The 131,717-nt window shown below is 45.5% G+C and overlaps 7 protein-coding genes across 8 annotated transcripts; 5 read left to right on the top strand and 2 right to left on the bottom strand.

The window, feature by feature from the left end:
* Positions 1-11: 11 nt before the first annotated feature.
* Positions 12-2,121, bottom strand: LOC138352389 (uncharacterized). The gene is made up of 2 exons (XM_069304873.1): positions 1,115-2,121; positions 12-633 (listed from the first exon to the last, which is right to left on the bottom strand). Exons 1-2 carry the CDS (start codon positions 1,124-1,126, stop codon positions 184-186), a joined length of 462 nt encoding a protein of 153 aa, XP_069160974.1. The 5' UTR covers positions 1,127-2,121; the 3' UTR covers positions 12-183.
* Positions 2,122-5,220: 3,099 nt separating this feature from the next.
* On the top strand, positions 5,221-7,192 carry LOC123767113 (uncharacterized). Its single transcript, XM_045756623.2, has 2 exons — positions 5,221-5,296; positions 6,631-7,192. The coding sequence occupies exons 1-2, from the start codon at positions 5,285-5,287 to the stop codon at positions 7,051-7,053; spliced, it is 435 nt and encodes a 144-aa protein (XP_045612579.1). The 5' UTR covers positions 5,221-5,284; the 3' UTR covers positions 7,054-7,192.
* Positions 7,193-10,421: 3,229 nt separating this feature from the next.
* LOC123767114 (uncharacterized) lies at positions 10,422-53,987 on the bottom strand. Of its 2 annotated transcripts, XM_045756624.2 has the most exons (3): positions 53,947-53,987; positions 11,640-11,787; positions 10,422-10,982 (listed from the first exon to the last, which is right to left on the bottom strand). In XM_045756624.2, the coding sequence occupies exons 2-3, from the start codon at positions 11,649-11,651 to the stop codon at positions 10,560-10,562; spliced, it is 435 nt and encodes a 144-aa protein (XP_045612580.1). In that variant the 5' UTR covers positions 11,652-11,787; positions 53,947-53,987; the 3' UTR covers positions 10,422-10,559. The 2 variants fall into 2 exon arrangements, with proteins under 2 accessions (XP_045612580.1, XP_045612581.1); XM_045756625.2 differs by lacking the exons at positions 10,422-10,982; positions 11,640-11,787 and adding an exon at positions 43,630-44,465 and having other exon boundaries at positions 53,947-53,972.
* On the top strand, positions 22,326-29,108 carry LOC123767117 (uncharacterized). The gene is made up of 2 exons (XM_045756627.2): positions 22,326-22,347; positions 28,570-29,108. The coding sequence occupies exons 1-2, from the start codon at positions 22,336-22,338 to the stop codon at positions 28,960-28,962; spliced, it is 405 nt and encodes a 134-aa protein (XP_045612583.1). The 5' UTR covers positions 22,326-22,335; the 3' UTR covers positions 28,963-29,108.
* On the top strand, positions 38,805-41,856 carry LOC123767116 (uncharacterized). The gene is made up of 2 exons (XM_045756626.1): positions 38,805-38,926; positions 41,325-41,856. Exons 1-2 carry the CDS (start codon positions 38,915-38,917, stop codon positions 41,715-41,717), a joined length of 405 nt encoding a protein of 134 aa, XP_045612582.1. The 5' UTR covers positions 38,805-38,914; the 3' UTR covers positions 41,718-41,856.
* Positions 53,988-59,262: 5,275 nt separating the features above from the next.
* LOC123767241 (uncharacterized) lies at positions 59,263-61,347 on the top strand. The gene is made up of 2 exons (XM_045756811.2): positions 59,263-59,397; positions 60,639-61,347. Exons 1-2 carry the CDS (start codon positions 59,386-59,388, stop codon positions 61,116-61,118), a joined length of 492 nt encoding a protein of 163 aa, XP_045612767.1. The 5' UTR covers positions 59,263-59,385; the 3' UTR covers positions 61,119-61,347.
* Positions 61,348-64,106: 2,759 nt separating this feature from the next.
* LOC123767239 (uncharacterized) lies at positions 64,107-66,628 on the top strand. The gene is made up of 2 exons (XM_045756810.2): positions 64,107-64,213; positions 65,562-66,628. The coding sequence occupies exons 1-2, from the start codon at positions 64,202-64,204 to the stop codon at positions 66,135-66,137; spliced, it is 588 nt and encodes a 195-aa protein (XP_045612766.1). The 5' UTR covers positions 64,107-64,201; the 3' UTR covers positions 66,138-66,628.
* The last annotated feature ends 65,089 nt before the right edge of the window (positions 66,629-131,717 follow it).

Here is a 131,717-nt window from a genome sequence, read left to right as displayed (position 1 = left end):
TTCAGTTCAAAAAAACTTTTGTTCAAGTAAACTTTAGTTCAAGAAAACTTCAGTTCAAAAAAACTTTTGTTCAAGTAAACTTTAGTTCAAGAAAACTTCAGTTCAAGAAAACTTCAGTTCAAGAAAATTTTAGTTCAAGAAAACTTCAGTTCAACAAAACTTCAGTTCAGGGTACCAATAAGGCTACTGATAACGGTGACCATAATCTTGCTGATAATACTGATTGGTTCCAGGATTTATGTTTCTCAGACTGTCTAAGAACGTTATCACAGACGGCATGACAGCCTCGGCAGCACCCAGTCTCTCCAGGTCCTCTTTGTTGACGTTGGCGCCATCAACTCCTGCCGAGGCCTCCAGAACCCTGCGGGTGAAGGGCACGAATGCCAGCATCACTTGCTTGGCTCGCTCAGGGTCCTTGGAGTCCCCACTCCCCACGAGCTTGAAGAAGTCCCCCACTTCCTTGAGAATGTTGGCGACGTTCCCGTTGTTTGAGCTGGGTTGTCCATAGTCCGGCTTCACTACCCTAGGGGTTTGGTAGGCCTGGTCAAGCTGGGGGTAGTTCTGGTTGTCCTGGTGGTAGTTCTGGGCCATTACTAATGCCACAGAGGCTAACAGGGCCGAGTACAAGATGCTCTGTGGGCAGAAAAAAATGTATTTATGTAATTATTGTTAGCATTCAAAGTTATATCTTCCTGTTGATTTTATTGTTTTTATAATGAAATATGATGTGTAACCGGCGTTTAAATTAACTAATCAGTGTAAGGCTCACGCAGTTATTCAGTTCTCAACAGCTGTGAATATCACAAGCTTGTCAGTTTGACTACCTCCGGCAGCGTCTCTAGCATGACACTTGGTCACAATATAAACAGAAACTTTCACTCAGATTACTGTTTGACACTTGGACATACTACGTTATTTCCCCTGAATACAGAGTGATATATACCAAGACGAAACAGAGCATCGAACTGACTCAACTGAACAGAGCAGCAATCTCCTCTGGAAACGGCACATTTCGCCTAGAAACTACAATATCTGGAAACCGTCAAACTCACTTGGCAACAGCGATACTCCTCTGGAAAACGGGAAACCCGCCTGGACACAGGGTGTCACTCACCTTCAGACACATGTTGTGAGGGCGGTGTTGGTGTAGTGAGGAGCCATCACTGTGCTCATATATACAGGTTGCTCCAAGTCTCCTCCCTCACAGTCACGCTCACAGGCACAAGGTCGCGGCTGTGGTTTCCAGTCTTATTTTTACACAGCATTTGCGTCGGCGTTAAGTACCCGTTTCCTAGAACTGAAAGTCTGTAAATATATACTAAGAGCGAGGAATATATCGCGCCACATAGCGCTCCTTATGAACGCGGTTCAATTCGTCGTGATGCATTATAAGTAGTAAAAATAGAACAAAAAGTGTTCTAAAGAGAATTCAAATTAAAATAATAACATATTAAGCATGCAATACATGACAAAACCTTCTTAACACTGTGACAAACTCCACCACAGCCACACGCATTATATATTTATATTTCAAGCGAAACTCAGACTTGGAATGGTAATATAAATTTTATTACTTAAATTGTTAAGGAAATTAGTTAGTGACCTGTACCCTAACAGATAAAAATAAAATATTGCAACTTAAAGTATACGCATAACTTAATAATAATTAATTAGTAATAACAAAATAATAAATGTACCAATCCAGATAGTACATGATACCTTCTTACCAAATAGACAACGGAAAATCAATTACAGTAGAACACTTGTCACTTGTAAATAAATGACAGTTGACAGTGGGAATTAATTGCCAATGAAAATCACGAGAGTGCAAAATTACACTGATTAATTACCAATGAACTATTTGCCAATATTCTTTGCAGAATGAGTGGGCTGGGCGTGAGGGAAGTTCAAGTTCAAGTATGTTTATTGAGACAAGAAAGAAATGCATTTCAAAGGGATAGAGTAGCTTAGGCTATTTCTACCCCCCAAAGGTGCGAGGGAGGAGAGCGGGCGGGCAGCACCCAAGCCAGTAGATGCAGGCGTCATGCAGAAGAGACGCTCCAAGTAGACAAGACCCCAATCAGAGGCGCCTGTGAGGCGTGGGGTTGAGGCACACCGACACCAGGCATGAGAAGTCTGAGAGTAAAGTGGCAGAATAAATGAAATTGGTGAAACAAAATGGAAATTGGAAAGCAGGCGAATAAGGCAAATCGGCACGAGAATCGTCCCGATTTAGTGTGTACAGGCGGGCGGGCGGGCGGCAGCGCCATTACAGGCGGGCGAGAGCGCCGTTACAGGCGGACGGCAGCGCCACTGCCGGCGGCCACACAGGAAAAAATGTACAATATGAGCCCCAGGAAAGAAACACAGCAACAACACAGGCCCCGCGAAGGCACAGCAGGAAAAAATATATAACAGCCAAGCCGGGGGCGGAAAGTAAAGCTCAGTGCAACACCTGGAATACCAATAAATATGTAAATTTACACAAAGGGTGACTGTGGCGCCAGAGGGCCGCCGAGGGGACCGGGAGCGAGGGGAATAACTCAAGCCGTGGAAAGAAGGGGAAAGTGCAAATGAAAAACGAAAGAGGCCAAAAGGCAAGGAGGGAAGGGAAGCAAAGTCGGAGAAAGGAAGGCATGGCGAGACAGAAGGCAAAGACAGGTAGCGGAGGGTAGCCAGGAAAATGCCCAGCCTGTCAACAGGCGGCCAGAGAAAACGAGGCATGACGACACAACAGGATTTTGCCCCACTGTTCCTGTCTAGTATAGATATGTCGGTGATATCGTGTGTTTATGGTCCACTACTTTTGATCTTTCTGAGTCTCTTGATCAACGCAATGCTTTAGTCCCTTATCTTGAGGTTATCTTGAGATGATTTCGGGGCTTTTAGTGTCCCCGCGGCCCGGTCTTTGACCAGGCCTCCACCCCTAGGAAGCAGCCCGTGACAGCTGACCTATTTTACCCAGGTACCACCCAGGTACCTATTTTACTGCTAGGTAACAGGGGCATAGGATGAAAGAAACTCTGCCCATTGTTTCTCTCCGGCGCCCGGGATCGAACCCGGGACCACAGGATCACAGGGCTTGGATAAACTTTTCACAGGATTTTATAATCTTTTAATGTCAATTTTGTTCTCAAAAACCAATAATAGAGTAAAATCTATTTTAATTAAGAACTCGCCTATTGCTTCGGCAGGATGTGTATATTCGATGTCTGGCAAAGATGGTGACCTTGAATATATCAGACAGACGGCCAGAACACACGCGTCTCCCAACATCCATGTTCAACAAGGACTGCATAACAGTCTAAGGCAACGAGCCTCTAAGTTAGCACTGCTGATCACGCCATCGAAAAGACTGCCTCAAAAACAGAGTCCACTGCACAGGCTTCTTAGAAAGAAATTTGATTGAGTACTTAACCACAAAGCTAAATGTTTCTACTCATCAGCTCTTCGCTTAGGGAAAGTGGAATAATAATTGCTTTAAAAGCCATATAAGAAATACAGATTTATTTATAAAGTTACGTTAGATAGAGGAATTCAATGAAAAAAGAAACACTTGCAATTGACTAGCAAACGAAATGGAAGCTGTTGGCGGGTGCGTAGAGGCGACCCAGAACGCCAGCATCGCAAGAGAGGTTCCGCAAGCTGCTGTGTGATAATGGCAGGCCTTTTGCACTCTTGTAATTCCAGAAATGTTTTTTTGTGACGATTAGAGTTCGTGGAAGCCATGGTTCGAGTGAAAGTCCCCAGGTGAGGGGGCGGTAGAAGGTGCCCTTCACTAGTGACCCGTAGCTGCCCTCCGACACACGAAGAGTCCCTCCGCCATCTATAGCTGCCCTCCACTCCTCACAGCGTCCTTCCACTACCACCGTAGCTGCCCTCCACCGTAGCTGCCCTCCACCGTAGCTGCCCTCCACCGTAGCTGCCCTCCACCACCCCTGTTGCTGCCCTTCCCGGCAGCTACGGGTACAATCATGCACGAATCACGTCCGGACTTCACGATAGCGTAGATGCAACACGTTTTTTGTACTTTACTAGTGGGCAAAATGACTTCATTTGAAATGAGACTCATCGCTGTAAGATGTATCGCGTCTTGCATCTTCACGCGGGAAGTGATGAGTTAGCCAAGACTTTTGCTCATAAAGAGGGAATCGGTTACCATCTTGGACTGCCTTTTAGCAGCCTGAAGGGAGTAATATTCCAGGAACATCAACAAAATCTCATAGAATTGAGACAAAGTGAAATTCACTCCAGTAACTCCATCTATCCTACTTCTATTATGCAGGAAGTACCGCACGTCTATGGGTCATCCAATAAGATTAACAGACTTCTAGATGTTACCACTGCTAGGCTTAGGCTCGGCTGCAAGTACCTCTGGGAGTTTGTAACATCTGCTGATGTAGATTTGACTAAATGTAAACTCTGTCAGCAGAACTATTCGCTTACTTTGCGTCATTATATAATGGAAGGGGAATGGAACTATCACGGGAAAGCGCCAAGCCATTAATTATATAATGGAATGTGAAAAAATTGCGGAATTCAGAGATAACACCATCAATGGTGTCCAAGAAATGTGTAAGTACTTTATTCATAATGATGTGCTGCCGGGAATCTTAGCGAAATTACGTCCTCTAATTACTAAACACAAAGCTGTTATTAGGACAATATACAACTCTGGCCCCAGATATCACTCGGCACCCCTTCTCAAATCTCTGAATATGTTAGATATTAAGTCACTGCACATCCTCTCATGTGTATTATATATATATAAATATATATATATATATATATATATATATATATATATATATATATATATATATATATATATATATATATATATAAACACGTGATTAAAAATGTGACAATGTCAGACCACGGAGGAAAAATGAAACAGGAATTTCCTTAAGTACTTTCGTATATTAATACATCTTCAGAAGGAGTGATTTTACAGATCGAATACTGGACATAAATAGACTGCACATGACTGTAAAGCTACCGCCCAGTTGAAAGAAAAAAGGAAAAAAATTGAAATTGCATCTTTAAGTAATTACTCGAAGATTAAGATGTGTCGCATCTTGCATCTTCAAGTAATTACTCGAAGATTAAGATGTGTCGCATCTTGCCTCTTCGGGTAATTACTAAAAGGCTCGACTTGTTATTTTAAGCTCAAATGAGGTGGTACAGAGCGGGACGACCTTGACCTCTCAACCTGACGGGTGCCAGGTATAAATGAGAGGGCAGGCACCGGACCCTTCACTTGATCCTCGTCGTCCAGCGCAGCATGTATTCCCAGGTCAGTGCCCCGCTGGTGAGTGCCAAAATGGCTCCAAGTCAGTGCCACACTGTGTGTAGGTGAGAGTCAATGACTTGTTAGCTAAGACCCACACTTGGTGTCTAGTAGAGTGAGAATATTACAAAACACATCACCAAATTTGCATGTCTATGGTAAAGTAGGAAGCAAAAATGACATTGATGACCGACCAAGAAACGTATATAAAGTACACAAATGGCCAAAAGACTGCCAAAACGTTGTCAATATCAATAAATAAAAGGCGTTGCTTGTACGTCATGACCACAGCTACCGCATCTATAACACTACCATACAGCAGACTAATGAAGATAAACGGAACTAGACGCAAGGTTCCACACGTCATTAAATGCTGTACAACGAGTGGGAGCTGCAGGAAAAAACATCAAACAAACCTTAGAAACAGTAAAAAAAAATCGTTGATTTCAAGGACAAAAAATAAAGTTTATTCAACAGTACAATTGTCTGGTGTTCTGGGACTACTGCATCCACACATGGAGACCTCACCTTCCAAAGAACATATCTTCTATGGAGAAACTGCAAAAACAGAGCAACAACAATAATCCCATAACTAAGTCGACTCTCAATCCAGGAACGGTTGAGGGCCATAGGATTAACAATACTGCAAACCAGACATGACAAGGCTCATCTCATCGAGACCTTTAAAATGCGGAACAAGTTACAGGACAGTAATCCAGACCGCTTCTTAAAATTGTTCAGTGTAAGGTAAACAAGGAAGGAATAGCTTCAAGTTCAACAAGCCGACACAAAATAAGATATTTTTTTCACTCCTAGCGTTATAAACCCACGGAACCGCCTACCCGCCGAAGCTTCAGGACAACAAACTGGCGTCTCTAGGAAGCCTTCCTTATTGTGGGGGCTGGTGAGTCCCCCCCCCCTTCATCCCCATCATACTTGCCATTGACAATGAATTAGTTCTTAATCAATACAATTATAGCGTCAAGGGAAGCTGACGGTAGTTGGCTGACGCGTCGGAAATCTTCCCCTCTGTGTCAAGGGAGGCCTATCACTCACCTGAATGCTAAGTGTCAAATTCAAATGCCCCTTCAATAGCCAAGTTAAGGATCAAAACCAGTTTCCTTTACAAAAGTCAGATACGAAATACTGTCACTTAAGACACCACAAAAGTAGAGGAGTAATCTCTCACACTCAGGTTGATGATTTCATAATTTTAAAGGTTTATTTTTAACTACTTCCACAATCTCTGCATCGAAGTCAAACGTAAATATTTGTTTATTTAATAACTGACATGCTCACTACATCATTGAATACAGTATACCTTCTTATTTTTCCATCAGTGTGCTATGTGCGTGTTGCTGTTGGCCTCGCTGGCAGCGGCGGCGCCCCAGAACTATCCATTCGGCCAGCCGCCCCAGACCTACCAGGCTACGGGGGTGCTGGAGCCCGAGTCTGCAGACCTTGGCTCAAATGAGAGGATCGTCGCCGCCACCATCGACATTCTGCCAGAATTAGCCGAAGTCTTCGAGCGAATTGGAGTGGATGGTTTCAGCGACGGTGAGCGAGGCCAGAAGGCGATGTTGGAGTTCTTGCCTCTCACACGCAAGCTCTTGAAGGCCAGGGCAGACGCTGAGGGCACTGAAGTAAGGAAGGAGGACCTGCAGAGAGTCAACGCCGCCGAGGCTGTCATGCCCGCAGTCAACGACTTCGTTAACAGACTCAGAAAACTGAACGTGTATGGATCCAGTGATGCTCAGCAGTAAGGATATCAGCTGGCTACGCCGTTCTTAACTCTAGAACTTACATTATACAATAAATACACATAGTATAAATTAAATACTTAAATCATAACTTATATGTATAATTGTATTTAATATTTTCTAAATAAACTTTGCAAGAAATTATTGTTTATATCTGAGACACTGATGCAGAAGTACCAAAGCTCAATACCGGAGGGCAGTGCAAGGCTCGCTTGACTCAAACACTGTCAGCTAGTCAGCCCGTCCTCCAAACAAAGACCCAAAAGTGATTCCATCCACCCGCCAAACCCCCTGTTTATGAATGAAAAACGGTTTACACACGACTCTCAACTGATTTCGTTCGAACACTTCCGGAACAAGTGCTTCACTGACGAATTTTGTTCGAACCACAACGCTGTAAATGCTTCACCCACGTACTACAAATACAAATAATCGCAAACAGAACTTAAACACCTAACCTAACCTATGCCAATATACATGCACAATATGCTAATATATTATAATAGTAATTTATATTTGGGAAAATTCCCGTTATGAATGAACAACATGGTAAAATTTATGAATGCGTCTGTGGGGTCGACCGCTGGATGTAATGGACTTGAGTCGAGGACGGGTTGCAGCTGGTTATGCCGTTCTTCACTATAGAACTTCCATAATACAATAAATACATCATAGTAAAAATTAAATCCTTAACTTGAAATTATTTGTATGAGTGTATTTATTGCTTATATTAATAGACTTTGCAAACAATATATTTGTGTTTAAATCCGAGACGCTGATAAGAAAGTACCGAAGACGGACACTAAAGAGTCAACCTGAGACTCGTCTGGCTCCTCCACCAACACCCACACTGCCACAACCTGAGACTCGTCTGGCTCCTCCACCAACACCCACACTGCCACAACCTGAGACTCGTCTGGCTCCTCCACCAACACCCACACTGCCACAACCTGAGACTCGTCTGGCTCCTCCACCAACACCCACACTGCCACAACCTGAGACTCGTCTGGCTCCTCCACCAACACCCACACTGCCACAATGTTAGCTCCTCAGAACTATAAGTAATTATTCAACCTAATATATCTAAATTTTAGAAGATTTAAAAGCAAAGTTTCACTAAGTTACACAACACTCTAAAATTTGCAAAGTTGGCTCGTATAAGCCAACGTTTAAAAAAAAAAAATAATAATTGAAAAAAGCACACCAAAGCTCTACGAATGAAAGTTTCTTCTACAGCAACCACAACGGAAGCCTTGTAAACTTTGTATTGATAAACTGTTTATGAAGTCAATGAGGAAAATATTTACTATTCATTTGGTCCCAATGATGCGGTGATGTGACGGCTGGTTCACATAACACGTTAATATGGAAGAATTATTTATTACATGTCTAAATCGCGATCAAGTAACCATTTTTGCAGTCATCAAGTATCATAACTATTTAGTGGCTATTAAATATAGAACATAATAAAGTGGATAATAAGTGAATAATAATAATAATAATAATAATACACAGAGAAATCGCATTAACATGATATATCAAATAACAACTCCACGGGAGTCTTCATGAGGGTTCGAACCTATGTACTGAGTGTTCTTTATAATAATAAAATTTATTATCTTAACAAAATGGAAGCATACTTAAAGGATCGAAATATTTACTTATTGATAATGACCCCATTGGTAAAGTTATTGCACATTTTAACAGAATATTTACAATTTTACACAATGATGAAGAACTTATTACTATATTTTAGAGTCGGTCTTCATCCTGATCCTATATGTGTGGTCTCATTAAGACCACACATATAAGCTATATTATAACCTTTATAATCCAGCTAGTCCAATCATCAGTTCTTTTTTATGTGCCTTGTCTAAATTGTCTCCCTCCGTCCATAGGTTCGATTTCAAACTCACATGTTAAAAAGCATTGATTGGGTCAACAAGTTATTCCATTCGAAAGTGAATTATAATTTAAGTCTTGTGTGCTTTGATGTGATTAACTTGTTCATTAAATAAAGTCCCAGTTGATGATTTGCTGGTCTTCATACAAGACAAACTTCCCAAATACGATCTTGAATTACCCACTTATAGTATTATTGAATTCATTCAATTGTGTATCAAGGTCAAATTATTTTGTTTTCAATGCTAAATACGTTTCACAATGGCTATAGATACCCGTTGTCCCCAGTCTTCAGCAACTCATTATGGAATATTTTGTAAACAACAATTTTGTCTAGGATTTTACACTCTGACATTGGTTGGTTTAGGTACGTCGATGACATTTTGTGCTTGTGACCCACTAACCATGATCCTTCCAAGACTTTTTTTGATCAAGTCAGTCTCCTTTAGTCGTCTCAATCAAATTTACCATTGAGAGAGAGAGAAGAAAATGGAGTGTTGTCTTTCCTGTTTATTAAGATTCGTAGAATCTCAACTGCCCTGCTAACAGAACTTTTAAATCCAGTGTTTACAAAATAACTACTAACGTACATTATTTTTCCAACCATCACGTTCAATTTCAATATTCGGTGTTATCTTTGATGTATTTCAAGGACTTGTGAGTTTGTAGTCTGGAGTTTATTGATGAAGAAACGACTAAAATCTACGACGAAGTTGCAGCGCCAATATTAGTTCTTAACTCAGCTTTGCCACAAACAAAACAGACCTTTAATAATCTTTCACATAATTTTTTTTTCTGCGCGGGCCTAAGCCTATGGCTGGCCCACTAACTCCTAAGGGGGTTAACCTTGGTATCAAAGAGAGAGAGAGAGAGAGAGAGAGAGAGAGAGAGAGAGAGAGAGAGAGAGAGAGAGAGGGGGGGGGGGAACAGTCGTTTTTCAAGATGATATTGAAAATATTATCTTGAACAACGATATTTAAATACAACACAATATTGACAATGTTCAATAGTTCAAATGTTCAAATGTTCTAGCAACACAAAAATAATCGACAGACACAGCGAAAGTAGATTAGAAATTTCCCTAAAGGCTTTTGTATCAATCCCTCACATTTCATTATCAACAGCCTTGTTACCAACAAAGTTCCTCCACCTAAAATGACCAAGATCCAGAACTACCAGTTTACACCTTAGCTAGGACCCAACTGACCAATGAGAATGCAAGGCAGGATTACCCAGTCCTCGTGTCAGGGGTAACCATCTCGTAAATCTTCGTATATGCGTTGAACGTACTCTGTGAGAGTTTGTATACAAAGTTCTAAATTTAAATCCATAGAGACGAGGACAAACTACTTGTAACTCTGATGGCTGAGTGACGTAGCTGACAGTGTTTGAGTCAAGCGAGCCTTGCACTGGCCCTCCGGTATTGAGCTTTGGTACTTCTGCATCAGTGTCTCAGATATAAACAATAATTCCTTGCAAAGTTTATTTAGAAAATATTAAATAGAATTATGCATATAAGTTATGATTTAAGTATTTAATTTATACTATGTGTATTTATTGTATAATGTAAGTTCTAGAGTGAAGAACGGCGTAGCCAGCTGATATCCTTACTGCTGAGCATCACTGGATCCATACACGTTCAGTTTTCTGAGTCTGTTAACGAAGTCGTTGACTGCGGGCATGACAGCCTCGGCGGCGTTGACTCTCTGCAGGTCCTCCTTCCTTACTTCAGTGCCCTCAGCGTCTGCCTTGGCCTTCAAGAGCTTGCGTGTGAGAGGCAAGAACTCCAACATCGCCTTCTGGCCTCGCTCACCGTCGCTGAAACCATCCACTCCAATTCGCTCGAAGACTTCGGCTAATTCTGGCAGAATGTCGATGGTGGCGGCGACGATCCTCTCATTTGAGCCAAGGTCTGCAGACTCGGGCTCCAGCACCCCCGTAGCCTGGTAGGTCTGGGCCGGCTGGCCGAAAGGATAGTTCTGGGGCGCCGCCGCTGCCAGCGAGGCCACCAGGAACACGCACATAGCACACTGATGGAAAAATAAGAAGGTATACTGTATTAACTTAAGAATGTAGTGGACGTATGCAAATTACATGAATAAATGAATGAATTTAACAGTTGTTTAGAGGTAGCGGAAATATTTTAATTAAAGGCAATTAATGAAATTATCGTGAAGATTGAACAATATAATCGGTGAGTGATTAATATGAGCGCTTGTTAGTATTCATCAAACGTCTGGCCGAGTGTATATATATATATATATATATATATATATATATATAACAGAAAACTCCTCGCCCCTGAAGGATTCGAACCCTGACATCCAGGGCTCCCTGCGTCTTGGCGTGTCCAGTACTTTAGCCAGTGTCCAGTGCTTTCGGGGATTGGGTGAAAAGTCTGACGTCTTTCAATCCCTTTGAACATGACTTATAGCCATGCTGGCACTGACCAGCGGGGCACTGACTTAGAGCCACGGTGGCACTCACCAGCGGGGCACTGACCTAGAGCCACGGTGGCACTGACAAGCGGGGCACTGACTTAGAGCCACGGTGGCACTGACCAGTGGGGCACTGACCTAGAGCCACGGTGGCACTCACCAGCGTGGCACTGACTTAGAGCCACGGTGGCACTGACCAGCGGGGCACTGACTTAGAGCCACGGTGGCACTGACCAGCGTGGCACTCACCTGGGAATACATGCTGCGCTGGGTGACGAGGATCAAGTGAAGGGTCCGGTGCCTGCCCTCTCATTTATACCTGGCACCCGTCAGGTTGAGAGGGCAAGGTCGTCTCGTCTGTGTTGCCTCAGCTTGGATCAAAACATAACCCATCATCCTGTTTTGATAGTACTTTTTATATGTACATCATAGTACAATAATTGACAAAAAATGCAATATATATATTAGAATGTGGTATTCTTCTCAAGTTCGAAAACAAATTAACTTAAAAAACAAACTCTAATATTCGTAGGCCTAATATAGCACATATATGTACTATATTAGGCCTCAGATAGCGTGTTATTAGGCCTCAGATAGCGTGTTATTAGGCCTCAGATAGCGTGTTATTAGGCCTCAGATAGCGTGTTATTAGGCCTAGGAAGGTTAGGTTAGTTTAGGTTGTCTTTGCAACATAAATATAAAACCTTTTCCGGTTTATCCAAATTCAATAGTAACTATTTCTACTTTCTAATTATCCATGACGTCATATATGTACTATAGTCCTCATCGTTACTATAAGTACTCACTAAACAGGAGGATGGACTGCAGAGTAACAAGTTGAATCTTTTAGTAACTACTTGAAGTCGCAAGATGAGACACATATTAATCTTTCAGTAACTACCTGAAGTCGCAAGATGAGACACATATTAATCTTTCAGTAACTACCTGAAGTCGCAAGATGAGACACATATTAATCTTTCAGTAACTACCTGAAGTCGCAAGATGAGACACATATTAATCTTTCAGTAACTACCTGAAGTCGCAAGATGAGACACATATTAATCTTTTAGTAACTACTTGAAGTCGCAAGATGAGACACATATTAATCTTTCAGTAACTACCTGAAGTCGCAAGATGAGACACATATTAATCTTTCAGTAACTACCTGAAGTCGCAAGATGAGACACATATTAATCTTTCAGTAACTACCTGAAGTCGCAAGATGAGACACATATTAATCTTTCAGTAACTACCTGAAGTCGCAAGATGAGACACATATTAATCTTTCAGTAACTACCTGAAGTCGCAAGATGAGACACATATTAATCTTTCAGTAACTACCTGAAGTCGCAAGATGAGACACATATTAATCTTTTAGTAACTACCTGAAGTCGCAAGATGAGACACATATTAATCTTTTAGTAACTACCTGAAGTCGCAAGATGAGACACATATTAATCTTTCAGTAACTACCTGAAGTCGCAAGATGAGACACTATTAATCTTTCAGTAACTACCTGAAGTCGCAAGATGAGACACATATTAATCTTTCAGTAACTACCTGAAGTCGCAAGATGAGACACATATTAATCTTTTAGTAACTACCTGAAGTCGCAAGATGAGACACTATTAATCTTTCAGTAACTACCTGAAGTCGCAAGATGAGACACTATTAATCTTTCAGTAACTACCTGAAGTCGCAAGATGAGACACATATTAATCTTTCAGTAACTACCTGAAGATGCAAGATGAGACACTATTAATCTTTCAGTAACTACCTGAAGTCGCAAGATGAGACACTATTAATCTTTCAGTAACTACCTGAAGTCGCAAGATGAGACACTATTAATCTTTCAGTAACTACCTGAAGTCGCAAGATGAGACACATATTAATCTTTCAGTAACTACCTGAAGTCGCAAGATGAGACACATATTAATCTTTCAGTAACTACCTGAAGTCGCAAGATGAGACACATATTAATCTTTCAGTAACTACCTGAAGTCGCAAGATGAGACACATATTAATCTTTCAGTAACTACCTGAAGTCGCAAGATGAGACACATATTAATCTTTCAGTAACTACCTGAAGTCGCAAGATGAGACACATATTAATCTTTCAGTAACTACCTGAAGATGCAAGATGAGACACTATTAATCTTTCAGTAACTACCTGAAGTCGCAAGATGAGACACTATTAATCTTTCAGTAACTACCTGAAGTCGCAAGATGAGACACATATTAATCTTTCAGTAACTACCTGAAGTCGCAAGATGAGACACATATTAATCTTTCAGTAACTACCTGAAGATGCAAGATGACACGCCACTTTCAGTGATGAGTTTCATTCCAAATCAAATATTCCAGCTCTTATACCCGTTCTTCGGCACCAGTTTCAGATGGTGAAACAGGGCCGTCTTAACAGTATTATGGGCCCCTACGACCTGGGCCGTCTTAACAGTATTATGGGCCCCTACGACCAGGGCCGTCTTAACAGCATTATGGGCCCCTACGACCAGGACCGTCTTAACAGCATTATAGACCCTTACGACCAGGGCCGTCTTAACAGCATTATAGACCCTTACGACCAGGGCCGTCTTAACAGCATTATAGACCCCTACGACCAGGGCCGTCTTAACAGCATTATAGACCCTTACGACCAGGGCCGTCTTAACAGCATTATAGACCCTTACGACCAGGGCCGTCTTAACAGCATTATAGACCCTTACGACCAGGGCCGTCTTAACAGCATTATAGACCCTAACGACCAGGGCCGTCTTAACAGCATTATGGGCCCCTGGGCCCACCAGTGTGCTGGGCCCCCACGACAACCACTCACAGGAATCAAAAGTAAATGGTCGACAATATTAAACATATTTTTATTTTATTGACACTTCAACAAAACTCTTGATAAAACATTAAAAACATGCTGGAGAGCAGCAACTAATCAAGATTTGAACAATTCACAAGGCTTGAAAAACACAATAATATTAGATAGCGCAGTATGAAATTACTACGAACTTCTTATTATAACTAGCATTTGCGGCATTTTTGTTCAAAAACTTGCTTTATTGTTGGCTTCAGTGGTCTTCAGTGTGTTATTTTCCATGCACATGTGTCAAAGCGAGTTCCAACGATGCTGCCTCACTGTATTACGAAGCAGAATTTGTATAAGTTTCAGTCTTGAAAGAAAGTTCTCTTGTACAGTTGGACATCATCACGCACGTGAACACTCTGAGTACAATTTCAACATTCGGGAATACAGATTTCAAACTGTCCCCCCAAAATTTTTTTTGTAAAGTGCAGGGAAAGTGTCATAATATTCATCCAGAGCCATGTAGTGCTTGAGATACTCACATTTATTTAAAAGGTCATTAAAGGGTTTATTTAAAAGGTTAAAAGGTTTATTTAAAAGGTCATAATTCAGGTCATTGTGATACATATTAGCCAGATGTTACCACTTTGTTATTTAGGTCATCAGAAGCAATGATTTTCAATTCACTGAAGAAAGAAAACAAATTTTCCAATCTGTGAATAAGCTTCTGCACCTTTTGTCAGGTCAAAGATTAGAGTGTCCAGGATAGGGAGGAAAGTTTCCTCCTTAAAATTTTCGGTTTTAATGAGAAGTACTTACTTCTCACTTCGAAGTACTTCCGACTCACTTCGAAGTACTTCCGAAGTACGAAGTACTTCGAAGTAAACCGAAGTACTTCTTGAGAAGTACTTCGGTTTAATGCCTGTCCCTACCTGTCCTCATCACAATCGACTTGAGAATGGTCCAGGACGGACCGAAACGTCGTCGTCCCTTCAATTTCTAGTGTGTGGTCTGGTCAACATGAGAAGTACCTCTTCTGCTGAGTCATCATATCTACTAAGACACACTCCGTTTTCAGTCCAGTTTTTTTCCCATCACTGTAATCTGTATCTTGACGCATCTTTTCAAATTCAAATTCAAATTCTGGCTTTGAATTCATACTCACTAAATTTCTCTCTAGTTTCTTGAAGATAGGTTTTCATAGACTCGAGAAGATTCGTGGCTGATGAAAGATGTTCATATGAACAAAGATGTTCAGAAGAAAGGATGTTCATATCCTTTGATTACAAGACTTTATTTGGTTTGTTCATTCTTACTAGCAGATCATTCCAAAGAATTGTGAGAAAGATTGTTTCCAGGTTTTCAATATTTTTTTTGCTCAATTCTTCTGCCTTGTAGGGAGCCGGTCGGCCGAGCGGATAGCACGCTGAACTTGTGATCCTGTGGTCCTGGGTTCGATCCCAGGCGCCGGCGAGAAACAATGGGCAGAGTTTCTTTCACCCTATGCCCCTGTTACCTAGCAGTAAAATAGGTACCTGGGTGTTAGTCAGCTGTCACGGGCTGCTTCCTGGGGGTGGAGGCCTGGTCGAGGACCGGGCCGCGGGGACACTAAAAAAAGCCCCGAAATCATCTCAAGATAACCTCAAGATAACCTCAAGATTGTATTCACTTGTTGTTCATTGTCAGCTGATAGAGCATCCAGTGTATGTTTTATTTTCTCGAAACTCCTCCCCCTCCCCTATGAAACTCATCCCCCTCCCCTATGAAACTCCTCCCCCTCCCCTATGAAACTCCTCCCCCTCCCCTATGAAACTCCTCCCCCTCCCCTATGAAACTCCTCCCCCTCCCCTATGAAACTCCTCCCCCTCCCCTATGAAACTCCTCCCCCTCCCCTATGTAACTCCTCCCCCTTCCCTATGAAACTTCTCCCCCTCCCCTATGTAACTCCTCCCCCTTCCCTATGAAACTCCTCCCCCTCCCCTATTCAGAGCATGAACAGCATCAAATTGTGCTGACCATCGTCTGTCAGACAGACGCTTGACCACAAAATATTTTCCAAAAGATGATGTCAATACATTCCAGCGATGAGTAGAACCTGCAAAAAAATAATACAGAAGCTGAACAAAGTCAAAGAATTTGACAGTCTGTAGACAACACTGCTGTTTTTACTCCCGTCAAGTTCAGGCTGTATCCAGCACAGGTGACATAGATGACACATTCATTGAGAAGATGAATCTGTGCTTGCAATCCAGTATATCGTCTAGACATATTTGAGGCATTATCGTATGACTGACCACGGCACACATAGAAATCACAATTGCGTGATGCATCAAATGAACAAATCCACAAAGGCCGTGACGAGGATTCGAACCTGCGTCCGAGAGCATCCCAGACGAACCCAGAAGTTCGTCTGGGATGCTTCTGGGTTCGTGATGCTCTCGGACGCAGGTTCGAATCCTCGTAACGGCCCTTGTGGATTTGTTCATTTGACCACGGCAGTTTGATAGTGAAATTTTGTTCTCATTAAAAAAACCCGTGACAGCGTCTGTTAGATCCTTTGCTCCATGAGAAAAGATGAAGATGAACATCAAGAAACATTCCAGAGGCTCACATCCTTTAATGAATTCGACAATAAATCAATAAATGTCAGTTGATCTGTGTGTGAGACGTCTGGAGTGGAAGCTACACTTTTTGAGTAAGACTTTGACTCTTTTACTTCTTCAAAAATAGTACAAAGAACCTGTTGTTCCATTAATTCAATAAATCCTCAAAAATATTTGCAGATAAATATGACGGATTCCCTTTTCCAGGATTTCCATACATTTTGAAATGTTCTTCCAAGAAAGGGTCAAATTCACTCATCAGCTCCAGTATACCTAAACAGTTGTCATTTTTGGCTGAACTAATAAATCAGATTTTCTCCACGAAATGGCAAACCTCTCGAGGCAAGAAAGCGAATTACAGAAACCACACGTGTCAACACTTTGTGTCAATATTCCTGCTCTAAGCGATCTTGCTCAAGTAATACAGAATCTACACTTCCTGTTTCACTATGCCTTATCAAATATGCTGTCATGTACTTTCGATGTTCTTCACCATTTTCATGTTCTACAATAACATTGCTGTACTTCCAGTCATTGATCCCCAATGTAGCACAGGGAGATTCCTTCTTGGACAATTGTAGACATACAAAGCAATACAAACGACCTTGTGATGGTGACTTAGAGTAGCCATTCACGTTTTACTTTCTCGCCTTTCCACAGTTCACGATTGAACACATTGTTTGACAAATACCTTTACTTCATATTCTCTACTCCACCTGTTTTATTACTCTCTACGTGAGTTTGAAAGGTTGCTATCATGATTCTGACATGATGACGGCCCACTACGAATCCAGTAATCTATTGTGTTAGTATCGTTAATGTTCCGTAGCCCCGGACCTGTCTCTTGGATTGCAAACTCCTTTACTGTTACAGATTTGGGTATTTCCTCTTGTAAAATGTCACCAGCAGCAACAACAGCATCAGGCAATGATGGTATGTCTGCTGAAACTGGATGATTGGTAGCAGGAATGGATGTAGATGTGGATGCTATATCTGAAGGAACAGTCCTAGTGGCTGACATTGCAGGAGTGGATGCTGAAGTGGATGCTATATCTGAAGGAACAGTACTAGTGGCTGACATTGCAGGAGTGGATGCTGATGTGGATGCTATATGTGAAGGAATGGTACGAATGGCTGTCATTATACCTGTGTTGAGGCACAAAGTTAATTTTGTAAGTGTTCATATTTTCCCCTTCTCAGCTCTAATTAAAACATAACGTTTTAAGTGGAGCTGAAATTTCTGCTGAAAGGACTATTCACCTGGAAATAAATATATACATCTTAAATATTTAGTATTTAGTCCCATACCAGGATGTAGGGTTATGTTATATAAGTGTGCTTGCAACAAGACTTAAATATTTAAACATTCTGCTTACATAATGAACATGTCCTATGCTCGTGGGGCCCCTATGATTGTGGGGCCCCCAAACAACTGGCCATCGGGCCCTTGCGGTAAGACGGCTCTGGGGTGAAGAGTGAGTACGAATGATGGAGGACAGCTACAAACAATGAAAGGCAGGTGGGAGTGGTGGCAGACAGTTATAAATTGTGGATGGCAGCCACGGATGTTGAAAGGCAGCCACGAGTGACGGAGAGCAGCTACAAGTGATGGAAAGTATCCACGAGTGTTATTGTTTTTAGATTAATCAACTCGGAAGAAAAAGTTCCAATTCGCACGAGCTATGGTGAGCCCGTAGTGAACTTACCAGGCACAGGAGCCGGGATGTAACTCTGCACGAGTGATAGAGGGCAGCTACGAATGATAGAGGGCAGGCACGGGGATAGCGAAGGGCAGCCGTTTGTTGTCTTCTCACCTGGACTTTCACTACGGCTGTCGCCGCCTGCCACGTGCCTCGACGCTTCCCAGAACTCTAAGTGGCACAAGAAACCTTTCTGAGAATTACAAGAGTGCAAAAAAAAGGCCGCTAGTATTGTAAAGAAGCTTGATTGTGTTACACGAGTTCTGGGCCAACTCAATCCTGCATCAGCTTTCAACTATTTTACCCATCTGCAGTTACATTCAAGTTATTATTTTTGTTATTTGCATTATTCCCCTCTAATTATTACGACTTTTACAAATAAAGATTCTGTTTCAAAAATGGTTTTAAATGCGTTTATTTTCTCACTTTACTTTTCTAATGAGCAGTTTCTGGTATAGTTCGGTGCTCGGGCCTTAATATATATCAGATTACATTAATTATTTTAATAATGTAATTTATAAAAAAAATATAAAACAAATTACATCATATCTTCACGTCAAGATGAAGTGAAGATTGATATTATTGGCTTAGATAAAGTTATTCTACTTATTCTGTATTACTTATATATCCCTTTGTTAAAAAAAATAATATTTTGGTTGTGCAATGAACATGTATTACAGATTGGTGCTGTGATATATTGAACATTCGTGTCTTCCTTGAGTGCTGCTGTGAAGAGATTCAGCATGTTTCTGTGGTATTCTTAGTGGGTTTCTTGGTATTCTTAGTGGGTTTCTTGGTATTCTTAGTGGGTTTCTTGGTATTCTTAGTTTACTAGTTGTGTTTTTACGGGGGTTGAGCTTTGCTCTTTCGGCCCGCCTCTCAACTGTCAATCAACTGTTTACTAACTACTTTTTTTTTTTTTTTTTTTTTTTTTTTTTTTTTTTCCACACCACACACACACACCCCAGGAAGCAGCCCGTGACAGCTGACTAACTCCCAGGTACCTATTTACTGCTAGGTAACAGGGGCATTCAGGGTGAAAGAAACTTTGCCCATTTGTTTCTGCCTCGTGCGGGAATCGAACCCGCGCCACAGAATTACGAATCCTGCGCGCTATCCACCAGGCTACGAGGCCCCTGTTAGTGGGTTTCTTGGTATTCTTAGTGGGTTTCTTGGTATTCTTAGTGGGTTTCTTGGTATTCTTAGTGGGTTTCTTGGTATTCTTAGTGGGTTTCTTGGCATTCTTAGTGGGTTTCTTGGTATTCTTAGTGGGTTTCTTGGTATTCTTAGTGGGTTTCTTGGCATTCTTAGTGGGTTTCTTGGTATTCTTAGTGGGTTTCTTGGCATTCTTAGTGGGTTTCTTGGTATTCTTAGTGGGTTTCTTGGTATTCTTAGTGGGTTTCTTGGTATTCTTAGTGGGTTTCTTGGTATTCTTAGTGGGTTTCTAGGCATTCTTAGTGGGTTTCTTGGTATTCTTAGTGGGTTTCTTGGTATTCTTAGTGGGTTTCTTGGCATTCTTAGTGGGTTTCTTGGTATTCTTAGTGGGTTTCTTGGCATTCTTAGTGGGTTTCTTGGTATTCTTAGTGGGTTTCTTGGTATTCTTAGTGGATTTCTTGGTATTCTTAGTGGGTTTCTTGGTATTCTTAGTGGGTTTCTTGGCATTCTTAGTGGGTTTCTTGGTATTCTTAGTGGGTTTCTTGGTATTTTTAGTGGGTTTCTTTGAATTCTTAGTGGATTTCTTAGTATTCCTAGTGGGTTTCTTGGTATTCTTAGTGGGTTTCTTTGAATTCTTAGTGGATTTCTTAGTATTCCTAGTGGGTTCTTGGTATTCTTAGTGGGTTTCTTTGAATTCTTAGTGGATTTCTTAGTATTCCTAGTGGGTTTCTTGGTATTCTTAGTGAGCTTCTTGGTATTCCTTGGGGATTTCTTGGTATCCTTAGTGGGTCTTCGTGGCGTAACAGTCCCCGGGTCTTATAGCTCACGTTTGACGCCGTCACACGCGTTCAGTGATGGAATAACAATTCCTCCTCTGGAACTAATGGAATGATGGACTCTCTCGCCTGTGGAATAGTCCAGCCAGTTAGTGTCGAATATCCAGCAAAGTTCAATGTCTTTGACACGCTAAATCCTGTTTTTGTTAGTCTAGACTACGAGGGCGTCTGTGTCTGTACATGGGTGTGGATTGGGAGGAATATTTCCCCCCTCTAAAGGTGTAACTGAGTATTAGTTTAGGCTTCACGCAATTTTTAAAGGTAATTTGTTGACCAGACCACACACTAGAAGTTGAAGGGACGACGACGTTTGGTGCTATGTAATTTTAATTTACGTGGCCATACTTCAGCCACGTTATTGTGACTCATCGCCTTTAAAGGTAATTGTTGGCCTTTTGTGTAATGGCATAATAATTGACTAAGCCTGATATTTGGAATATGTGGTTGCTTATTTGCAAATTATTTTGTTACCTGCTTGATACCTGGTTGATGGGGTTCTGGGAGTTCTTCTACTCCCCAAGCCCGGCCCGAGGCCAGGCTCGACTTGTGAGAGTTTGGTCCACCAGGCTGTTGCTTGGAGCGGCCCGCAGGCCCACATACCCACCACAGCCCGGTTGGTCCGGCACTCCTTGGAGGAATAAATCTAGTTTCCTCTTGAAAATGTCCACGGTTGTTCCGGCAATATTTCTTATGCTTGCTGGGAGGACGTTGAACAACCGCAAAGGAATATGTACACCGAGATGTGTGTGTGTGGGTGTATCCCGCTTCTCGGTGTACGTAAACTTGGGGTATCCTTTAGTTCTTATTTTTGTTTAGGATTAGTGTATACTGCTGGTTGGTAAGTGGTAAGTGGTTGGTATTGTGGTGACCTCAATATCCCTCCCACAGATGAGAGCCCTTCAGGGCCATCCCCAAACTTAACAACCCGGTCGGAGCCGGTCGGCCGAGCGGACAGCACACTGGACTTGTGATCCTGTGGTCCCGGGTTCGATCCCGGGCGCCGGCGAGAAACATTGGGCAGAGTTTCTTTCATCCTATGCCCCTGTTACCTAGCAGTAAAATAGGTACTTGGGTGTTAGTCAGCTGTCACGGGCTGCTTCCTGGGGGTGGAGGCCTGGTCGAGGACCGGGCCGCGGGGACACTAAAAGCCCCGAAATCATCTCAAGATAATCTCAAGATCTCAAGATAACCTCAAGATCTCAAGATAACCCGAATGTTGTCAAGCGAGTGTGTATGATGTGGAGTCAGGAGAGTGTGTATAGTCAGAGATGAGAGGGTCAGTGAGGTGTATGGTCTTCGTGTTATGTTGAAGAGTGTGAGTTCGGCTTTGTTGACGTTTGGCCGGTGTCTCCGGGTTCTGGTGCTGTCTGGGAGAGACTGTCTCTCGCTAGTGATGGTCTAGGGAGCTACGTCCGTCGATGAGCTATTAAATTTAGATTCAGTTTGTATTTTAGATTTAGATTTAGTAATTTAGATGGCCAGCCAACAAACACTTCAACCACTCGACAACAACATAATGAAATGTGAGATATAAACATCACACAAATGTACATAAAAATATACATCACATACATAGACTTTAATAGAGACAACTGCAGCAATAAAATGTCATAGAAAATTGCTGAACAATTTACTTAATACTCATGATATAATTCTGAGTATCCTGCCAGACCTGATCCGGCATTACAACTCCAAGATGACGGCAAGGCACAGCCACAAGGTGCCACGCTGAGGTGTCACCGAGCGGGATGACCTTGCCCTCTCAACCTGACGAGTGCCAGGTATAAATGAGAGGGCAGGCACCGGACACTTCACTTGATCCTCATCACCCAGCGCAGCATGTATTCCCAGGTGAGTGCCACCGTGGCTCTAAGTCAGTGCCACGCTGGTGAGTGCCACCGTGGCTCTAAGTCAGTGCCACGCTGGTGAGTGCCACCGTGGCTCTAAGTCAGTGCCCCGTTGGTGAGTGCCATCGTAGCTCTTGGTCAGTGCCACGCTGGTGAGTGCCACCGTGGATCTAAGTCAGTGCCCCGCTGGTGAGTGCCACCGTGGCTCTAAGTCAGTGCCCCGCTGGTGAGTGCCACCGTGGCTCTAAGTCAGTGCCACGTTGGTGAATGCCATAGTAGCTCTAGGTCAGTGCCACGCTGGTGAGTGCCATCGTAGCTCTAAGTCAGTGCCACGTTGGTGAGTGCCACCGTGGCTCTAAGTCAGTGCCCCGCTGGTGAGTGCCACCGTGGCTCTAAGTCAGTGCCCCGCTGGTGAGTGCCACCGTGGCTCTAAGTCAGTGCCACGTTGGTGAGTGTCACCGTGGCTCTAAGTCAGTGCCACGTTGGTGAGTGCCATCGTAGCTCTAGGTCAGTGCCACGCTGGTGAGTGCCACCGTGGCTCTAAGTCAGTGCCACGCTGGTGAGTGCCATCGTAGCTCTAAGTCAGTGCCACGAATCAGGAGGGGGGAGGGAGGCTCTAATTTCATATCAACCACCGTCGATAAAATAATATAAAAAATAATCATCCTTGCTACTATTTCTGTCAAGTTCTTCTACACAGGCCTCACCATACACGTGGAGGTCCACCTCACCATACACGTGGAGGTCCACCTCACCATACACGTGGAGGTCCACTACACAAACTCCATCATACACGACATACACATCATTCGTCCCGGAACTGAGAGGAATGAGCTACGAGGAAAGGCTAAAGGAGCTGAACCTCACATCCCTGGAAAACAGAAGAGTAAGGGGAGACATGATAACCACCTACAAAAAATTCTCAGGGGAATTGACACGGTGGACAAAGACACACTCTTCAGCACGGGTGGGACACGAACAAGGGGACACAGGTGGAAACTTAGTACCCAGATGAGCCACAGAGACGTTAGAAAGAATTTTTTCAGTGTCAGAGTAGTTAATAAATGGAATGCTTTAAGCAGTGATGTGGTGGAGCCTGACTCCATACACAGTTTCAAATGTAGATATGATAGAGCCCAGTAGGCTCAGGAATCTGTACACCAGTTGATTGACAGTTGAGAGGCGGGACCAAAGAGCCAAAGCTCAACATCGCAAGCACAACTAGGTGAGTACACGTGTAGCTACGCTATACAAACCTGTAATCCCATTACCACAGAATAATAACATATTCTCCTATCAAAACATACATAACAGATATATCACGACCCACAAATATGGCGCCCTACCAGGTCGTCCACAAATTTCTATTGGATGTGCCACTATCGGCGTCTAGCCGTTCAGTCATGAGCGTGTGAAGTGGCCTAACAGGTGCCACTCAGGAACACCTGCCCAATTTATCCACTTAAGGGATTTTGGCATTCAGTAGGATCCACACAGACACGACCTCCCAATAGGCTTCAGATCGCCCCTATATCGTCACCACGATAGCAGAGATTACGGTACATGTCCTTCAGCAGCTTCCTCACACGTTGATCTCGTAGCTTTCTCTCAAACTCTTCACAATGAGCTACAAATTTCCTTCTTCGTCATGTTGTTGTTGTTAAAGATTCGCTACCTGGAACAAAGTCCCAAGTAGCACGGGCTATGGTGAGCCCGCAGAGTTCTTCGTCAGGAAGCAACGACCTCCGTGCATCCCTGTTGTCTCTCACGTCTCAAGTGAGGCATGAGAGGCGCCTCACTTCGTTCACGTCGTCTCATAATATAGTTTATATATATATATATATATATATATATATATATATATATATATATATATATATGTATATAAATATATATATATATATATATATGTATATAAATATATATATATATATATATATATATATATATATATATATATATATATATGTATATATATATATATATATATATATATATATATATATATATATATATATATATATATATATATATATATATATATGTCGTACCTAGTAGCCAGAACGCACTTTTCAGCCTACTATGCAAGGCCCAATTTGCCTAATAAGCCAAGTTTTCATGAATTAATTGTTTTTCGACTACCTAACCTACCTAACCTAACCTAACCTAGCCTATAAAGATAGGTTAGGTTAGGTAGGGTTGGTTAGGTTCGGTCATATATCTACGTTAATTTTAACTCCAATAAAACAAATTTGACCTCAAACATAATGAAATGGGTAGCTTTATCATTTCATAAGAAAAAAATTAGAGAAAATATATTAATTCGGGAAAACTTGGCTTATTAGGCAAATCGGGCCTTGCATAGTAGGCCGAGAAGTGCGTTCTGGCTACTAGGTACGACATATATATATATATATATATATATATATATATATATATATATATATATATATATATATATATATATATATACACAAGATTTCTTACATTCTTGTCGAGCCATTAGCATACAATATTCTCAGTGGCTAGGCTCGCGACGAAGCATCAGCCACTACAATGTCTCGTCCTCTTTCGTGTCGTATGGTCAGATGAAACTATTGACGTAACAGAAACCACCTGGTTAACCTTTGATTTGAATGCTTCATTTTACTCAGAAACACCAGGGGGGATTATGGTCTGTATAAACAGTAACCGGCTGTCCTCCCCTGCTTGCGTAGACATCAAAATGTTTTTGTCCCATGAGTAATGTCAACGTCGCTTTTTCCACCGTACTGTACAATCTCCGATGCTTCACCAATTTCCTGGAAATAAAAGACACGGGCGATGAATTTCACCTCTGCAGCGTCAATACATCTCCAGCCCCTACATCACTGGCATCTACAGCTCCAGCCCCTACATCACTGGCATCTACAGCTCCAGCCCCTACATCACTGGCATCTACAGCTCCAGTCCCTACATCACTGGCATCTACAGCTCCAGTCCCTACATCACTGGCATCTACAGCTCCAGTCCCTACATCACTGGCATCTACAGCTCCAGTCCCTACATCACTGGCATCTACAGCTCCAGCCCCTACATCACTGGCATCTACAGCTCCAGCCCCCACATCACTGGCATCTACAAATAGTGAAAAACGGCGCTCCAAAATCTGGTTATACCAACACAGGCGCCTCAGTTAATAGTGTCATCGTTTTGTCGAACACCTCTTGGGCCACTCCGCCCCATTCCCACTTCTTGCTATTGGAGAGCAGACTTGTCATAGGTGTGGCGACGGTAGACAAATTCATACAAAATTTCCTATACGATCTAATCATCCCAAGTATCTCATCACCTCTTTTTTGCCCCTTGGGTGCCGGGATGGCCTCGACCTTCGTCTTTACTGGAGCGACCTCACCTTGTCTGATCACGAAACCTAGGTACTCCAGTCGGGCTCTCCCGAACTCACACTTTGATAAATTTATAGTCCTATTGGCCCCCCCTCTAATCGGCCGAACAAATCAAGAACCTGTTCACATGCTCTCTCCGGAAGTCTTCGAACACCACAATATCATCTATGTGCACAGCGCACCCAGTTGCACTTCCTCACCCGTTGGAAGCAGATACAACTGTTCTTCATTCCGAACGGTAACACCTTGTACTGGTATAACCCATCATGCGCCACAAATGCTGAGATTCTCTTCGCCTCTTCCCATAGGGGTTATCTTGAGATGATTTCGGGGCTTTTTAGTGTCCCCAAGGCCCGGTCCTCGACCAGGCCTCCACCCCCAGGAAGCAGCCCGTGACAGCTGACTAACACCCAGGTACCTATTTTACTGCTAGGTAACAGGGGCATAAGGTGAAAGAAACTCTGCCCATTGTTTCTCGCCGGCACCTGGGATCGAACCCAGGACCACAGGATCACAAGTCCAGCGTGCTGTCCGCTCAGCCGACCGGCTCCCTAACATTCATCTAATAATATTTCAACAGGTCTATTTTTAACACATATCGTGCACTCCCTATCCGGTCGATACAGTCATCAATGTGCGGTATTGGATGGGAGTCAATGACCGTGACTATGTTCACTTTCCTGTAATTGGTACAAAAACGGTATGTACCGTTGCTCTTAACGAGGAGGCAAGGTGAACTCCATTCACTGTCGCTTATCTCCTCCAGATAATTGTCCAGCAGATACTTCACTTCCTTCCTCATTGTTTCTGCTTTGTCTGGGATGAGGAGACATCGCACCGTCCCGCGAGGTCTCATCGGAGCATCAGTAAAAAGTAATCCATTTGCCCGCAAAATATTCACCAGTTCCTGGCGCTGCTCATCCTCCAAACGAGTCAATTGCTCCTCCACCTTGGCCAGGCTGTCTGGGTTAGTCATCTTAACTCAGTCTGCCCTCTCTAGCTTAATATTTGTCTTCCTCCATTTCTTCTCCCGGCCTGACACAAAGCACAGTCGCCAGTGGCGAGGTTTCTGTCTCTTCCTTCTCTTCACACGGGTGAAGAGAAGGTCATAGTAATTTGTCATAGTAATTTGTCATAAGTTGACGTGACAAAGCTGGGATTTCCTGGGTGGATCAGGCATGTGCACCACGTAGCTTACCTTCCCAACACCTTGTGTATCGTGTACGGTCTACAGAACCTTAACTCGTTCACATTTCCTTTAACGGGCAGGAGGAATAATACTCGTTTCCCTTCTTGAAACGTTCTCTCCTTAGTCTTCCTGTCGTACCACTTGGGCTGGAAGGCCTACCACAGGACCTACCTCACATGGACCGGTAGGTTGGCCATCGTCTGGCTCCAGCACCAACACCCATACTGCCACAACCTGAGGCTCGTCTGGGATACCTTCAAATTCTTCTTGGCCAACTCTCTGGCCCTAGAGAGTCGCTCATCAAAAATCTTCACATACTGCCCTGTATCCAGCCTCTTCCTTTCCTCTGTGAGCTGTTCCCTCGACGCTCTCACTGGACTCCTCACCGAGTGCCCGTACACTAATTGGAAAGTGGTGGGGCCCTTTCCAATGTCTAGAAGAGTGGGCCACAATGTATAGGAGAGTGTGGCCCACTCTGCTAAACATTGTCAAGGAGAGTGGGGCCATACTGTATCTAGGTGAAGACTTTTTATTTCCAATCAAATTTTAATTGCTACAAATTGCCCATCAGATCACAAATGAACACTGCCGTTGGCCGATTGGGCCCAGCCAGGCAGGTTTTGTGGTAAGCTTACTGCTTGGTCCCTGTTAACAGTCTTGAATAAGGCTTACTGCTCCATATGAAGAAGGACCTGTTGCATGTTTAATAGTTCAACGAACTGGTCATTTTGAAGACTGAGTCACTGAGAGGGTAAATCCTGTGGTAGGCCTACCGGTCCATGTGAGGCAGGTCCTGTGGTAGGCCTACCGGGCCATGTGAGGCAGGTCCCGTGGTAGGCCTACCGGTTCATGTGATTCAGGTCCAACTTGCATCCTATCATTGTCACTCGTGATATTTGGATCAGTAAAGCTGCCTGTCAGTTGTTCCACTGGTTTAATAATATTGACCAAGAAATCTTTGCTAATATAAGTCTTAACTTCTTATTTAGGTCACGTTTTTTTACACCTTCCATCCGCTCGCATGAACCAGTCATATCTTCTCTTCGTTCTTTTCCTCTCATGATAATGTCACTAGTGTAGTTTCCGTAAGGAAGGTCCCAGGTGTTGCATGCTAGCTTACCTGAGGTTTACCTGTCGGCGGTTCTGAGAGCTTTTCTACCCCTCAAGGCCGGCTTGGGGTCAGTAGGCCCGGGGTCAACTACTGAACCGCCGTGGCCACCATAGAATGGAGGCAGACAGCGGCAAAACTGTCAGGCAGTCTATCCTCCATCTTTCTGTGGGACAGGAGTAAGGTGCCATCCTTCTAACTAAAAGGTGATGCTATCCAGCAGTGGTGTTCCGTCCTGCCATTAGATTGATCGAGGATTGATTCCCCGAGGATACGGATGAATGACATATTTGTTCTCAATTGTGTTTGCAGTTGCATAGCTTGGCCGTAATGACGCAATACCACGGCTACATTACCGATTCCCCAGGGAGAATAAAAGTCATTTATTTCGATAATCAGCTCTATAAATCGTGAAGAGCTTTCGTTCTTCTATGTCTGCAACTTTTACAGCAATCTTATTTTTAGACTTAAAATTAATTACTTGATACATTCCTTTGCGTCTTGATGTGAATACAGAACTCACTTTCTAAACTGTGTCTGCAGACAGCGTGTTTGTTCCTGGTGGCCGCCCTGGCGGCGGCGGCGCCCCAGACCTACCAGGCTACGGGGGTGCTGGAGCCCGAGTCTTCAGACCTTGGCTCAAGGGAGAGGATCGTCGCCGCCACCATCGACATTCTGCCAGAATTAGCCGAAGCCTTCGAGCGAATTGGAATCGATGGTTTCAGCGACGGTGAGCGAGGCCAGCAGGCGATGTTGGAGTTCTTGCCTCTCACACGCAAGCTCTTGAAGGCCAGGGCAGACGCTGAGGGCACTGAAGTAAGGAAGGAGGACCTGCAGAGAGTCAACGCCGCCGAGGCTGTCATGCCCGCAGTCAACGACTTCGTTAACAGACTCAGAAAACTGAACGTGTATGGATCCAGTGATGCTCAGCAGTAAGAATAAATATCAGTAACGTGTATAATGGACATTTTAAAACGTCCATTATACATAAAATACATTATAGTATGCAGACAATTCTTAAAGTGTAACTTATTTATAAAACTGTATTTAATATTGTCTCAATAGATTTGACTAGCAATAAATTTGTGTTTATATTCGAAACTCTGACGAGAAAGTACCGAAGCCTTCACTGAAGAGCCAACCTGAGGCTCGTCTGGCGCCAACACCAACACCCACACTGCCACCACCTGAGACTCCTCTGGCTCCAACACCAACACCCACACTGCCACAACCTGAGGCTCCTCTGGCTCCAGCACCAACACCCACACTGCCACAACCTGAGGCTCGTCTGGCTCCTACACCAACACCCACACTGCCACAACCTGAGGCTCCTCTGGCTCCTACACCAACACCCACACTGCCACCACCTGAGGCTCGTCTGGCTCCTACACCAACACCCACACTGCCACAACCTGAGGCTCGTCTGGCTCCTACACCAACACCCACACTGCCACAACCTGAGGCTCGTCTGGCTCCAGCACCAACACCCACACTGCCACAACCTGAGGCTCGTCTGGCTCCAGCACCAACACCCACACTGCCACAACCTGAGGCTCGTCTGGCTCCAGCACCAACACCCACACTGCCACAACCTGAGGCTCGTCTGGCTCCAGCACCAACACCCACACTGCCACAACCTGAGGCTCGTCTGGCTCCAGCACCAACACCCACACTGCCACAACCTGAGGCTCGTCTGGCTCCAGCACCAACACCCACACTGCCACCACCTGAGGCTCGTCTGGCTCCAGCACCAACACCCACACTGCCACAACCTGAGGCTCGTCTGGCTCCAGCACCAACACCCACACTGCCACCACCTGAGGCTCGTCTGGCTCCAACACCAACACCCACACTGCCACAACCTGAGGCTCGTCTGGCTCCAGCACCAACACCCACACTGCCACAACCTGAGGCTCGTCTGGCTGCAGCACCAACACCCACACTGCCACAACCTGAGGCTCGTCTGGCTCCAACACCAACACCCACACTGCCACAACCTGAGGCTCGTCTGGCTCCAACACCAACACCCACACTGCCACAACCTGAGGCTCGTCTGGCTCCAACACCAACACCCACACTGCCACAACCTGAGGCTCGTCTGGCTCCAACACCAACACCCACACTGCCACAACGTTTGATCCTCAGAACTATATTACAAGTAACTTTTTTTCAACTTCTTGGATGTCATTCCAGACATTGTTTATGCAGCCTCACATTGACTTACTCGAGATAAGAGCGAGATTCCACGCTCTGAAATTAGAGCTCATAAACTCCAATGTTTATCACTATACGAATATTTATATTTAACAAGAGCTGTTAAGTGACTGAAACTGGACCAATGTTGGTGAATGTAAATTACTATTAAAACATCCTCAATGTTCTTGATAAGCGAGCGAGATAAATTTTCTGACTGACGTCAAAGATCAGGAGATCTGATCTCAGGGTTAACCATTAAATAAATATGTAAAAGTGACTCGGAAAATATCCAATTGTGATCAAGTAGCCTGTAGTGGACCTCAGATGGGCGCGACCACAGGAATTATAATTACTACAAAAAAAATGATTTACTGGTTATTGTTGCCACGTCCTCTGTAACTGTGTTCCAGAAGCACCTGGTGTGTCACAACACCAGTGTAGCAACACCTGGTGTGTCACAACACCAGTGTAGCAACACCTGGTGTGTCACAACACCAGTGTAGCAACACCTGGTGTGTCACAACACCAGTGTAGCAACACCTGGTGTGTCACAACACCAGTGTAGCAACACCTAGTGTTGCTACACTGCACGATTCCATCCACCCGCCAACCCCCCCCCCCCCCGCTGTTTATGAATGAAAAACTGCTTACACACGACTCACAACAGTTGACGTGCGAACACTTCCGGAACAAGTGCTTCACTGACGAATCTTGTTCGAACCACAACGCTGTAAATGCTTCACCCACGTACCACAAATACAAATAATCGCAAACAGAACCTAAACACCTAACCTAACCTATGCCTATATATGCACAATATGCTAATATATTATAATATTAATTTGTATTTGAGAAAATTCCCGTTTTGAATGAACAGCATGTAAAAATTTATGACTGCGTCTGTGGGGTCGACCGCTGGATGTAATGGACTTGAGTCGAGGACTGGTGGGTTTATAACAATAACAAGAGTTGTTTGGGAAGTTTTCATGCTTGTAAACTGCTTAAAAAATGTAAACAAAGCCATCAAAGATTGAGGAAAGATGGACACGTTCGTAAGTACTTGCTTAACTGCTTCGTGAATCTGGCTCCGGATCCCACAACCCGTTCTCGCACTTTTTTACAGTCAATATTGACTTATTAAATAAGTGCATATGTGACATACTAATTTATTGTGAATATTTTAGTTTACCTTGAAAAGCTTCATAGAAAACACCGACTTTACCTAACCTTCTTAGTATGTTAAGATGTGCATCTTATTGCTTCGTAATTACAATTATTACTTAACCTATACCTATAATAGGTTAAGTAATAATTGTAATTACGAAGCAATAAGATGCTTATACCTATACCTATAATAGGTTAAGTAATTACTGTAATTACGAAGCAATAAGATGCATATCTTAACATACTAAGAAGGTTAGGTAAGGTCGGTGTTTTCTATGAAGCTTTTCAAGGTAAACTAAAATATTCACAATAAATTAGTATGTCACATATGCACTTATTTAATAAGTCAATATTGACTATACGAAAGTGCGAGAACGGGTTGCATCCCAACCAATGAAAAAAATATGTCGTCACAGCGGAGGAAACCCGCAGCTCTATCCTCTGCACCTGAATTTACCCCCCACGTAAAAAAAAGAGAACTAGAGTTGTGTTAATCGGAAAGATATTAACGAAGGGGAAATAAAATACAAATAGGCACCATTCCCGAGTTGCCAGCCAGCAAGAAGTGCATCACAATTTGCTCAGAGACAAGAGAAGTTATGCAAGCGCCTTCACAATGGTGTAATTGGCAATAGGAGTTCCTGCGCTCCAGTGACCCTGTAGTTCCTAGAAGCTCAGATTAATGAGCCAGTGTGTCAAGGGAGCAGTAAAAGTTCACGAGATAGCGAGGTGGTGGTCCTCTACTAGTCGTGGCTGCCCTCCGCCACCCGGGGCTGCCCCTCCGCCACCTGGGGCTGCCCTCCGCCACCTGAGGCTGCCCTCCGCCACCTGGGGCTGCCCTCCGCCACCTGAGGCTGCCCTCCGCCACCTGGGGCTGCCCTCCGCCACCTGAGGCTGCCCTCCGCCACCTGGGGCTGCCCTCCGCCACCTGGGGCTGCCCTCCGCCACCTGGGGCTGCCCTCCGCCACTTGGGGCTGCCCTACGCCACCTGGTGCTGCTCTCCGCCACTTGGGGCTGCCCTACGCCACCTGGGGCTGCCCTACGCCACCTGGGGCTGCCCTCCGCCACTTGGGGCTGCCCTACGCCACCTGGTGCTGCTCTCCGCCACTTGGGGCTGCCCTACGCCACCTGGTGCTGCTCTCCGCCACTTGGGGCTGCCCTACGCCACCTGGTGCTGCTCTCCGCCACTTGGGGCTGCCCTACGCCACCTGGGGCTGCCCTCCGCCACTTGGGGCTGCCCTACGCCACCTGGTGCTGCTCTCCGCCACTTGGGGCTGCCCTCCGCCACCTGGGGCTGCCCTTCACTAGCAGTGGCTGACGTTCCCACCCGTGACGTACCCTCCACCACCCGCAGCTGCCCTCCACTTCCCGCAGCTGCCCTCCACCACCCGCAGCTGCCCTCCACCACCCGCAGCTGCCCTCAACCACCCGCAGCTGCCCTCCACCACCCGCAGCTGCCCTCAACCACCCGCAGCTGCCCTCCACCACCCGCAGCTGCCCTCCACCACCCGCAGCTGCCCTCCACCACCCGCAGCTGCCCTCCATTCTTTGCCCACCACCCACGAGTCATGGTACTAACATCTCTTCAAACCCATGATTTTACTGAGCAATAAATCCCACTTCCAGTTCCATCCCGCCGGCTTATACATTAGAATATCTTTACTATTCAAGACCTACAAGGTTTCTTCTCTGGATTACTCCTCTCATATTTGGGGGCGGCTTCCCCCCTTTTTCCTGGTCTGGATAGCAGCTTGTATCTGGGCAAGCTTCCCCCCCCCTCCCTTCCTCTCATTCCATGTCTGCTCTACTAGGCTCATATCTGCTTTAAGAAACTCTGCTTTACCAAAGGTTATTAATGCAATTCAGAACAATATCGGTCGTTCATTTGCCTCATTCCTCTATGATTTAGTCATAATCTCCCGGAAGAGCGTTGCATCTGTTTCTATAGGTGTTGCTAGCTCTAGGTGTTTCTATCTATAGGTGTTGCTAGCTCTAGGTGTTTCTATCTATAGGTGTTTCTAACCCTAGGTGTTTCTATCTATAGGTGTTGCTAGCTCTAGGTGTTTCTATCTATAGGTGTTTCTAACCCTAGGTGTTTCTATCTATAGGTGTTGCTAACTCTAGGGGTTTCTATCTATAGGTGTTTTTAGCCCTAGGTGTTTCTATCTATAGGTGTTTCTAACTCTAGGTGTTTCTATCTATAGGTGTTTCTAACTCTAGGTGTTTCTATCTATAGGTGTTGCTAACTCTAGGGGTTTCTATCTATAGGTGTTTTTAACCCTAGGTGTTTCTATCTATTGGCGTTTCTAACTCTAGGTGTCTCTATCTATAGGTGTTTCTAACTGTAGGTGTTTCTATTTATAGGTGTTTCTAACTATAGGTGTTTCTATCTATAGGTGTTTCTAACTGTAGGTGTTTCTATTTATTGGTGTTTTTAACTCTAGGTGTTTCTATCTATAGGTGTTTCTATCTATATGTGTTTCTATCTATCTCACCTTAGAGGTGTTTCGCATCTTTCTATCTATAGGTGTTTTTCTACGGTTCACGGTCTGAAACATTTAAGTATAGTTTTCTCTTCAATTACAGTCACTCAATACCTTCAATGCATCTTATTCTCAACTTTACTGTTTGTTACCAATTCAAGAATTGAAAGTTTCACTCTATCTTTATTAATATCTAAGTCATCGTGGAAGACAGCCTTCCTTATTTTTTTTAATTAATCTAACATCTTTGATCTAAACTCCTTTAATTACTGTTAAACTAAATTTTATTCTCAGACGGGTTTTTTTATAACTATAATTTTCATAACCAATTCATAATTTTGTGTTTATAATGACAGCTGACTTTAAGCAATAAATATATACATTTGTAAAACTCACTTTTGAATATATATATATATATATATATATATATATATATATATATATATATATATATATATATATATATATATATATATATATATATATATATATACAGCTGCCCTCCACAAAATGACCCCTCACTTGCTCTAGTGCTCTTGGGAGGTGGTGGTCTTTGGAGTGTTAAATACTCCGAAATTACCATCTCTTTTAGGGGTGTGAGCAGGTGGTGGAGTGGGTTAAGGCATATATATATATATATATATATATATATATATATATATATATATATATATATATATATATATATATATATATATATATATATATATATACACACAATATTACTGGAACTGTGGAGAACTCCTCTTTCAGCTAAGCTCTGATGCTAGAAAAATAGAGGGATAGAACCCCAAAATCAGAAAATAGTAAATACAGAATATGCGGTCAAATTCAATGAGACATATTTAAAAGAAAACCTGCTGCCAGTTGATAGTTGATATCTAATATTGTTTTCCATCTCCCAGCCACTTGGACTGGGCAGTAGAGCGACGGTGTCGCTTCATGCAGGTCGGCGTTCAATCCCCCACAACCGTCCAAATGGTTGGGAACCATTCCTTCCCCCCTTCCCATCCCAAACCCTTACCCTGACCCCTTCCAAGTGCTATATAGTCGTAATGGCTCGGCGCTTTCTAATGATATTTCCCTTTCCTTTCCCTTCCATCTCTCACACAAAAACACTGAGGAACGCAGTAAAAATGCGTATAAGTAAATTGTAGAAATGGGGGAAAATAATGGTATTGAAAAATGTTTAGACTTGTGATCAAGGAGAAACATAACACACACACACACACAAGATGAAGGACAAGGCTTTCAAGGTCAAGGTTATCCATTAACTTTCCGTTTCACCTTGACCTGTTAATGGTCATTGAAACGTGTGCCGGAACCCGTTCAACGGGTGACATTTAGTTTCGTACAATTATACAGGACGAATAATTTGGATATGTTGTCTTCCATATAATTCTATGATTATCTCGGCGTAGCATATATTATCAATACGCAGGTATTACAAAGATATCAACAGTATAATATCAATAATACGAACATTGGGCACCCCCCTTCCTCCCCGTCCGAAAACAGGCGGGGGTGGGTTGGCCGCCCGTTTTCGGACGAGAGTTGCATTTAAAACTAATTTCGTAGTCACTTGGAGTTTTAGAACAGTGACAAAAAAAGGACAGTAGGAGCCGGCGTAGAGACTGGTCTGGTCACCAACTAGATAACAACCAGTGCAGTAGGGTCAATACTATTCTACAAAGACCTTCGATCTTTGGCCTACTTTCTGTCCTCCTTTCAAAGCCAGAAGAAATAAATACCTCTTGGCCTCAGATAAATACATTCATGAGCTGAAACAGACACAACGAAAAGAGAACGCAGGCCAGTGGAGGGAAGTGGACTTGATCAACAGGTCTCGATCAACAGGACTTGATCACCAGGTCTCGATCAACAGGACTTGATCAACAAGACTTGATCAATGGGGACTTGATCAACGGGTAACCAAAGACTAGCATGAAAAACAACAGACAGGAGATGTTATATATGTTTCCACGTTTCCTGAAGACACTAAACCACAGCTGATTACAGAGGAGCATTGTAGCTACCTCCATACCCATGCTCCTCAAGATCATTATACCCATTCTTCCATACCCTCGCTCCTGACAGCTACCATCACAACGAGGCGGCGAAGGGTATTCACCATTACCCACAGCAATGGGTCTGATCTCTTCAAACTTTTTTGTTTTTCAGGGTTTAATTTCTTGGGAAGCATAAGCAGCTAGGCTGTTGTTTACAAAAGTTGCGGTCTCTGACTGGAGTGTGTTTACAGCAAACTGTCCTCAATGGATTTGTACCTTCGTGACAATCAATTCAAAACCACTATCTAATTAATGCTATTATTTACTCATTATCCATGGTAGGTTAGGTTAGGTTAAAATTGTGTTATTCTCAAACATGTGAAATATGAAATTCGAAAACTATTTTAGTGTCCCATAGATTTTAGAGAAAAAAATATGCCTTAGGGCATATCGAAGAAAATGAGTTTAACAACATATTTCTATGTATTAAGCCGTCGATTTATAATACTATACAGTTATAACAAGATAATATTCTCTCTTTAAAACAAATGTTCATTTGTCAGTTTGCAAGTAAACTATAAATAATGCAACATGAGAGTACCTAAATGGAGGATTGGAATCTTCCGTATTGCTCCAGTGGATTTTTTCAGGAAGATTATTATTAGAACTGTAATACGCTTTCTGATCATCACAAAAAACGAAAAAAACTTGATAACTATGCAGGTGGTGTGAGGGAGTTTGGTGGCTCGGCTTACTCTAAGAACGGGCTCCTTTACAGCTGTTCTAAGAACTGGGTTTACCATCTCCTTGACGAGTTACAGCCCTGCTCCTGTGCCAGGTCAGTCCACTACGGGCTCACCATAGCCCGTGCTACTTTGGAACTTTTGTTCTAAGTAGCTGAATCTAAAATAACATCTCCTAGACACATTACAATTCCCAGTTGGCGTAGTGGTAACACACTCGCCCCACACACTTCTCGAGCGATTTGGTCTGGGTTCGAGTCTTGGCCTGGGAACATTGTGCGCCAATCACGTAACTGTTCGTCTCTATTCACCCAGCAGTAGTTTGGGTACCTGGTTGTTACTCGATTGACGGGTCGCGTTCTTTTACGGGCTATTCATGCCCGGTCCACCTCTTGGGTAGTTTAATCGATATCAATCGGGTCGCGTTCCAGGAAGACCAGTAGGGTACGGCATACTATGACCTATGGGAAGGGAGAGTTCTCAGCCTACTAACATGAGTCAGAAGAAGTCTGCGCCTTTACCCACATGTGTCAAAAAATGACGATGCCGAACATAACACTAAACCTTGTACCGTGAAACAAGACATAGTGTGTGTGTCTTTAGCCTTAAAGCAATACAGACAAGACAAAGATCCTGTGTATAACGCCTGAAAGAGTTCCAACTCGTGCAGTACTCTGGGGTCCTGCAGTTCCGACCCAGGGGCCAGGGTCCCTGGCTGGGTACGTCCAGGTCAAGGGTCCCTGGCTGGGTGTGTCCAGGTCGAGGGTCCCTGGCTGGGTGTGTCCAGGTCGAGGGTCCCTGGCTGGGTGTGTCCAGGTCGAGGGTCCCTGGCTAGGTGTGTCCAGGTCGAGGGTCCCTGGCTGGGTGTGTCCAGGTCGAGGGTCCCTGGCTGGGTGTGTCCAGGTCGAGGGTCCCTGGCTGGGTGTGTCCAGGTCGAGGGTCCCTGGCTGGGTGTGTCCAGGTCGAGGGTCCCTGGCTGGGTGTGTCCAGGTCGAGGGTCCCTGGCTGGGTGTGTCCAGGTCGAGGGTCCCTGGCTGGGTGTGTCCAGGTCGAGGGTCCCTGGCTGGGTGTGTCCAGGTCGAGGGTCCCTGGCTGGGTGTGTCCAGGTCGAGGGTCCCTGGCTGGGTGTGTCCAGGTCGAAGGTCCCTGGCTGGGTGTGTCCAGGTCGAGGGTCCCTGGCTGGGTGTGTCCAGGTCGAGGGTCCCTGGATGGGTGTGTCCAGGTCGAGGGTCCCTGGCTGGGTGTGTCCAGGTCGAGGGTCCCTGGCTGGGTGTGTCCAGGTCGAGGGTCCCTGGCTGGGTGTGTCCAGGTCGAGGGTCCCTGGCTGGGTGTGTCCAGGTCGAGGGTCCCTGGCTGGGTGTGTCCAGGTCGAGGGTACCTGGCTGGGTGTGTCGAGGTCGAGGGTCCCTGGCTGGGTGTGTCCAGGTCGAGGGTCCCTGGCTGGGTGTGTCCAGGTCGAGGGTCCCTGGCTGGGTGTGTCCAGGTCGAGGGTCCCTGGCTGGGTGCTTCTAGGTCGAGGGTCCCTGGCTGGGTGCTTCCAGGTCGAGGGTCTTTCTTTCGTAAGCAATAATACACATAATTTAACACACGTAGTGAAGTTTCTGTATTTCCCTCAAAAGACTAACATAGCAACATCACCACCAAACATACAAATGCGTATGATTCCATCATGCTGCATAATACATAGGTCGAATTAATTCGATGTTAAAGTAAACATTAAATTGATCTTTCAAAACATTTTAGGGTTTTCAACATATTTTACAATATTAGTGCAAAAAAAAATCCAGAGTGGATAAAATTGATTTTCAAAGGTACAAAAAATCACTACAATGTTAATTACATATAAAATTTATTCATGGGGAGCTGGTCGACCGAGCGGACAGCACGCTGGATTTGTGATCCTGTGGTCCTGGGTTCGATCCCAGGCGCCGGCGAGAAACAATAGGCAGAGTTCCTTTCACCCTATGCCCCTGTTACCTAGCAGTAAAATAGGTACCTGGGTGTTAGTCAGCTGTCACGGGCTGCTTCCTGGGGGTGGAGGCCTGGTCGAGGACCGGGCCGCGGGGACACTAAAAAAAAGCCCCGAAATCATCTCAAGATAACCTCAAGATGGCTCCCTCTATGTTTCCCTTCAACAGTACAACACCAAGACGACGGTAAGACACAGCCACAAGGTGCCACGCTGAGGCGGCACAGAGCGGGATGACCTTGCCCTCTCTGCCTGACGGGTGCCAGGTATAAATGAGAGGGCAGGCACCGGACCCTTCACTTGATCCTCGTCGTCCAGTGCAGCATGTATTCCCAGGTGAGTGCCCCGCTGGTGAGTACCACCGTGGCTCTAGGTCAGTACCAGCCTGGTGAGTGCCACTGTGGCTCTAGGTCAGTGCCTCCATGGCTCTTGGGTACCCTTCCTGCGTCTAGGAGAGTGAGCCACACTGTGTCCACGAGAATGGGCATACTGTCTAAGAGAGTGAGTACTGTGTGATTATCTTAGACATACTGTGTCTAAGATAATCACCGCTAGTTAGGAAGGAAGGAAGGAAGGAAATGGTCTTCCTTCCTAAGAAAGGAAGACCATTTCCTTCCGTCTATACTTCAAAATGCTGAAACAAATATAGCTACGCATGAAGCTTCCCGGTACGAGCGTGAGGAGACATGAGACGAGAGGCGCCAGTGGTGTCCAACACCCCTCTAGTGAATCCAATTAACTTTCACACAACCTTGTTAGGCTAATTGCTTGATTGATAAAGATTAAGCCATCCTAAATGGGCATGAATAGCCCGTAAGTGGAGGCTCTTTGGAGCCATTACCAGTATCAATAGCTGAAGATCTGTGGATGGATAGAGTGATGATCTTCATGTTCGTTGCTGTTAGGCTAAGTGAAGGGTAATTATAGGATGCAGGTGAACCGTGTCTCGCTGGCTGTCACTGCTGACCAAAGCAGTGACAGCCAGCTTCGGACAGCTAACTGCTGACCGAAGCAGTTAGCTGAATGTTGGAACGATTCTATAGTTAACCGAGTTATTGAAGGGATTGGTTTAAGGTCCTCTGGGCTCTTATTTTTGGTTTAACTTTGTTTCATGACCAGCAAATATTTCCTGTGGGCCAAGTGACTGGTTTTGTTTTATGTTTAAGCTTTTGTTGCGAAGCTTAATGTTTGTGACTAGTAGTTTACAGCACTGGTTTACACTTCCCGTGACAGTAGTGTCGAGTCTGGTAACAGTGTTCTGTTATGTCCTTGGGGGCACTGATTTAAAATTGATATTCAGAATAATACTAATAATTGTTCTGTATTTTCATTCAACAAATAATCTTGGTCTTGTAGAGGGCGAGGCGTACCTAGGTGTTAGCTGGCTCTAAATAACTGGATGAGAGTGCTTGGGGTGAAGTTCTTTGGCTATAACTGATCTCCTTTTTGCCACTGTCAGATAATTATTTCTGTGTTGCTGGTTAGGGCGCCTCTAGTGATCTGATTTTATATGTTGGAATTATGCGATCTTTGACAGAGCTTTGTATTTTGTGCAGTGTTAAAATATATGTTAAGGGTCTCTTAGTACAGTAGGCTACGTTATCGATTCACAATTGGGGATCGTGAGGAACAGAAATGGTTGTCTACGTTTGCTTCCTTTCACCTGAAGCCTGTGTAGTTTTAGTTGGTATTGAGACACATCGATCAAGACAAGAATAAGCTTCCTGTCTCCACCAACAGGTATCATACGCCAGTAGGTGGTCTTCTTGGTCTTGTAGCAGATGTGATCTGTACCTTCTGTTCGGTGAGAGAGAGAGAGAGAGAAGATTAAGCCACCCAAAAGGTGGCTTGGGCATGAATAGCCCATAAGTGGTGGCCCTTTTGAGCCATTACCAGTATCAATAGATGATACTGGAGATCTGTGGAGGTGCGACTGCACCCTGCGTGACGGGAGATGTCTCCCGTCTTCTGTTCGGTGTTGTAAACACTTGTATATATGGGACACAGGTTCTGTAGGACAGGTGTCTTCATCAGTGGTTGCATGGCGGTCCCAGCTTTTGGATTACATTTCTTCAACATAACCATCAGAGTTTTCATTGATGGTAAAGTCCTGCCTCACTCTTCTGCGTTCCATATAAACCTGCGCCCAACAGGAGCTGTGTAAAAGAGGAAGGTTGACGTGGGTGTCAACTATGCATCACCTGGATCACCTTGATCCAGTTGATGGATACCACTCCCTGCTGGCCTTAAGACATTCTCCTTGCTAATTCCTTTTATGCACCGGAGGTGAGGAAGCCGCAAGTCCTTTCATGGCTGTTACCTCCAAGAAATGCAAATTGTCTTTACTCTGCATCTCGAAAGAAAATGTTCTTTGTAGGTATCAGAGAAGGAATACTTTGCTACTGCGACAGGGGAAACTTTCAAGCGAAACAGGAAACTGAGAGTGAAGACAAGCTGCCTTTCTTGGATAATATTGGCGGCTTCTTATACCAAGGGAACTAGCACAGGAATGTGGCTCAATAATTAGTGTGCTTCCAGCGTCTGAATCGCCTGGTCAAGCTGTTAAATACATTATCGAACATTGGCCAATCGAATCGTCCAAAGGTTTAATATTACTGAACATTAATAATTCCAATCCTTGAACTAGAGTTTCTGACTATTTCGATAATATTTTGCCGCATATGACAGAAATGTTTTGTGAATTAATTACAATTCTTCTAAACTGTGTCTGCAGACAGCGTGTTTGTTCCTGGTGGCCTCGCTGGCAGCGGCGGCGCCCCAGACCTACCAGGCTACGGGGGTGCTGGAGCCCGAGTCTTCAGACCTTGGCTCAAATGAAAGGATCGTCGCCGCCACCATCGACATTCTGCCAGAATTAGCCGAAGTCTTCGAGCGAATTGGAGTGGATGGTTTCAGAGACGGTGACCGAAGCCAGCAAGCGATTTTGGAGTTCTTGCCTCTCACACGCAAGCTCTTGAAGGCCAGGGCAGACGCTGAGGGCACTGAAGTAAGGAAGGAGGACCTGCAGAGAGTCAACGCCGCCGAGGCTGTCATGCCCGCAGTCAACGACTTCATTAACAGACTCAGAAAACTGAACGTGTATGGATCCAGTGATGCTCAGCAGTAACAATATCAGCTGGCTACGCTGTTCTTCACTCTAGAACTTACATTATACATTATATAAACCACAGTATGAATGAAATCATGAAATTGTAACATTTGTATCAATTTATTTATTCTCTTTTCGATAAAGAATAGACAAGTAATGCAGTCTTTGTTTCTAAGACCTTGATGGAACAGTATCAACATCCTTTACTACTTGGACCTCGTCTGGCTCCAGTACTAACTCCCCAAAAAAGGCGACATTTTGCTTTCTCCATTAATATATTTTACAAATAATGTCTTCAGCTTCATAGCTGTGAATCCAAATAATTGTTATGCAGCATCACACTGAATAATACAAGTTTTCTTAATAGCAAGAAACCCAACCACTTGGGCTGGACGTAGAGCAACGGTCTCGCTTCATGCAGGTCGGCGTTCAATTCCCCGACCGTCCAAGTGGTTGGGCTCCTTTCCCTCCCTCCCCCCTCTCCTGATAGTTCCTTTCTTAATAGTAAGAAGACAATGCAGTCTGGAAAAAGAGCTCCTGACCTGAATGCCTCTGTTTACTAGCACATTTTTTGTACCAAGTTTAATACACACTGCAGCTCATTGAGATCAAAAGCTGAAGATTAAGTCACCTCTTGGGTGGCTTAATCTTCATCAATCAAACAATCTTGTAAACTATCGTTGACAGGTTTCAAGTGATTCATTAATATCTAGAGAAAGTAGGTGAAGTTTTATCGTCCACACAAACTGGGTGAGCTTGACATTCCAACATGACTATCGAGTTGTAAACTACGTCCTACTTACCGCCTTGATCCTCTATTAAGCTGGGGACTATACATTCTAAGCTGCATCTTGACTACCTTTTTGTTCCACTCTTAAATTAAGCTGAGGATTATACACTTAAGCTGTGTGTTGACTGCCTTCTTGTACCCTCTTTAATTCTGGCGACCCTCGTCCAGACTTTGTCCGTCCCATACCCCAGACTATTCCCCATGCAAAGTTGGGCGAGGTCCCCAAGCGTCTGGCCTAAACCATAAACAGACAAACGGATATTCTCTTATTTTTTATAGATTGAACTTTGCCGGGTACCCAGCATGTTCAGAAACTGGCTGCTATCACGGCAAAAAACAATCTCGCCACCCACTCCCACACATCACCCACCTAGTCCAGAGAGAGAGAGAGAGAGAGAGAGAGAGAGAGAGAGAGAGAGAGAGAGAGAGAGAGAGAGAGTCTCTCCACCCACCCAACCACTTGGACTGGCTCTGGACGGTAGAGCCGAAGGTTTCGCTTCCTGCAGGTCGACGTTCAATCCCCGACCATCCAAGTGGTCCCACTTGAACCGTTGGCATATAAAGACACAAACGACATAATGCATCTTTCATAGCGTAGCTGGTCTTCACTCTCTTGTAGAATATGTTAAGCTGTATCTTCTGTTTAGTGCTGGTTGGGGTCACGCTTAGGTCGACTATGTGTGTCAAGACTCTTTCTCAGTCTTGTGGTTGCTGAAAACGAGTTCCTGTAGAAAAGTTCAATATACAGACACGTTTTGTAGTGTTGACCTCTTCATCAGAAGTAGCAAGAGTGATTCCTCTTTATCTAATGACCATTTCAACGACCCACAAGACGGAGGAAAGAATCCTGAAGCACGTTCATCAACACAGACTTGTCTCGTAGTATCATTAAACAGAAACGAACACCAAGTTCTGACAGGGACATATATATATATATATATATATATATATATATATATATATATATATATATATATATATATATATATATATATATATATATATATGTAATGATATCTTTCTTGCTAACCGAGGTAGTATATCTCCATGTCTAGTGTATCAGAACTATAACTACTGGACTTAAATAACAGTTAGTGCAAATGTAACTTAAGGCTAAAACAGGGCAATAATACGATAACATTTTGTTGCTAATTTTTCTTAAACTTCTCGAGTTGAAGAGAGCGAACCTCGCAATCAAAGATTGAAGATAATTATAAGCATATATATTATCATATAAAAATAGAAATGCAGACAATAGTGCGGAATATATAATTGTTTTGTCGAGTGATGGGGGGAGGGGGGGGGGAGAGGGAAAGGGGGGAGGGGGTTAGGAGTTTCAAGTTGTAGGAGGCGAGGGGAGGGAACTATCCGGGGGGAAAACGCCAAGCCATTACGCCTAAATAGCACTTAGAAGGGGGGGGGACCAGGATAAGGATTTGGGTTGGGACAGAGGGGGAAAGGAATGGCACCCCCAACTACTTGTGGACGGTCGGGGATTGAACGCCGACCTTCATGAAGCGAGACCGTCGGCTTTACCGTCCAGCCCGAGTGGTCGAACAAGCAGCTTAGATATTTGCAGCTTGGACAGCCTGAGAGTCTCCGCCCAAGAACTGCATATCTCTCAACTGGTTCATGAAGGTGATGACGGAGGGCAAGACGGCTTCGGCGGCGTTGAACCTATACAGATCCTCCTCCTTGATGCTTGTGCCGTCGACCTCAGCCGCGGCCTTCCAAGCCTTGCGTGAGACGGGCATGAACTCCTGTATGACTCGAGACACCTGCTCGGGGTCGTCGGAGCGGACACGTCCCACTCTCTCGAAGACTTGAGTGATCTCCGGCAGAAGGTCAATGGTGGCAGCGACGACTTTGTCGTAAGGGCCGAGGTCTGCCGTGTCCGGCTGGAGTACCCCTGAGGCCTGGTAGACCTGGGGCGCCGGGGCGGCCAGGGACACGCACACCACCAAGCAAGCTACAGTCTGCACGCAAACAATATAAACATTTATGAATAATTAATTACAAGAAAAGGTACATTGCCCAGACCACACACACTAGAAGGTGAAGGGACGACGACGTTTCGGTCCGTCCCGGATCATTCTCAAGTCGATTGTCAAGTCACACAATCGACTTGAGAATGGTCCAGGACGGACCGAAACGTCGTCGTCCCCTTCACCTTCTAGTGTGTGGTCTGGTCAACATACTTTAGCTACGTTGACTCATCGCCTGCACAAGAAAAGGTATATATTCAAAGTGCAAATTTTGAAGAATTCATGAAAAAAAGTAAGAAACTGCGCATTTCACTGACATATTCATGGCGGGTATTGTTTACATGCACAAGACAATCATATCAATGTGATGTATCATTGAGGAGAAACTCAGTTGGAGCTACAAGGAGGATTTGAACCCACTCCCTTGGTACTCCCAAGTGCCCGTATAGGCGCCTGACAGCTGGGTGGACAGCGCTTCGGATTCGTAATCCTGAGGTTCCGGGTTCGATCCCCGGTGGAGGCGGAGACCAATGGGCAAAATGTTTCTATCACCCTGATGTCCCTGTTATCTAGTAGTAAATAGGTACCTGGGAGTTAGACAGCTGCTACGGTCTGCTTCCTGGGGTGTGTGTAACAAAAAGGAGGCCTGGTCGAGGACCGGGCCGCGGGGATGCTAAGCCCCGAAATCATTTCAAGATAACCTCCCAAGTAAAAGCCTGAAACCACTGGACCGCAATACGCTATAAAAAAAATGAAACCTGAGATTCAACTCAATCCACAAGGAGTCTGAAGGCTTTGAGATGATACCAAATCACGTTATCTGCGTACACGCTGTTGAGATACCGTTCTCTCCCCCCTCCCCACCAGCCACTTGGACTGGACGGTAGAGCGACGGTCTCGCTTCAAGCAGGTCGGCGTTCAATCCCCCGACCGTCCATAAGTGGTTGGGCACCATTCCTTGCCCCACTGTTCCATCCTAAATCCTTATCCTAACCCCTTCCCAGTGCTATAAAAGTCGTAATGGCTTGGCGCTTTCCGCCCTGATAATTAACAAACCCCCCCCCCATAACTGTTACAGCGACCACCTCCTCCCCACAACAGTTAAGGTGACCACCACCAGCTTCACCCCACAACAGACGTAGCCCCACCCCACTACTCCCACCGGCCTCACTCTTGTATATCTATCATCGAGTACCAAAGGTCAAGTTTCAAGTTAATCATTAAGCGTAGCACAATTGTTAATAATGTTAAATGTAGATAAATGATTTACTTGGATACGGTAATATTGGAGCGGCAGATGTGTACTCACCTAATTGTACTCACCTAATTGTGCTTGCGGGGGTTGAGCTCTGGCTCTTTGGTCCCGCCTCTCAACCGTCAATCAACTGGTGTACAGATTCCTGAGCCTATTGGGCTCTATCATATCTACATTTGAAACTGTGAATGGAGTCAGCCTCCACCACATCACTTCCTAATGCATTCCATTTGCTAACTACTCTGACACTGAAAAAGTTCTTTCTAACGTCTCTGTGGCTCATTTGGGTACTCAGCTTCCACCTGTGTCCCCTTGTTCGCGTCCCACCAGTGTTGAAAAGTTCGTCCTTGTTTACCCGGTCGATTCCCCTGAGGATTTTGTAGGTTGTGATCATGTCCCCCCTTACTCTTCTGTCTTCCAGTGTCGTGAGGTGCATTTCCCGCAGCCTTTCCTCATAACTCATGCCTCTTAGTTCTGGGACTAGTCTAGTAGCATACCTTTGGACTTTTTCCAGCTTCGTCTTGTGCTTGACAAGGTACGGGCTCCATGCTGGGGCCGCATACTCCAGGATTGGTCTTACATATGTGGTGTACAAGATTCTGAATGATTCCTTACACAGGTTCCTGAACGCCGTTCTGATGTTAGCCAGCCTCGCATATGCCGCAGACGTTATTCTCTTTATGTGGGCTTCAGGAGACAGGTTTGGTGTGATATCAACTCCTAGATCTTTCTCTCTGTCTGTTTCATTAAGTACTTCATCTCCTATTCTGTATCCTGTGCCTGGCCTCCTGTTTCCACTGCCTAGTTTCATTACTTTGCATTTACTCGGGTTGAACTTCAACAGCCATTTGTTGGACCATTCACTCAGTCTATCCAGGTCATCTTGTAGCCTCCTACTATCATCCTCTGTTTCAATCCTCCTCATAATTTTTGCATCGTCGGCAAACATTGAGAGGAACGAATCTATACCCTCTGGGAGATCATTTACATATACCAGAAACAGTATAGGTCCAAGGACTGACCCCTGCGGGACTCCACTTGTGACGTCTCGCCAATCTGAGACCTCACCCCTCACACAGACTCGTTGTCTCCTGTTGCTTAGGTATTCCTCTATCCACCGGAGTACCTTCCCTCTCACTCCAGCCTGCATCTCCAACTTTCGCACTAGCCTCTTGTGTGGCACTGTATCAAAGGCTTTCTGACAATCCAAAAATATGCAGTCTGCCCACCCTTCTCTTTCTTGCCTTATTTTTGTTGCCTGGTCGTAGAATTCAAGTAACCCTGTGAGGCAGGACCTGCCATCCCTGAACCCATGTTGATGCTGTGTTACAAAGTTCCTTCGCTCCAGATGCTCCACTAGTTTTTTTCGCACAATCTTCTCCATCAGCTTGCATGGTATGCAGGTTAGGGACACTGGCCTGTAGTTCAGTGCCTCCTGTCTATCCCCTTTCTTGTATATCGGGACTACGTTAGCTGCTTTCCAAGTATCTGGCAGTTCCCCTGTTGCCAGTGATTTGTTATACACTATGGAGAGTGGTAGGCTCAGTTCTCTTGCTCCTTCCTTTAGAACCCAAGGGGAGATTCCATCTGGGCCTATAGCCTTCGTCACGTCCAACTCTAGTAAACACTTCCTTACTTCCCCACTGGTAATCTCAAACTCTTCCAGTGGTTCCTGGTTAGCTATTCCCTCACTTACCTCTGGAATTTCTCCTTGTTCTAAGGTGAAGACCTCCTGGAATTTCTTATTCAATTCCTCACACACTTCCTTGTCATTTGTAGTGAATCCTTCCGCCCCTATCCTTAATCTCATAACCTGTTCCTTTACTGTTGTTTTTCTCCTAATGTGGCTATGCAACAATTTAGGCTGAGTCTTTGCCTTGCTTGCGATGTCATTTTCGTATTGTCTTTCTGCCTCTCTTCTCATCCTGACATATTCATTCCTGGCATTCTGGTATCTTTCTCTGCTCTCCAGTGTCCTGTTATTCCTATAGTTTCTCCATGCCCTTTTACTTTGCTGCTTAGCTAGCCTACATCTTTGATTAAACCATGGGTTTCTCATCTTCATTTCTCTGTTTTCCTTTTGGACTGGGACAAACTTGTTTGCTGCGTCCTTGCACTTCTGCGTGATGTAATCCATCATATCTTGGGCCGTCTTTCCCCTGAGCTCTGTTTCCCATGCTATATCTGTTAGGAATTTTCTTATCCCCTCATAGTTTCCCTTTCGGTATGCTAACCTTTTGGTTTCGGTATCCCTCCTCGAGTTCAATAACCCTTCTTCAATCAAGTACTCAAACACCAGTACACTGTGGTCGCTCATTCCTACTGGGTCCTCAAAACCGATTTCTCTTATGTCGGAGTCGTTCAGAGTGAAGACTAGGTCGAGTCTCGCTGGTTCGTCATTGCCTCTCATCCTTGTGGGTTCTCCGACATGCTGCGTTAAAAAGTTGCTTGTCACCACCTCCAATAGTTTGGCTCTCCACGTATCCTCGCCTCCATGCGGTTCCTTGTTCTCCCAGTCAATCTTTCCGTGATTGAAGTCGCCCATGATGAGCAGGTGGGATCTATTTCTACAGGCAGCAGAGGCTGCCCTCTCAATTATAGTGTTAACTGCCTTGTTGTTGTTTTCATACTCTTGACTGGGTCTCCTGTCATTTGGTGGAGGGTTGTATATTACTGCTACTACTATTCTTGGTCCTCCCATTGTTATGGTGCCTGCTATGTAGTCTCTGAACTCCTCACAGCCCGGGATGGCCATCTCCTTAAAACTCCATTCCCTTCTCATGAGTAGGGCCACTCCGCCTCCTCCTCTACCTTCCCTCTCTTTCCTTATTACTGTATACTCCTGGGGAAACACGGCATTCGTTATGATTCCAGAGAGTTTTGTTTCAGTGAGTCCGATTACATCTGGGTTAACTTCTTGTGCTCTTTCCCTTAGTTCACTTGTCTTGCTTGTGATCCCATCTATGTTCGAGTACATCACCCTGAAACTGACTCTCTTCTGCTTCTTTTCTGGGGGGGACCTTTGGGATCTGGGGTGAGTGGGAGCTGGGGGGACCTGGCACGGGGGGATTGGTGGAGGAGGGAGGGCTTGGGGTGGTGGGGGAGAGGGGGAGGGTACAGGGGGTGGATAAGAGGGGGAGGGTACAGGGGGTGGATAAGAGGGGGAGGGTACAGGGGGTGGATAAGAGGGGGAGGGTACAGGGGGTGGGTAAGAGAGGGAGGGTTGGGGAAGCATGGGGGGAGGAGAGGCTGTGGGGGATAGGGGAGATGGGGGGGCTTGGGGGGAGAGAAAAGGGTGGAGGGCTTGGGGGGCGTGGGGGAAAAGGGAGGGCTGAGGTGGGTGAGGAAGAGGGGAGGGTTTAGGGGAGTGGGGGAGAGGGGAAGACTTAGGTGGGGTGGGGGAGAGTGGGGGGCTTAGGGGGGAGGGGGAGAAGGGAGGGCATGGGGGTGGGAGAGACGGGAAGGCATGTGGGAGAAGGGAGGGCATGGGGGATGGGGGAGAAGGGAGGTCCTGGGGAGAGGGGTGAGGGGGAGAAGGGGGGTGAGTGGGGGGAGGGGGGTGGGTGGGGGGAGGGTGCCCTAGGTGGGTACTTAGTGGGGGGCTGACAGGGGATGGGGCAGGTTGGGTGTCTGTTGGGTAGAATTTGGGGGTGGTGCCCCAATCCCTGTGGCTGTTGCACTGTTTGAGGAGGGTTCTCCACTTCCCTCTGGGATTGTAGGGTTCTGGGTTGTGGTACTCTGATTTCCTTCTCTCTCCCTGCGCTCCTTCCTCGCGTCTGCTGTCCGTATTCTCTCTTCCCTTGTCATATCCCTCTGCAGGAATATTTTCTTGAACTTCTCTACACCTTTTAGACAACACTTCCTTGCTAGCAGTTCCTCTTTCGCGATTTCGCTCATGAAAACCACCTTTATCATTCGGTCTCTGTCCTTGTTGTACTTTCCAAGCCTGAAAACCTTTTCAACATTTCGCTCAGCTCCCTCCATCCTTACCTCTTTAAGGATCTCTTTAATCATGTTTTTGTCCTTGTCCCTCCGCTCCTTTGGTCTGGTCCCTGTTTGTTCTTCAATGCCTGCTACTACTACTGCTCTATTTCTCTCTATCAGCCGGCTAGTACATCTAGCTGCTTCCTGAGAGGAAGCCACTTCCATGGCAACTTCCTTAACCGCAGACCTAGCTTCAGGGCTCTTTTTAAGCATTTCAGCAAATGAGATCTGGGTTGTGGTGGTCCCCTCCACAGTAGCATTCCCATCTCCCTGGGGTACGGTTTGTGCCTGGTATTGTGGAAGAGTCTCCTTTAGGTATCTTATCTCCTCCTTTGCTGCCCTTAAATCATCTTGCAGGTTGGCTACTGTCTCCCTCATTACCCTCAGTCCTTCACTGAATTCATTCTGCATTTGCTGGAGTACTTCCTTCATCCAGGCTTCCTGTTCCATCCCATCCTCTGTGTTTGTTCCAGTTGTGAATTTCCTGCGTTTGGCAGTCAGAGTTCGTCTCCCTTCCATGATTTCCCTATGAGTGTGTGTGTGTGTGAGAGAGAGAGAGAGAGAGAGAGAGAGAGAGAGAGAGAGAGAGAGAGAGAGAGAGAGAGAGAGAGAGAGAGAGACAGACACAGAGAGAGAGGGGGGAGGGAGAGAGAGGGGGGGAGGAAGAGAGAGAGGGGGAGGAAGAGAGAGAGGGGTGGGAGCGAGAGAGGGGAGGGAGAGAGAGGGGGGAGGAAGAGAGAGAGGGGGAGGAAGAGAGAGAGGGGTGGGAGCGAGAGAGGGGAGGGAGAGAGAGAGGGGAGGGAGAGAGAGAGGGGAGGGAGAGAGGGGGTGAGGGAGAGAGAGGGGGAGGGGGAGAGAGAGAGGGGGGGGAGAGAGAGAGAGGGGGAGGGGGAGAGAGAGAGGGGGAGGGGGAGAGAGAGGGGGGAGGGGGAGAGAGAGGGGGGAGGGGGAGAGAGAGGGGGGAGGGGGAGAGAGAGGGGGGAGGGGGAGAGAGAGGGGGAGGGAGAGAGAGAGGGGGGAGGGAGAGAGAGGGGGGAGGGAGAGAGAGGGGGAGAGGGAGAGAGAGGGAGAGAGAGGGGGAGAGGGAGAGAGAGGGGGAGAGGGAGGGAGAGGGGGAGAGTGAGAGAGAGGGGGAGAGGGAGGGAGAGGGGGAGAGTGAGAGAGAGGGGGAGAGGGAGAGAGAGGGGGAGAGGGAGAGAAAGGGGGAGGGAGAGAGAGAGAGAGAGAGAGAGAGAGAGAGAGAGAGAGAGAGAGAGAGAGAGAGAGAGAGAGGGGGGGAGAGAGAGAGGGGGGGAGAGAGAGAGAGAGAGAGAGAGAGAGAGAGAGAGAGAGAGAGAGAGAGAGAGAGAGAGAGAGAGAGAGAGAGAGAGAGAGAGAGAGGGGGGGGGGAGAGAGAGAGGGGGGGAGAGAGAGAGAGAGAGAGAGAGGAGGTGTGTGAGTATATGGGGAGAGGTGGAAGGTGGAAGTGAGGGAGGGGGATGGAGAGGGTGTGTGGGGGTGGGTTAGTGCGGGAGGGTACAGAGAGAGATTGTGTGTGTGTGCGTGTGTGTGTGTGTGTGTGTGTGTGTGTGTGTGTGTGTGTGTGTGTGTGTGTGTGTGTGTGTGTTTGTATGTGTGTGTGTGTGTGTGTGTGTGTGTGTGTGTGTGTGTGTGTGTGTGTGTGTTCACCTAGTTGTGTTTGCGGGGGTTGAGCTCTGCTCTTTCGGCCCGCCTCTATATTATCAGTCAACTGTTTACTAACTACTTTTTTATCCTCCACACCACACACACACACCAGGAAGCAGCCCGTGACAGCTGACTAACTCCAAGGTACCTATTTACTGCTAGGTAACAGGGGGCATTCAGGGTGAAAGAAACTTTGCCCATTTGTTTCTGCCTGGTGCGGGAATCGAACCCGCACCACGGAATTACGAGTCCTGCGCGCTATCCACCAGGCTACCAGGCTCCCGTATGTGTGTGTGTACTCACCTAATTGTGCTTGCGGGGGTTGAGCTTTGGCTCTTTGGTCCCGCCTCTCAACTGTCAATCAACTGGTGTACAGATTCCTGAGCCTACTGGGCTCTATCATATCAACAATTGAAACTGTGTATGGAGTCAGCCTCCACCACATCACTGCCTAAAGCATTCCATTTATTAATTACTCTGACACTGAAAAAATTCTTTCTAACGTCTCTGTGGCTCATCTGGGTACTAAGTTTCCACCTGTGTCCCCTTGTTCGTGTTCCACCCGTGCTGAAGAGTCTGTCATTGTCCACCCTGTCAATTCCCCTGAGAATTTTGTAGGTGGTTATCATGTCTCTCCTTACTCTTCTGTTTTCCAGGGATGTGAGGTTCAGCTCCTTTAGCCTTTCCTCGTAGCTCATTCCTCTCAGTTCCGGGACGAGCCTGGTGGCATACCGCTGAATCTTCTCTAACTTTGTCTTGTGTTTAACTAGGTATGGACTCCAGGCTGGAGCTGCATACTCCAGGATTAGTCTTACATAAGTGGTATACAGGGTCCTGAAAGATTCCTTACACAAGTTTCTAAATGCAGTTCTTATGTTGGCCAGTCTAGCATATGCCGCTGATGATATTCTTTTGATGTGGGCCTCTGGGGGCAGGTTCGGTGTGATATCAACCCCCAGATCTTTCTCTCTATTTGACTCTTGCAGGATTTCACCTCCCAGATGATACCTTGTGTTCTGCCTCCTGCTCCCTTCGCCTAATTTCATTACCTTACACTTTCCTGAGTTGAACTTTAGCAGCCATTTTCTAGACCATTCCTCCAGTTTGTCCAGGTCATCCTGTAGTCTCTGTCTTTCTTCATCCGTCTGTGTGTGTGTGTATGTGTGTATGTGTGTGTGTGTGTGTGTGTGTGTGTGTGTGTGTGTGTGTGTGTGTGTGTGTGTGTGTGTGTGTGTGTGTGTAATTACCTAAGTGTAATTACCTAAGTGTAATTACCTAAGTGTAATTACCTAAGTGTAGTTACAGAATGAGAGCTACGCTCGTGGTGTCCCGTCTTCCCAGCACTCTTTGTCATATAACGCTTTGAAACTACTGGCGGTCTTGGCCTCCACCACCTTCTCACCTAACTTGTTCCAACCGTCTACCACTCTGTTTACGAAAGTGAATTTTCTTATATTTCTTCGGCATCTGTGTTTAGCTAGTTTAAATCTATGACCTCTTGTTCTTGAAGTTCCAGGTCTCAGGAAATCTCCCCTATCGATTTTATCAATTCCTGTTATTATTTTGTACGTAGTGATCATATCACCTCTTTTTCTTCTGTCTTCTAGTTTTAGTATATTTAATGCCTCTAACCTTTCCTCGTGGCTCTTGCCCTTCAGTTCTGGGAGACACTTAGTAGCATGTCTCTGCACCTTTTCCAGTTTGTTGATGTGCTTCTTAAGATATGGGCACCACACAACCGCTGCATATTCTAGCTTTGGCCTAACAAAAGTCGTGAACAATTTCTTTAGTATATCGCCATCCATGTATTTAAAAGCAATTCTGAAGTTAGAAAGCATTGCATAGGCTCCTCGCACAATGTTCTTTATGTGGTCCTCAGGTGATTATTTTCTATCTAGAACCACCCCTAGATGTCTTTCTTTATCAGAATTCTTTAAAGATTTCTCACATAATTTATAGGTTATGTGGGGTCTATGTTCTCCTATTCCAGGCTATTTGTGTGTATGTGTATGTGTATGTGTGTGTGTGTGTGTGTGTGTGCGTGTGTACTCACTAAGTTGTGCTTGCGGGGGATTGAGCTTTGGCTCTTTGGTCCCACCTCTCAACCGTCAATCAACTAATGTACAGATTCCTGAGACTACTGGGCTCCATCATATCTACATTTGAAACTGTGTATGGAGTCAGCCTCCACCACATCACTCCCCTAGTGCATTCCCTTTACTAACTACTCTGACACTGAAAAAGTTCTTTCTAACGTCCCTGTGGCTCATTTGGGTACTCAGTTTCCACTTGTGTCCCCTTGTGCGTGTACCACCCGTGTTAAATAATCTCAAATGTATGTGTGTGTGTGTTCATTCTCGAGTGTGTTTACAGGGTCTCTAATTTCATTTGATGTCCAGAATAACGAGAAACACGTGGCAAGGTCACCAGAACCCAGAGCAACTCATAAGAAAAACGAATCACGTTATGAGGAACACACAAGTTAAATGAGTCCGGGGCAAGTTATGAGAAGCAAAAGAAGCATTTAAAAGCAGCAGCAGCAGCAGCAACAGCAGCAGCAGTACTAACCAGGAAGTGCATGACGGCACTGGCAGCTGGAGAGCAAGTGATGCTCACCGGGTCCCTGAAGCTGCCTTTTATACGAACTGTCCCTCCTTACCAAGTCACGTAGGGGCATAACAATACTGAATTCAATGACTATGTTTTTTATATTTTTTGTTACCTTCGAGGACCACCAGGGGTTATTCGTGACGGCTGGCAGGGAAGAGTTTATCTCAGAAGGTCACACGTAGCTTTCAGGACGCTGGAGCGAGTCTGGAGGCTCCTGGAAGCGACGAGACGTGTTGGTTTCCAGGAATCAGAGGGAGGGGCAAGGCTGAACGCAAACTTCTTTTACGGTTATTCCGTATGGTCCCCCCCCCCCCATCATCATGAAGGCACTTACAGCCTTCTTCAGGCTCTTGTTATCTTGAGGTTATCTTGAGATGCTTTCGGGGCTTTAGAGTCCCCGCGGTCAGGTCCTCGACCAGGCCACCACCTCAGGCTCTTGTTATCTTGAGGTTATCTTGAGATGCTTTCGGGGCTTTAGTGTCCCCGCGGTCCGGTCCTCGACCAGGCCTCCACCCCCAGGAAGCAACCTGTGACAGCTGACTAACACCCAGGTACCTATTTTACTGCTAGGTAACAGGGGCATAGGGTGAAAGAAACTCTGCCCATTCGTTTCTCGCCAGCGCCCGGGCTCGTTAACGTCCAGGGAATCGTTTGCTTATCAATGTTTTGATGGCTAAGATGTCCTGTGGTCCATTATAATGAAGGGCCAAGACGTATTCAGGATGTCAAGACAAGTTCTGTTGTTCTTAGTCACATAAAAAGCTGACTCCAAAATTTTCTTGGAATTGGAGTCGGGGACAAAAATATTCGTCTATCAGATGTTATATATGTGTTCTTACGTAAGCAAATAGCTTATACAAGAAAGGTCATTCTTGTGTTTTAATGTACAACTTATGCAAGTTTCATCAGAAACAAATTATAAACGATTAATGAACTTAAAAATAAAAAAAAATAACTTAGCCACATAATATATGGTATTTATAAAATAGCTAAAAAAAGTGTCTAAAAATGACTAATTTTAATGTCCCAATCTAACCAGCGTTTATTCTACTCCTTCCGTATCCTCCTCTACCTCCAAATAATTATAAATTTCCTCTACGCAAGTAGAGCAAAGACGTAAATGCTTCATCACACGCACAACGACATTAGGATATTTTGGATGTATTCCGGAGTCCAAATAAAAATGTTTCTTTGAATAAGGGATAGACCCTCCCCGCCAAACACACACCGAAACTACGACGCTGGTACAACGTTCGAACAAGTTTTAACACCTAACCAGTTATAACAACCAATATAGCAAGTTGTAACAACGTTCTAATACGTCATAAACACGTTAAGCCAAGATGTAACGACTTTATTACAAGTTGTAACAAGAGGAAAATAGAGACAGTTTCGGTTTGTGTTTCCATTAGCATAAGGAACAGCTAAGGTGCTGGTAGGTGTGAGGAGAGGCAGGAGGCGGTGCTGGTCGACCAACCCGTCCTCCTAAGGTTTCCCAACGTCAAGAAAACGGTCAATTGACAGTGTCCTTATCCTAACCATCCAGAGGATCCAAAACAGACAACGTGACAGTACGTCACTTTCGTCAGCCCACGGGAGACATCTCCCGTCACGCAGGGTGTAGTCGCACCTCCACTGATCTCCAGTATCAGTTCTTGGTACTGGTAATGGCTCAAAAGGGCTACCACTTACGGGCTATTCATGCCCGTGCCACCTTTTGGGTGGCTTAATCTTCATCAATCAATCACCATTTGGACACGGGAGACATCTCCCGTCACGCAGGGTGCAGTCGCTCCTCCACAGATCTTCAGTATCAGCTCTTGATACTGGTAATGGCTCAAAAGGGCCACCATTTACGGGGCTATTCATGCCCGTACCACCTCTTGGGTGGCTTAATCTTCATCAATCAATCTTCGCCAGCCGCTTCCATTTTCTACTACGACAATTGATGGCCTTAGGTAACGCATACGAGCGATAAGCGACGTTCTCTGTAGGAGGACAGACGTTGGGTCGAGCTAGGCGCCTCTATCTCCGCTGGAGCCGCATTTCCAGATTAACCCGCTAATCCTGGTTAGCGAGGAGGTTCTTGAGAGGTTAGGTTATCTTGAGATGATTTCGCGGGCTTAGTGTCCCCGCGGCCCGGTCCTCGACCAGGCCTTCACCCTCCAGGAAGCAGCCCGTAGCAGCTATCTAACTCCCAGGTACCTATTTACTGCTAGGTATCAGCTAGGGCATCAGGGGTAAAAGAAACGTTTTGCCCATTTGCCTCCACCGGGGATCGAACCCGGAACCTCAGGACTAGGAATCCGAAGCGCTGTCCACCCAGCTGTCAGGCGCACATTTTGGCGCAGACGGAGGGACTAATTTGTTTCCTCACTCATCCAAGTTTTGGTTCAACTGAACTTCCACTTGCGCTTTCTGTTGTCTTGACTTAATGTAGGTCTTGTGATGGCAGTATACAGCACTTCCAGACCTTTGTAAATCACATTAATGACACTTCGATCACTTTATGTAGGGCATCTTCTTGAGATGATTTCTTGAGATGATTTCTGGGCCATTAGTGTCCCCGCGGCCCGGTCCTCGACCAGGCCTCCACCCCTAGGAAGCAGCCCGTGACAGCTGGCTAATACCCAGGTACCTATTTAACTGCTAGGTAACAGGGGCTTAGGGTGAAAGAAACTCTGCCCATTGTTTCTCGCCGGCGCCTGGGATCGAACCCAGGACCACAGGATCACAAGCCCAGCGTGGTGTCCGCTCGGCCGACCGGCATGCGTAAATCTGTGTATCTATTTACGTATGTAGGTTAGCTTAGCATTTTAAAAGTACCGTATCACCTTCTGTGGTTGATTGATCAATAAATCCCTGAACTATATGTTTAACACATCTCTAACCCTGTCCATGGAGGACAGAAGAAAATGTATATATGCTGGTTAGCATTGTAAATGTCTGGCCACGTCTGTGGTAGAAAAAAAAGTACTTCCAGAACTTGATCACTGAAGAATTATATGTTTTAATTAGATCCTGGCGAGTCACACTGGTACATCTTAACCGTCAAGAAGTCTATCTTTTTCTTAGCTGGCCCCATCTCAAACTCCTCGAACCATCTCACACACGGTTTGGTAAAAATTAGTGGTTCGTCACGCGCACTGAGAAATTTCATGAAATATCAGGCAAGGAGACTCTAATAAAGAAATCGATCTCCACATCATTCCGAGAGATAAATGAACATCCTTTAGCAGTCTGTAAACAAATCCAGTGTCTGGGATGCTCCCGGACGCAGGTTCGAATCCTCGTTACGGCCCTTCTGAATTTGTTAATTTGATGCATCACGTTAGTGTGATCTCTGTGTGTGTGAGTAATGTCTGTGGTTTTCAACAGCGTCATCTGCCACCAGGGAAGCGCCATGATCGCTGTTACTAACCCTTTATGAATCTTCTACCTGTGAAAGCTTTGATCCTCACAGACACCTCTCAAAGTATGCTTCAACGATAGATAAGGATTCCAGAGACACCAATCTGTTGTCCAACTACATTCTTAAGCCTTTCTTTGGGTACCACTTTGACGTAAAGGTACAAAAAAAAAACTCAGGTAGTGGAAACTTTACGCATACAACACCTGCGAACTAGCCTGAATGGTCCCCAGGACTATGTTACAGTTTACAATACCTGTTAAACAAGTTTTAGATTTACAGACAATTACACACGCACTGCGCACTGCGTGTAAAAGCAAACGGATGCATACGCAAGCTAGGCACAGGAAGACTCGACCTTAAAGAGTAGAAGTGAATGTAATGTTGTTATAGATTCAGCTACTCGGAACAAGTTCTAAGTAGCACGGGCTATAGTGAGCCCGTAACTTACCTGGCACAGGAGCGGGGCAAGTAGCACGGGCTATGGTGAGCCCGGAGTGGGCTTACCTGGCACAGGAACGGTGCTGTGGTGAATGTAATTTAGACAACTGAATATATAACGGAGAGTAAAGTGATGTAAAGTGGACTAATAAGGTATACCACAGCGTCTCTTGGCGTCCTTCATTGAAATTGAAATAAGTTTATTGAGGTAAAATACACACAAAGGGATGAGGTAGCTCAAGCTATTCTCACCCCGTTCAGTACATAGTGTTAATACATACATATAAACACATCACAAACAATAAACATATTACCAAACATTCTGAGAGATAAACATCTACATTTCCTATCGTCTTTCATGTTTATGGTGCCTGGGGCAGGATGCTGAATGTTTTTCAGCTGTAGTGGGACCTATTAACTCAAGCGACACCTTACTTAACCTGTTCACTCATTTCTATATATGATTGCTCCTCCATAAATTGTTCTCACACGGGAGACATCTCCCGTCACGCAGGGTGCAGTCGCACCTCCACAAATCTCCAGTATCAGCTCTTGATACTGGTAATGGCTCAAAAGGGCCACCACTTACGGGCTATTCATGCCCGTGCCACCTTTTGGGTGGCTTAATCTTCATCAATCAATCAATCAATCAATCAATTGTTCTCACCACCACCTGAGCTCCACGGCTTGACTCACCTAAATCTCTACCTCATCTCTGACTGTGTATATACCTTCTCTTACCATCTTGAGATTATCTTGAGATGATTTCGGGGATTTTAGTGTCCCCGCGGCCCGGTCCTCGACCAGGCCTCCACCCCCAGGAAGCAGCCTATGACAGCTGACTAACACCCAGGTACCTATTTTACTGGGCACCAGGTACCATGCCTGCTAAACCACCATATCTCACCTGAAGATATGGGGGTTTAGCAGGCATGGTACCTGGTACACAACGTTTCTTTCCAGGTCGGAACGAAACGCTGGGCACATCATATAGTCAATCATGCTGTGACTGATTCTCCTAAACCCAGACAGACCATAAATGCTAATAACCTAATTACCCAGTTCGACGCTGATGCATAGATGATTTGTCAGATGCCTCGAATTATGCCTTAATATGACAATCAATAACACTAGAAATGCCATCACTTTATATATATATTAAACAAAATGTGTGTATATCACGAAAATAAACACGTGATTAAAAATGTGACAATGTCAGACCACGGAGGAAAAATGAAACTCCTTCTGGAGATGCATTAATATACGAAAGTACTTAAGAATTAAACAAAATATCCACTCAAAAGGTTTCTGTTAATGGTATAAAATTATTAGGATTTGCGGTAACGGTTATCGTGCAATTGACGCAACGCGCTCTGTGTGAGAATATAAAACAAGGCCCAGCGTCATAACTAACCCCGCAGTTACCAGCATGCAGACACCACGCCGTTAATAGACTTTCATCTCTGGGAGTGTGCCCTTGGTGCTTATATAAGTGAAGCATCGGCCACCACCACCACCACACTCCAGCTAAACCTGCTCCCAGCGTCATGCTCGCTCAGGTGAGTCCATCGTCGTCGTCGTCCGAATTTCCTCCAGTCTGTCCTCTTACAAAACAACGTCGCATTTGAAGCGTACTTTATTGTTGTTTTTAGATTCAGCTGCTCGAAACAAAAAAATAAAGTTCCAAGTAGCAAGGGTTATGTTGAGCTCGTAAGTGGACTTACCTGGCACAGGAGCGGGGCTGTGACTGCATTTTGCTCGTATGTGTTACATCAGGGGCAAAAATTGTACTAGGAAATGGAAATGACTGGCGAAAGTGACGTTCTGTCCCGTTTTCTGTTTTGGGTTCTCTGGTAGGTTAGGAGATTACACTTTAAAATGACCGTTTTCTTGACGTTGGGGAACTTTAGGAGGACGGGCTTGTTCCTCAGCCACCTATGCCAATGGAAAAACTTTGCGTTGTACAGCCTCTTTTTTTTGTTTTTGTAATAAAGTTGGTGAGGAATGCAAATTGCTGTGTTGGGATTCCAAGAGAATGGAATGGAATAATTAGCAGAAAACACCAAGCCATTACGACTATATAGCACTTGAAAGGAGTCAGGATAAGGATTTGGGATGGGACGGAGGTGAAAGGAATGGTGTCCAACCACTTGGACGGTCGGGGGATTGAACACCGACCTGCAAGACGCGTGACCGTCGCTCTACCGTCCAGTCCAAGTGGTTGGGGGATTCCAAGAGAAAGATTGTCTGGTACAAGAGCAAAGTGGAAATATGCAGCGTTTTAATTTTGCTATAATAACTTAACTAATAATATTCTTTTCGACAATAATTATGTAAAAATCAATACAGCAATATGCAATAATCACTTTTACGTTTAATATTGAGAACTTTAGAGTATATGAACGGCACATCACAGTAATTCTGAACGTACTGTAGGGAGTTTGGACGTACGATCAAGTACGTGCAAATTTACGTACCATTTTGTTTTCCTCTTGTATATTTATCATAGTACGTACTACAGCATGCAAAGGAAATGAGAGTAACAGTAACGTGAACATTAAGAAGGAATGGAACAGGTGTCATATTTTTTATCATTACATGTTATTATAAATTGTTAATAGTTTAAAAACAGTGATAAAATATATCTGCGAATGAATATAAAAAACGACTGAATATTTCCACGAACACACTACATAACTAACTTAAGACTGCAACTTTTTCTCAGACGCGTAAAATCAATACTTATCAGCTTTAGTGATCAATAAAACATGAATTAAACGCTTAAATATTTTGTTCCCAGGTGTTGGTCTCAGTCGTGCTGGTGTACGCCGGCCCAGTACGAGCTGCTCCCCAGGCCTACGGAGTGCTGAAGGTGCAGGAGCCCCAGGCCCGAGCAGAGCAGCTGGGGCCCTACGAGAACCTTGTAGATGTCATCGTCGAGAGTCTCCCAGAAATCACCGAAGCTTTTCAGAAGATAACTAATGCTCGCAATTCCTCTTCGGATCCTGGAGACATTAGCTTCATTGAGGAGATGGTTCTGTCTTTCCTGCCCTTCACCGAGAAGCTATTTAAGGCCACGGCTAAGGCGGAAGGCAGGGAGGCAAGCCCTGAGGAACTGGCAAGAATGTCTCGCGTCTCGGAGGTCCTGCCAGGTTACTTCCGCCTTCTCGAAGACATGATAAAAAGGGATTCTGAAGGACAATCTGGTCCCGCTTCTGTGGAGTCCGGCTCATCAGACGCTGCTGGGGTCGGGTCTGCCTCCCCGGCCACAGGCGGTTAAGCAGCCTCTGCTCTGACGAACCACCATCAAATTCTTAGTTACCTCGGGAAGCAGGTCTGGGAGCGCGAGTTACAGAACGAGGGCACACGAACTCCCACAAAAATATGCTTCGCTCTTATGAAAAAAATATGTATCTGTAACAGTGTTCAAATCTGTTTTCACACTTGAATGTTATGTTTGTCTAGAGTTCTGGCCAACTTTTATATTTTACATTAAAAATTGTGTTTTATTTATAAAGAAAAATGACCTTCGACGTTAAATAACGATCTATAAATAGGCGTGTAAACATGCCTTAGTATAAAAAAAGAAACCTAAACAGATATATATATATATATATATATATATATATATATATATATATATATATATATATATATATATATATAATATATATATATATATAATATATATATAATATATATATAATATATATATAATATATATATATATATATATATATATATATATATATAATATATATATATATATATATATATATATATATATATATATATATATATATATATATATATATATATATCAGAAAACTCACCCCTGAAGGATTCGAACCCGGACAGCCAATGCTCCATACACTTTGGCGTATCCAGTACTTTCACCACTAGGCTACACAGACTGTACAAAAAAATTGTATGTCATATGTTGTGACCCTTAACCCAACTCCCGACACTCTCGGTGACACCTTTCAGGGCACCGAAAAAAAAGTTATTAACCAATTCCAAATTATCTAGAACATTGCTTGTGTAATTGTTGACAGGAGACGGCAGTGGATAACCACATAACTACAACATTGGTCTTCTGCTGTTATTTAAGAGGCTTCTTGAGCAACAATTGCCACCAGAATTCTAAGGAAGCGCTGGGATGCTCCCGGACGCAGGTTCGAATCCTCGTCACGGCCCTTGTGGATTTGTTCTAAGGAAGCTATCCCAGTTTACTGGAAGAACAGGGGGGGGGGAGGGGTTGAGATGTAACCATGGCAACAGGAGCTATAATCCAAGATGAATATAAATGACCACAAGACTTAGTGTTTACGATTCAGAGCTGAGACTATATATGGACTCTCTCTCTCTCTCTCTCTCTCTCTCTCTCTCTCTCTCTCTCTCTCTCTCTCTCTCTCTCTCTCTCTCTCTCTCTCTCTCTCTCTCTCTCTCTCCCTTCCTTGACCTCAGGTGACCTCTCCTGACGACAACAGTGTTGAGGGTCAAGGTGGGCGTCGGCCAGTAAGACAAGTGCCTCAAGGTGGCCATTGTTTCTTCTCAGCTGCTCACAGGAATAAGGGTCGCTGCCATTAGTGTGTGAGACGTATTTGTTATACATGTCAAGGGCACTTTTGAGTTACCCAGTTCTCATTTTCTTCGCAGCGTCATCTTCTTCTGGTTCAGAAACAGGAGTTGTTGATTTGTGCAACCAATTACCACGTAACGTAATCGGCGTTAACTTCCCCCCGCGACAGGTAAAAGGCTGGTTCCCCATTTACTCCGGTAATCGTCTGCGGCAAACAGTTCGCTACGTAATCGCAGTAGGATCCCTTGATTGTTTTAAGCGTAAGTTAGACATATATATATATATATGAAGGAGTTTGGGTGGTAATAAATAGGAGCTGCCTCGTATGGGCCAATAGGCCTTCTGCAGTTATTTTCATTCTTATGTATCTTCTTATCTTCTTATATTATAATTCCGTTCATTCCGGCGGATCATGTCACTAATTCCGATAGCCAGTAATTGTAGGTAATACGGATCCCTGTAGTACAATCTGGTTCCTTCTCGACGTACAATCGAGAATTCCGGGTTCGAATCCCAGGCGAGGACAGATTTTTTTTTCAGGGATATTCCTGCGCGGGCCCTAAGCCTCTGGCTGGCCCACTGGGCAGGCCCTAAGCCTCTGGCCGGCCCACTAAGTGTTGCTTGTTTCTGTTTTACTTGGGCGGAGTATGAGTATTTATGACTCGTATGGTCGCTTCAGTAAGATTTTGTCCCATGTGTTTAACAACTTCTTCCGCTCTGTTGAATCTAAGTTGAAATCTTAATGGGGTTTGTAACTGTGCACTGTGTTAGATAATGTTCCAGTGGTCTGTTGTAGCTGTAACTGTGCACTGTGTTAGATAATGTTCCAGTGGTCTGATGTGGTTGTAACTGTGCACTGTTTTAGATAATGTTCCAGTGGTCTGATGTGGTTGTAACTGTGCACTGTGTTAGATAATGTTCTAGTGGTCTGTCGGGCATTTCTCCACAGTGCTGACATTTCCTCTCATCTTCCGGAACCTGTAAGCCTATTTCCCATCAACATGGGTATCCAAGCCTGATGCGATGTAAGTGTACTTCTGTTGCTCTACTGCTCCCTTTAGAAATGGTTGGACACATTTCCTTTCACCTAATGCCTCTGTTCACCTAGCAGTGAGTAGGTACCCAGGAATTAGTCAGCTTGTTGTGGGGGGGGGGGTTGCATCCTGGGCTTGGTCAGTAATTCGACCTTGAGGGAAGGGGGGGGGGGAGGCGATAAAAGCCAAATCGCGTATGAATACACTCTGGCGTCCTGTCCCCGACACAATGAATTATTATTATATCTCATGAGCATCTGTAAGATATAACTGCAGACAAACTTTGTATTTAGTATGTTAATTTGAATGTAGTTCTCTACTTACATTTTTGCTACAATAATTCGTACGTTGTATTCTAAAATCAATTCAATAATTGACGGGCAGGCTTCGTCACCGGCCTTGAGAGAGCCCATGTGAGGTACCAGGCCCGCAGGGACCCTGGTACCTCCCTCTAGTACCGTTCCACCCGTCTATCCTAAAATTTATGTTCTATTGATCCTGCTTCAATCTATTAATTTCAAAGTTATGCATTGAGCATCTGCATCAATAACAAGCCCTCAGTATGTACCCAGTGTCTCCCGCGTTCCCGGAAGACACTGGGTACAATGGTTTTGTTCTCCGTCATCCAGGCGGAGAACAGTGAACCTCAGCACCGCGCCCAGACCTGGAAGCGCGACGCAGGGCGTATATAAGGGCGGGACGTTATCCTATCCTAACCACAGTGGGTGTGGACCCTTAGCCGTCATCATGCTGCTGCAGGTGAGTGTGTGGAGGCCACAGTATCCTCCATATGGGGGGACAGTATCACAGTATCCCTATCCATATTCCAGCATGGCTTTCTTCAGCCCAGTATGACGCGACAACTCCAGTGAATAGATATTAGTATTTACATAGAGAATATATACGTGCCACTGAGACCAGGACCCGGATTCACGAAACAGTTACGCAAGCACTTACGAACCTGTACATCTTTCCTCAAACTTTGACGGCTTTGGTTACATTTATTAAACAGTTTACAGGCACGAAAACTTCTCAATCAACTGTTGTTATTGTTATAAACAGCCTCCTGGTGCTTCGGAGCTCATTAACTGTTTAATAATTGTAAACAAAGCCGCCAAAGATTGATAAAAGATGTACAGGTTCGTAAGTGCTTGCGTAACTGCTTCGTGAATCTGGGTCCAGGCTTTCACTAGAATTCAGTGGGTATTGTAATTCAGTTTAGAACAGCGATTAAACTAAAGTAATAAGAATTGGATAGTTTATATAATTAGTGAATTTTTCGTGAACTGAAGTATCGTGATTCGTGAATTTCATTTCATATATAATTTTGTGTTATGATGATTAATTTGTTCTGTAACGACGACGAAGACTGAGCATTAAGTGAATGATTTAAGATGAATTCGATTTTTCAGTGGAACTTTGGTATTGATCTTTCATATCAGCAGTTTATTTGATTAAATCCTATTCCTAACATATTCTGTGTCTATTATTCCACTAATTCCTTTCATTACTCCCATTTAATTTTCAATTACTCCTTACTGATATTACCAATATTACTACTACTACTACTACTACTACTAATATTATTATTACTACTACTAATTATAATACTACCTACACCAGAGAGTATGCTGATTACATGTATTTTAAAATACGTGATTTTGTAATAACATCATTTTTTTTAAATGCTGCTTACTCATTATGGCACACATGACTTGATAAGCTTTGAACCTTATAATTATGAGGTTATCTTGAGATGATTTCGGGGCTTTAGTGTCCCCGCGGCCCGGTCCTCGACCAGGCCTCCACCCCCAGAAAGCAGCCCGTGACAGCTGACTAACACCCAGGTACCTATTTTACTGCTAGGTAACAGGGGCATAGGGTGAAAGAAACTCTGCCCATTGTTTCTCGCCGGCGCCCTAGGATCGAACCCGGGACCACAGGATCACAAGTCCAGTGTGCTGTCCGCTCGGCTCCCTAATTTTATGAGTTCACAATTTTATCTTCCATTTTTTCATCTTATTTTTCAGATAGTGTAGTTGAATCTGGAGGCTTTAGAAGCCAACACATATTGAGTTCACTGATAATGTTTCCTGTCCTGTCTCAGATTGTGGTCGCCGGTGTATTGCTGAGCTGCGGCAGAGCGCTGGGTGCGCCACAGACCTACGGGGTAGTGGAGGTCCGGGAGCCACAGCCCAACACAGTGGAGGTGGGACCCTTCGAGAGGATCGTCAGCTCCGCCATCGACTTCCTTCCGGAGATCACCGGCTTGTTGCAGAAGATAACGAGAGCCCGGGATCCTGCTGCAGACAATTCAGTCGACTTTAAAACAGTTGAGGAAATTATTGTTTCGTTCCTGTCCATAACGGAGAAGATCCAGAGAGCGACGGCTGAAGCAGAAGGCAGAGAAGTCAAGCCCGAAGAACTGGAGAGATTTACTCGTGTGTCGAAGGCCTTGCCCGTCTACCTCCGCCTCCTCCAGAACATAACCAAAGGCAACTTTCCGGATCCCGTGGCCGCAGGCGTCGATTTAGCTCCTGCTCCCTCGTCCTCCGCTCCGCGGCTTGAGCCCCAGCCTCTTGCTGTAGAAGTAGCCACTCCTGTGCCACCAAACTTTGATCATTATGTTGAGGTACCTGGAACCACTTTCTATTCCTACAACCAGCAATTTGGGAGACGATAATCACCTACATGTACACCCACACACACACCCACACACACACGCACACACACACACACACACACACACACACACCCACACCCACACTCACACACATACACACCTTGGGCATGTTGAGCATTTCAATGGGGCAGAGTCTCTTTCACCCTGAGGCACCTGTTCACCTAGCAGTAAATAGGTACCTGGGAGTTAGACAGCTGCTTCGGGCTACACAACCTGGGGATGTGTGTGTGTGTGTCCGTGTGTTAAGACAGAAAAGTATGTAATAGACATAATAGAGGAAATAAAAAAAATGGTTAAAAAGGCGGGGGTCCAAGAGCTAATAGTCGAGTCTGCTGATACAAATAGCAAATACACCTGGTTCATTCTGTCCATCCTCACCAAAAATGAGTTTCTGTGAACAGGCTCCAGAGGATTTATTTTATTTCTTATTTTTTGTTTGCAACCCAAAATTTTGTTTTTTTGTTTGCAAAAAAAAAATATTGCAATCAATATTTTTGTTTTTTGTTGTTGTTGTAAGATAGCAGTTCATACCTTCCATGTTCATTGAGAGAGAGAGAGAGAGAGAGAGAGAGAGAGAGAGAGAGAGAGAGAGAGAGAGAGAGAGAGAGAGAGAGAGAGAGAGAGAGAGAAATAGAGGGAGAGGGAGAGAGAGAGAGAGAGAGAGAGAGAGAGAGAGAGAGAGAGAGAGAGAGAGAGAGAGAGAGAGAGAGAGAGAGAGAATGAAAGGGATAGGGGGGAGAAGACAGGAAGGGAGGGAGGGAGGGTGGGGTAGAGAGAAGGGAGAGAGGTACAAAGAGAGAGACAGACAGAGAAACAGAGATATGGAGACCCGGGTACCGCCGGATACTTCTAGTTATAACAGTAGTAAAAGTGCCAAAAAAAACAAAATCCAACCCTTCCTCGACTCAAGTCCATTCCATCCAGCGGTCGACCCCACTAATGCATTCATAAATTTGTACATGCTGTTCATTTAAAACAGAACTTTTCTCAAATATAAATTAATATTATTATATATTAGCATATTGTGCATATTTAGGCACTGGTTAGGCTAGGCGTTCAGGTTCTGTTGGCAATTATTTGTATTTGTAGTGCAACCCGTCCTCGACTCAAGTCCATTACATCCAGCGGTCAACCCCACAGACGCATTCATAAATTTTAACATACTGTTCACTCAAAACGGGAATTTTCTCAAGTATAAATTAATATTATAAAATATTAGCATATTGTGTATATATAGGCATAGGTTAGGTTAGGTGTTTAGGTTCTGTTGGCGATTATTTGTATTTGTAGTACGTGGGTGAAGCATTTACAGCGTTGTGGTTCGAACAAAATTCGTCAGTGAAGCACTTGTTCCGGATATGTTCGAATGTCAGCAGTTGTGAGTCGTGTGTAAACCGCTTTTCATTCATAAACAGGGGGTTTGGCGGGTGCATGGAATCACTTTTGGATCTTTGTTTGGAGGACGGGCTGTTGTAGTACATGGGTGAAACATTTACAGCGTTGTGGTTCGAACAAAATTCGCAGTGAAGCACTTGTTCCGGAAATGTTCGAACGAAATCAGTTGTGAGTCGTGTGGAAGCCATTTTTCATTCATAAACAGGGGGGGGGGGGTTTGGCGGATGCATGGAATGGACTTTGGGTCTTTGTTGGAGGACGGGCTGTACCCACGACTCACAACTGATGACGTTCGAACACTTTTCGAACAAATGCTTCGCTGACGACTTTCGTTCGAACCAAAACGGTGTAAATGCTTCACCCACGTACTACAAATACAAATAATCGCCAACAGAACCTAAACACCTAATCTGACCTAACCTATGCATAACTATACATAGAACTTTTATGTATACTAATAATATTAATTTATACATGAGAACAAGCCCAGTAAGAAATTAATGTTTATCACTCAGAATGTTGGATAATATTTTTATTATTTGTGATGTGTATATGTATGTATGAACACGTTGTACTGAACGGGGTGAGAATAGTTTGAGCTACCTCATTCCCTTTGTGTGTAATTTACCTCAATAAACTTTTGCAATTTCAATTTCAACCCAGTATGAGAAAGCAACGCGTCCTCACACTAGGCTGTTTAAAGCAGCGGCCATCCTCCCCATACGCATTCATCAATTATAACATACTGTGTATTAAAAATTAGTTTGTTCTGATATATACATAAATATTATTATACAAACAAATTCTATGTATAGTTAGGCATAGGTTAGGTGTTAGCTGACGACTTTTGTTTGAACGACAACGCTGTAAATGCTTCACTCACTGTTGTTGTTGTTTAAGATTCGCTACTTGGAACCAAAAGTTCCAAGTAGCACAGGCTATGGTGAGCCCGTAGTGGACATACCTGGCACAGGAGCGGGGCTGTAAATGCTTCACCCACGTACTACACAAATACTTTCCAAAATATTAATAATCGCATACATACATAACCTACGCCCAGCTGTACATAGACCTTTAATATATACTAATATTAATATATACATGAGAACAAACCTATTTTAAATATACGGTACGATAAAATTGCTGAATGCGTCTTAAGGGACGAGGGCCAGATTCACGAAAGCACTTACGCAAGCACTTACGAACGTGTACATCTTTCCTCAATCTTTGACGGCTTTGGTTACATTTATTAAATAGTTGACAAGCATGAAAACATCCCATTCAACTGTTGTTATTGTTATAAACAGCCTCCTGGTGCTTTGGAGCTCATTAATTGTTTAATAATGGGAAACAAAGCCGCCAAAGATTGAGAAAAGATGTACAGGTTCGTAAGTGCTTGCATAAGTGCTTTCGTGAAACTGGCCCCTCATCTTTAACGAGCCTGGCCTGAGGACGGATTACATAATTACTAAAAAGCGAAACGACAATTACTAACCAAAAAATTGGCTAAAAAGCCTCAATAAAAGTATCCAAGATATTAAAAATTCCATTTCCTTTCAAAGACTAAGAAAATACGAGCCTAATAGAATCATTTGAAAGCAAAAAAGAATAATTATACACAAAATAGAAAATAGATCGTATAAAAAGCCTAAAGAACATGCCAAGAAAAGCAGGAAAAAACCCGCGGGTGTAAACAACCGAGTCGCGGATCGAGGCCGTGGACTCTGAGCTGCGGTGTGAACAGATTCCAAGTTTTTAAGGTTCAGTTGGCAAGGATTTGATGTCAGTCATTCGAAGGTTCTGAGAGTGTAAGTGCGGACGTCGCCTGACTTCACCGTGACAGCCGAGGCAGGAGGTAGACGTCACCCCCTTTCTTCCCTTAGACTGTGTTAGGTAAGTCCGTGACTTCAAGTGCTTTAAGTTAAGTTTCCTTCAAGGTAAGCTGTTCCGTAAGTCACACACACATGCTCGCGGGAGCGCCATCAACGTTGTTTGTTGTTGTTTTAGATTCAGCTACTTAGAACAAAAGTTCCAAGTAGCACGGGCTATGGTGAGCCCGTAGTGGAATTACCTGGCACAGGAGCGGTGCTGTCTCTGGGCATCTACGGTACCACGAGGTCTTCCCGGCGTTACAATTACCCTTCGAACCGGCTCACAACCGAGGGGACCCGGGTTCAATCCTCAAGCACACCAGAAACGATTGGGCACATTTCTTCCCCCCCCCCCACCGATGATGTCTTTGGTCATCTGGCAATAAAATAGGGACTGGGAAATAGGACAACTATTTGCGCGTTGTATCCTGAGGAAGATCAGTGATTGGCTGAGGAGGTAGGGGGGGGGGAGGGGGGAGGGGGGGAGGGGTTTGCTATGTGAACTTACAGGCTTCCTGTCCTGTAATTCTTTTTTTTCTAATAGTATGACTATTCAACCCATCCTCCTGATTTGAATAGTACTTTTTGTAACCCTGTGGACTATCGACAAGGCAGCCGGTGGCTGAGCGGACAGAACACTGGACGCGTGATCCTGTGGTCCCGGGTTCGATCCCGGAGAAACAATGGACAGAGTTTCTTTCACCCAGATGGTCCCCCTGTTACCTAGCAGTACTACGGGCTCACCATAGCCCGTGCTTGTAGCGAATCTTTAACAACAACAACAATAACAACCTAGCAGTAAATAGGTACCTGGGAGTTAAGTCAGCTGTCACGGGCTGCTTCCTGGGGGGGTGGAGGCCTGGTCGAGGACCGGGCCGCGGGGACACTAAGCCCCGAAATCATCTCGAGATAACCATCGTTCGTATTTTGACGTAAAGGACAATTAGTAGGTTTCGGTACTGTTCACTTCCATAGAGTCTGGATAAATAAAGTTAAAAGCAAACATCAAATATTCCTAGGCCTAGTAGAGCACATATATGTACTATATTATGCGTATATGTACTATATTATGTACTATAGGCCTCGGATAGCATGTTTTAGGCCTAGGATGGTTACGTTTCATTGACAATATGAAAAAAACGACTTTTCCGGTTTGTCCAAATTAAATAGTACCAAATTCTACTTTCTAATTGCCCATTACGTCAATATATGTACTCAGGTCCACATGTTACTATAGGTACTGTCTAAACAGGATAATGAGCAGTACTACTCCATCACATCTTTCAATAGTACTTGATGCAACAATTTGACTGACTAAACACACAGGGAGCCGGTCGGCCGAGCGAACAGCACGCTGGACTTGTGATCCTGTGGTCCCGGGTTCGATCCCAGGCGCCGGCGAGAAACAATGGGCAAAGTTTCTTTCACCCTATGCCCGTTACCTAGCAGTAAAATAGGTACCTGGGTGTTAATCAGCTGTCACGGGCTGCTTCCTGGGGGTGGAGGCCTGGTCGAGGACCGGGCCGCGGGGACACTAAAGCCCCGAAATCATCTCAAGATATCAAGATACAAAAATTTACCCCCCAAAACGTTTACATTTTAATATTATTGTTGAATCAGCCCAAAATGGAAGAACCTATCCGGTGCGAAATAAGCAATACTAGGCCTAATATACCCTGTATTAGAGCTAATTTTGTACATTTATGTGCTATGCAAGGCATAGCACATATGTACTATATGTACTATATGTACTATACTATATACATATGTACTATAGTACATATGTACTATAGTACATATGTACTATAGGCACATATGTACTATAGGAAAGGGGTAAATATATTTCCATGCTCTCTCTTCAAAAGTTTATAGTACAAAACGTTGATGTTGTTTTCAGCAACAGTCTTATTTTTGTACGTTCGTGGAAATAGTTGCTATAAGTGATATAGCAAAGTCTTGTATAGCTAATAGCAAAGCCTTATATAGCTATAAGTGATATAGCATTCGAGCCTTCATTCAGGAGGCTCGAATGGACTATTGGTACAGTCATATTGAAAAATAGTTTGTGGATTCGAATATCTAAATATATTTTAAAGTTCTTTTCAAACATGATGGCTTACACTACACCAAATAAGGAAATAATATATAATGAATAATTATAGAGACTCTGGGAAATTTATACAAGAAATAAGAATTTTAGTCTTGAAGAATTTCCTCAAAATCCTGAATAGTATTTGACGTGCTGTTGTTGTCTGGGCATGGTGCCTCTGGTACCGCTAGTGCCTCTGGTGCCTCTGGGTCTGGCAGTGGTGCCATCGTCAGGGAAAGGGGGGGAGGGCGGGTGCGGGGGGGGGGCTTGTGGAAGGGTTGTGATCAACAAGATGCCACTTGAGGCGTCGTCATGGTCGGAAATCCGCGGTGTTTCAGTCATCAGGGGCGGCTGTAGCGGTGGTTAACTTATCGTCAGAAGACCACTGGCAGAGAGTGGTCTGCCAGTAGTTTCCTAAGACGAGGTAGGAAAAAAAATATTATTAATTGCTTATCTGTACCGATCTATGAAGCTGCCGTCTTATCGTGATAATGGTTTAAAGCTAGTGAAGACATCCTTAAGGTTAAAATTGCAAATGCAGAAGACGCTACTGAAATAGCTCTGATAACAAGCCCCAATTGTGGCGTAGATAAGCTGGTGAAAGTCGCTATAGACCACATTCTGATAAACATACCTGGAAGAGTCCCTGTGTTACAGTAGGAACTCAAGTTCAAGTATGTTTATTGAGACAAAAAAGAAATACATCTCAAAGGGATAGAGTAGCTTAGGCTATTTCTACCCCCCCCCCTCCTCCCCCCACCAGTAGCTGGAGTAAGTTTGGCTAGGGTTAGTGGCCCTGGACAGGGCGTATAGACTGCGGTGCCCCTGTTCACCCAGCAGTAACTAGGGAGAAGGGGATGCTAGTTGTAAACTTGGTTGGCGGGTGGTACTCCAGGGAAAACTAGTAGAGTGCGGTTTACAATGAGCAATGGTGTGAGAAAGTTGTTAGCTTGTTGAGAAGAATAAGAAACCGCCTGGTATTATACCATGCTGTAAAGGGGGGAACAAAATGAAATCTCTGAGACTGATCTTAAACCAGTTGATTCCCTCCCTTTTATTTATCAGGGGGAAGCACCAAGCCATTACGACTATATAGCACTGGGAAGGGATAAGGATTTAGGAAAGGACGGGGGGGGGGGGGGGGGAGTGGGGAGGGAGGTAAAAGATGGTGCCCAACCGCTTGGACGGTCGGGGATTAAACGCCGACCTGCATGAAGCGAGACCGTCGCTCTACCGTCCAGCCTAAGTGGTTGCTGTCATGTTTCCTTTAATTCCTACTTTCCTCTAGGAACGCAGTAATAGAGCTGACATAAGTCCAGTTCCGTCAGCCTTTCTTCATAGCAAAGTGGCCCTTAGCTCAGGAACGAGCCTTGTTGCCATTCTTTAGACCGGTTTTAGTTTCTTGAGGTTATCTTGAGGTCATCTTGAGATGATTTCGGGGCTTTAGTGTCCCCGCGGTCCGGTCCACGACCAGGCCTCCACCCCCAGGAAGCAGCCCGTGACAGCTGACTAACACCCAGGTACCTATTTTACTGCTAGGTAACAGGGGCATAGGGTGAAAGAAACTCTGCCCATTGTTTCTCGCCGGCGCCTGGGATCGAACCCAGGACTACAGGATCACAAACCCAGCGTGCTGTCCACTCGGCCGACCGGCTCCCTATTTACATAAGAACATAAGAATAAAGGCAACTGCAGCAGGCCTATTGGCTCATACGAGGCAGCTCCTCGTATGTTTTAGGTACCGGGTTCCACGTCGGGGCAGGAAACTTGTGCATACATCTAGCACAGGAAGTGCATAACTTTTGAAAAGGCCCTTAAAGTTCAGTAAAGTTAAAGTAAAGGCCCAAAGTTCACTGGCTCTTTGTGATACATCTTAATCAAAGATCTCCATCGATGTCGTCTTCATTCTGAGGAAATATCGTGTCCAGTTGGCTTGATGCAGCTCCTTCCCCTTTCTTTTGTCGTTCTTTACATGTTGGGTTAAGAAATTTGTTTCCATAACCTCTACTAATTTTGCTCACCACGTTTCTTCCTCTCCGTGGAAATTCCTCGGTTTCCAACCAATCTTTAATGTTTTAGGTCTCCCATAAGTAGTGTGTGTGTGTGTGCATGGGTGTCTGTCAATCTGCGTGTGTGTGTGTGTGTACTCACCTAGTCACCTAGTTGTGCTTGCGGGGGTTGAGCTCTGGCTCTTTGGTCCCGCCTCTCAACCGTCAATCAATAGGTGTACAGATTCCTGAGCCTATTGGGCTCATATCTACACTTGAAACTGTGTATGGAGTCAGCCTCCACCACATTTTGTGTGTGTGTGTGTGTGTGTGTGTGTGTGTGTGTGTGTGTCTGTGTCTGTGTCTGTGTCTGTGCTTGTCTCCTGAAAGTGAAGCGACGGTGTTCCAATTTCTTGCGCCAGTAGACTGTGAGAATGTTGGCGGCGGCGGCGTGGAGGAGGGCGGGGCCGGCCAGGAGCGCCCCCCGGGGCGTCGTGGACCAGGGCGGGCTTGGCCCGCCCGACCAACTAACACACTTGACACATGCACTTCCAAGAACTTGCGTGCGTGTCTGAGACCATCTCAAGGCGTTCTACTTCTGGTTGCTAACCTCGTAGCGAAGATGGCAATTTATTTGGAATGGCTTTATCTTGTGTGCAACTGCATATTCGTTAGCAAAATGTATATATATATATATATATATATATATATAATTAACTTGATAAATACGAACTGTTATCATTACAGCAATTCCGTTCTGTAATCTGAGAAAAAGCTGGTAGAGGTGCTGTATCCAGTCACAGGGAGGTGACCATGACATGTTCAGAGTGTAGACAGGGATTTCTAAGAATCTCAGAGGTAAGATAGTGCAATTTCTCCCCGCCTCCTCCCCCCCCTCCTTCCCCCACACTGCATCTGCCTCAGTTACCCCCCCCCCTAAACCCGCTCATTCCTCACACAGTCAAAACAACCTCCAGCTCATACGCATTCCCTTGGACGCATGTCTAGCGTCTCTGTGAAGCGCTTTTGTTTATACCAAAAGTCTTGTGTTGTTTTTATCTTATTTTGTATTTGTCCTTTTGTTGAGATATTGACCATGCAATATCTCAATTCTTGAGATATTGCATGGTGGGAGCCACCGGTGGTGGGTGCTCCACTCACCCAGTGCCAGGTGCTGGGGGGGGAGCCACCGGTGGTGGGTGCTCCACTCACCCAGTGCCAGGTGCTGGGGGCCACCTTAGCTACAGGCTAGCTAACCTCGACCAGGTGACAGTGGCTTTATGAGATAATTCCTAACAACCTCATCACCTTTCTGTACTACTTGCAAAAAAAATCTTAGTTTTCATTTTGGGTTATTGATTTTATTTTATTTACTTATTAGGTGTCCTCGCGGTCCGGGACGTAGGTCGAGGCGCTTCACGTAGTTCGTTTGTTTTATTGTGTGCAGTAGCCGAGCCTAGCGTTCGCCAGCACAAATTTGAGTTTGGATATGTTCAGTTGTTACTCTGTCGGCCACGGGGGAGGTTCGCGACAGAGCGGAGTGCTTTATTTTGATCGCGTTGGATCTTCAGCATATTGGTGTTGGTAGCGAGGTTCAGGGGGTTGTGGGGACGGGGGTTTAAGGATATTCTAATTAGGCGTGTGACCGTCGTGTACTGTTCGGGCTTGTCTGGAGTAGTAGAGCCTTGTCCGAGAGCTTTGGGCTACAGCTGTTTCCACAGCGATGTGCTGTTGTTGTTGTTGTTAAAGATTTGCTACCTGGAACAAAGTTCCAAGTAGCACGGGCTATGGTGAGCCCGTAGTGCCTGCGATGTGCTGGGTAGAGTTGAGCAAGTTATTGAAGTTATATCTAAGATGACCAGACCACACACTAGAATATGAAGGGACGACGACGACGACGTTTCGGTCCGTCCTGGACCATTCTCAAGTCATTCACAATCAACTTGAGAATGGTCCAGGACGGACCGAAACGTCGTCGTCCCTTCATATTCTAGTGTGTGGTCTTGTCATCATACTTTAGCCACGTTATTGTGACTCATCGCCTGCTTATATCTAAGCACTATGTTGGAGTTCGAGATTGCAACGGGGTCTCCCGCTCGGAAAGATGGTGGTGGAGGCCCTCGCTTCCAGGGACTCTGGTACCTTTGAATGAAGTCTGTATGTATCTTCATAAACGTGTTCACATGATTGTGTGCGAACGTTTTTATGCATGTATGAGTGTGCGCGTGTTTTTAGGTGCGTACACACTTAGTTGTGCTCACCTAATTGGGCTTGAGTGGGTTGAGTTTTGTGACTCATCGTCTGCACTTGAGTATTGGCTCTTTGGTCCCGCCTCTCAACCATCAATCAACTGGCTGTCTGTGCATATTTGTACTTGTAAAAGGGTGAATATAAGTTTGTGTGCGTGTCTGTCCCTGTATATACTCGCCAAGTATGGTCAGATCCAGGTGTAAAATGGACCATATGGTCAGAGCCAGGTGCCAAGAAGACCACATGGTCAGAGCCAGGTGCCAAGAAGACCACATGGTCAGAGCCAGGTGCCAAGAAGACCACATGGTCAGAGCCAGGTGCCAAGAAGACCACATGGTCAGAGCCAGGTGCCAAGAAGACCACATGGTCAGAGCCAGGTGCCAAGAAGACCACATGGTCAGAGCCAGGTGCCAAGAAGACCATATGGTCAGAGCCAGGTGCCAAGAAGACCACATGGTCAGAGCCAGGTGCCAAGAAGACCACATGGTCAGAGCCAGGTGCCAAGAAGACCACATGGTCAGAGCCAGGTGCCAAGAAGACCACATGGTCAGAGCCAGGTGCCAAGAAGACCACATGGTCAGAGCCAGGTGCCAAGAAGACCACATGGTCAGAGCCAGGTGCCAAGAAGACCACATGGTCAGAGCCAGGTGCCAAGAAGACCACATGGTCAGAGCCAGGTGCCAAGAAGACCACATGGTCAGAGCCAGGTGTAAAATGGACCATATGATCAGAGCCAGGTGCCAAGAAGACCACATGGTCAGAGCCAGGTGCCAAGAAGACCACATGGTCAGATCCAGGTGTAAAATGGACCATATGATCAGAGCCAGGTGCCAAGAAGACCACATGGTCAGAGCCAGGTGCCAAGAAGACCACATGGTCAGAGCCAGGTGCCAAGAAGACCACATGGTCAGAGCCAGGTGCCAAGAAGACCACATGGTCAGAGCCAGGTGCCAAGAAGACCACATGGTCAGAGCCAGGTGCCAAGAAGACCACATGGTCAGAGCCAGGTGCCAAGAAGACCACATGGTCAGAGCCAGGTGCCAAGAAGACCACATGGTCAGAGCCAGGTGCCAAGAAGACCACATGGTCAGACCCAGGTGCCAAGAAGACCACATGGTCAGAGCCAGGTGCCAAGAAGACCACATGGTCAGAGCCAGGTGCCAAGAAGACCACATGGTCAAAGCCAGGTGCCAAGAAGACCACATGGTGAGAGCCAGGTGCCAAGAAGACCACATGGTGAGAGCCAGGTGCCAAGAAGACCACATGGTGAGAGCCAGGTGCCAAGAAGACCACATGGTGAGAGCCAGGTGCCAAGAAGACCACATGGTGAGAGCCAGGTGCCAAGAAGACCACATGGTGAGAGCCAGGTGCCAAGAAGACCACATGGTGAGAGCCAGGTGCCAAGAAGACCATATGGTCAGAGCCAGGTGCCAAGAAGACCATATGGTCAGAGCCAGGTGCCAAGAAGACCATATGGTCAGAGCCAGGTGCCAAGAAGACCATATGGTCAGAGCCAGGTGCCAAGAAGACCATATGGTCAGAGCCAGGTGCCAAGAAGACCATATGGTCAGAGCCAGGTGCCAAGAAGACCATATGGTCAGAGCCAGGTGCCAAGAAGACCACATGGTCAGAGCCAGGTGCCAAGAAGACCATATGGTCAGAGCCAGACGTCATGTAACTAACGTGTGATCGAGGTGAGAGCAGAAATCTGCAATACTTCCACAGGAATGTGGAAAGATTTAGTAGTGGGTATTGGGACAATACGCGCCATAACGGCAGCGTGAAACTGGAGGTCGGGGAGTAATTAAATACGAATTAGTAGTAGTAAGCATCCATCAGTCTCAAGAGACTATGGAGTTGCGTTCTGGTTGTCGGTCTGGAGTGACCTCTCCAGGGCACAAAACCAAAATAATGGTTGATACGGGGGGAGGGGGGAGGGGGGGGAGAAGCTGTTACCCATGCAGCAGGTTCTCCCCTCTCCACAGCGCCGAAAGTCTCTTATGTGTAATACGAATTACCAACATCAGAATTGATTTACATTGATGCTCACTAAATAAAAGAACATAAAAAGCCCGCCAGAGTAAACAAATAAGGCGATGACATGGAAAATTATGCCCCGGAGTAAAAATAAAAACCTGCATATACTTAAATTTTGTAGGAGAGTCGGTTAATGTACAGACAATACGACGAGGAAGTCCCTCTCATATTAGCAATGAGTAAGATTACCCACGTGTGGGTGGGAAGCTCCGGGTGTCTCACTTGCGTACTTAAGAGACTGACACTTCAGCTATTCTTAGGCGTCAAAACACCGCAATATCCACGCAGGAACCTGGAGACTTTAATGCTCACGAGATAGTGATCCGCATAGAGCACAGTTAATGAAGCTCTCACTACGGGAATCTTCATAGTTAGAAGCCTTAAAGTCTGTGCGAGTGATTGTAGTTTGGGGTGATGAATCTGTGGATGGAGAGTTTAGGTATTAAGTAAATCTAGGAAATGGCGTTATTGATGCAGAGACACGAGGCTGGCGAGTGATGTCAGGAGTCAGTGATGTAACGCCTACCGTCTTCTGTCTTTTTTGGAGTGATGTCGTCCTGGACGGGTGAGCTGATGTTGCTGCTGGGCATTATGCCCCCATGTGCTGCCCATTTTTAAAAACACATCAATGAAATTGTAGAACTGAATAACATTTGTGAGAGAAGGAGAGTGAGTGAGTGTAGGTATTTGAATGAACGAAAAGCGGTGCAGCGTAATGAATAAGTTCTTGGGGGTGTAAGTTCAAGACGCTTCTGAGTGAAGCTCAAGTTTGACATTTTTAAGGAACTGCGGAATTGGTGTTAACTCCGTCAGTTGACGTAAATATAAATTGTTATGAGCAATTCTCATTTGAGAGTAGGAATCGTCCGCGAGAATAATGTGACTGGCGGACATGTCGTGTGGCAGCGTAAATAATGACAGTTTAGCAGACTGATATGAATTTACAATGAAAATGGTATGTATTACATATACATATTTTAAGTATGAAGATATACATAAAGGGAAAGTAACTACCCTAACTTGCTACACATGGACAGAAGCATGTTTATATGTGTCACACTGAAGCAATTAGAGCACAAGATAAGTAAGCAGGCGATGAGTCACAATAACGTGCCTGAAGAATGTTGACCAGACCACACACTGGAAGGTAAAGGGACGACAACATTTCGGTCCGTCCTGGACCATTCTCAAGTCGATTGTGGTCTCAAGTCAAGACAATCGACTTGAAAATGGCCCAGAACGGACCGAAACGTCGTCGTCCCTTCACCTTCTAGTGTGGGGTCTGGTTAACAAGTTAAGAAACATAAAGTCCTCAACGAGTGTCGCTATAAAGCCCACGAGAGAGAGACGAGTACAGGACAAGGCGTTTGACATTGAAATAAGTTAATTGAGGATAAGACATATGATGTAACAACTAAGACAAGGAGACTGAAGCCATGTGGGCAGTAAGAAGGTTGCTCGAATACATGATTGTCCTGTGTTCGACTGAGTAACAATTGAATGAGTCTTTAAGCTCGGTGTATCTGTCATTGCCCGTCTTGCTCGGTCTGGCAAGACTTGCTTTCCCTGCTGCCCAAAACATTGCGTGAATTGGTCCGGAGTGGACTTACTTGGCACAGGAGCGGGGCTGTAACTTGTTCTTGTAGAAGCACGTGCTTTCCTTGTAAACAGGAGCGGGGCTGTAACTTGCTCTTGTGGAAGCACGTGCTTTCCTTGTAAACAGGAGCGGGGCTGTAACTTGCTCTTGTGGAAGCACGTGCTTTCCTTGTAAACAGGAGCGGGGCTGTAACTTGCTCTTGTGGAAGCACGTGCTTTCCTTGTAAACAGGAGCGGGGCTGTAACTTGCTCTTGTGGAAGCACGTGCTTTCCTTGTAAACATTAAGGAGGTACAAGGAGATAAAAGACGGGGGCAATTTTGTTTATATACACAGAGAAGTGTCTGTGTCTGTTTATACCTCCTTGAGAGTTGACTCTAGTCCTGGACTAAATATAAGGGGGTAAAAGATGCTTGTTGGTTGATCAGTAAGCACTTGACACGGTCTCGATAATCTTTCAGGAGAGGGGGGGGGGGTTGACTGGCCTTCAATTGAGCATAAAACTGGTTCGTGTTATTCTTGAGCAAGATCGGTTGACGCCGACGAAAAACTAATCAAAAGAGTTCAGTCTCCGTGGTGTAGTGGTAAGACACTCGCCTGGCGTTCCGCGAGCGCTATGTCATGGGTTCGTATCCTGGCCGGGGAGGATTTACTGGGCGCAATTCCTTAACTGTAGCCTCTGTTTAACGCAACAGTAAAATGTATACTTGGATGAAAAAACGATTCTTCGCGGCAGGGGATCGTATTCCAGGGACCTGCCCGAAACGCTACGCGTACTAGTGGCTGTACAAGAATGTAACAACTCTTGTATATATCTCAAAAAAGTTCCTTAGCTACACAGAGTTGAGTAAAAAGTTCCAGACCAACACTAGGCGTTTCTGTTCCCTTTTCCTCACCGCCATCTCTGTATTAAAAAAAATATAACTAATATACACTATTCTAGCCTGAACCTGAAGAAACAAACTGACGTTAATAAAGTATATTTAATATAATGATACACTAGTAAAATCTACAATATCTACTTTTAAATAATAAAACCGTGAAGATTATTACCCATTACGGGCTCACCATAGCCCGTGCTACATGGACACTTCGTCCTGAGTAACTAAATCTTTAACAACAACAACAACAAAAACAACATATTACCCATTCACCGTGGGTAGCAAGGCGTCTCCTGCCTTTCTAAGTCTTTAAGTCTTAGAAGACTGTGAAGTCTGTGAAGACATTAAGTCTTCACCGGAGCATGCATAATTAATATGGAATATAAGCCTTTGGTAACCACCCCCATCTGGAAGGGGGGTTGACTGTGGGGTGGGGGGGGGGGAGGCTGAGGATTCGCCGGTTTGTTTAAGCCACTTCAGATGCTTTTCTGGTAAGCTGAGAGGAAAGCTGAAAGTCTCTCGCTGTTGAAAGTCCCCTAATCTTAACACCAGACCAGAACCACACTTTCTTTGGTCACCCCTTGTGACACGTCTCCTGCAGCTTGAACTCGGTGCTCATCACCAAAGGCTTAAATTCCCCCCACTACCACATGCAGAAACATACGCCATGACAATCATACAATCCACAGGATTTTACTGATTGTAAGTGGGCCTTAGATCATCTCTAATGCGTTTATGTTTTAAAAAAAATCACATTGGTTCGCTTGTGTTGTGTTGTTGCGGTGTTGTCTTTCATACCAAACTTAGTGTTTTCTTTTCTTGGGGCTGGACGGTAGAGTCTCGCTTCATGCAGGTCGGCGTTCAATCCCCGACCGTACCGTCGAAGTGGTTGGGCACCATTCCTTCCCCCCCCCCTCCCCTCCCCGTCCTCTCCAAATCCTTATCCCGACCCCCCTTTTCAAGTGTAATATACTCGTAATAGCTTGGCGTTTTCCCCTGATAGAGCCCTTCCCTTGTCTGTTCCACTACACAGTTTTATCATTAAAATTGTGCTGCTTTCCAATTTGAAGTTTGTCGTTGTTATGTCGAGATCACTTGTATAGAAAGTTGTATTTTTATGAAAAAAAAGCTTATCAGACATTTTTGTATTTATATTATAATTTTTTTTTAGTATAATCTATTTGATAAATTTCGACTATCAGGAGTTTTAATCGTAAAGACTTTCAAATCGTTAAATTTTATTTTACACGTAATCATTTGATCTTGATTCTCTTTCCATTTAGTCGGGGAAAAGGTTACCTGGAGTCAGAACACGAATCAATGGGTACATTGCGTATTTTCTCCTCGCAATGTAAGTAAAAATACGCAATGTACCCATTGATTCGTGTTCTATGTAAAGTAATCTTTACCCATTGATTCGTGTTCTATGTAAAGTAATCTTTACCCATTGATTCGTGTTCTATGTAAAGTAATCTTTACCCATTGATTCGTGTTCTATGTAAAGTAATCTTTACCCATTGATTTGTGTTGTCACCTCACCTAAAAAATTGTCATATCACCTCACCCAAAACAAATATAAGCAAGAAACGGAGTACGTAAAATTTGTCTTTGAAAATGTAAGAAGTCTCTTGCAAAACACTTCTAGGCGTCAGATCACAAAAATATGAAAATGAGCTTTGGAGAGTTATTTTTTCAATTACACCTTGACAGTGAAGAAAAACTTAAGAAATATTATGAAGATTCGTTTTAGAATCATTAATCTTGCTCTTTCGATCATATTCAACAACATATATCTACAAGAATGACTGCTATAAAAATATACTAATATATAATATATAATTGTTAGGGTATCTTAGTATATCTAATTTCACTGTAACTAATAAAATAGTTAGTGAAATTAGTCAAATTAATTAGTCAAAATAATTTCATTGACTAATAAAATTTTCAAACTTAAAAAAAAAGACGGAATGGGTGATCCAAGACGACTGGAGTTCAAATATGATTCCCACTCGGGTTAATTTAGGTTAGATTGGACGTTTCTTAAGTGGGCCACACAGAGTACAGTAATAAAACTGGTGGACCCTTGCTAAAACCTTACCAGCCGGACCCATTGACCATGAAGGCTGGCTTTATTGGACAGAAAATAGCTGCTTGTAAAAAAAGTGCTGACAGCTTTCGTTCCCTGAGGTGCGCATGCGCGCGCGCGCGCGCGCGCACACACACACACACACACACACACACACACACACACACACACACACACACATACACACACACACACACACACACACACATTATTATGCATTAGGAAGTGATGTGGTGGAGGCTGACTCCATACACAGTTTCAAGTGTAGATATGATAGAGCCCGATAGGCTCAGGAATCTGTACACCTGTTGATTGACGGTTGAGAGGCGGGACCAAAGAGCCAGAGCTCAACCCCCGCAAACACAACTAGGTGAGTACACACACACACACACACACACACACACACACACCAATGTAACGTACGATTATGTTACGTTGTTGGGTAGATTAGATACACAGTGTTTAGTGAGTTTCATATTTATTTGTATATCTGTTGACTGACGATTGAGAGGCGGGACCAAAGAGCCGAAGCTCAATCCCAAATGAGTTGAAACAAATGGGCAGAGCCTTTCCTGTGATGCCTCTCATGTCTAGCAGTAAAGGCACCTGTGTTAGACACCTGTTACGGGCTGCCTCCTCCCGCCAAACACACACACCGAAACTACGACGTTGGTACAACGTTCGAACAAGTTTTAACACCTAACCAGTTATAACAACCAATATAGCAAGTTGTAACAACGTTCTAATACGTCATAAACACGTTAAGCCAAGATGTAACAACTTTATTACAACTTGTAACAAGCGGAAAATAGACAGTTTCGGTTTGTGTTTCCAGGGCTGGGTGTGTATTTGCCTAGTTGTGTTTGCGGGGGTTGAGCTCTGCTCTTTCGGCCCGCCTCTCAACTGTCAATCAACCAACTGTTACTAACTACTACTCCCCCCCCCCCACTCCCACACACCCCAAGAAGCAGCCCTTAACAGCTGTCTAACTCCTAGGTACCTATTTACTGTTAGGTAACAGGTCTATCAGGGTGAAAGAAACTCTGCCCATTTGTTTCCGCCGGCCCCGGGAATCGAACCCCGGTCCACATGACTACGTATCAAGCGTGCTGTCCACACAGCCAACAGGGCCGGTGGCTCTCTAACACACACACACACACACACACACACACAAACCCTGTATGTGTGTGTGTGTGTGTATATATGTGTGAGAGAGAGAGAGAAATGTCCGGAGTAGATGTTAAAGAGGAAATTAGGCCAGTATATTAGACTATCGATGCTTAGAAAGACGGGGCCCAAGAGCTAACCACTTGATTCTGCAGGCACGAGTAGTAAATACACACTAAGTGGCGCAATGGGCTACGTCATCGGTTCACAACCGAGGACTCAGGCTCAATTCCCTCATAAAAATGAAGCGTTTGTGCATCGTTTCATTTCTCCTGATGGCACTGTTCACCCAGCATTAAATAGGAGCTAGAAAGTTGCTATTAGTTGCATCTTGGAGATGGTCAGTAGTTGGCCTAGTACATAATATAGAAACAATAGATTTGGTAGTTATTGTATTACACGACTGGCGGCTAGAGAGGCGGGGTCCAGGAGCTAAAAAGCTCTCTTTTTGCAGGCATAAATAGGTAAGTGGAAAAAACACACCACGTTGAATAACTTAACTCAAGTCCCTGAGCCTTAACTCAAGTCCCTGAGCCTTAACTCAAGTCCCTGAGCCTTAACTCAAGTCCCTGAGCCTTAACTCAAGTCCCTGAGCCTTAACTCAAGTCCCTGAGCCTCAAGTCCCTGACTGCAAACCTAAACCCCGAAACTAACCCAGGTTCAGGGTTTAACCTAAACCCCGAACCCGGGAGAGTGTACTCCTTGCTTTTCCCCTCGTCATGGTCTCTAACAACCCCTGACTTCAATGGCGTATTGAGTGCACTAACTGCTGATAAACATAATTACAATTCGCGCCCTTATAGCATATGCTGGAGGTCGCGGAAAGGTCGACGCGGCTAGAGGGGGTGATTGGGCAACGAAGGTTATCTCTACCCGTTTTGCAGGGACCCGTTCTCGGGTTCCAGGAAATCCTCCTTTCGGAGCCACCTGATACATTCACTAACTTGTACCAAGCGTCTGCAGGCTCGGCCATTAATTGCCTTGTCCCATTTATACACGAAGGCGCATAAGTCTCCTCAGCTCACACAAGAGAAAGTGTCCTTTTATATCTACAGATTACGGACCACTGCCTTTAGTCCTCAGTGAGGACTCCCGACGGGAGGTATGCTATAACATGAGTGGTGTTGACTCTATATTTGTTCTTAACAAAAGCATTGGCGTTCTCAATCGACTTGAGAATGGTCCAGGACGGACCGAAACGTCGTCGTCCCTTCACCTTCTAGTGTGTGGTCTGGTCAACATTGACGTTCTCTCATTGATGTTCTCCCATTGATGTTTTGGCAAAAAACAAAGGCTTGATATAGATACATTTTGAGTATACAATAACACCTTCCACTAACGCCAGGCAGCGCCTTGAATTTCAATAAAAACTGTTTACGTTAAAAAAAAACAACTGGTTATGTTTATAGTGCCATAGTTGTCACTACAAACATAGTTATAGTCACATAGTTATAGTGACGTGGCTGTATGTTGCCACGTGCAACGCTGATGACAAACAAACATTCTTAGAGTTTATTAAAAGTCGCTACAGACAAAAATACAATTATTCTTGTTTTCATCACATAAAATTTTATTGACGTATTTTTCCGTAGAATTTGTATTGATACATTTATTGAAGGTGAACGAAAGACCCAATTCATGTGTAAGTGTATTAAAAAATACTTTTTGGATGAAACCTATGTATCCTTTCTCAAGGTTCTGAAGAACATTGAAATTGAAATAAGTTTATTGAGGCAAAATACACACAAAGGGATGAGGTAGCTCAAGCTATTCTCACCCCGTTCAGTACATCGTGTTAATACATACATATAAACACATCACAAACAATAAACATATTACCAAACATTCTGAGAGATAAACGTCTACATTTCCTTGAAGAACATTGATTGATGAAGAGTAAGTCACCCAAGAGATGACACGGGCATGAATAGCCCGTAAGTGGTGGCCCTTTTGAGCCATTACCAGCATCAATAGATGATACTGGAGATCTGTGGAGGTGCGACTGCACCCTGCGTGTCGGGAGATGTCTCCCGTCTCGCTAAGGGATGCCGAAGCTTCAGATAAACACTCAATTGTCCGGGATTCTGGGGTCCGTGGGCACGGGGTCCGTGGGCACGGGGTCCGTGGGTACGGGGTCCCCTCACTCTCGACACCCCGAGCTCCGTCCGTGTATGAATTAAGGAGATCAGTTAATTCAGCTTCATTCCAAATAATTTTACTTTCAATCGGACAGTAATAAGCAATAAATCCTTTTTTTTTAGTAACGTAAATCTGATTAGCTGTACAATTATTCCTAATGGGATTTATTAATAAGGATTATTAATTCATAAAAGTACATATATTGGGGTGATCAAGGTGGGGAATAAGGTTAAAATAAGGAACACAAATACAAAATTTTCTTAAAAAAACAAAAACAAAAAAGTGTTCAGAGTATAACAAGTCACAACAGTTGAGCTGATCACGGGGGACGAGGAGAGACCTTTCCATGAATTGGAGTGGAAGTTAAGGGAATGTTTTCTGGTCCCTCGGGGGGGGGGGGGGGAGGGGGAGGGAGAGGGGAGGAGGGGAGCTGGAGAGGGAGAGGGGTGGGAGGGGGAGGGGGGTCTATATATTAGCTCACACTTGATAGAACTCGAGTTTTTTTTTGTCTCTAAATGACGGTTCTAGTTGGGCGTGGGCGCTGGAGGGAAGTGGGGGTGGGGGGGGGGGGGGGTTATGGAAGGGGGGGGGGAGTGGGTTGGGGGTGTACCTAACATGTGTTCGCGTGTAGGTGTTTTTTTTCTATATAGCTTTTATACACGCATGTGTTGACGTATGGTGTAAACCTCTTGTCATCCACTCTACTGACCTGTCTCCTAGCGGTGAGTATACACTTTATAGTACCCTCTACCCCTCACTCATCCCTACCTCCCCTCTCTCTCTCTCACCTGGGTACACACCCTTACCCCCCCCCCCTCCCCATCCCTCCATTATCTTCTATTTTGGTACACACGCACGTATACCACCCCCTCCTCCCCCCCCCCTTCCTCTCGGTACACACAACCCCCTTCACCTTATACACCTCTACTCTCACTCCCTGCTTCTTTGACACACACACACACACACACACACACACACACACACACACACACACACACACACACACACACACACACACACACATCACCGCACCAGGCAGAAACAAATGGGCAAAGTTTCTTTCACCCTGAATGCCCCTGTTATATCTGGTGGGACGCGAACAAGGGGACACACGTGGAAACTAAGTACCCACATGAGCCACAGAGACGTTAGAAGGAACTTTTTCAGTGTCAGAGTTGTTAACAGATGGAATGCATTAGGCAGTGATGTGGTGGAGGCTGACTCCATACACAGTTTCAAATGTAGATATGATAGAGCCCAGTAGGCTCAGGAACCTGTACACCAGTTGATTGACAGTTGAGAGGCGGGACCAAAGAGCCAAAGCTCAACCCCCCGCAAGCACAAATAGGTGAGTACAAATAGGTGTCACAGACACACACACACACACACACCTGCCTGGACGCCATCTGCAGCTCTCTACACCGTCTCCTGGTAATCTCTCCATTATCTTAAAGACAGCCGGGTATATGGCTTTTGGCGTACTATAAGACAAATAGAGCTGTACCAGTTTTGTCTACTCTTACTCTGGTCAGTCTCTCAATGATGCTGCTCTTTCACTTCGAGAAAGGTCAACACTTGTGGAGTTCAGGTAGAAGCCAATACTTGTCACATGCTCATTTAAACGTGTATAAATTGTCGCAGCAGATAGGGTCCAACTTGGACTGTTAGGTACAGCAACAGCCTCGCTTCTTGCAGGTCGGTGTTCGATTCCGGATTGTCTCAAGTAGTTGGATAATCATTCCTTCCCTCATATCCCTTCCAAAGGCTCTGTAGTCGTATATGCTTAGCGTTTTCTTCTGATAATTACCTTACCTGACTCTATGAGGTAGGACCTTTTCTTAACTAATTTTACTGACCATGTTGTATTCTTTACTCTTTTTTGTCTATATTTCTCTTTACTTGTGCTGAAGTTTGGGGTCCTGGGCTTCCATTGTCTTCAACAAATCATCCTTTCTGCAATGACTTTGCGAATTTGCTTCGAAATTCCTTAAACCATGTTTATATTATCATTGCATTTATCTTTTATTTATCATTTTCTTTATTCATTTTGGGTTTATATATATATATATATATATATATATATATATATATATATATATATATATATAATATAATGTCACTTTTGCAGGTCTCAGTCAAGAGTCGACTATAGTCCCTACAGCAACCCGTCCTCTTAACTGATAGGTCTCGTTTTTACGTTACAAATGTAACCTACTATAAAAAGTTGCCGTTCACAAATTTCTCCCTTTTTTTCCCCCTTTGGACTCCATAGGTTAGTTGGGTTGCTTGTTAAGTTAGGGTCTTTTTTTATGATTATTTTTTACGGAGTAACAAATCAAAAGAGAACGTGTTGACCATTGGATAAACTATTTTTGAACGGAATCAAAGCATAGAAAATGAATATTTTTTTAAATAATAAAGTTTTGGGTATATATGCATTTCTCTGATATGAGAACAAAAAGGTTAGGTGCGAGATTTTTATTATTATTTAGTTTTTTTGGTGAGGGAGGAGGACCGTGGAAAAGTTATATTGTTTCTGGTGTTATTGTCTGAATTCCGCTCTACCTCTCGTGTCTTATTCTACGGAGATTTTTGTGTTAATAAGTTTTCGTGAGGAATGCGGCCTCAAGGGAGCCGGTCGGCCGAGCGGACAGCACGCTGGACTTGTGATCCTGTGGTCCTGGGTTCGATCCCAGGCGCCGGCGAGAAACAATGGGCACAGTTTCTTTCACCCTATGCCCCTGTTACCTAGCAGTAAAATAGGTACCTGGGTGTTAGTCAGCTGTCACGGCTGCTTCCTGGGGGTGGAGGCCTGGTCGAGGACCGGGCCGCGGGGACACTAAAAAGCCCCGAAATGATCTCAAGATAACCTCTCACACCCCACGTGTTCACTCTTAGCTTCAGATCTCTCATACATTATATTACTACTTAAAGAGGGTGTCCTTGTCCTCCTTATCTATCCCCCCCTCAGTCTCTTGTACGTTATCATATCTCCTCCCTTTCTGCCCAACCACTTGGACTCGAAAGTAGAGCGACGGTCTCGCTTCATGCAGGTTGGGGTTCAATCCCCAACCGTCAAAGTGGCTGGACTCCATTCCTTTACCCTAGTCTAATCCGAAATCCTTATCCTGACCCCTTTTCCAAGTGCTATATAGTCGGAATGGCTTGGCGCTTTCTCTTGATAAATCCCTCCCTCCCTCCTCTATTTCTTCTGTCCTCCGAGGTTGGGCCATGTCGTTCCTTCAGCCTATCCTCATAACGTAGCCCTCTATGCTCTGGCACTACTCTAGTAGCAAACCTCTGCACTTTTCCTATTGCATACTCCAATACTGGTCTGAGCCTTCCAGTAGCAATAGTATCAAATGCCTTTTGGCAGTCTAGGAACATGCAATTTACCCGTCCTTCTTCTTCCTGTTGTATTCTAACTTAATCAAGTTTGTCAGGCATGACTTTCCCTTTCTAAATCCATGCTGCCATACCGTTACAGAGTTTACCTTCTCTAGATGCTCCACTATTTTCGACCTGATTACTCGAGCACTTTGCAAGGAATACTCCTCAGTGACACTGGTCTGTAATTTAGTGCCTCCTGTCTGTCCTTTTCTTGAATATTGGGGCTTCATTTGGCTTTTTTCCATAATTCTGAAAGAATTTGTTTAGAGTGGCTTATACTTTAAAGAATCTGGTTTAGAGTTTTATTAAAAACCTCAGTGGGCTGAGTAGTACCTCTGCAGGCTCCTTCCTCTGTACTGTTCCTCTGGTCTCCACCCAACCTGTACTGTTCCTCTGGTCTCCACCCAACCTGTACTGTTCCTCTGGTCTCCACCCAACCTGTACTGTTCCTCTGGTCTCCACCCAACCTGTACTGTTCCTCTGGTCTCCACCCAACCTGTACTGTTCCTCTGGTCTCCACCCAACCAGTACTGTTCCTCTGGTCTCCACCCAACCTGTACTGTTCCTCTGGTCTCCACCCAACCTGTACTGTTCCTCTGGTCTCCACCCAACCTGTACTGTTCCTCTGGTCTCCACCCAACCTGTACTGTTCCTCTGGTCTCCACCAACCTGTACTGTTCCTCTGGTCTCCACCCAACCTGTACTGTTCCTCTGGTCTCCACCCAACCTGTACTGTTCCCCTGGTCTCCACCCAACCTGTACTGTTCCTCTGGTCTCCACCCAACCTGTACTGTTCCTCTGGTCTCCACCCAACCTGTACTGTTCCTCTGGTCTCCACCAACCTGTACTGTTCCTCTGGTCTCCACCAACCTGTACTGTTCCTCTGGTCTCCACCCAACCTGTACTGTTCCTCTGGTCTCCACCCAACCTGTACTGTTCCCCTGGTCTCCACCCAACCTGTACTGTTCCTCTGGTCTCCACCCAACCTGTACTGTTCCTCTGGTCTCCACCAACCTGTACTGTTCCCCTGGTCTCCACCCAACCTGTACTGTTCCTCTGGTCTCCACCCAACCTGTACTGTTCCCCTGGTCTCCACCCAACCTGTACTGTTCCCCTGGTCTCCACCCAACCTGTACTGTTCCCCTGGTCTCCACCCAACCTGTACTGTTCCTCTGGTCTCCACCCAACCTGTACTGTTCCTCTGGTCTCCACCCAACCTGTACTGTTCCTCTGGTCTCCACCAACCTGTACTGTTCCTCTGGTCTCCACCAACCTGTACTGTTCCTCTGGTCTCCACCCAACCTGTACTGTTCCTCTGGTCTCCACCAACCTGTACTGTTCCTCTGGTCTCCACCAACCTGTACTGTTTCTCTGGTCTCCACCCAACCTGTACTGTTCCTCTGGTCTCCACCCAACCTGTACTGTTCCTCTGGTCTCCACCCAACCTGTACTGTTCCTCTGGTCTCCACCCAACCTGTACTGTTCCTCTGGTCTCCACCCAACCTGTACTGTTCCTCTGGTCTCCACCCAACCTGTACTGTTCCTCTGGTCTCCACCCAACCTGTACTGTTCCTCTGGTCTCCACCCAACCTGTACTGTTCCTCTGGTCTCCACCCAACCTGTACTGTTCCTCTGGTCTCCACCCAACCTGTACTGTTCCTCTGGTCTCCACCCAACCTGTACTGTTCCTCTGGTCTCCACCCAACCTGTACTGTTCCCCTGGTCTCCACCCAACCTGTCTTCCTAATAGCTTTCGCATTTTGACGTATAATCTTCACTAGGCCAAAAACTCTCATACTAGAAAATGGTAGCGGCTTGCGAAATAGATACATCGAATCAAAGACCCTTGGGCAGGTAAGTAGGGGATGGAGGGTGAATATGCAGAAAACTTGAGCAGGGAACACGGTACAAGTCGGAGGAGGAGGAGGAGCGGGGTACAGCTCGGAGGCACAATCACCGAGGGTTTGACTTGGCAGTGAAGCTGTACGGCGTTCTTGTTGTCCATTTGCATCACTAGGCGTTGGACAGGGACTTGGTCCGGTCCTCTACCCCTGCTTCCTGGGGGTGGAGGCCTGGTCGAGGACCGGGCCGCGGGGACACTAAAAAGCCCCGAAATCATCTCAAGATAACCTCAAGATTGGTTCCTAGGCAGCTGGCAGATGGTGGTGGTTGGTGATGGTGTTACTTCAGTCTTGGGGGGTCTTCGTTCGTCGGTTTCCCGATTTCAGAGCTCTTCTTGCTTCTTTGTTTTAGCCATTTACCATAAAGATTGGGTAGTTGGTCTTCTTGAGCGTCGTGGTAGTCTTACTTCTTGTTGACAGTGCAGTGTTGTCGCTCGAGGTTGCAGGTGTGGTGTCCAGAAGGAAGTCTTCAGGTCTGTAGTTGCCCTTCCTTCGAGGAAGGGATGGAGCTCCAACTGAAATATCTTCGTCGGATGAATCGCTTGAATCAAAAGCAGAGTCAACCTCCAATCCTTGGAGGTTGAGTAGTAGCAGATCCTGCAGCCAGAATAGATGGACGATGGTGCCGAAGGTCAGTTTCATGGTCGTGCAGGTCTCTTATGGTGCGTCCAAAGATTTCGAGATTAGTTGGTATCACAGGAGGTTTCTCTTTTTCTATGGTATCCACAGTGTTTTGGAGGTTACGTTCGGTGATCCATCTGTTGGGTCCTCTGATGAAGACAGTTCTCTCAGCACGGTACTTCAGAGGGAAGGTCAGGTTGATATGCGAATAGTATTAAATAATAATAATAATTCGCATATTTAAAACTTACCTGTTTAATGCAGAGAGGTTGTTGGAGTAGTGGACCCTATAAACATCCCAAACAGGGGTAGTGGACCCCATACCTATCCCAAACAGGGGTAGTGGACCCCATAACCATCCCAAACAGGGGGTAGTGGACCCCATAACCATCCCAAACAGGGGTAGTGGACCCCATAACCATCCCAAACAGGGGGTAGTGGACCCCATAACCATCCCAAACAGGGGTAGTGGACCCCATAACCATCCCAAACAGGGGGTAGTGGACCCCATAACCATCCCAAACAGGGGTAGTGGACCCCATAACCATCCCAAACAGGGGGTAGTGGACCCCATAACCATCCCAAACAGGGGTAGTGGACCCCATAACCATCCCAAACAGGGATAGTGGACCCCCATAACCATCCCAAACAGGGGTAATGGACTCCATAACCATCCCAAACAGGGGTAGTGGACTCCATAACCATCCCAAACAGGGGTAGTGGACCCCATAACCATCCCAAACAGGGGGTAGTGGACCCCATAACCATCCCAAACAGGGGTAGTGGACCCCATAACCATCCCAAACAGGGGTAGTGGACCCCATAACCATCCCAAACAGGGGTAGTGGACCCCATAACCATCCCAAACAGGGGTAGTGGACCCCATAACCATCCCAAGCAGGGGTAGTGGACCCCATAACCATCCCTAACAGGGGTAGTGGACCCCATAAACATACCAAACAGGGGTAGTGGACCCCATAACCATCCCAAATAGGGGTAGTGGACCCCATAACCATCCCAAACAGGGGTAGTGGACCCCATAACCATGCCAAACAGGGGTAGTGGACCCCATAACCATCCCAAACAGGGGTAGTGGACCCCATAACCATGCCAAACAGGGGTAGTGGACCCCATAACCATGCCAAACAGGGGTAGTGGACCCCATAACCATCCCAAACAGGGGTAGTGGACCCCATAACCATCCCTAACAGGGGTAGTGGACCCCATTCTCCAGGGTCTCGGTAGTAGAGTCGGATTCGTTCTCGAAGCACAATCCTGGCGGGATAGAAATGGTTGGGCTCATTTCCTTTCCACATAATGCCTCTGTTCACCTAGCAGTGAGTAGGTACTCAGGAGTTTAGTTAGCTTGTTGTGGAGATTGCATCGCGGGGTCAGTAATTCGACCTTGGAGGGGGGGGGGGAGTTAGAGAGGGTGACCTCGATAAAAGCCAAAACGTATGAATACACTCCGGCTTCCTGTCCCCTCGACAAAGTGAATTATGTTCATCCCGAAGGAATGGGGCAGTTTCCAGATGTTGTTGTTGTTATAGATTCAGCTACTCGGAACAAGTTCCAAGTAGCACGGGCTATGGTGAGCCCGTAGTGGACTTACCTGGCACAGGAGCGAGGCTAAAACACGGGCTATGGTGAGCCCGTAACTTACCTGGCACAGGAGCGGGGCAAATAGCACCGGCTATGGTGAGCCCGTAGTGGACTTACCTGGCACAGGAGCGGTGCCGTTTGTGTGAGTTTCCAGACATTGGGGAAACCTTTGTAGTATCGGCTGGGTAGCGACTCAGACTCATCCTAAGATGGATAATGGATGTAATACTCATCCGATAAGGGGGTAATGGACCCCATACTCATCCCACAAAGGGGTTGTAGGTCCCAAACCCATCCCGTGGGTGAGAGTGAAAAAAATAAAGGTTACAGAGGCACATGCTGGGCTCAGGTAATTTAACTCAAGCAGCAGACTTTCCCTTTATTTCAAATGTTAATGGTGTTGTGTTCCCGTTTTCTTAAGTTTTTCGTCTGAGGAATTGACTGTCTCTAGCTGCTTGAACTCTTGTCTCACAGCTTATCTTTCCTTAAAGCCCGTCATCCACCCCTAAGCATACCCAAGACGGAGAATGAGATTAACACATTACTACCCCAGCTCCCCCCTTCCCACCGAGTTAGGAAAAACTGGCAAAACCAGAGTTATCAGATCTATACCTGGACATTGGGACCAGGTCCCAGCGACTAATGCCAGCTGCTCTCGCTGCGGAACACGGAATGGTGAATATTAACCTAACCTAACCTAACCTTTAACCAATGTGGTCGTTCAGCTTCTGTCCCTCTGATCAAGTGTATATGATCGAGTGTATATGTATTACGCAAACTCCATAGGTTTGAGAGTTGAGAGGCTGTCAAACCAGCCTCTCAACTTCCATAGGGAAGCGCCCTGAGACGGTATTACAACAGTATTACATGTGGATAACTCGGGGGAGGTTATCATCATGCAGGTTATCACGTGATGATAACTTGGCACAGAGTGTCGTCATATCCGCCAGCGGGGGTGTTTGTGTGTACTCCTGAAGTGAACGGATAAAGCCCCTTGGATGTGGATTTTTAAATAGATTTATCTAGGATTTAATCCATCGCTAAGTGAATTATGTGTTTTTTTTAGCATAAAGTTTTACCCATACAAGAGTTATATATCTAAAATGAGTCGCTCTATGTAGCTTAGATGCTTCGCTGCTTCATTGCGAACAGTCTTAAGATTTTTTTGCTGTTGTATAATTTATAATAAGACTAACACAGACATATTATAAACTGGGATGACGCATTAAATGCATCACCTCGCAGTGCTCTCTGAATGACATCGTACGACATCACTACTACTCCGAAGTCCTCGCAAATTTCATAGACTGCATCAAGAAAATACCCATCGCCCAGTGGCAGGCTTCAATGACTTCGGAAAGATGATGTTCTGGGAATTTTTAGCGAAGACATTACATCCTGTCCCCCCCCCCTCTCTCTCTCTCTCTCTCTCTCTCTCTCTCTCCCCCCCCCCCAGTCGTGGCGGTTCATAGTCTGTAGTCGTTATAAGGTTGGTCGTTATAATATAAGGTCGTTATGATGTAAGGTTACGACCTCAGACACGCTGCGAGGTCACGTCGGCCCTACGTTGTTATTCTCGTAGACAAACTCGTGTAACTTTGGAACTCTTAAACTCTAATAAGGTTATATTCAGCTGCCATGATTAAGGGGAAAAATAAAGAGATGGCATGATCATTTTCAGTATGGTTCATTTTATTATGCACCCCATACATCTTGTAGGTGGTACTGGACCCCATACCTAGTCCTGTGGGCGGTAGCGGAGCCCATATGCATCCTGTGGGTGGCAGTGGCCCCCATACTCATCTTGTGGGCGGCAGTGGAGCCCATACTCATCTTGTGGGCGGCAGTGGAGCCCATACCCATCCTGTGGGCGGTAGTGGAGCCCATACCCATCCTGTGGGCGGTAGTGGAGTCCGTACCCATCCTGTGGGCGGTAATGGAGTCCGTACCCATCCTGTGGGCGGTAGTGGAGCCCGTACCCATCCTGTGGGCGGTAGTGGAGCCCGTACCCATCCTGTGGGCGGTAGTGGAGCCCGTACCCATCCTGTGGGCGGTAGTTGAGCCCGTACCCATCCTGTGGGCGGTAGTGGAGCCCGTACCCATCCTGTGGGCGGTAGTGGAGCCCGTACCCATCCTGTGGGCGGTAGTGGAGCCCGTACCCATCCTGTGGGCGGTAGTGGAGCCCGTACCCATCCTGTGGGCGGTAGTGGAGCCCGTACCCATCCTGTGGGCGGTAGTGGAGCCCGTACCCATCCTGTGGGCGGTAGTGGAGCCCGTACCCATCCTGTGGGCGGTAGTGGAGCCCGTACCCATCCTGTGGGCGGTAGTGGAGCCCGTACCCATCCTGTGGGCGGTAGTGGAGCCCGTACCCATCCTGTGGGCGGTAGTGGAGCCCGTACCCATCCTGTGGGCGGTAGTGGAGCCCGTACCCATCCTGTGGGCGGTAGTGGAGCTCGTACCCATCCTGTGGGCGGTAGTGGAGCCCGTACCCATCCTGTGGGCGGTAGTGGAGCCCGTACCCATCCTGTGGGCGGTAGTGGAGCCCGTACCCATCCTGTGGGCGGTAGTGGAGCCCGTACCCATCCTGTGGGCGGTAGTGGAGCCCGTACCCATCCTGTGGGCGGTAGTGGAGCCCGTACCCATCCTGTGGGCGGTAGTGGAGCCCGTACCCATCCTGTGGGCGGTAGTGGAGCCCGTACCCATCCTGTGGGCGGTAGTGGAGCCCGTACCCATCCTGTGGGCGGTAGTGGAGCCCGTACCCATCCTGTGGGCGGTAGTGGAGCCCGTACCCATCCTGTGGGCGGTAGTGGAGCCCGTACCCATCCTGTGGGCGGTAGTGGAGCCCGTACCCATCCTGTGGGCGGTAGTGGAGCCCGTACCCATCCTGTGGGCGGTAGTGGAGCCCGTACCCATCCTGTGGGCGGTAGTGGAGCCCGTACCCATCCTGTGGGCGGTAGTGGAGCCCGTACCCATCCTGTGGGCGGTAGTGGAGCCCGTACCCATCCTGTGGGCGGTAGTGGAGCCCGTACCCATCCTGTGGGCGGTAGTGGAGCCCGTACCCATCCTGTGGGCGGTAGTGGAGCCCGTACCCATCCTGTGGGCGGTAGTGGAGCCCGTACCCATCCTGTGGGCGGTAGTGGAGCCCGTACCCATCCTGTGGGCGGTAGTGGAGCCCGTACCCATCCTGTGGGCGGTAGTGGAGCCCGTACCCATCCTGTGGGCGGTAGTGGAGCCCGTACCCATCCTGTGGGCGGTAGTGGAGCCCGTACCCATCCTGTGGGCGGTAGTGGAGCCCGTACCCATCCTGTGGGCGGTAGTGGAGCCCGTACCCATCCTGTGGGCGGTAGTGGAGCCCGTACCCATCCTGTGGGCGGTAGTGGAGCCCGTACCCATCCTGTGGGCGGTAGTGGAGCCCGTACCCATCCTGTGGGCGGTAGTGGAGCCCGTACCCATCCTGTGGGCGGTAGTGGAGCCCGTACCCATCCTGTGGGCGGTAGTGGAGCCCGTACCCATCCTGTGGGCGGTAGTGGAGCCCGTACCCATCCTGTGGGCGGTAGTGGAGCCCGTACCCATCCTGTGGGCGGTAGTGGAGCCCGTACCCATCCTGTGGGCGGTAGTGGAGCCCGTACCCATCCTGTGGGCGGTTGTGGAGCCCGTACCCATCCTGTGGGCGGTAGTGGAGCCCGTACCCATCCTGTGGGCGGTAGTGGAGCCCGTACCCATCCTGTGGGCGGTAGTGGAGCCCGTACCCATCCTGTGGGCGGCTGTGGAGCCCGTACCCATCCTGTGGGCGGCTGTGGAGCCCGTACCCATCCTGTGGGCGGCTGTGGAGCCCGTACCCATCCTGTGGGCGGCAGTGGAGCCCGTACCCATCCTGTGGGCGGCTGTGGAGCCCGTACCCATCCTGTGGGCGGCTGTGGAGCCCGTACCCATCCTGTGGGCGGCTGTGGAGCCCGTACCCATCCTGTGGGCGGCTGTGGAGCCCGTACCCATCCTGTGGGCGGCTGTGGAGCCCGTACCCATCCTGTGGGCGGCTGTGGAGCCCGTACCCATCCTGTGGGCGGCTGTGGAGCCCGTACCCATCCTGTGGGCGGCTGTGGAGCCCGTACCCATCCTGTGGGCGGCTGTGGAGCCCGTACCCATCCTGTGGGCGGCTGTGGAGCCCGTACCCATCCTGTGGGCGGCTGTGGAGCCCGTACCCATCCTGTGGGCGGCTGTGGAGCCCGTACCCATCCTGTGGGCGGCTGTGGAGCCCGTACCCATCCTGTGGGCGGCTGTGGAGCCCGTACCCATCCTGTGGGCGGCTGTGGAGCCCGTACCCATCCTGTGGGCGGCTGTGGAGCCCGTACCCATCCTGTGGGCGGCTGTGGAGCCCGTACCCATCCTGTGGGCGGCTGTGGAGCCCGTACCCATCCTGTGGGCGGCTGTGGAGCCCGTACCCATCCTGTGGGCGGCTGTGGAGCCCGCACCCATCCTGTGGGCGGCTGTGGAGCCCGCACCCATCCTGTGGGCGGCTGTGGAGCCCGTACCCATCCTGTGGGCGGCTGTGGAGCCCGTACCCATCCTGTGGGCGGCTGTGGAGCCCGTACCCATCCTGTGGGCGGCTGTGGAGCCCGTACCCATCCTGTGGGCGGCTGTGGAGCCCGTACCCATCCTGTGGGCGGCTGTGGAGCCCGTACCCATCCTGTGGGCGGCTGTGGAGCCCGTACCCATCCTGTGGGCGGCTGTGGAGCCCGTACCCATCCTGTGGGCGGCTGTGGAGCCCGTACCCATCCTGTGGGCGGCTGTGAAGCCCGTACCCATCCTGTGGGCGGCTGTGGAGCCCGTACCCATCCTGTGGGCGGCTGTGGAGCCCGTACCCATCCTGTGGGCGGCTGTGGAGCCCGTACCCATCCTGTGGGCGGCTGTGGAGCCCGTACCCATCCTGTGGGCGGCTGTGGAGCCCGTACCCATCCTGTGGGCGGCTGTGGAGCCCGTACCCATCCTGTGGGCGGCTGTGGAGCCCGTACCCATCCTGTGGGCGGCTGTGGAGCCCGTACCCATCCTGTGGGCGGCTGTGGAGCCCGTACCCATCCTGTGGGCGGCTGTGGAGCCCGTACCCATCCTGTGGGCGGCTGTGGAGCCCGTACCCATCCTGTGGGCGGCTGTGGAGCCCGTACCCATCCTGTGGGCGGCTGTGGAGCCCGTACCCATCCTGTGGGCGGCTGTGGAGCCCGTACCCATCCTGTGGGCGGCTGTGGAGCCCGTACCCATCCTGTGGGCGGCTGTGGAGCCCGTACCCATCCTGTGGGCGGCTGTGGAGCCCGTACCCATCCTGTGGGCGGCTGTGGAGCCCGTACCCATCCTGTGGGCGGCTGTGGAGCCCGTACCCATCCTGTGGGCGGCTGTGGAGCCCGTACCCATCCTGTGGGCGGCTGTGGAGCCCGTACCCATCCTGTGGGCGGCTGTGGAGCCCGTACCCATCCTGTGGGCGGCTGTGGAGCCCGTACCCATCCTGTGGGCGGCTGTGGAGCCCGTACCCATCCTGTGGGCGGCTGTGGAGCCCGTACCCATCCTGTGGGCGGCTGTGGACCGCGTACCCATCCTGTGGGCGGCTGTGGACCGCGTACCCATCCTGTGGGCGGCTGTGGAGCCCGTACCCATCCTGTGGGCGGCTGTGGAGCCCGTACCCATCCTGTGGGCGGCTGTGGACCGCGTACCCATCCTGTGGGCGGCTGTGGACCGCGTACCCATCCTGTGGGCGGCTGTGGACCGCGTACCCATCCTGTGGGCGGTAGTGGACCGCGTACCCATCCTGTGGGCGGCTGTGGACCGCGTACCCATCCTGTGGGCGGCTGTGGACCGCGTACCCATCCTGTGGGCGGTAGTGGACCGCGTACCCATCCTGTGGGCGGTAGTGGACCGCGTACCCATCCTGTGGGCGGTAGTGGACCGCGTACCCATCCTGTGGGCGGCAGTGGACCGCGTACCCATCTTGTGGGCGGCAGTGGACCGCGTACCCATCCTGTGGGCGGCAGTGGAGCCCATACCCATCCTGTGGGCGGCAGTGGACCGCGTACCCATCCTGTGGGCGGCTGTGGACCGCGTACCCATCCTGTGGGCGGCAGTGGAGCCCATACCCATCCTGTGGGCGGCAGTGGACCGCGTACCCATCCTGTGGGCGGCAGTGGAGCCCATACCCATCCTGTGGGCGGCAGTGGACCGCGTACCCATCCTGTGGGCGGCAGTGGACCGCGTACCCATCCTGTGGGCGGCAGTGGACCGCATACCCATCCTGTGGGCGGCAGTGGACCGCATACCCATCCTGTGGGCGACAGTGGAGCCCATACCCATCCTGTGGGCGGCAGTGGAGCCCATACCCATCCTGTGGGCGGCAGTGGAGCCCATACCCATCCTGTGGGCGGCAGTGGACCGCATACCCATCCTGTGGGCGGCAGTGGAGCCCATACCCACCCTGTGGGCGGCAGTGGAGCCCATACCCACCCTGTGGGCGGCAGTGGAGCCCATACCCACCCTGTGGGCGGCAGTGGAGCCCATACCCATCCTGTGGGCGGCAGTGGAGCCCATACCCACCCTGTGGGCGGCAGTGGAGCCCATACCCACCCTGTGGGCGGCAGTGGAGCCCATACCCACCCTGTGGGCGGCAGTGGAGCCCATACCCACCCTGTGGGCGGCAGTGGAGCCCATACCCACCCTGTGGGCGGCAGTGGAGCCCATACCCACCCTGTGGGCGGCAGTGGAGCCCATACCCACCCTGTGGGCGGCAGTGGAGCCCATACCCACCCTGTGGGCGGCAGTGGAGCCCATACCCACCCTGTGGGCGGCAGTGGAGCCCATACCCACCCTGTGGGCGGCAGTGGAGCCCATACCCATCCTGTGGGCGGCAGTGGAGCCCATACCCACCCTGTGGGCGGCAGTGGAGCCCATACCCATCCTGTGGGCAGTAGTGGAGCCCATACCCACCCTGTGGGCGGCAGTGGAGCCCATACCCACCCTGTGGGCGGCAGTGGAGCCCATACCCACCCTGTGGGCGGCAGTGGAGCCCATACCCACCCTGTTGGCGGTAGTGAAAAAGGTTTTAGGGGTTAAGTAATAGCTTAGGAACTGAAATCCACCAAAATACATATAGGTAAATAAGTTACAGTCTTGATGAAGTAGTTACTCAGATTTAATAATACATGTTTTATTTAGTTCATGTAAGTCGTATTTTTTTCAAATATTTTGTAACAGTGGTTTTCTGCCTTAGATTAAACACTTATTCATGCCTCCTATTTTGTATCGCCTTATGTCTGTGTATTGTTAAAAATAATATATTCGTCTACCTCAGCATCATAAAAAACGGGGCTTTGCCGTTTTTTATTACACAATATTTAACTTAAATAACTAATAATGAAATAATGAAAAAGAGCTCGTAATATATAAGCTCTTATGTATAATTGAAACAAAGGAAATGTACATAAAGAGGTGCACATCTCGATATACATATACATACATTGTGAGTATACTTATTCATGAACATAGTCCCAAACTAAAGTATACTTGCTGGTTGGTCAGTAAGCTGCTGTGACGTCCTTAATAAGCTTTCATAGGTTGATGGGTCCATAAGCTCATTACTAAACAATGATGAATATTTCTTAACTATGTCCAACTATGTATTTCTAAACTATGTTTTCTAAAATAACTGTCCAGCCATTTTATAGATTGTATTTTCTTTGAATTCGTAGAACTTCACATATGTGAATAATGATTTTTATTCAATTTTATTCAATTTTTATTCAATTTTTATTCAATTTTTATTCAATTTTATTCAATTTTTATTCAATTTTATTCAATTTTTATTCAATTTTATTTAATTTTTATTCAATTTTATTCAATTTTTATTCAATTCAAGGATCAATTCATTGCTCCTTGACCTTTATCGCTGTCTATTATGCTCTGACGTCTGCTCTTTCACTATGACCTACTTTTTTCTATTTAGGAGTTACCCATGCCAATGCGGCGACATGTATTGAGTTCTTCTGATTATTTGTAAAGTCATTTAACTGTAATTCGCTTCGAAATCAATCCTTTTTTCTTTATCCTCCCCACAAAGCTTAATGCTTCCAAGCTTATAATTTGTCTGCATCACAAAATATAATGTTTTCAAGCCTATAATTTGTCTGTATATAATGGAGGTATGTATTTAAGAAGTGATATCTAATCTTAGGAAAATGTTATTAGAACGCCTTGGAACATGTAATGAACCTAAAAAGCAGTTTTCAGATTTCCTCTGAAGGGCAGCATCATAATAATTGCTCTCTGTTGTTTAAACTTGTGAGCTAAAACAAGGTGTTAAATTTTTTATATTTTCTGAGTTCTATATCGTAATAATTTCAACCTCATTTTAGAATATATTTATTAGAATCATCTGGGTTATAATTCCGCTGCTGATGCCTGTGGATTTTCTCGTTGGAAAGTCATTGTGAGAGCTGCTTGTACAACGTTGCTTGAAGAGCGGTGGCTATGTTCTACATCAACGTAAATAATATGAAAGGTTGCTTGTTAACTGCGTTTCGTCAGATGCAACCAGGTCTCGAGAAACGCTTGAGTTACCCTGTTAACTATCAGGTTTTCTATCTTTCCCATTGAAGAAAATGGTCACTTGTTACGTCATTTACTACGATATGAACGTGCTTAAATTATTTATTTTTATAAGTTTAAAGTGCATTATCGTACCCTATGCGTTTATTTTTATCCGTTTAAAGTGCATTATCTGACCCTATGCATTTATTTTTATCCGTTTAAAGTGCGTTATCGTACCCTATTCATTTTTTTCGTTTAAAGTGCATTATCTGACCCTATGCATTTATTTTTATCCGTTTAAAGTGCATTATCGTACCCTATGCGTTTTGTATATATATGTGTCTTTCCTTCGAAATTCGTTCTTGTGCAATAGAGATATTATTTCTTAAGGAATCTCATGGATGTTTCAATATTGATTAATTGTCTAGAGCAACATGATAACAAAATTTGAATCGTGCCAAACAAAACCATTGGGTCATGTTTACAAAATATAGATTGTTCGCCTCTGGTAATGTTTAGACAGAGATTCTTTTTTGTAGCATTTATTATTTCGTTTAATCTGCTTATATTAAAATACGAATTTTCTTTTGTTTCTGCCATTTTCATATAGTTTGTGATACTTATACTTGAAGACGATATCTGAGGGAAACTTTTGTTTCTGGGGACGAATAAATAAAGTGGAGGGAGCCGGTCGGCCGAGCGGACAGCACGCTGGACTTGATCCTGTGGTCCTGGGTTCGATCCCAGGCGCTGGCGAAAAACAATGGGCAGAGTTTCTTTCACCCTATGCTCCTGTTACCTAGCAGTAAAATAGGTACCTGGGTGTTAGTCAACTGTCACGGGCTGCTTCCTGGGGGGTGGAGGCCTGGTCGAGGACCGGGCCGCGGGGACACTAAAAAGCCCCGAAATCATCTCAAGATAACCTCAAGATGGTCTCCCCACGCGCCTTCACCAAGCGCGTCCGCCTAAGGTCCCCAACGTCATGAAACTGACGTACTAACGTGCCCTTATCCTAACCCTATCCTACAGGACCCAATAATAGAAAACGGGACAGTATGTCAATTTCTCGAGCCGTTTTCTAGTACGGCGATCTTTAGCCTTCGGTAGATACGTCCAAATGTCGACTGAATGCCATTGGTACCTTCGAGAGAGGGAGAAACAGGTCATTGGGAGAGAGCAGGTCACTATTAAGGGTCAGCGAACTGACCCTTAATATTGATATTGGTTCATATGAACTTTCTTATTTCTTATACACGTCAAAGACGTGACTGGAAAAAACAGTGTATTATATATTAGTGCTGGTCATCAGAGATTGGTGTGTGAGTGTGAGTGTGTGAGTGTGTGAGTGTGTGAGTGTGTGAGTGTGTGAGTGTGTGAGTGTGAGTGTGAGTGTGAGTGTGTGTGTGTGTGTGTGTGTGTGTGTGTGTGTGTGTGTGTGTGTGTGTGTGTGTGTGTACTCACCTAATTGTGCTTGCGGGGGTTGAGCTTTGGCTCTTTGGTCCCGCCTCTCAACCGTCAATCAACTGGTGTCCAGATTCCTGAGCCTACTGGGCTCTATCATATCTACATTTGAAACTGTGTATGGAGTCAGCCTCCACCACATCACTTCCTAATGCATTCCATTTACTAACTACTCTGACACTGAAAAAGTTCTTTCTAACGTCTCTGTGGCTCATTTGTGTGTGTGTGTGTGTGTGTGTGTGTGTGTGTGTGTGTGTGTGTGTGTGTGTGTGTGTGTGTGTGTGTGTGTGTGTGTGTGCCAGTGACCTGTTGCAGACTACAAAGTATTGCATATCTTCTCTTGATTAGTATTAATTTTCTTTCGTTCCTTCTAAAGCTTCTTTCGTTCCTTCTAAAGCTTCTTTCGTTCCTTCTAAAGCTTCTTTCGTTCCTTCTAAAGCTTCTTTCATAACTTTACAGTTGCTGTCAGTCCTGGAGACTTGGGAGGTCTTCCCGTGAGATATGTAATTTAGACATCCGAGTTGATGACCGAACCACACGTCAGAAGATGAAGAAACGAACGACGTTTCGGTCCATTCCGAACCATTATCACATACGACTTGATAATGGTCCAGGACGGACTGAAACGTCGTCGTCGTGCACCATTTGGTCACCATTTGGTCCGGGAGACATCTCCCGTCACGCAGGGTGCAGTTGCACCTCCACAGATCTCCAGTATCATCTTTTGATACTGGTAATGGCTCAAAAGGGCCACCACTTACGGGCTATTCATGCCCGTGCCACCTTTTGGGTTGCTTAATCTTCATCAATCAATCAATCGTCGTCGTGTCTTCATCTTGTGATGTATGTGTTTTGGTCATTATATCTTCAGCCCCGTTATTGTGACATCGTCTGCAGACGTCTGAGTTTTGACAAAGTTGTCATTGATTGATTGTTGCCGCCGGAGGCGGCTATAGTTTATTGTGCACCCCATACTCATCCTGTGAGCGGTAGCGCAAAAAGCATTACAGAGGACACAAAAGGTCTTTATCAGACCTCATCTTGTCATTGCGCGGGCTGCACCATCCGGGACCAAAGAGCCGAAGCTCAACCCCCCCGCAAGCACAACTAGATGAGTATAATACAGGTAACCAACTCACAACGTTCCAATTCACAATAATATCACATTTTGTTTTCAATTCAACGAATTCAATGATTTCTCCACTAAGGATAAATTTGGAGTGCAAGTAAGCTGTTGTATATTATCTTGTATGATAAAACCGGTAATAATGAGACGGGGAGGTCTTTCAGCGCTGATGACAGGTGTTCAGATAGAACTGTCAGAGTTTTTTTTATAGTTGCAACACAAGTTGAATTTGTTTTTAATTTTCACCTCAATACTGCGGTGTTTTAATATTAATTGTCAAAATCCTAAAGATTTTTCGGATTTTGTATCTTGACGTAAATTGTATTCAGAAGACAAATTTGGATTTCACTATAAAACATCTGTTTCTACTCATAATGGTGAAATCCCTCATTCTGTCATGAGATATTTCCACTCAAAAATGACATAGTTCCAACAGGTGAATGTAAAATATTTGTCAAAAGATAATTGAAAACTACTTTTGTTTATTGCTTGCCAGTTGTAGTGTTTCTACTTGTTTTTTTATGTTTCTATTTGTCTCACTGTTATGCTTATGAACAAAATAGTTTTCTTATTTATGCCTAACAAATAGAAGACCTCATTATAACAAGTCAACTCAGCATTTAATTAACTTCATGAAGGAAACGTCTGAGGGGTTATTATATGTATATATATATATATATATATATATATATATATAATATATATATATATATATATATATATATATATATATATATATATATATATATATATATATATATATATATATATATATATATAAACTGAAAACTCACACCCCAGAAGTGACTCGAACCCATACTCCCAGGAGCCACGCAACTGGTATGTACAAGACGCCTTAATCCACTTGACCATCACGACCGGACATAATGAGGTGATAGCTGAGGCTATTTGAACCACCCCACCGCCGGCACTCGGATAGTAATCTTGGGCATAGCATTTTACCAAATCACCTCATTCTTTGGGGCACACGTGAGGAACACAAATGCGAACAAGCCTGAATGGTCCCCAGGACAATAACTATTGTCCTGGTTCAAATAGCCTCAGCTATCACCTCATTATGTCCGGTCGTGATGGTCAAGTGGATTAAGGCGTCTTGTACATACCAGTTGCGTGGCTCCTGGGAGTATGGGTTCGAGTCACTTCTGGGGTGTGAGTTTTCAGTTGCATATTGTCCTGGGGACCATTCAGGCTTGTTCGCATATATATATATATATGTATGTATATATATATATATATATATATATATATATATATATATATATATATATATATATATATATATATATATATATATATATATATATATATATATAACTGAAAACTCACACCCCAGAAGTGACTCGAACCCATACTCCCAGATGCCACGCAACTGGTATGTACAAGACGCCTTAATCCACTTGACTATCACGACCGGACATAATGAGGTGATAGCCGAGGCTATTTGAACCACCCCACCGCCGGCACTCGGATAGTAATCTTGGGCATAGCATTTTACCAAATCACCTCATTCTTTGGGGCACACGTGAGGAACACAAATGCGAACAAGCCTGAATGGTCCCCAGGACAATATGCAACTGAAAACTCACACCCCAGAAGTGACTCGAACCCATACTCCCAGATGCCACGCAACTGGTATGTACAAGACGCCTTAATCCACTTGACCATCACGACCGGACATAATGAGGTGATAGCCGAGGCTATTTGAACCACCCCACCGCCGGCACTCGGATAGTAATCTTGGGCATAGCATTTTACCAAATCACCTCATTCTTTGGGGCACACGTGAGGAACACAAATGCGAACAAGCCTGAATGGTCCCCAGGACAATATGCAACTGAAAACTCACACCCCAGAAGTGACTCGAACCCATACTCCCAGATGCCACGCAACTGGTATGTACAAGACGCCTTAATCCACTTGACCATCACGACCGGACATAATGAGGTGATAGCCGAGGCTATTTGAACCACCCCACCGCCGGCACTCGGATAGTAATCTTGGGCATAGCATTTTACCAAATCACCTCATTCTTTGGGGCACACGTGAGGAACACAAATGCGAACAAGCCTGAATGGTCCCCAGGACAATATGCAACTGAAAACTCACACCCCAGAAGTGACTCGAACCCATACTCCCAGATGCCACGCAACTGGTATGTACAAGACGCCTTAATCCACTTGACCATCACGACCGGACATAATGAGGTGATAGCCGAGGCTATTTGAACCACCCCACCGCCGGCACTCGGATAGTAATCTTGGGCATAGCATTTTACCAAATCACCTCATTCTTTGGGGCACACGTGAGGAACACAAATGCGAACAAGCCTGAATGGTCCCCAGGACAATATGCAACTGAAAACTCACACCCCAGAAGTGACTCGAACCCATACTCCCAGATGCCACGCAACTGGTATGTACAAGACGCCTTAATCCACTTGACCATCACGACCGGACATAATGAGGTGATAGCCGAGGCTATTTGAACCACCCCACCGCCGGCACTCGGATAGTAATCTTGGGCATAGCATTTTACCAATAGCACTCGGCTATCACCTCATTATGTCCGGTCGTGATGGTCAAGTGGATTAAGGCGTCTTGTACATACCAGTTGCGTGGCATCTGGGAGTATGGGTTCGAGTCACTTCTGGGGTGTGAGTTTTCAGTTGCATATTGTCCTGGGGACCATTCAGGCTTGTTCGCATTTGTGTTCCTCACGTGTGCCCCAAAGAATGAGGTGATTTGGTAAAATGCTATGCCCAAGATTACTATCCGAGTGCCGGCGGTGGGGTGGTTCAAATAGCCTCGGCTATCACCTCATTATGTCCGGTCGTGATGGTCAAGTGGATTAAGGCGTCTTGTACATACCAGTTGCGTGGCATCTGGGAGTATGGGTTCGAGTCACTTCTGGGGTGTGAGTTTTCAGTTGCATATTGTCCTGGGGACCATTCAGGCTTGTTCGCATTTGTGTTCCTCACGTGTGCCCCAAAGAATGAGGTGATTTGGTAAAATGCTATGCCCAAGATTACTATCCGAGTGCCGGCGGTGGGGTGGTTCAAATAGCCTCGGCTATCACCTCATTATGTCCGGTCGTGATGGTCAAGTGGATTAAGGCGTCTTGTACATACCAGTTGCGTGGCATCTGGGAGTATGGGTTCGAGTCACTTCTGGGGTGTGAGTTTTCAGTTGCATATTGTCCTGGGGACCATTCAGGCTTGTTCGCATATATATATATATATATATTATATATAATATATATATATGTATAATATGCATTGGTTATCATGACAACCTCCCCAACTTACTAAAAGAAGCTGTGCTCATTGGTGAGATGACCAGGATTAGATGGAATGGGAATGGAATGGAATTGGAATGGAACGGGAATGGCTATATAGCAACATTTCTGTTGCTATCAGGCTCTGGAGGCCGTATTCTGCTCTGAAACCAGAGAGAGAACTTATGTTTGCCCAAAGTTGTAGGCCTGACGCTTGAGGCTAGCCACACACTCAACTTTGCAGGGGGAATGGTCTTCGGTATGGGACGGACATAAGCAGCTGGTGGTGGTTGGCGTAAGCAAAATACCTTAAGATATAGGAGACTGTAATCGCTTTCCCTGTGTGTGATCTTCTTGAAGTATTATGCAATGAAATCACGGATATGTCTGTAGTAGACTTTACCGCGTATTTTCATTATTTACTTGAAAATGAAGAACTTAATTCATTTGGGTTAAATTTATGAAAAATTCAAGAGAAGTGAAGATGGTTATGGTGTTGAAGACAGTATGGAGTAAAGATCTAAGATGAGAGGGAGAGAGGAGTAGACCTTTCCAAGGACATACCAAGGCGAGTATAGACCTTCCCAAGGGCACATAAACCCCCCTATCACAAGGTCAATGACCAACCAACACCACCATGCCTCACCTGACGTGGAATTTAATTTGCAGATATTGGAAGCCATAATGTGAAGTCTCGGATCTGTAGTGCAGAGATATTGATAATCCTGCACAGGGGACCATTGTTCCTGAACCATTGAACAAACATTGTTCCCATTGTTCCTTTCTATCTGTGCAAAGTTGCAAGCCAGAAGTAATTAAAAATAATTGAACATAAATTTTGGATATTTTTTTTTTCCAAAAACAGCAAGTTAAGGGTCCTCTGGTAGGTTAGGAGGGCAAGAATGTCTCCTAAGCTTTCAAAACGTCAAGAAAACCATTAATTAAAAGTCTCCTCTCCTAACCTAACCGAGTAAGCCGGATGACCCAAAACAGAAAAACGGGACAGTACGTCACTTTCGTGAGCCGATTTCATTTTAAATTACATCCATATTTTTTTGGCCATAGCGCGCATACGAGCGAACCGCGACGTTATTTTCAGAAGACTGGTTGAAGGTTGCCCAGACCACGATGATTTCGTCCTTGTAACACTGTACATTAGACAAAATAGCCGAAGGTAGCAACCTAATTTGAATAATAATTTGAGGTTAAACGAGTCGAGGTTCAGGAGAGATTCAGATGAAGGACATGATGCAGCCTACAACACCCAACTGCATCTTGAACATAATTAACGCGTAGGGGTTCATTTTGTCTCTTATGTGGGCGGATTTAACCTCTAATCAGGATGCTCGTAAATCCTAGAACATATTAAATGCAAATTTTACGAGGTGATAAAAATGTTTATTTTGGCCCCCACAGAGTATGTGTGTGTGTGTGTGTGTGTGTGTGTGTGTGTGTGTGTGTGTGTGTGTGTGTGTGTGTGTGTGTGTTTGGTGCGAATGCGCATTAGAACACGATGTACAGATATTGACGATAAAACACGATGTAAATAGCCTATAGAACACGATATATAGACATAGACGACAGAGCACGTAACAGACATAGAAGAACACGAAACAGACATAGATGACAGACAACTACAAACGATTGAACACTAAATAAATAAATAAATATATATATATATATATATATATATATATATATATATATATATATATATATATATATATATATATATATATATATATAATGTCGTACCTAGTAGCCAGAACGCACTTCTCAGCCTACAATGCAAGGCCCGATTTGCCTAATAAGCCAAGTTTTCATGAATTAATTGTTTTTCGACTACCTAACCTACCTAACCTAACCTAACTTTTTCTGCTACCTAACCTAACCTATAAAGATAGGTTAGGTTAGGTAGGGTTGGTTAGGTTTGGTCATATATCTACGTTAATTTTAACTCCAATAAAAAAAAAATGACCTCATACATAATGAAATGGGTAGCTTTATCATTTTATAAGAAAAAAATTTGAGAAAATATATTAATTCAGGAAAACTTGGCTTATTAGGCAAATCGGGCCTTGCATAGTAGGCTGAGAAGTGCGTTCTGGCTACTAGGTACGACATTATATATATATATATATATAATATACAGACAAAAGAACACAGTAAAACATACACAGATGATATGAAAACCTCAAACTTATTCTGTAATTGTATATTTCAGGAAGCCTACAGCTCGACTTAATGCGATGCAGCCGACGTATTCGCACGAAGCTAAAGGTAGGAGTCGAAATTGGAATATAAAGTAGCTACACGCTTTGAGCGTCCCGAAGCACGAATCAATGGCAGTAAAGAGAAGCCCGCTCTCAAAACAGTCGTTAAAACCCTCTTTTTCAAGAGCTTGAGAGCTCTATCAAGCAACTCTGGATAGAGCTCTATCCACCAACCGCCTCCTTCAGCCATTATTTACGAACTGGATAAAAAACTCTTCACATGGGACTCGTCGTGGTTTAATTGTCGTAGTACAATTGGGTTCGTTCTCAATTTACAGTCGGGGGGGGGGGGGGGGGTGGGTGCAGTAATCCCGGGTTCGAATCCCAATCGGGACAGAAAGATTTGGGTGTGTTTCGTTTCACCTAATGCCACCGTTCATCCTGGTAGTAAATAGGTCCCCCCTCCATGAGGAGTTAGTCAACTTGTTATGGGGGTTGGGGGGGGGGGGGGAATCAGAAAATCAACCTTGGCTACCTCGATATAAGCCTAACGTTTATACATACACTACCTGCCTCTCATAATTATTATTATTCTTACGAACAGAGCCAAAACCTTGCTGATCCAACAGCCTATGCTGGGCGGACCTGTTTACTGAACTTTAAAGTAGAATAATAGTTCATTGTTTTTCTCGAAAATGCCGCTATTGATTATACAGTACAGAAGTGATGAATGTGTGTTTACGGGCTGGTCACAACTTTGATGATTGTAGACTTCAGCTTCCACTGATTGGTAATTGCACAGCAGGGAGCAGACTCCACCCTCCCCTGCTTGGTAATCACACACCAGGGGGCCAGACTCCATCCTCCCCTGCTTGGTAATCACACACCAGGGGGCCAGACTCCATCCTCCCCTGCTTGGTAATCACACACCAGGGGGCCAGACTCCATCCTCCCCTGCTTGGTAATTACACACCAGGGAGCAGACTCCACCCTCCCCTGCTTGGTAATCACACACCAGGGGGCCAGACTCCACCCTCCCCTGCTTGATAATTACACACCAGGGAGCAGACTCCACACTCCCCTGCTTGGTAATAACACACCAGGGGGCCAGACTCCACCCTCCCCTGCTTAGTAATAACACACCAGGGGGCCAGACTCCACCCTCCCCTGCTTAGTAATAACACACCAGGGGGCCAGACTCCACCCTCCCCTGCTTGGTAATCACACACCAGGGGCCAGACTCCACCCTCCCCTGCTTGGTAATTACACACCAGGGAGCAGACTCCACCCTCCCCTGCTTGGTAATCACACACCAGGGGGCCAGACTCCACCCTCCCCTGCTTGGTAATCACACACCAGGGGAGCAGACTCCACCCTCCCCTGCTTTGTAATTACACACCAGGGAGCAGACTCCACCCTCCCCTGCTTGGTAATCACACACCAGGGAGCAGACTCCACCCTCCCCTGCTTGGTAATTACACACCAGGGGGCCAGACTCCACCCTCCCCTGCTTAGTAATAACACACTAAGGAGCAGACTCCACCCTCCCCTGCTTAGTAATAACACACCAGGGGGCAGACTCCACCCTTCCCTGCTTGGTAATCACACACCAGAGAGCAGACTCCACCCTCCCCTGCTTGATAATCACACACCAGGGGGCCAGACTCCACCCTCCCCTGCTTGATAATCACACACCAGGGGGCCAGACTCCACCCTCCCCTGCTTGGTAATTACACACCAGGGGGCCAGACTTCACCCTCCCCTGCTTAGTAATCACACAACAGGGAGCCAGACTCCACCCTCCCCTGCTTGGTAATCACACACCAGGGGGCCAGACTCCACCCTGCCCTGCTTAGTAATAACACACCAAGGGGCAGACTCCAGCAGGACGCAGTATCGTTCATATCCAGCGGATAAAAATGGTACAATCTTAGCTGTCTTGTTAATGTATAAAAATCCCTCAAGCTCGTTGTGTTTCAGTGCAATGATAATCTCGACAAATGGAACGGTAACTAGAGGCTTTCCGTTCCGTTCTTACGGGAGAGGTTGGTCTCCCAGAGGCTTGTTCATGGGACGGAAGGGATGGAGCTTGTTTAATTAAAGCGATCAGCGTAGTGGCTTCCTGTGTTACTGTAGATCCAAGTTAAATAACCGTGTGACATATTTTCCTGCTCGTCACCGGCAGTACTGGTGATGGTGAGGAGTAGGACTGATGGTGGTACTCATTGTCTACACGTCACCATTCCATGTGGGGTTCCTTCTGTCTGTTTCTTTGCGTCTTACTGTCACGTGTGAATTTGTTACGTTGAGGTTTTAATAACTGTAGAATATTAATGAGAGCTTTTATTGTTTTTTGGGGGGAGTGAAATTGAAGGCCTCAGAGCATCATTTCTGAACACGTGACACTGCCAGTAATGATTCATTTAGGCAGGCCATGCAGGTTATACTCTGAGAATATGGTAAAATTTATTGGTTATAAATCTTTACAAGTTGAGAAAACTCTCTCTCTCCTCGTACGGGGCCTCGTAGCCTGGTGGATAGCGCGCAGGACTCGTGATTCTGTGGCGCGGGTTCGATTCCCGCACGAGGCAGAAACAAATGGGCAAAGTTTCTTTCACCCTGAATGCCCCTGTTACCTAGCAGTAAATAGGTACCTGGGCGTTAGTCAGCTGTCACGGGCTGCTTCCTGGGGGTGGAGGCCTGGTCGAGGACCGGGCCGCGGGGACACTAAAGCCCCGAAATCATCTCAAGATAACAAACCTCAAGACAGATAACTGTTACCTAGCAGTAAAATAGGTACCTGGGTGTTAGTCAGCTGTCACCAGCTGCTTCCTGGGGGTGGAAGCCTGGTCGAGGACCGGGCCGCGGGGACACTAAAGCCCCGAAATCATCTCAAGATAATCTCTCTCTCTCTCTCTCTCTCTCTCTCTCTCTCTCTCTCTCTCTCTCTCTCTCTCTCTCTCTCTCTCTCTCTCTCTCTCTCTCTCTCTCTCTCCCTCCCTCCCTCTCCCCCTCTCTCTCTCTCTCTCTCTCTCTCTCTCTCTCTCTCTCTCTCCCTCCCTCCCTCTCCCCCCCTCTCTCTCTCTCTCTCTCTCTCTCTCTCTCTCTCTCTCTCTCTCTCTCTCTCTCTCTCTCTCTCTCTCTCTCTCTCTCTCTCTCCCTCCCCCCCTCCCGCCCCTATCGTCTCTCCCCCCCCTCCCCCATCGACACAAGTGAGGTCCTTGGCATACCAGCAGTTTAATACATAATATTCTGAGGTCTGGGCCCCGGCGACGTATTCACACTTCTCAGATTTCCTTTGTCTTCATATATCAAGCTCCTCTAAATTGCGTCTTCTGCCTGGCGCTGTAGGCTGTCTCCATGCGTCTTGTCCTTCAATATATTCTCCACCCTGGAGGTAAACCCCATGAGTTTACATCCACCCTGGAGGTAAAACCCCCATGAGTTTACCTCCACTCTGGAGGTAAACCCCCATGAGTTTACCTCCACTCTGGAGGTAAACCTCATGAGTTTACCTCCACCATGGAGGTAAAACCCCCAATGAGTTTACCTCCACCCTCGAGGTAAAACCCTCATAAGTTTACCTCCACCTAGAGGTAAAACCCCCATGAGTTTACCTCCACCCTGGAGGTAAACCACAAATGGCGCTGGACCAAATATATGATACAACTCTATCCCTTGAATAGCTGATCTAGAAAAAGTTAACACTTAAACGCAAACACTTATTTTAAGTGTAATTTAGTGAGTGTTTACAGGCTGTAAAGTGTGTTCGGAGGCTCGATCAGGGGCTGGATAGAGTGTGAAATAACCTTATATACCTGCTGGGATACAACCCGTTCTCGCACTTGCTTATAGTCAATATTGGCTTATTTAATAAGTGCATATGTGACATACTAATTGATTGTAAATATTTTAGTCTACCTTGAAAAGCTTCATAGAAAACACCGACCTCACCTAACCTTCTTAGTATATTAAGATAAGCATTCCTAGGATAAGATAGGATTCCTAGGATTTCTATTAGGATTCCTAGGATTTCTAGTAGTATTTTTAAGGTTTCTAGTAGGATTTCTAGGATTTTTAGTACGATTTCCAGGATTTCTAGTAGGATTTCATGGATTTCTAGTAGGATTCCTAGGATTTCTAGTGGAATTCCTTGGTATTTATAGTGGGATTCCTTGGATTTTTTGTAGGATTTCTAGGATTTCTAGTGGTATTCCTAGAATTTCAAGGAGGATTCCTAGTTTTTTGGGATTCTTTGGATTATACCGAAAATAGGCCAATTACTGAAAGCGGCGGTGGGTCACATTGTGCCCAAACCCCCTGCTTTTTTCAAAATATCCCATATATCCCAAATTCCATACCTGAGCCATATTTTGGAGCCAAATTCTGGCTCTCTGCATCGATTCGCAGTTTGAAATTCTGCCTTTTTATACCGAAAATAGGCCAATTACTGAAAGCGGCGGTGGGTCACATTTTGCCCAAACCCCCTTGCAGTTTTCAAAATATCCCAAATATCCCTAATTCGATACCTGAGCCATATTTTGGAGCCAAATTCTGGCTCTCTGCATCGATTCGCAGTTTGAAATTCTGCCTTTTTATACCGAAAATAGGCCAATTACTGAAAGCGGCGGTGGGTCACATTTTGACCAAAACCCCCTGCTTTTTTCAAAATATCCCATATATCCCAAATTCCATACCTGAGCCATATTTTGGAGCCAAATTCTGGCTCTCTGCATCGATTCGCAGTTTGAAATTCTGCCTTTTTATACCGAAAATAGGCCAATTACTGAAAGCGGCGGTGGGTCACATTTTGCCCAAACCCCCCTGCAGTTTTCAAAATATCCCAAATATCCCAAATTCGATACCTGAGCCATATTTTGGAGCCAAATTCTGGCTATCTGCACCTATTTCGCTAGCGGCGAAATTTGCCCGATTTTTGGCCGCTACCGGCGAAAATCGCGCGATTTTTGGCCGCTGCTGCGTAAATCGCGCGGTTTTTGCCGCTAGCGGCGAAAATCGCCTGATTTTTGCCCGCTGGCGACGAAAATCGCCCGATTTATGGCCGCTAGCGGTGAAATTCGCCCGATTTATGGCCGCTAGTGGCGAAAATCGCGCGGTTTTTGGCTACTAGCGGCGAAAATCGCCCGATTTTTGCAAGCTTGCGGCGAAAATCGCCCGATTTTTTCCCGCTAGCGGCAAAATTAGTCCGATTTTTGGCCGCTAGCGGCGAAAATCGCCTGATTTTTGCCCGCTGGCGACGAAAATCGCCCGATTTTTGCATGCTAGCTGCGAAAATCGCCCGATTTATGGCCGCTAGTGGCGAAAATCGCGCGGTTTTTGGCTACTAGCGGCGATCATCACGAGAATTTGGCCCGCTAGCGGTGAAAATCGCCCGATTTTTTGGCGCTAGCGGTGAAATTCGCCCGATTTTTTACCGATACCTGCGAAAATCGCGCGATTTTTGGCCGCTAGCGGGGAAATTCGCCCGATTTTTGGCTGCTATTGGCGAAATTCGCCGGATTTTTGGCTGCTAGCGGCGAAAATCTCCCGATTTTTTGGCGCTAGCTGCGAAATTCGCCCGATTTTTGCCCGCAACTTGCGAAAATCGCGCGATTTTTGGCCGCTATTGGCGAAAATCGCCCGGTTTTTGGCCACTAGCGGCGAAAATTGCCCGATTTTTTATTGCTAGCGGCAAAAATCGCCCGATTTTTGGCCGCTAGCGGCGAAAATCGCCCGATTTTTGCTCGCTAGCGGCGAAAATCGCGCGAATTTTGGCCGCTAGCGGCGAAATTCGCCCAATTTTTGGCCGCTACCTGCGAAAATCGCGCGATTTTTGGCCGCTAGCGGCGAAAATTCGCCCGATTTTTGGCAGCTAGCGGCGAAAATCGCCTGATTTTTGGCCGCTAGCGGCGAAAATCGCGGGAATTTTGCCCACTAGCGGCGAAATTCGCCCGATTTTTGGCCGCTAGCGGTGAAATTCGCCCGATTTTTTGACGCTAGCTGCGAAAATCGCGCGGTTTTTGGCCGCTAGCTGCGAAAATCGCCCAATTTTTGGCCGCTAGCGGCGAAATTAGCCCGATTTTTGCTCGCTAGCGGCGAAAATCGCGCGAATTTTGCCCGCTAGCGGCGAAATTTGCCCGAGTTTTGGCTGCTAGTGGCGAAAATCGCCCGAGTTTTGGCTGCTAGTGGCGAAAATCGCCCGATTTTTGGCCGCTAGCTGCGAAAATCGCCCAATTTTTGGCCCCTAGCGGCAAAAATCGCCCGATTTTTGCTCGCTAGCGGCGAAAATCGCGCGAATTTTGCCGGCTAGCGGCGAAATTCGCCCGATTTTTGGGCGTTACCTGCGAAAATCGCAAGATTTTTGGCCGCTAGCGGCGAAATTAGCCCGATTTTTGGCCGCTACCAGCGAAAACCGCGCGATTTTTGGCCGCTAGCTGCGAAAATCGCGAGGTTTTTGGCCGCTAGCGGCGAAATTCGCCCGATTTTTGCCCACTAGCGGCGAAATTAGCCCGATTTTTGCCCGCTAGCGGTGAAATTCGCCCGATTTTTGGCCGCTAGGTGCGAAAATCGCCCGATTTTTGCTCGCTAGCGGCGAAACTCGCGCGAGTTTTGCCCTTTAGCGGCGAAATTCGCCCGATTTTTGACAGCTAGCGGCGAAAATCGCGCGATTTTTGGCCGCTAACTGCGAAAATCGCGCGAATTTTTCCCGCTAGCGGGGAAATTCGCCCGATTTTTGGCCGCTACCTGCGATAATCGCGCGATTTTTGCCCGCTAGCGGCGAAAATCGGCCGATTTATTCCCGCTAGCGGCGAAATTAGCCCGATTTTTGGCCGCTACCGGCGAAAATCGCGCAATTTTTGACAGCTAGCTGCGAAAATCGCGCGGTTTTTGGCCGCTAGCGGCAAAAATTCGCCCGATTTTTGGCAGCTAGCGGCGAAAATCGCGCGATTTTTGGCCGCTAGTGGCGAAAATCATGCGGTTTTTGGCCGCTAGCGGCGAAAATCACCCGATTTTTGCCCGCTAGCGGCGAAAATCGCGCAATTTTTGGCCACGGCGGTGGGTCACATTTTGTCCAAACCCCTCTGCAGTTTTCAAAATATCCCAAACATCCCAAATTCGATACCTGAGCCATATTTTGAACCCAATTTCTGGCTCTCTGCACCTATTCGCAGTTTGAAATTGCGACTTTATAAACCAAAAATATGCATATTACTGAAAGCGGCGGTGGGTCACATTTTGCCCAAACCGACCTGCAGTTTTCAAAATATCCCAAACATAACAAACTCGGTACCTGAGCCATATTTTGGACCCTAATTCTGGCTCCCTGCACCTTTTCGCAGTTTGAAATTCCGACTTTTTATACCGAAAATAGGCCAATTACTGAAAGCGGCGGTGGGTCACATTTTGCCCAAACCCCCCTGCAGTTTTCAAAATATCCCAAATATCCCTAATTCGATACCTGAGTCATATTTTGGAGCCAAATTCTAGCTCTCTGCACCTATTCGCAGTTTGAAATTCCAACTTTTTATACCGAAAATAGGCCAATTACTGAAATCGGCGGTGGGTCACATTGTGCCCAAACCCCCTTGCAGTTTTCAAAATATCCCTAATTCGATACCTGAGCCATATTTTGGAGCCAAATTCTGGCTCTCTGCATCGATTCGCAGTTTGAAATTCTGCCTTTTTATACCGAAAATAGGCCAATTACTGAAAGCGGCAGTGGGTCACATTTTGACCAAACCCCCTTGCTTTTTTCAAAATACCCCATATATCCCAAATTCCATAAATGAGCCATATTTTGGAGCAAAATCCTGGCTCTCTGCACCAATTCGCAGTGTGAAATTCCGACTTTTTATACCGAAAATAGGCCAATTACTGAAAGCGGCGGTGGGTCACATTTTGCCCAAACCCCCCTGCAGTTTTCAAAATATCCCAAAAATCCCAAATTCGAAACCTGAGCCATATTTTGGAGCCAAATTCTGGCTCTCTGCACCTATTCGCAGTGTGAAATTCCGAATTTTTATACCGAAAATAGGCCAATTACTGAAAGCGGCGGTGGGTCACATTTTGACCAAACCCCCCTGCAGTTTTCAAAATATCCCAAATATCTCAAATTCGATACCTGAGCCATATTTTCGAGCCAAATTCTGGCTCTCTGCACCTATTCGCAGTTTGAAATTTTGAATTTTTATACCGAAAATAGGCAATTACTGAAAGCCGCGGTGGGTCACATTTTGCCCCAACCCCCCCCCGCAGTTTTCAAAATATCCCAAATATCCCAAATTCGATACGTGAGCCATATTTTGGAGCCAAATTCTGGCTCTCTGCACCTATTCGCAGTTTGAAATTCCGAATTTTTATACCGAAAATAGGCCAATTACTGAAAGCGGCGGTGGGTCACATTTTGACCAAACCCCCCTGCATTTTGCAAAATATCCCATATATCCCAAATTCCATACCTGAGCCATATTTTGCAGCAAAATTCTGGCTCTCTGCACCAATTCGTAGTGTGAAATTCCTACTTTTTATACCGAAAATAGGCCAATTACTGAAAGTGGCGGAGGGTCACATTTTGCCCAAACCCCCCTGCAGTTTTCAAAATATCCCAAATTCGATACCTGAGCCATATTTTTGAGCTAAATTTTGGCTCTCTGCACCTATTCGCAGTTTGAAATTCCGACTTTTTATACCGAAAATAGGCCAATTACTGAAAGCGGCGGTGGGTCACATTTTGCCCAAACCCCCCTGCCGTTTTCAAAATATCCCAAATATCCGTAATTAGATACCTGAGCCATATTTTGGAGCCAAATTCTGGCTCTCTGCATCGATTCACAGTTTGAAATTCTGCCTTTTTATACCGAAAATAGGCCAATTACTGAAAGCGGCGGTGGGTCACATTTTGCCCAAACCCCCCTGCATTTTTCAAAATATCCCATATATCCCAAATTCCATACCTGAGCTATATTTTGGAGCAAAATTCTGGCTCTCTGCACCAATTTGCAGTGTGAAATTCCGACTTTTTATACCGAAAATAGGCCAATTACTGAAAGCGGCGGTGGGTCACATTTTGACCAAACCCCCCTGCATTTTGCAAAATATCCCATATATCCCAAATTCCATACCTGAGCCATATTTTGCAGCAAAATTCTGGCTCTCTGCACCAATTCGTAGTGTGAAATTCCTACTTTTTATACCGAAAATAGGCCAATTACTGAAAGTGGCGGAGGGTCACATTTTGCCCAAACCCCCCTGCAGTTTTCAAAATATCCCAAATTCGATACCTGAGCCATATTTTTGAGCTAAATTTTGGCTCTCTGCACCTATTCGCAGTTTGAAATTCCGACTTTTTATACCGAAAATAGGCCAATTACTGAAAGCGGCGGTGGGTCACATTTTGCCCAAACCCCCCTGCCGTTTTCAAAATATCCCAAATATCCGTAATTAGATACCTGAGCCATATTTTGGAGCCAAATTCTGGCTCTCTGCATCGATTCGCAGTTTGAAATTCTGCCTTTTTATACCGAAAATAGGCCAATTACTGAAAGCGGCGGTGGGTCACATTTTGCCCAAACCCCCCTGCATTTTTCAAAATATCCCATATATCCCAAATTCCATACCTGAGCTATATTTTGGAGCAAAATTCTGGCTCTCTGCACCAATTTGCAGTGTGAAATTCCGACTTTTTATACCGAAAATAGGCCAATTACTGCAAGCGGCGGTGGGTCACATTTTGCCCAAACCCCCTTGCAGCTTTCAAAATATCCAAAATATCCCAAATTTGATACCTGAGCCATATTTTGCAGCCAAATTCTGTCTTTCTGCACCTATTCGCAGTTTGAAATTCCGACTTTTTATACCGAAAATAGGCCAATTACTGAAAGCGGCGGTGGGTCGCTTTTTGCCCAAACCCCCCTGCAGTTTTCAAAATATACCAGATATCCCAAATTCGATACAAGAGCCATATTTTGGAGCCAAAATCTGGCTCTCTGCACCTATTCGCAGTTTGAAATTCTGACTTTCTATACCAAAAATAGGCCAATTACTGAGAGCGGCAGTGGGTCACATTTTGCCCAAACTCCCCTGCAGTTTTCAAAATATCCCAAATATCCCAAATTCGGTACTTGAGCCATATTTTTGTGCTAAATTCTGGCTCTCTGCACCTATTCGCAGTGTGAAATTCCGAATTTTATACCGAAAAGAGGCCAATTAATGAAAACGGCGGTGGGTCACATTTTGCCCAAACCCCCCTGCAGTTTTCATAATATCCCAAATATCCCAAACTCTATACCAGAGCCATATTTTGGAGCCAAATTCTGGCTCTCTGCACCTATTCGCAGTTTGAAATTTCGAATTTTTATACAGAAAATAGGCCAATTACTGAAAGCCGCGGTGGGTCACATCTTGCCCAAACCCCCCCCCCCCCGCAGTTTTCAAAATATCTCAAATATCCCAAATTCGATACCCGAGTCATATTTTGGAGCCAAATTCTGGCTCTCTGCACCAATTCATAGTGTGAAATTCCCACTTTTTATAACGAAAATAGGCCAATTACTGAAATCGGCGGTGGCTCACATTGTGCCCAAACCCCCTTGCAGTTTTCAAAATATCCCTAATTCGATACCTGAGCCATAATTTGGAGCCAAATTCTGGCTCTCTGCATCGATTCGCAGTTTGAAATTCCGACTTTTTATACCGAAAATAGGCCAATTACTGAAATCGGCGGTGGGTCACATTTTGCCCGCAACCCCCCTGCAGTTTTCAAAATATCCCAAATTCGATACCTGAGCCATATTTTTGAGCTAAATTCAGGCTCTCTGCACCTATTCGCAGTTTGAAATTCCGACTTTTTATACCGAAAATAGGCCAATTACTGAAAGCGGCGGTGGTCGCTTTTTGCCGAAACCCCCCTGCAGTTTTCAAAATATACCAGATATCCCAAATTCGATACAAGAGCCATATTTTGGAGCCAAAATCTGGCTCTCTGCATCTATTCGCAGTTTGAAATTCTGACTTTCTATACCGAAAATAGGCCAATTACTAAGAGCGGCGGTGGGTCACATTTTGCCCTAACCCCCCTGCAGTTTTCAAAATATCCCAAATATCAGTAATTAGATACCTGAGTCATATTTTGGAGCCAAATTCTGGCTCTCTGTCCCTATTCGCAGTTTGAAATTCCGACTTTTTATACCGAAAATAGGCCAATTACTGAAAGCGGTGGTGGGTCACATTTTGACCAAACCCCCTTGCAGCTTTCAAAATATCCAAAATATCCAAAATTTGATACCTGAGCCATATTTTGCAGCCAAATTCTGTCTTTCTGCACCTATTCGCAGTTTGAAATTCCTACTTTTTATACCGAAAATAGGCCAATTACTGAAAGTGGCGGTGGGTCACATTTTGCCCAAACTCCCCTGCAGTTTTCAAAATATCACAAATATCCCAAATTCGATACTTGAGCCATATTTTGGAGCTAAATTCTGGCTCTCTGCACCTATTCGCAGTTTGAAATTCCGAATTTTTATACCGAAAATAGGCCAATTACTGAAAGCGGCGGTTGGTCGCTTTTTGCCCAAACTTCCCTGCAGTTTTCAAAATATACCAGATATCCCAAATTCGATACAAGAGCCATATTTTGGAGCCAAAATCTGGCTCTCTGCACCTATTCGCAGTTTGAAATTTTGACTTTCTATACCAAAAATAGGCCAATTACTGAGAGCGGCGGTGGGTCACATTTTGCCCAAACCCCCCTGCAGTTTTCAAAATATCCCAAATATCCCAAATTCGATACCCGAGCCATATTTTGGAGCCAAATTCTGGCTCTCTGCACCTATTCGCAGTTTGAAATTCCGAATTTTATACCGAAAATAGGCCAATTACAGAAAGCGGCGGTGAGTCACATTTTGCCCAAACTCCCCTGCAGTTTTCAAAATATCCCAAATATCCCAAATTCGATACGTGAGCCATATTTTGGAGCCAAATTCTGGCTACCTGCACCTATTCGCAGTTTGAAATTCCGAATTTTTATACCGAAAATAGGCCAATTACTGAAAGCGGCGGTGGGTCACATTTTGACCAAACCCCCCTGCATTTTTCAAAATATCCCATATATCCCAACTTCCATACCTGAGCCATATTTTGGAGCAAAATTCTGGCTCTCTGCATCTATTCGCAGTTTGGAATTCCGACTTTTTATAACGAAAATAGGCCAATTACTGAAAGCAGCGGTGGGGTTACATTTTGCCCAAACCCCCCTGCAGTTTTAAAAATATCCCAAATATCCCAAATTCGATACCTGAGCCATATTTTGGAGCCAAATTCTGGCTCTCTGCACCTATTCGCAGTTTGAAATTCCGACTTTTTATACAGAAAATAGGCCAATTACTGAATGCCGCTTTGGGTCACATTTTGCCCAAACCCCCCTATAGTTTTCAAAATATCTCAAATATCCCAAATTCGATACCTGAGCCATATTTTGGAGCCAAATTCTAGCTCTCTGCACCTATTCGCAGTTTGAAATTCCGACTTTTTATACCGAAAATAGGCCAATTACTGAAAGCGGCGGTGGGTCACATTTTGCCCAAACCCCCCTGCAGTTTTCATAATATCCCAAATATCCCAAACTCTATACCAGAGCCATATTTTGGAGCCAAATTCTGGCTCTCTGCACCTATTCGCAGATTGAAATTTCGAATTTTTATACAGAAAATAGGCCAATTACTGAAAGCCGCGGTGGGTCACATTTTGCCCCCCCCCCCCCCCCCGCAGTTTTCAAAATATCCCAAATATCCCAAATTCGATACCCGAGCCATATTTTGGAGCCAAATTCTGGCTCTCTGCACCTATTCGCAGTTTGGAATTCCGACTTTTTATAACGAAAATAGGCCAATTACTGAAAGCAGCGGTGGGGTTACATTTTGCCCAAACCCCCCTGCAGTTTTAAAAATATCCCAAATATCCCAAATTCGATACCTGAGCCATATTTTGGAGCCAAATTCTGGCTCTCTGCACCTATTCGCAGATTGAAATTCCGACTTTTTATACAGAAAATAGGCCAATTACTGCAAGCGGCGGTGGGTCACATTTTGCCCAAACCCCCCTGCAGTTTTCAAAATATCCCACATATCCCAAATTCGATACGTGAGACATATTTTGGAGCCAAATTCTGGCTCTCTGCACCTATTCGCAGTTTGAAATTCCGAATTTTTATACCGAAAATAGGCCAATTACTGAAAGCGGCGGTGGGTCACATTTTGCCCAAACCCCCCTGCAGTTTTAAAAATATCCCAAATATCCCAAATTCTATACCAGAGCCATATTTTGGAGCCAAATTCTGGCTCTCTGCATCTATTCGCAGTTTGGAATTCCGACTTTTTATAACGAAAATAGGCCAATTACTGAATGCCGCTTTGGGTCACATTTTGCCAAAACCCCCCTATAGTTTTCAAAATATCTCAAATATCCCAAATTCGATACCTGAGCCATATTTTGGAGCCAAATTCTAGCTCTCTGCACCTATTCGTAGTTTGAAATTCCGACTTTTTATACCGAAAATAGGCCAATTACTGCAAGCGGCGGTGGGTCACATTTTGCCCAAACCCCCCTGCAGTTTTCAAAATATCCAAAATATCCCAAATTCGATACCCGAGTCATATTTTTTAGCCAAATTCTGACTCTGCACCTATTCGCAGTTTGAAATTCCAACTTTTTATACCGAAAATAAGCCAATTACTGAAAGCTGCGGTGGGTCACATTGTGCCCAAACCCCCTTGCAGTTTTCAAAATATCCCAAATATCCCTAAATCGATACGTGAGCCATATTTTGGAGCCAAATTCTTGCTCTCTGCACCTATTCGCAGTTTGAAATTACGAATTTTTATACCGAAAATAGGCCAATTACTGCAAGCGGCGGTGGGTCACATTTTGCCCAAACCCCCCCTGCAGTTTTCAAAATATCCAAAATATCCCAAATTCGATACCCGAGTCATATTTTTTAGCAAAATTCTGGCTCTCTGCACCTATTCGAAGTTTGAAATTCCAACTTTTTATACCAAAAATAAGCCAATTACTGAAAGCTGCGGTGGGTCACATTGTGCCCAAACCCTCTTGCAGTTTTCAAAATATCCCAAATATCCCAAATTTGATACCTGAGCCATATTTTGGAGCCAAATTCTGGATCTCATCACCTATTCGGAGTTTGAAATTCCGAATTTTTTTTACCGAAAATAGGCGAATTACTGAAAGCGGCGGTGGGTCACATTTTGCCCAAACCCCCCTGCAGTTTTCAAAATATCCCAAATATCCGTAATTAGATACCTGAGCCATATTTTGGAGCCAAATTCTGGCTCTCTGCATCGATTCGCAGTATGAAATTCTGCCTTTTTATACCGTAAATAGGCCAATTACTGAAAGCGGCGGTGGGTCACATTTTGACCAAACCCCCCTGCATTTTTCAAAATATCCCATATATCCCAAATTCCATACCTGAGCCATATTTTGGAGCAAAATTCTGGCTCTCTGCACCAATTTGCAGTGTGAAATTCCGACTTTTTATACCGAAAATAGGCCAATTACTGCAAGCGGCGGTGGGTCACATTTTGCCCAAACCCCCTTGCAGCTTTCAAAATATCCAAAATATCCCAAATTTGATACCTGAGCCATATTTTGCAGCCAAATTCTGTCTTTCTGCACCTATTCGCAGTTTGAAATTCCGACTTTTTATACCGAAAATAGGCCAATTACTGAAAGTGGCGGTGGGTCACATTTTGCCCAAACTCCCCTGCAGTTTTCAAAATATCCCAAATATCCCAAATTCGATACTTGAGCCATATTTCTGAGCTAAATTCTGGCTCTCTGCACCTATTCGCAGTTTGAAATTCCGACTTTTTATACCGAAAATAGGCCAATTACTGAAAGCGGCGGTGGGTCGCTTTTTGCCCAAACCCCCCTGCAGTTTTCAAAATATACCAGATATCTCAAATTCGATACCCGAGCCATATTTTGGAGCCAAATTCTGGATCTCTGCACCTATTCGCAGTTTGAAATTCCGAATTTTATACCGAAAATAGGCCAATTACTGAAAGCGGCGGTGGGTCACATTTTGCCCAAACCCCCCTGCAGTTTTCATAATATCCCAAATATCCCAAATTCGATACCTGATGAGCCATATTTTGGAGCCAAATTCTAGCTCTCTGCACCTATTCGCAGTTTGAAATTCCGAATTTTATACCGAAAATAGGCCAATTACTGAAAGCGGCGGTGGGTCACATTTTGCCCAAACCCCCCTGCAGTTTTCATAATATCCCAAATATCCCAAACTCTATACCAGAGCCATATTTTGGAGCCAAATTCTGGCTCTCTGCACCTATTCGCAGATTGAAATTTCGAATTTTTATACAGAAAATAGGCCAATTACTGAAAGCCGCGGTGGGTCACATTTTGCCCCCCCCCCCCGCAGTTTTCAAAATATCCCAAATATCCCAAATTCGATACCCGAGCCATATTTTGGAGCCAAATTCTGGCTCTCTGCACCTATTCGCAGTTTGGAATTCCGACTTTTTATAACGAAAATAGGCCAATTACTGAAAGCAGCGGTGGGGTTACATTTTGCCCAAACCCCCCTGCAGTTTTAAAAATATCCCAAATATCCCAAATTCGATACCTGAGCCATATTTTGGAGCCAAATTCTAGCTCTCTGCACCTATTCGTAGTTTGAAATTCCGACTTTTTATACCGAAAATAGGCCAATTACTGCAAGCGGCGGTGTGTCACATTTTGCTCAAACCCCCCTGCAGTTTTCAAAATATCCAAAATATCCCAAATTCGATACCTGAGTCATATTTTTTAGCCAAATTCTGACTCTGCACCTATTCGCAGTTTGAAATTCCAACTTTTTATACCGAAAATAAGCCAATTACTGAAAGCTGCGGTGGGTCACATTGTGCCCAAACCCCCTTGCAGTTTTCAAAATATCCCAAATATCCCTAAATCGATACGTGAGCCATATTTTGGAGCCAAATTCTTGCTCTCTGCACCTATTCGCAGTTTGAAATTACGAATTTTTATACCGAAAATAGGCCAATTACTGCAAGCGGCGGTGGGTCACATTTTGCCCAAACCCCCCCTGCAGTTTTCAAAATATCCAAAATATCCCAAATTCGATACCCGAGTCATATTTTTTAGCAAAATTCTGGCTCTCTGCACCTATTCGAAGTTTGAAATTCCAACTTTTTATACCAAAAATAAGCCAATTACTGAAAGCTGCGGTGGGTCACATTGTGCCCAAACCCTCTTGCAGTTTTCAAAATATCCCAAATATCCCAAATTTGATACCTGAGCCATATTTTGGAGCCAAATTCTGGATCTCATCACCTATTCGGAGTTTGAAATTCCGAATTTTTTTTACCGAAAATAGGCGAATTACTGAAAGCGGCGGTGGGTCACATTTTGCCCAAACCCCCCTGCAGTTTTCAAAATATCCCAAATATCCGTAATTAGATACCTGAGCCATATTTTGGAGCCAAATTCTGGCTCTCTGCATCGATTCGCAGTATGAAATTCTGCCTTTTTATACCGAAAATAGGCCAATTACTGAAAGCGGCGGTGGGTCACATTTTGACCAAACCCCCCTGCATTTTTCAAAATATCCCATATATCCCAAATTCCATACCTGAGCCATATTTTGGAGCAAAATTCTGGCTCTCTGCACCAATTTGCAGTGTGAAATTCCGACTTTTTATACCGAAAATAGGCCAATTACTGCAAACGGCGGTGGGTCACATTTTGCCCAAACCCCCTTGCAGCTTTCAAAATATCCAAAATATCCCAAATTTGATACCTGAGCCATATTTTGCAGCCAAATTCTGTCTTTCTGCACCTATTCGCAGTTTGAAATTCCGAATTTTTATACCGAAAATAGGCCAATTACTGAAAGTGGCGGTGGGTCACATTTTGCCCAAACTCCCCTGCAGTTTTCAAAATATCCCAAATATCCCAAATTCGATACTTGAGCCATATTTCTGAGCTAAATTCTGGCTCTCTGCACCTATTCGCAGTTTGAAATTCCGACTTTTTATACCGAAAATAGGCCAATTACTGAAAGCGGCGGTGGGTCGCTTTTTGCCCAAACCCCCCTGCAGTTTTCAAAATATACCAGATATCTCAAATTCGATACCCGAGCCATATTTTGGAGCCAAATTCTGGATCTCTGCACCTATTCGCAGTTTGAAATTCCGAATTTTATACCGAAAATAGGCCAATTACTGAAAGCGGCGGTGGGTCACATTTTGCCCAAACCCCCCTGCAGTTTTCATAATATCCCAAATATCCCAAATTCGATACCTGATGAGCCATATTTTGGAGCCAAATTCTAGCTCTCTGCACCTATTCGCAGTTTGAAATTCCGAATTTTATACCGAAAATAGGCCAATTACTGAAAGCGGCGGTGGGTCACATTTTGCCCAAACCCCCCTGCAGTTTTCATAATATCCCAAATATCCCAAACTCTATACCAGAGCCATATTTTGGAGCCAAATTCTGGCTCTCTGCACCTATTCGCAGATTGAAATTTCGAATTTTTATACAGAAAATAGGCCAATTACTGAAAGCCGCGGTGGGTCACATTTTGCCCCCCCCCCCCGCAGTTTTCAAAATATCCCAAATATCCCAAATTCGATACCCGAGCCATATTTTGGAGCCAAATTCTGGCTCTCTGCACCTATTCGCAGTTTGGAATTCCGACTTTTTATAACGAAAATAGGCCAATTACTGAAAGCAGCGGTGGGGTTACATTTTGCCCAAACCCCCCTGCAGTTTTAAAAATATCCCAAATATCCCAAATTCGATACCTGAGCCATATTTTGGAGCCAAATTCTGGCTCTCTGCACCTATTCGCAGTTTGAAATTCCGACTTTTTATACAGAAAATAGGCCAATTACTGCAAGCGGCGGTGGGTCACATTTTGCCCAAACCCCCCTGCAGTTTTCAAAATATCCCACATATCCCAAATTCGATACGTGAGACATATTTTGGAGCCAAATTCTGGCTCTCTGCACCTATTCGCAGTTTGAAATTCCGAATTTTTATACCGAAAATAGGCCAATTACTGAAAGCGGCGGTGGGTCACATTTTGCCCAAACCCCCCTGCAGTTTTAAAAATATCCCATATATCCCAAATTCTATACCAGAACCATATTTTGGAGCCAAATTCTGGCTCTCTGCATCTATTCGCAGTTTGGAATTCCGACTTTTTATAACGAAAATAGGCCAATTACTGAATGCCGCTTTGGGTCACATTTTGCCAAAACCCCCCTATAGTTTTCAAAATATCTCAAATATCCCAAATTCGATACCTGAGCCATATTTTGGAGCCAAATTCTAGCTCTCTGCACCTATTCGTAGTTTGAAATTCCGACTTTTTATACCGAAAATAGGCCAATTACTGCAAGCGGCGGTGGGTCACATTTTGCCCAAACCCCCCTGCAGTTTTCAAAATATCCAAAATATCCCAAATTCGATACCTGAGTCATATTTTTTAGCCAAATTCTGACTCTGCACCTATTCGCAGTTTGAAATTCCAACTTTTTATACCGAAAATAAGCCAATTACTGAAAGCTGCGGTGGGTCACATTGTGCCCAAACCCCCTTGCAGTTTTCAAAATATCCCAAATATCCCTAAATCGATACGTGAGCCATATTTTGGAGCCAAATTCTTGCTCTCTGCACCTATTCGCAGTTTGAAATTACGAATTTTTATACCGAAAATAGGCCAATTACTGCAAGCGGCGGTGGGTCACATTTTGCCCAAACCCCCCCTGCAGTTTTCAAAATATCCAAAATATCCCAAATTCGATACCCGAGTCATATTTTTTAGCAAAATTCTGGCTCTCTGCACCTATTCGAAGTTTGAAATTCCAACTTTTTATATCAAAAATAAGCCAATTACTGAAAGCTGCGGTGGGTCACATTGTGCCCAAACCCTCTTGCAGTTTTCAAAATATCCCAAATATCCCAAATTTGATACCTGAGCCATATTTTGGAGCCAAATTCTGGATCTCATCACCTATTCGGAGTTTGAAATTCCGAATTTTTTTTACCGAAAATAGGCGAATTACTGAAAGCGGCGGTGGGTCACATTTTGCCCAAACCCCCCTGCAGTTTTCAAAATATCCCAAATATCCGTAATTAGATACCTGAGCCATATTTTGGAGCCAAATTCTGGCTCTCTGCATCGATTCGCAGTATGAAATTCTGCCTTTTTATACCGAAAATAGGCCAATTACTGAAAGCGGCGGTGGGTCACATTTTGACCAAACCCCCCTGCATTTTTCAAAATATCCCATATATCCCAAATTCCATACCTGAGCCATATTTTGGAGCAAAATTCTGGCTCTCTGCACCAATTTGCAGTGTGAAATTCCGACTTTTTATACCGAAAATAGGCCAATTACTGCAAGCGGCGGTGGGTCACATTTTGCCCAAACCCCCTTGCAGCTTTCAAAATATCCAAAATATCCCAAATTTGATACCTGAGCCATATTTTGCAGCCAAATTCTGTCTTTCTGCACCAATTTGCAGTGTGAAATTCCGACTTTTTATACCGAAAATAGGCCAATTACTGAAAGTGGCGGTGGGTCACATTTTGCCCAAACTCCCCTGCAGTTTTCAAAATATCCCAAATATCCCAAATTCGATACTTGAGCCATATTTCTGAGCTAAATTCTGGCTCTCTGCACCTATTCGCAGTTTGAAATTCCGACTTTTTATACCGAAAATAGGCCAATTACTGAAAGCGGCGGTGGGTCGCTTTTTGCCCAAACCCCCCTGCAGTTTTCAAAATATACCAGATATCTCAAATTCGATACCCGAGCCATATTTTGGAGCCAAATTCTGGATCTCTGCACCTATTCGCAGTTTGAAATTCCGAATTTTATACCGAAAATAGGCCAATTACTGAAAGCGGCGGTGGGTCACATTTTGCCCAAACCCCCCTGCAGTTTTCATAATATCCCAAATATCCCAAATTCGATACCTGATGAGCCATATTTTGGAGCCAAATTCTAGCTCTCTGCACCTATTCGCAGTTTGAAATTCTGACTTTTTATACAGAAAATAGGCCAATTACTGAATGCCGCTTTGGGTCACATTTTGCCCAAACCCCCCTGTAGTTTTCAAAATATCTCAAATATCCCAAATTCGATACCCGAGTCATATTTTTTAGCCAAATTCTGGCTCTCTGCACCTATTCGCAGTTTGAAATTCCGACATTTATACCGAAAATAGGCCAATTACTGCAAACGGCGGTGGGTCACATTTTGCCCAAACCCCCCTGCAGTTTTCAAAGTATCCCAAATATCCCAAATTCGATACCTGAGTCATATTTTTTAGCCAAATTCTGGCTCTCTGCACCTATTCGCAGTTTGAAATTCCGACTTTTTATACCGAAAATAGGCCAATTACTGAAAGAGGTGGTGAGTCACATTTTGCCCAAACCCCCCTGCAGTTTTCATAATATCCCAAATATCCCAAATTCGATACCTGAGTCATATTTTTTAGCCAAATTCTGGCTCTCTGCACCTATTCGCAGTTTGAAATTCCGACTTTTTATACCGAAAATAGGCCAATTACTGAAAGCGGCGGTGGGTCACATTTTGCCCAAACCCCCCTGCAGTTTTCATAATATCCCAAATATCCCAAATTCGATACCTGATGAGCCATATTTTGGAGCCAAATTCTAGCTCTCTGCACCTATTCGCAGTTTGAAATTCCGACTTTTTATACAGAAAATAGGCCAATTACTGAATGCCGCTTTGGGTCACATTTTGCCCAAACCCCCCTGTAGTTTTCAAAATATCTCAAATATCCCAAATTCGATACCCGAGTCATATTTTTTAGCCAAATTCTGGCTCTCTGCACCTATTCGCAGTTTGAAATTCCGACATTTATACCGAAAATAGGCCAATTACTGCAAACGGCGGTGGGTCACATTTTGCCCAAACCCCCCTGCAGTTTTCAAAGTATCCCAAATATCCCAAATTCGATACCTGAGTCATATTTTTTAGCCAAATTCTGGCTCTCTGCACCTATTCGCAGTTTGAAATTCCGACTTTTTATACCGAAAATAGGCCAATTACTGAAAGCGGCGGTGGATCACATTTTGCCCAAACCCCCCTGCAGTTTTCAAAATATCCCAAATATCTCAAGTTCGATACCTGAGCCATATTTTGGAGTCAAATTCCGGATCTCTGCACCTATTCGCAGTTTCAAAATCCAACTTTTTATACCGAAAATAGGCCAATTACTGAAAGAGGTGGTGAGTCACATTTTGCCCAAACCCCCCTGCAGTTTTCATAATATCCCAAATATCCCAAATTCGATACCTCAGCCATATTTTGGAGCCAAATTCTGGCTCTCTGCACCTATTCGCAGTTTGAAATTCCGACTTTTTATACCGAAAATAGGCCAATTACTAAAAGCGGCGGTGGGTCACATTTTGCCCAAACCCCCCTGCAGTTTTCATAATATCCCAAATATCCCAAATTCGATACCTGAGCCATATTTTGGAGCCAATATTGACTGTAAGCAAGCGCGAGAACGGGTTGTGGGTTCGTCTGTATTTTTCACGTTTCGTGAACTCGCCGCTCAGTCGCTTTTGTGACGTATGGGCAATAAATATGTGTTGTTTTAGAAAGTCGGAAATGTGTGTGCAGCGACTACTGTAGAGTATAGGTGGGTATACTTGCTGTGAAGTATACTCCCTGGTAGATATACTTCAAGTACGTTTATTGTGGCAATATAATACATCTCAAAGAGAAAGTGTTGCTATTTCTACCCTCTTGGTGGATATATATTCTCTCGTAGATATGCTCACGGGTAGATATACTTGGAGGAAATACTTGTGGAAAATTTCCATATGGA

This window comes from Procambarus clarkii, chromosome 53, assembly GCF_040958095.1.
Source record: "Procambarus clarkii isolate CNS0578487 chromosome 53, FALCON_Pclarkii_2.0, whole genome shotgun sequence".
NCBI classification, from domain to species: domain Eukaryota; kingdom Metazoa; phylum Arthropoda; class Malacostraca; order Decapoda; family Cambaridae; genus Procambarus; species Procambarus clarkii.
Note: the sequence above shows the minus strand (reverse complement) of the source record. Positions and strands in the feature narration are given on the sequence as shown.